Here is a 144,179-nt window from a genome sequence, read left to right on the forward strand (position 1 = left end):
CTTCTGTTCTTGGTAATATTACTTCCTTTGAGCGTCTTTATCATATCTCTCCAGATTACAGTTCTCTTCGAGTTTTCGGTTGTGTCTGTTTTGTTCTTCTTCAGCCTCATGAGCACAGTAAACTTGAACATGGTGCTCGCATGTGTTGTTTTCTTGGTTATGACACTGAACACAAGGATTATCATTGTTGGGATCCTCTCTCTAAACGTATTTGTATATCTCGTCATGTTGTCTTCTGGGAGCATCACATGTTTTCTCATTTTTCCTCCTTTGAGTCTATTTCTCCCACTCAGTCACCTTTCTTTACTAACCCCAATGTTGACCTTTTTCCTAGTGATGATTCTACAGGTTCTATCTCGGGTCATCCTCTACAGCCTTCTGCTCTTCTGCCTTCTCTATCTCCCGATGATTCTAGACCGGACGGCGATCCCGCTCCTACCATCATGCCTCCTCCTCCCACTCGTTCTTCTAGGGTAAGAAATCCACCTCCTCATCTTCTTAATTATCATTGCTTTTCTACTATTCTTAATCAACATGAACCTAAGTCATTCAGAGAAGCCTCCACAAATCCAAATTGGCAACAAGCAATGCAGGAAGAAATACAGGCACTTGAAAAAGCACACACTTGGAATTTGGTTGATCCTCCTTCTAATCAGGAAGTTGTGGGCAGTAGATGGGTATACAAGATCAAGACTCGCTCTGATGGTTCTATTGACCGTTATAAGGCATGCTTGGTTGCTCAAGGTTGTACGCAAGAGTATGGTATTGACTATGAAGAGACTTTTGCTCATGTTGCTCGTCTCACATCTGTTCGAGCTCTTCTTGCCATTGCTGCGGTCAAAAAATGGTCTCTCAGTCAGATGGATGTGAAGAATGCATTTCTTAATGGAGATTTAAAAAAGAAGGTCTATATGAAACCACCTCGAGGTTATCCTTGTCCTTCTAACCGAGTCTGTCTTCTTCGCAAGGCACTTTATGGTCTTAAGCAAGCTCCTCATGAATGGTTTGACAAGTTCAACACCACCATCTGCAATCTCGGTTTCACTTGCAGTCCTTATGAGAATGCGCTTTTTATTCGTAAAAGTGCACATGGAGTTATTCTTCTGCTTTTGTATGTTGATGACATGATCATTACTAGAGATGATGTTGATGATATCTCTGATCTCAAAGCCTCACTTCATCGTACCTTTGAGATGAAAGATCTTGGTTCTCTAAGCTATTTTCTTGGTCTCGAGGTGATCTCCACAGATGATGGCATCTATCTCTCTCAGGCTAAGTATGCTTCAGATCTTCTTGCTCGTGCTAGGAATACAAATAGTCGCACTGAGTCTACTCCTCTTGAACCTAATGTTCGATTTACCCCTATGGATGACACTATTTTGGATAATCCGATTCTCTATCGACAGTTAGTTGGAAGTCTCATCTACTTGACTGTCACCCGACCAGACATCGCCTATCCAGTTCATGTACTTAGCCAGTTATTGTCAGCTCCTCGTACTACTCACTATGCGGCAGTTCTTCGCATTCTTCGCTACATCAAAGGCATTCTATTTCATGGCCTTTATTTTTCTGCCCATTCCTCTTTGTCCCTTCAGGCATACTCCGATGATGATTGGGCTGGTGATCCCACTGATCGTCGTCCTACTACTGGTTACTGTTTGTTTCTTGACGACGCTCTCATTTCTTGGCATGCTAAGAAGCAAACGTTCACTGCTCGCTCAAGCACAGAAGTTGAGTACCATGCCCTTGCTGACACTACTGCTGAGGTTATCTCGATTCGTTGACTTCTCGAAGATTTGGGAGCTCCTCAGTCGTCCCCTGCTGATGTTTTTTGTCACAACCGCAGTGCTATTCAGATTGCCCATAATGATGTGTTTCATAAACGCACCAAACACATTGAGATTGATTGTCACTTTGTTCGGCAACGTATCTTTATTGATGCTGTTCGTCTCATTACTGTTGGAACACTGGATCAGATAGCTGATATCTTCACGAAAGCTCATCACCCGACTCGTTTCCGGACTTTGTTATCCAAACTCAAGATGGTATCGTTAGCTCCCACTTGAGTTTGAGGGGAGATGTTAGAGAATCATTAGAGTCAATTTAGATCAGTTAGTATCGTTTATATTTATATAGCATATCTGTATATTAATTATAGGATTCTATACTTTTATTACTTTGATTCTTCTAGTACCTATATATACCCCTTGTATATTGTACTTTTCATCATACTGAATAATACACAAAATACTTTCTTAAGCTTGGTCTCTTGTTTCTAACAGCTTTAATCACTGTTGCTATCTTTTGCTCTACTGTTGCTGCTGCTGTGACATTGGAAAAGAAGAAAGTGAAATGTTCAATCTAAGATTCAAGCTTTGGAAGCTTTACTCCTCTATTAAAGGGGTAAATGGCCAGAGATTGATTCAAAGAGTGAGCACACAGTTTGAGTTCTCATAGCTTACAAGCTATCCCTTTTTCTTCTTCAGGATTTTACATTGAATTTTCTGTTTTTCAGTGTTCATTTTTTCTTTATTTCTTTTCAGTGAAAAAAGGCATATAGTGAAGAATCAGTAAAAACTAAAGAGAGATACAAGAAAAAGTCAGAAAATTATGTCAAAGTTTTTTTTGTATGTTTTTCTATTTTGTACACATGATCTTGAGGGGATTTTCTTACAAAGTTGGGTAAGCACTTAGTGGTTAAAAATTTAGGGAGTAAATCTAGTTAAATCTAACTTAGATAGAAGTTAGGTTTGTCCTAGATAGAATTGGGTTGAATCCTAAAAAAATTGGTGCTTATAATCTTTGAAAGATAGTGAAATTTCACCACTGTTGTAAGAAAGACTGGATGTATGTTACATTACACATGGTAATTGAATCAGAATACATGGCTGTGTGAATTTTTCTTCTTTACTCTTCTTCTATTTTTCTTTCGTGAAGAGACAAAATAAAAATATCTCCTACATTATCTTTATCTCAAAAGTTACAATTATTCTAACAATAAATGTTGTTCTATTTCTGAAAATATTATAAAGAGATAAAATAAAATTGTCTCCTAATTTTTTATTTGACAAACACTTTAACAATTATGTTCTCTTTCAGTTAAAATTAAGAAAAGGCAAAAATATTTAAAAAGTGACTATAAATTAAATCCCTTCTCTAGACAATTCTAAAACCTTTACTTTTGATTAGGCATGTTCTAATATATGCATACAAATATTTATTTGTCTAAGTTTGTGGGTTTTAATTAGAAGTATGAATTTATCTTATTCAAGTCTTTTTTTCCCCCCCTAAAAATGCTTCCTAACTTGTGTTTCTCTATTAAAAGTTTTACTACTTTTCTGTCACATTCAATAATTAATTTTACTTATCAGTTTCACATTTTGTAATTAGATTAATGATTTGACACAAGAGAAGGGAAGACGAAAAATTAAAGCAACTTAGGATGACAATTTTCAATTTGAATTTTTCCATGTCATCATTTCACTTCTAAAATAAATTAAATAAATAAAAATATATCTTTTTACTCCCACCCTACAATGGTATTTTACTTTCTCTTTTTAGTAATTCCTCTTGGCGATAAAGAAAGACAATGTTGAGTCTTATCTGTGAATTGTGACTGGTGCATGCATGATCAACAAGGCACGCATTATTACTGTATGTGTATGGTTGAACAAGATCCATGAATCTCTCCACTTTGAGGATATATATATAGAAAATGTAACTTTCACTCTGTATCATCCTCATCATCATGATCAGCCAATAATACTAGAAATCTACAGAAAGCACCAATAGTAGAAGGATATAACAGCCCACCAATTCATCATGATCATGATATTCAAACTCTGTTGTTTGGTGATTAGTGGAAGGCAGCAGGGGTGGAGGTTGCAGCAGCTTTGGTGAAATCAGGCGGGGGAGAAGGAAGGAAAAACAATGATAGTATTCCACTGATTGCAGCTGCCACAGCACCCAACACAAACGATGGCAAGTTACCACCAAAAAGTTTATCAAACGGTCCACTAACCACAGACATCACCATCTGTCATCAATAATCATAATCATAATCAAGTTTGCCTCTAATCAAGTTTTATTGTTTTAAACATGTCAAGTGAAATTAAGCGACGATTAATTCTAACCTGTGGTATCACAACTGCAAGATTCAGAATTGCAAGGGATAGCCCTGAATATTGTGATCAAACAACAACAAATTTAAAACACGTTAATTAATTACATATTTTACTCTACCTCAGCGATCTCAACTTAGTAATTAATTAATTAGTTTTACTGGGTATGAACTTTGAACGTACCTTGGCCTGCCCCTGCTGCGCTGGAGAATATAGATGCTAGAGTATAGGGTATGCTACAAGTAATCTGAAACAAATCAACAAATAATTAATTAAACTAAGATGTTAGTTATTATTATTGTTTTAAGTAAAAGGCTAATAGATTTGTACATGTCAGTTGAAAAAAAGAGAGCTCAATTTGATGCCAACGAAAATTAATTCTAATTTGTACTGTATTAAATTGTTTCTATTATTGGATAGGGGACAGTTAAAGTGATAAGATTGTTAAAGAATTAAACACATGCCAAAGCAACACAACATGTCTTCATTTAATTTTAGTAAATATTCTTTTGTTATTTTTTTTTTCTTGTAAAAAGAATTTAGATGCAGAATATACGAAATTACTCTGCCGAGAATTTCACATCCAAACAAGCTATATATTTAGTAGTAAGTTAGTTAGTTACCGCGAATGGGAGCCCAAGAAAGGAGTAAAGAGTCAACGCAGCTGCCTTGACTCCCGCAGGAGGCGGCAGTGGCTCCCGAACCCCGTCATGAGCCACCGTATACCGCCGAGAATGCTCGGCCATCTTAGAAACCGCCACCGTCATGGCCAAACAAACCGCGAGCAAGAAGTTAACGACTCCCCAGAGCCTCTTCTCGCCACGAAGGCCACGCGCCAACACACCAATCCCCAACGACGCGGCACCCGCCACAATGGAATTCAACATCATGCCCAACGCACCCGCGTGCACCCCCATAGTGTACACCCTCTCCTTCTTATCCTGCGCACCGTACACTTCAACCCCCATCCAATCAGTGTTGTACAGTAAAAACGGAAACCACGCGAACCAATTGAAACACGTCACCAACAATAGGATCCACATTGGTCTCTTGAGTTCCCGCAAAGCACCGAATAATTCCCCAATCCCTCCCTTCCCGCCATTTCCAACTGAATCCGTTATTCGTAACGGTTTTTCCTTAACGTACGTAACAGTAACAGTTACCAGCACTAGCTGAATCGCAACGGCGAAGAGGAAGCACGTCTTCACGTCCGCGCAGTACTCGTCGCACGATGCCGTTTTTGTGAACGGTAGCACGCGGTGGATTCCGCCGGAGGATCCCGCCGCGGAGCCGAGGATGTTCCCGGCGGCTGTGAAGAGCGTGTAGAAGGCGTAACCGGTTCTGGTCTTGCTGTGGTCTCCGGCGGCGAGGTCGGCGATGAAGGCGCGGCACGGTCCCTGGAGGAGGTTGTTGGCAAAGTCGATAATCCAGAAGCCGACGATGAAAACGGCAATGGTGCGAGGGCGGAGGTTGGCTTCGTCGGAGTTACCAAGGAAATGGCCTAGGTCTGCAGCGTAGCCGATGAGGAAGGAGGCGAAGACAACGGATAGGGTTCCGGCGATAATGAAGGGGCGGCGGGGGCCGAAGCGGGAGGTGCAGCGGTCGCTATAGAAACCAACGAGGGGCTGGACGATGATGCCGGAGATAGGGCCGCAGAGCCAGATGAAGGAAACCCACATGTGAGGGGTTCCGAGTATTTGGACGTAGGGTGTGAGTATGGTGAGCTGTAGGGCCCACACGAATTGTATGCCTACGGCGAGGGTCGCGACGGTGATGATCTTACGTAGAGGGCTAGACAGCTGATTAGTCGGTGGAGCAACCGGAACTTCCTCCGCATGAGGAGGATGAAGTTTGGTGGCACTGACAGACTCCATTTATAAAAGGTTTATTCTATTACTCCTAAAAATTGGTACATAAAGTTTTTGTTTCCAAAAATTGCTCACTCAACTTCTGAATGTGCATGAATGATACATGGTTTGAACTTCGGGTTTTTTTTTTTCTTTTTTTTTTATTGAATTTGAGTGGAGAGGGTGAAGTATGTGCTTGCGTATAATGAGAAAGAGCCAAATGTTATGGAGATATGCATGGATTTTATATGCACTCAAATATGTGTCGCCAATATAGACTGAGTGCACGTTATAGTCTGACTACGGTTTCATATTTAACTAGTGGTGTCATTTTCTGTGGCTCTCGCAAATAATGATTTGTTTGTTTTGTAGTTACTAGTTGTTATTTTCATGTTTGAATGGAGTTGCAAGGGCGTTAGTGAATTGCTTCGAGTTCAGTTAGAGTTAAAGGACATGTGGGGATGTCGTTAACAATTTAACATCATACAAGTTCAATTTGAACTCCACACTTTAACATCACTCAAGTTCCAGTCTGAGTTGAGTTAGGTAAAATTGTTGTTGATCTCTTTGAAGTTTCAGTTCTGATTACAAGCGGGACCAACCAAGCCAATGGACCATAAACTGATGGTAATATGTTCCCACTTGTGTGTAGGCATACACCAATATTTCACATGCATATTTTCTAGCCTAATACGCCAAATTAAGTATATCTTTAAGCTATCTCTTAAGTTCTTTTTCAATAATTTGAAATAAAAGGTACTGCTGGTATATTAGGCGAGTGGAAATTAGACTAAAGCTTATGGAAGACGTAAAATCTACAGCTTAATCACTGGGTTGATTATCAATTACCATTTACCAACATTATTCAAAGTTGGCTAACGAGAGAGTTGACAATTTCAGGGTAAATTTAATTGGCGGCCACTCCAATGAAGCCATAAAAAATGACTGCTGAATCTGAAAGCTGGACCATTAGATGCATTTTGAGATTTAAGGTTGTATGGACACGTGTCTTTTTTATGGACCAAAAATTGAAGTTGGTGCATCATAATTTTTCTATTTTGATTTGATATGTTAAATAAATCTGGTTGAACCGACTTAAAAATAAACCGGTTTATGACAATAATTAAATTTAATTTTAATTTTTTATTAATTATGAGCTGGTAATTGGTAATGGTATATCCCATTCCCGCCTTCTCTCTGACCTAGCAATTTCCAAAACCTTTAATCCCGCTCTCCCACTAATGAGCTATCAAGTTTCAAAATTCTCAATCCCACCTTTTCTCACTCTCTTCTCTGAGCTATCAAGGGTTAAAGATCAGAAAAAGAAGGTAAAATTTGTTGGAATTTTTTGTAATAATTTTTTGAAAGAAATAATGTAAGTGGTGTTTCTACGGTAAGAGATAAGTTCAGTGATAATTTTGAATGAATCCAGTATTTTTCTAATTTATGTCCCTTCCACCACTAAATATTTTATGGTCCTCTCTTGCAGGAGGTATAACCATGGTGTAAATCTCGTCATTATTGACACTCTGCCCTCCACAGCGTGGTTCTCTTCGATAATCGTTGCCACATCTTTCATCAGGTAGACATCCACGAACTTATTCTGTATTCACTTTTTTCCAACAAAAGTGAAGTAATGGATGTCTATATTTTTAATTTTTTTTCTATTCTAATTATTGTTGTGTTCTTGGTTTGGTTAATAATTGATAATTTATAATTTGTTATTGTAATGACTAATTGTTAAGTTATTCTTTCTAATTAATAATAGCAATTTATATTGCTGAACTTTAATCATTGATATAAATCTTAATTTGCAAACTATTTACTTGTTTCGGATTTGTAGTGATTCTTGATTGACATTGAGCCTAATTTTAGCCAAACACATCAGGAATAAATTTTATTTTTATATATTCTAAAGTGTACTCTTTCATATTAGATGTGAGCGGTGATAAAACATCATAAATAAATTTTTTAAATTAACAAAATTTGTTGACAAATTCGTTGCCACAATAGGGTTGTGAGGATAGTGTTTCATGGCTTTGGGAGGTGGAAATAAATAGCCTTCCAAAAAATTTGTAAAATCTTTACTTGCTTAAAGTTGTGCATATTCAACAATAATCCTTATAATAATATAAATTAATATTTTGTTTACTATATCATTTTATTTTATCATAATATAACTTATCACAATATAATTATAATTTATATATTTTTTTATCCTTATTCTAAAAAGGAGCAATTGTCCTCTGAAATTTATTAGACTTAATCTTAATTGAATGAATAGGGTAATGTTATATTATATACATATTTATCTTGATATTAAATTGCACATCGATATATTTTATTTATGTAATTTTCAGATAGAGATGGAAACTACAGAAGCGGGTTCAGCTAATGACGATGATGGTAGCTTGGACCAAGAGATAGGAACAAAAAAATGTCAATGTGGTGACTGCAAGCAGTGTGGAGTTGTTACTGTTGAAGATATTATCAATCATATATTTTCAACATTTGAGGTAGCATATGATATGTATGTGAGATATGCCAAATGTGTGGGTTTTGGAGTTTGGAAAGGCCACTTTGTGAAAACTAAAGATGGTTGTTACTCAAAGCGAAAGTTCTTTTGTAACAAGGCCGGATTGAGAGAGAAGAAATACTATGACAATGTTTCACGAAAAAGGGAACAAAGGGCTGAGACACAAACTAATTGTCAAGCTAAATTGTATTTATACTTTGATAAAAGTGCAAATGTTTGGAGGGTTAAGAATTTGTTCGATGAACATAACCATGACTTAGTACCACAATGCATGGTTCACCTAATTCCGAACCATCGGCAGTTGACTGATGCAAACAAGGCACAAGCTGACATCATGCATATGTATGGTGTGCCAACATCTCAAATTATGGGGTTTATGGCTGGTCAAGCTGGTGGGTATGCCAGAGCTAATTTTACAAAGAAAGATTTAGATAACCACATTGATAGGAGTCGACGGTTACGCATTTTAGGCGGTGACGCCAACATTAACCATAAGCTACCTGTTTGGAAAGGCTGACGTTGACCCGATGGCTATGGCACGATATAGTTCAACTACGGAGGATCGGTTAGGTAGCTTATTTTGGGCCGATAGAATATGTCGAGCTGATTATCAATATTTTGGTGATGTCCTTGCGTTTGATGCCACATACAATACAAGAAACTTTTGGTAATCTTTTTTGGGAGTAACCATCACAGGCAAACGTGTATATTTGAGTTTTCCATACTTGACAATGAAATGGCATCCACATACAAGTGGCTACTAGCTAATTTTTTGGAGGTTATGATGAACAAGCATCTTAAAATTGTTGTGACTAATGCAGATGAGGCTATGAAAGAGGCTATTAATGAGATTTTTCCAAATACAACTCATAGATTGTGCGGATGGCATCTTCAAAAAAAATGCTACTTTGAGAATCAAGGACCCAGGCTTATGTGAATCATTTAAAAAGTTTATTTATGCCAAGTGGGATGTTGATGAATTTGAGGAGGAATGGTCAAAATTAGTTGAAGAGTTTAGTGGTAGAGACACGTCATGGATTGACAAATAATATGAAAACAAAGAAAGTTGGGCTAGGGCGTTTCTTTGGGATAAATTTTGTGCTGGTTTTAGAACCACTTCACGATGCGAAGGCATTAACAACTTCATAAAAAGATTTGTTCATTCAAGGGACAGCATTTTAGAGTTGGTGGAGAATCTTGAACAGGCTCTACGAGATTATCGCAACAATGAGATGGTTGCTCAATTCAAGACAATCAATTCTGATCCTGTTTTGACAACTGGCTTACAGTCTCTCAAACTTTGTGCTGCAAACATCTACACTAGAGAGATATTCAAACTAGTGAGGAAGCAAATTGAAGAAGTGATTTCTTTAGACATTATATATAGTCAGCCCCTTTCCACAACTATGGTATATAAGATTTGTGCTTTTCAAAAGAGAGTCAAAATATTTATAGTTGTATATGATCGCAATGAGAAGAAATTAGAGTGTGAATGCTGTCATTGGGATCATGAAGGGTATCCTTGTAGTCATATGTTGTGTGTGCTGAGACGAGAGGATATAGATGAATTGCCAAAAAGTCTAATTCTAAAAAGATGGACTCGAGATGCAAAAAAGTATACTAATGATCAAATAGTCGAAAGCACTGCAAATGATGCTAAAAAAAGTTTTTTAATGAGATATGGTGCTATGTCAGTTGCCACAATGTGGATGTCATTTCTTGCAGCTCAAGAAGTTTCACTTTTTGGTGATACAATGAATGAAGTGACTAGATGGACCAAAGATCTAGAGAAAAAGTGCAGCATTAAAAAACAAAATGGGATTACTGATGTATTGCATCCTGTTGCTGAATTTGTTGGTGATCTTTGTGTCGCTAAGACTAAAGGTACACCCAAACTCAAGAAGAGTGAAACTAGAAAAAGGTCATGTTCAAATTGCCTCATGAAGGGTCATACAAAGAGGCATTGTCCAAAATTGGTTGATGAAGGTGACCGGAGCCATGACCATGTCCCTTTTCGATGTACAAACACAGATGAGGTTATTTATGCAATGATTGCTAAATTTTGTTTTTTGAAACAAATTTTATCAATTATTTTCATATCAATATGTTAATCATATTTATTCTCGTAGCATGGTTAAATGTTTTGGTTGTGTAATTCCATCTACGTATAGATGTAATAAGTAAGAAAATGTGACATTAGACTGTAATGAATTATTTTTTTATTTATTTTGACATGTTTGATAGGTAGCAAAAGAGACTTCTGGTGCCACTAGGAGTGACAATAATGGGCGCAATTGTACTGCAGATTCTAGTACTAAGCTCATGGGTTCTCAATCAAATTTGGTAGAGGCGGGTATAGGAACGTTTTCAGGAGTCCAATTTTATCCAACTCCTAGTAACTTGTTCCAAATACCACAGGGAGTAGTAGTTGGCCAACCAACCACTCTGCAAAATATTAGACATCAATGGCTCTTACAGGTAAAAATTATTTGTATTTTGTGCTTTAACCTCTACAAAATAATTCTTCATGCTTTTTGACATAACCATTGATATGTTTATATAGGCCATGAAAGCTAGGAATACTTGGAAGCAATAATAAAAAATAACTTTATTTGCAGAGCAGATGAAATTTTTGCTTCTAAGATGTTACATGATGTTACATTGTCTTCCTAAATCTTTTATTCCAATGTTTTTAGTATGCAAACTGTGCAGATATTTTATCCCTTTTTAATTTATTTTTGTTAAATGAAATTGTACTCACGTTATTGGTTCAATGAATTCTGTTGATTGTGTTGTAATATTTGATATGGAGATTCTTGTGGGTAGTTATTGGTTTAATGAATTCTGATGGTTGTGTTGTAATATTTGATATGGAGATTCTTGTGGGCAGTAACTCTAATGAATTGTACTCAGTAATATTGTTGAACCTTTATTATTTCTTTATTATTTAGATGCTTAGATCAACCACTCTAACAAGATAATACCATGAGTGCATGACTTACAAACTTTGATGAATTATCTTCATCAATGTTTTTTTTTTATATTGTATATTCAAATGCAAAATGACTTTTGTAGTAAAATTTTTTCTTAAAAAGATTGAACGAACCAATCCAATTGCAAATGTATTTTTCTAATAAAAGAGTTGTTATAAAAATAAAGTAAAGAAACCAATCCAAATGAACATCTAAATCACATCATCATTACTTATGAGTTTTTCTTAGCATAAAAATTCTCTCATTCATCCATAGTAAAAAATAACAACTTGAACTAGCTAAAAGTATATAAGAGTTAGCAGCGACAAAACACAAGATAATAAAGACAATTACATTTCCACAATTTTAGAAATTATATAGTTAACATGGAATCTAGAAGATTACACTCTAAGACTGGACCCTAGAAGATTACACTCTAAGACTGAGTGACATTCTTGGGCATCTTCTTATTCCAATTTTCAATAGCAAGTCTTTAAATGTCTTCTCTCTTTGGATTGTGAGGTCCATACACCAAGTCTATGGCCATCCTTACTCTACTGTATTCGTTGACCACCTAATATTTAAGGCGTATACCTCCATCGTTACATTGAGAGAGATGTTATAAAAACAAAAAAAATTATAGTATATAATGCAAATTGGAGCAGGTGATCATACCGGTATGGCACCACGCCACCATAGATGACAGAGTGTCTGCCATTGCGCAACTCACACACCACAGTCATTGCTTAAAAAACAAGAGTTTCATTATTTTTGACAAAAAATTAATGCCTCTTCCATCAAAGAATTAAATTTAAGCAGTTAACTTACATGGTTTGTATAATTTTAATCATATCATGTGTTAAGTAATTGGTTTATGATACTTACGATTGAGCATCTTGTTGTGGCACCTCTGGCTCTTGAAATTTGAACTTTGAAACCATCAACCTTTCAGTATTATCTGATTGGTAAAACCAATCGTCCAACAGTAAATTCTCCAAGAAAGAAATCTGAAAATCAAAGTACACAATTTGACATGGGATTGGTTTCATAATCAAAACAGAGATATATTTTTGAAGGTTAAAAGTCCATTGAACACACCACATCATATATTGTCTTCATCCTCTCATGCCTTTATTTTGAGCACTTTAGAGAGTCTAGATATGTAATCAATCCTCTACTTTTTTCCACAACTACTAGGAACCAATGATCCTTAACATTAATAGGTATGTATATCTGTGTCATTAGGTTAAATCATTTATTACTTACAAGGATAAAAATAAATTATTTTTTGCCACTGTTGAAATAACTCATCAAGGTAGTCTATTACCTTATAGAGGTCTTCAACCTTGCTCATAAAATTTATTTTAATGTATTCCATTGTTCCAACAGAAATACCTCGTTGTTGGAGTACTATTTGCTATAAGATATTGACAATAACAAGAGTAATATGAAATCAAAGCATAACTCAAACTATTTTTGGATAATAAATAAATGATGACCATAATCAAAAGCAATGTGATTTATGCCATTAGAAACTTACAACAAAAGTAGTTGGGAAGAACCATTTGTTGCCTTCCACTGTAACTGCTGCATGTTTCGTAAGCATTGATGCCACCAGATTCAAAACCTACAGTTTATGAGCCAGAAATTGTCGGTCATCAATCAAATTTAGCAGAGTCAAAAAGGTATATCACATGACTTCCTTCATGACGTTATCTCCAACCCGATCTTTCGGACAAAGGGTCATCAATGCTTCCCGGATTCCACAACAATGTTCATTAGGCACAAGAATCTCTCTATTAATAACACAATTGCAGGTTATATCTCATGAAATAAGCGTTTGATTCCAAATCTCCAAAATCAGTAGAAGTAACCTACTTGGGGTCATAATCAGTTCCAAAGATGTAGGCAACAATAGCCAACTCACTCTCCATGAAAACTATTTCCGATGTTGGCTGAAATGCCACCTCCAAGCACTAAAAATTTGGATAGAAACATGTATTAGTATTTGAAACAGAGACATAGAGTACTTACCGCATCAGGATACAAGGAAAAGGGGAGAATATTACCATAGGCATCTCATCACCATACATGTTCACCAAATCATGGGATTCGTATAGCCATAGGCGTCCTCGTTGTAGTTTAAAGTCTCTACGTGTGGAGATTTTTTTCTACAAGATGCAAGTTCTACGTCAAAGAGGATTTTTAACATAAAAAAACTGAAAAAAATAACGAATAATCTCTTTGCCTATTTAAATATTATTTATAGATATATCCTATTCTTTTAAGAGTAAAACACAGGAGTGTAGAGCGTTTAATTAAGTACTTGTAATTGCTTAATTTTGTTTTTTTTTTTCAATTTTGTCTTAAAATCTTAAAATCTGACTTTCATTTCATTTTTTTTCACATCAAATCATCGATAATAATTTAAATAAAGTAAAAAGTGAGATGATGTTATCTACATATCAAAGGACAAAATTGGTTTCTATTTTTGTTTTTAGGATTTTGTGAATCAGAAAAGGGATGTAAAATTCGAATTTCCCACTGTTTTCAATTTCTTTAGGGAAAAAACCCATGTCAGAAGATGAACATCCAAATCAAGCCAACTAATTGAGTTTCTAACCTTAATCGATGATGTTGCTTTATAACTTCTGCTTTTAGTGGTACTCTTATGCCGTTTCAAGCTAGTGTTTTTGCTGATTTCATTATCACTCAACGGACTGGATGGTTTGCAATCTAGTTCGTGCTTTTGAGCCAAAGGACACCTTGTTGATTTTTGATGCAATGGAGCCTTTGTTGTGGTTGTATGAGCTATCACTGGTGGAGGCAGTCCACTCACGGTAATCTTCTCATCAGCATTAGCATCATCAGCATGAACAGCGACAGATCTAGGTCCAGATGAAACAATGGCCAAGATTGCATCGATCTTTTTTCCTTGGTCGCTTATTGTGGAGGATAAAGTACGAATCTCCTCAGAAACAATGGTTCGAACGAACTTTGTAAGGGAGTCACTGAAGGAAGTCGTTTCCTTGAAACACAAACGAGAGCATCAGAAGTTACACCAAATAAAAACTATAAAAACAGAAATAGATTTGATAACAACATCTAATGAGACAATAGAAATAGATTTCATCACAATACTTTTGAAAACTCACATCTCCAAATGGCAACATTAATTGTTGGAGTGCAATGCAGAAGATGAGTACCAACACACCAACGCAGAAGAAGGAACAAGACAAGCAGAGAGAAATTTAGGTCCAAAATCTAATTTGGATAACATACTAATTTCTGATTTTTCTTTAAAAAATAAACAACTCAATACAATAAAAAATTGTTTCGGTAAATTTTTAAAATAGATTTTTTTGAGTGATTTTTTAAAATTTTTTAATAAAATTATATCAATTTATGTTGTAAATTTAATCTCATAAAAAATAAATTGATGCTAATTTTTAGATATAAGAGTAAATTTGCTATGAAATAATATTATAAATTTAATATCAACACTTAATTAGAGAAACAATAATAAAATTCACATCAAATAATATTCTAAATGCCATCTCAAGAACAAATTAACTTTTGATTTTAAGTTTACAAATAATCATACATGAAGTGATATTCTGTATTTAATTCAAATTACTAATTAATAGATGTATAAGAGTATATTTCATATCAAAATTAGGATAAACTACCTACATAAATTAAATACATAAAAATATTACTTCTATCATTTCATACCAAAAATGATATGTATATCTTCCAAAGCCTATTTTTATGGGAATTGAATTAGGGCAATTCGAATTACAATTTTCAGTAATAATTTGAATTAGGTTGATTAGATTTACTAAGAGTCGTTGAGATGGGCATAAATTGAATTAGACATGCAATAGATAAATCGAATCAAGGTGATCATATTTATGCATGGTTGGAATTTTTCCTAATAAATCGAAGTAGCCTAAATCGATTTACCTTGTTGGAGAGCTACATGCATAAATCGAATTAGGTTAGATAAATTTACTATAGTTTTCAGCAGCATATATAAATGAAGGCTAGCTAATTCGATTTAATAGGGAACAAGTGTGTATAATAATAATAATAATAATAATAATAATAATAATAATAATAATAATAATAATAATAATAATAATAATAATAATAATGATTGAAAGACAAAGAAAATAAGTTAAAATAGCTCAAACTTATTTTATTTAATATTTATTAATTATTGTTACAATAAATAAATACTCAATTGGTAAAGTTAAAATTTTTAATTAATTTTTTTTGTAAAGTTATAAAATTGAATTTTTAATGATTTGTTGAGCATTTAATAAAATACAAAATTTAAAACTTTTATTAAAAATAATCTTAGTATGTATTTTTAAAAGTCAGAACACATAATAATTAAATTCAAAATTAATTAATATTTTACTAAAATTATATACCGAATAGAATAAGAATATTTTTATATGAAAACTAATCAATGATATGGAATGGTCAATAGATTCAAATATTTAATGCTAACCGACTATCGACATATATAAATGAATGTATGTTAATTCGATTTACTATGGTGCACATATATAAAGAGTACAATAAAGAGTATATTCAATAATACATTAAAAAAATAATTATAAATAATTTTTATAAATTATTAAAAATTCTCATTATAAATTATAAATAATTATTTATAATTCTGTTGATCTTTTAGCCTCCTTAAAAAAAAATACTAAGAGTTAACATTTTTTAATGAGTTTGAACTTACGAAATAGGCTCGATTGTTAATGAGTCGAGTTGTGAGTCAAACTTAATTTTTATGAGTCGAACTTGAGCTACATAAATCGAATTTGCCTAATTCGATTTATGCCCATCTCAACGTCTCATAGTAAATCTAATCAACCTAATTCGAATTACTACTGAAAATTGTAGTTCGAATTGCCTAATTCAATTTGCATAGAAATAGACTTTGGGAGATAGATGTATTATTTTTTTTATTTTGGATGATATAAATAATATTTTTATGCATTTGATTTATCTAAGTAGTTTATCCGTATAATTACTTTTTAAATTTTATCTTAATGATTAATTTACATAAAATAGTCCTCTAAATTTATTCTAAATTATTAATTCACACTTAATTAGAGATTTAACAGTAAACTTGACATTAAATTATATTTTATATTGAATCTCAACTTCTAATCAATATTAATTTTTAGTGTAAGAGTAAATTTTATATATAGTAATGCTTTAACTTTGATTGAGATTACTAATTCATATTAAATTAGATGTGCAAAAAAGAACTTCATATGACTACATCAAATCATACTCTAAATTTTATCTAAGTAGTTTACCCGTATAATTACTTTTTAAATTTTATCTTAATAATTAATTTACATAAAATGGTCCTCTAAATTTATTCTAAATCACTAATTCACACTTAATTAGAGATTTAACAGTAAACTTGACATTCAATTATCTTTTATATTGAATCTCAACTTCTAATCAATATTAATTTTCAATGTAAGAGTAAATTTTATATATAGTAATGCTTTAACTTTGATTGAGATTACTAATTCATATTAAATTAGATGTGCAAAAGAGAACATCATATGACTACATCAAATCATACTCTAAATTTGATATTAAGACTTAATTAACATTTTTTGTTGTTATCATGATTATGAACTTCAACTTAAATTATGTTCAAATTTTTATATGACTAGATCACTAATTATCATTTATTTATATGTATAAACAAAATTCTCAAATCAAATCATACTCTAAATTTAAGTGAGTTTTTTAAAATTTTTAGTATAAAAGTTTATATCAATCAATTTATATTCTAAATTTAATCTCATCAAAAACAAATTAATGCTAATTTTTGAATGCCAGCATAAACTATTGGAATAAATTAATTTCAATAACCCAAATCATCCATATTGAATCACCAAAAATATAACATAATGTGGAAGCGTACCTTTACTTATAAGAGTCAGAAATTGTTGGAAGAGTCTGGATCTTGTGATTCTTTCGATCTTTTCTCAACCAAAGCCTTCTGTATTCTTAGGTGGCTGAACTGTAACTCTTTTGATGGGGAAAGAGCAACAAAGACGGCTTTGGTATATTGGGGACCGAAACCCTAACTGTCTATTTATATTTGAGCATGGCACCCATTAAACCCTTAAGCCCAAATAAAATAGTATCTAAAGTCCAAAAGATAATATATCTAAAATCTAAAAGATAATTATCTAATGAACAAAAGATAATATCTGGTTTTATTCTCATTTAATTCCAAATCAAAAGTAATAATGACTTATTCAATTAGCATTTATAACAATAAATGAGATCATCATTATATAAGTCATTTAATTTGAAACAGCATAATTTGTGATTATAATTAATATATGTATTGCCCACAGATAAGTTAGGAAATTAAATAATTTCCTAACAATCTCCCACTTGGGCTATACATATATTCTTTCTTAACATAATCACATCTTATAAACTTTATGCGCGCATCTGAATGCTATTTCTCTCATTACTTTAACAATCTGGTCCGTCTCATACATTAGATATGGAACTACCGCAGCTTTTATCACATTAAATGCCGTGACTAAACCACGCCAATCACCATCTTAATATACTTAACGACATAGATTAAATTTGGATGAGTAATATGGAAATTACATGCCAAGTAATCTCATGCATATCTATTTCCAACTGGTCTAACTTTAAAACTTTATTGAGATCAAACACAATACAAATATTACAAAATGAACATTTCACATAACATGAAATAAACCATCAACTTAATTCTGCAGAAAAATAACTCAATATCTGTCATAGGACATATAGCATAAACTCCCACTAAACCAAGGCATCACAAATATTGACACCCATCCGAGCAGTGTGCTCATGAAAGACTTTAGGGATCAATCCCTTGGTTAATGGGTCTGCTAACATATACTCTGTTCCTATATGTTCTATGGAAATCTGTTTTTTCTTAAACTTTCTCCTTATTAACAACTAAGAACTTGATATCTGTATGCTTCGATTTTGTCAAGCTCTTACTGTTGTTGGAGTATAGTACTGCTGACTTATTATCACAAAATATCTTTAATGACCTTTCAATGTCATATACTATACGAAGCTCAGTGACAAAGTTTCGCAACCATATGCCATAAAATCGGAATCAGAGTACCTAATGATCTCCAAATTTTCTGATCTCCGATAAGTAAGCATGTAATTCTTTGTTCTCTTTAAACAACGCATTACGCGTTTAATAGCTATCCAATGATCCATATCCGGATTGCTCAAGTATCTACCCAGCACTCCCACTATAAATGATATATCGGGATGTATGTGTAGACTTGAGCATACATTAAATTTCCTAGTGCTGATGCATAAGGTTTATCATGCATTGTTGTCTTCTTAAGATCATTTTGAGGCATTGCTTGAGACTAAACTTGTCTCCTTTAACTATGGGTGTGTCCATTGGTCTACAACTTTCTATGACATATCTACTTAAAATCTTTTCGATATAGTTCTTTTGTGACAATCCAAGAATACCTTGAGAGCAATCTCTTAGTATCTCGATTCATAATACAAAAGAGGTATCACCAAGATTTTTCATTTCGAATTTGTTCGATAGAAATTTCTTAGTTTCATGTAACAAGCCTATATCGTTGCTGGCAAGTAGAATGTCATCAACATATAAGACCAAAAAAGGTATTTACTCCCACTGAACTTGCGGTATACACATTCATCTATAATATTTACCTCAAAACCATGAGGTAATGACTTAATTAAACTTGTGATACCATTAACGGGAAGCTTGTTTGAGACCATAGATGGATTTTCTCCTTTTTCTATTGGATCTCCTTAATGACACTTCTTGAGGTTGTTGAGCTTGCTGTATAGGTTGGGGGTTGATGAGGGTTTTCATCATTTTCCTGTACTGTAGCAGTGTCTTGAGCAACAATGATATTCTCATTGTTCTCTTGTACTGTAACTGGATCTACAGTAGGATTCTCATTGTGCTCTTGTATTGTAACTGTATCTTGAATAGTAATAGGCACAAGGACCTGATCATTGTCAGTTACAGAATCCTCATCAAAAGCAATATTTCTAATATTTCCTCCCCCCCCCCCAAACTCAACATCTTCAAGAAATCTCGCATTTTCCGTCTCAAAAATAGACCTTGATGCAGGATTGTAAAACTTGTACCCCGTGAACGCTCAGCGTAACCAACAAAGTAGCAACTAATTGTCCTTGAGTCCAATTTTCTTTCATGCGGCCTATAAAATCGCGCTTCAGCTGGACATTCCCAAATATGCAAATGCTTTATACTGGGCCTTTTCCCAGTCCAAATTTCATATGGGGTTTTATTAACTGCTTTGCTTGGCACCCTATTAAGGATGTACACTGCGATCTTTAAGGCTTCTCCCCAGAGTAATTCAGGCTAGGAAGAATGACTAATCATACTTCTCAACATGTCCTTAAGAGTTTGGTTCCTTCGCTCCGCAACACCATTCATGCTAGGTTTGCCTGGCATGGTGTATTACGAAACAATACCACACTCCTCTAAGAAAAGAGCAAAAGGCCCAGGATGTTGCTCACCTGAACCATCATATCTTCCATAGTATTCACCACCACAATCAGATTTGACAGCTTTAATTTTCTTTTCAAGTTGAAGTTCAACTTCAGCTTTGAAAGACCTGAAAACATCCAAGGCTTGGGACTTTTCATGAATTAAATATAGATACCCGTAACGAGAGTAATCATCTATGAACATAATAAAATACCATTGTCCATTCCAAGAGACCGTAGGGAATGGGCCACATATATCGGTATGTATCAGTTCTAAGACATCTTTAGCTTTCTCGGTACCTAATTTTCTTTCGTTTGTCCTTTTCCCCTTTATGCACTCAATGCAGACTTCAAAATTTGCCAAATTTAGGGGTCCAAGAATTTCATCCGACACGAGCCTCTGAATTCTCTGTTTAGATATGTGACCTAGGCGCTTGTGCCATAATAATGCCAAATTCTCATTTAGTTTTCGTTTTGTACCTGTTTGCAGTATTTCATTATTATAGGAATTTAATTCAAGCCTATATAGATTATCCACCAAATGACTAGAGCAAATATTATTCGAATTATAGAAGAGACTGACTTTATTGTCTCCGAACGAACAAAAATAACTTGATTTTTCCAAACGAGAAACAGAAACCAAATTCTATCTAAATGACGGTACATAAAATGTCTCTAATAAATTCAAGTAAAATTCACTCGTGGAACATAATCTAAAGGTTCCTATAGCTTCGACTGCAACTATATTGCCGTCTGCCACATAGATATATCTTTTAGCATCACTTGGCGGTCGGCTCCACAGGCAACCCTGCATAGTAACACTTACATGAGTAGTGGCAGCAGAATCTACCCACCAAGTACCAACAGGTGCATAACTTAAACTATCCTCAGAACAAACGAAAGTAAGAATTATACCCTTCTTTACATGCCAGGTAGCATATTTGGTATAATCCTTTTTCATGTGTCTCACCTTCTTACAGAAGAAATAAGTTGAAATTTGATCCTGTTTCTTAGCCTTTTTCTGCTGAGAAGGCACATCTGCAGTAGTATTATGCTTTCTTTTATACTGAGGAGATGAAGGCATGTGAGCACTTTCAGTCTTATCTTGCTGTAACCTCTCTTCTTCTTGCACACAGTGAGATATAAGCTCATTTAAGGACCAAGTGTCCTTCAAAGTGTTATAACTCACTTTGAATTGCCCAAAGTGTGCAGGAAGGAAAATCAAAATGAAATGCACGAGTAAATCTTCAGACAACTCTAACTTTAGTGCTTTCAATTTTGAAGCAAGATGAGACATTTCCATAATGTACTCCCTTATGTTCCCTTTACCTTTATACCTCATGGAGACAAGTTTGCTCAAAAGACTACTTGTCTCCGCTTTTTCATTCTTAGTAAAGAATTTTTCAACATCTTTTAGGAACTGTTTGGCATCTTTATCCTCAGTAATTGAGCCCTTAAACGCCTCAGGAATTGAGCGTTTAATGATCATAATGCTCATTCGATTGGATCTCTCCCACTTCTCTATTTTAACCTCATTGAGGTTTTCCGGAGTGGAAGTTGGTTTCTCCTCTCGAAGAGCTATATCTAGATTCATACAACCGAGAATAATCTCCACGGTATCCTTCCAAACTTAAAGTTTGAACCATTCAGCATAGGAATACTGCTGATTTGTGTAGAAATATTGGTAGCTAAAGCCATAGTTTCTAGATTAGAACAAATAAACATACAGTAAATATTAGTTAAATAATGGAAAAAATCCATATTGAGATATCTAGAACAACATTAATTTTCAATCTTTGGATAGAAAATTAACTGTAAGTGATACTCTCATTGGAGTAATCAAATATTGTCAAAATTCATGTCACACATTAAGCATTTCTTTGGACCGACTTAATGCGCACATGGAGACTTAAACTTAGCAACCTATTTATTACCGCATATATTTTCTATTAATTGGCCAAACAATAACCTTCTTTTGGGCCGATTATTGATCGCATAATTAATAGAAAATAAACAAAAGTGTGCAATGCTTATTATTTGGCCAAACAATAAACTTTCTTTGGGCCGATTATTATCCGCATAAATAATAAGCATTACTTTATTCTTAATTTATCACCCAAATATTTATTTACCATCAATATGTGTATGTAATTCGGCCAAATATAGACCTTTCTTTGGGCTGACCAATATTCGCATGAATTACATATTACCATATTCCTAATGTTTTAAATAAATTAATTTTCACAAAAGAGGCTACTTTGACAGCATAATGTTTAATCAATCTATTTCAAACTAAATCTTTATAAAATAAATGGGTATGATAATCCAAATGGTTACCAATTTCTTTATGTAACAACAAAAAATACTTAAATTCCAAAAGAAATTAAAAAAAAAATTTTGGTATCTTTTGAGACCTTAAAAAAAACATAATTATAACTCTTGTACTAAAAAATTCTTGATCCGTTAAAATTAAAATCAATCTTTATAAAATTAGTGGGTATAATAATCCTTATATCCCAAAAAGATAATTCATTAATTTTATACTAAATTAATAGCACATAGAATTAGATATGAAAATATCAAAGTTTAACAATGCTTTATCAATATTTTAAAATAAATCAATTTATTACTTATTAAAAATAAAAATAAAATTTTTGCCGAATCGAAAGACTGCCTCATAAAATATATACATGCGTGCCTCAATGTAAATATATACATGCTTCAATGTATAACCAAATAATGATATAAATGAATGACGGACAGTATATATATATATATTCAAAAGCAACCGTTGGCAACCAAAATGGCGCTATATACATACACACTGACACACACAATCACAGATATAATACATATATATGTATATTCTTATATCATAATGTAATAAGAACCACATATACATTGATCTATGTATTAATTCAGTAATTAAAAAACTAAATATTTTCGATGATTAAATTATGGATGGCTCTGATACTACTTGTTGGAATAAATTAATTTCAATAACTCAAATTATCCATATTGAATCACAAAAAATATAACATAATGCGGAAGCGTACCTTTATTCATAAGAGTCAGAAATTGTTGAAAGAGTTTGGATCTTGTGGTTCTTTCGATCTTCCTCAATCAAAGCCTTCTGTATTCCTAGGTGGCTGAACTGTAACTCTTTTTAGACAGCTTTAGTATATTAGAGACCGAAATCCTGAAAATCTATTTAATTTAAAACAGCATAATTTATAATTATAATTAATATATATATTGCCCACAGATAAGTTAGACATAAACTTGTTATCAAATAATATTCTAAACTTAATATCAACACTTAATTAGAGAAATAATAGCAAAATTTACATCAAATAATGTTATGATTGTTATCTCGAGAACAAATTGACTTTTAATTTATGTTAATAATAATCACACTTAATTATATATGAAGTGATATTCTATATTGAATTCAAATTACTAATTGATACTTAATTACATCTGTAAAAGGATATGTCACATCAATTTTTTATTTGATGAGATCACTAATTATCATTTACTTATATATACAAATAAAAATTTTAGATTAAATCATACTCTAAATTCACCTTAAAGATACGATATCATTTTAATAAAAAATCAATAAAATTATATCATTTGTATAATTATATTGATAAAATAATTAAAAAATATAAAATTCTAAATGAACTAAGACTAAATATTGGATGAATAAATTTTCACTTTAAATTTCAAATCACTTTAAATGAAATAATACTTTATTTTAAATAAAAATTATACTTAACAATTAATTACAATCCAAACACCATTCTTAATTTTAAATTAAACTTCTAATTTTTATTAACACAAAAATATTTTAATCACTAATAAAATTATAATTATTAACACTTAGTAAATATTTAATTTAATTATAAATATAAATAATTGTCTGATTTTTTAGATTTAAATTAACTGTTTAATTAATTAATATTTTTTAATATGATTTATTTTATTTATATTTACATATACAAATTATAACTTACTTTTTAGTTTTTTTATTTTTGTTATTGAAAGAGAAAAAAATTAAATAAATTTATTATTAAAAATACTAACCTAAAAATATATTAGTATTTTTGAATTTGAATCATATATAGCTTGAACCTATGGTTTGGCCGTTTGGTTTAATACGGTTTAATAAAATCAGACCAAATTAAAAAGTAAATCATAAGGCCACTTGTTTCAATCAGAAAAGTGACTTCAGAAAAAGTCATTTTTGATGACTTCATCTAAGTGGGCGCTAATTTGATTTTGGACTACACTCTTAATTAATTTGGCCAAGGCTTACATCATCAGCACAAGAAGTCACACAATGGAGAGTGTAGACTACCTTTTGGTCCTTTTGTTTGGAAAACCTTCACAGAACCGGAATGCTATAGACTTTTTTTTAGGATATAAAATTATACATTATTTATAAGTGTAAAATATCTCTCCTTAGGAGCTAATTTTTAAAGGTTGAATGAGGTTAATTTAGTCTCAATTCTGATAATATATCTAATGTGTCAATATATAACTTTCTTTTAAAATTGCGAATAATGTAACAATTCAATATAATTAATGCAATAAAGGTCGTATTTAGATACCTATAAAACTTTTTAGTATACGTATAAAATTTAATTTTAATATATTAATAATATAAAATATTTTACACAGTTATATAATTATATTTATTTTTTTAAATGATAATTTACGTGATTAATATATAAAATAATTATTTTTATTAATGTATTATTAAGTAATTAAAATATATAAAATTATTTTACATTAAAAATTATCAAAATTTAATTTATATATAAATAATAATTTTTTAATTTAAATTAATAACTAGCTATACAAATATACCATGAAATTCCACTGTTATTCGATAGTAATTATTTATTTGATTTGATGTACCGAAAGTATTTCAAATAAGCCACTTTTTAACCACCAAATAATTAGCAGACTTTCTCCTCTCATATGTATTATATTCGCAAATATTTGATACTAAAATAAATTAGTTAAAAATAATTAGAATTTATTTTATTTAGTATTTTTTTAATAAATATTAAATAAAATAAAATTTGATTTTTTTCTGATATTATCATTTTATATTTGTTAGAATATGATTAGGATTAATTAAATTAATTAGCATTATTTAGTATATTTATATATTTATCATAGGATATTATGTTTTTATTGTTTTGATTCTTCTAGCATCTATATATACTCAATAATACACCATATTTTTTTTCAGTTTAGTCTCTTATTTTTAACATGGTATCAAAAGTATAGGTTTCTTTCTCTTTCCATGAAAATTAGTTCATAGTTCATTTTTTTCTCTCCTCCGACAGTATTCTATCCATGCTTTCGCTCACTTCCCAACATTTTCTTCTGTCACCGCCATACCATCGTCTTCGTCTCACTGTTATGAGTACACGGAGAACAGCCCCATCACTGGAAACTGCCGGACGTGCCGCTGCAAGGCCCATGCCCACTCAACATTTTTCTCTATCCAGATGCTTCTAGAATTGTTGGATTTTCGGCAACGATCAACGGTCTAGGAGCTTCACACGTGTCGTGCATAAGTGACTCCCACCAACTCGCTTCCCAACCCGTGTGTCGCTTGGTCTGACCCGCTGGTTCGACCCGCATGCCCAGTCACTCGTCCACGTGTCTTTCTCCTCCACTCTTTCATTGCCACGTGTCATCCTTTTGTTGACGCATCTGTTGACGTGGCAGTCAGTGGGACCCCTTCTATGATTTTTTTGTGAGCTCTTTTCGATTTTGTCCTCCGTTTTTTCGATTTCTGTCCCGATTTTGTAGTTTCTTCTCTTTTCTCGTCTTTGTATCTACTATCATGGAAAAATCATATGTTTTTGCTTTCACAGACAAAAAGGGTACATTCTGTCGCAACTCTAACCGTTTTGGGTACCTCTTTTCAGACTGTCCTTCTATTGAATGTCAAAAATGTAAACAGAAATGTTACATTGGCTCTAATTGTCCAACACTATTCTGTCATTATTGCAAGCTATTGGGGCACTTGATTACTACATGTCTTACTCACCCACAACATTCAGATCAAAATAAGTATCATTCCCGTTCCAACTACACTAATAAGAATGTGCCAGCTTCTATTGTTGTTGCTGCTACTACTGACTCCACCAACTCTACTTCTCTCAATCCACCTTTTGTCTCTCCGTCCAACATTGAATATCTTCTTAAGCTACTTCTCTCCTTTTCTAGTAATACCTCTGCTACTCTTTTCACTCCTCTAGGTAATTCTAAATGTTATTTTGATTCTGGTTGCTTTACTCACATGTCTCTTTTGCGTCATCCTTTTTCATCTTTGTCTACCACCACAAATGCACCTTCTGTCAACATTATTGATGGTTCCCTCTTGCATCCGACACATAAGGATTTTATTTCATAGTCCAATCTTAATCTCTTTGATACTTATTTTATTCCAAAATTAAACTTTAATCTTATCTCTATTGGTCAACTTGTTGAACTCGGTTTTGATGTCAATTTTTTTTATTTCTGGTTGTCGTGTGCAGGATCGTCGGACGAGACAGATCATCAAGACTGGACGTAAGGTCGGAAGGTTATTTGAGCTCGAGAATCTTCATATTCCTGTGTCAAATCTCTGTGCTATTTTTTCTCCGTCTACCCTTCACTTGTGGCATCACCGTCTTGCCCATAGCTCTTTAGAAAAATTGCGTTCTCTTGTGTTTAAGGGTGTTTTAGGTCAGGTTAATAATGAGTCTTTTGATTGCATTTCTTGTCAAACAACCTGCTTTATCTTTTCACAATAATTCATCTCTTGCTTGCTCTCCTTTTAATTTTATTCACTTTGATGTTTGGGGCCCCGCTCCCATCACTTCTATGGAAGGGGCTTGATACTTTGTAATTTATATTGATGATTATTCATGCTTTACTTGGGTTTATTTGATGACTAATCACCATGAGCAATCTCAAATTTATATTAACTTTGCCACTATGATTAAAACTCAGTTTTCCATGGTCTTTAAAGTTTTTTGACGTGATAATGCTATGAAATACCATGACTCTAAACTTTTAACTTTTCTTGCTGAACAGGGTACTTTGTCTGAGTTTTAATTTCTTGCCCTAGTACATCTCAACAAAATGGATGGGCTGAATGCAAACACTGTCACATTCTTGACTCTGTTCGTGCATTGCTTTTTTCTTCTTCGTGTCTTGCGTACTTGAGGTGAAGCAGTTCTTACTGCTGTCTATGTTATCAATAGACTCCCTTCTTCTGTCCTTGGTAACATTACTCCCTTTGGGCATCTTTATCATACTTCTTCAGATTACAATTCTCTTTGAATTTTTGGTTGTGTCTATTTTGTTCTTCTTTAGCCTCATAAACATAATAAACTTGAACTTTGGGCACGCATGTGTTGTTTCCTTGGTTATGGCATTGAACACAAGGGTTATCATTGTTGGAATTCTCTTTCTAAACGTATTCATATATCTTGTCATGTTTAGTCTGGGAGCATCGTATGTTTTCTAAGTTCTCCTCATCTGACTTCATTCCTTCTACTCAGTCACCATTTTTCACTAACTCCAATGTTGATCTTTTATCTAGGGATGATTCTACATGTTCTATCTCTAGTCAATCTCTCGAGCCTTCTACTCTTCCGCCATTTTCATCTCCCGATGATTTCAGACCAGACGATGATCTTGCTCCTATTGTCATGCCTCTCCCTTTAATCATTCTTCTAGGGTAAGAAATTCACCTCTCCATCTTTTTTATTATCATTGTTTTTCTAGTATTCTTCATCACCATGAACCTCAGTCATTGTGAGAAGTCTCCACAAATCCAAATTGGCAGCAAGCAATGTAGGAAGAAATCCAGGCACTTGAAAAAGTATATACTTGGGACTTGATTGATCCTCTTTCTGATCACGAAATTGTGGGTAGTAGACACTAAAAGAAAAACACTAAGAACCGTCAGACATTAGTGGTGAGCTTTTCGTCGGATTTATTGTCAGATTTGACAATAAATTCGTCACCCTAAAGTATTACTGTTAAAGTTGATGTTCCGACGGTAACGTCGACAGTAAAATTTGGAGGAAAAAATAAATTTTGGCGTGCTAGCTACTGTCGGATTTACGAGCGAGTAAATCCGACGCTGAACCTTACTTAGTGAACATTGCGTTTTCGTTACATGCACCACGCTACTGTCGGATTAATCCGCCGGTAAATCCACCGATAATCTTCCTCTAAATTTGAACAACAAACCTTCTTGCTCTTCATTTTAAAATTAGTTTCACTCTCTAATCTCTCACCTTCCCCTCTCTCTCTCCCCCCTATATATATATATATCCTCTCACCTCTCAGTTTCTCTCTAACTCTTGCCGCCTCTGCAAAGTCTGTTGTCGCTACTGTTGCTGCCCTGCTCTACCGCCAATGGAAAGATTGCCGCCGCTGCTGCTGGAAACGCCCCCTTCTCTATTTTTTGTTCTCGCCGTTGCTGCTTTGCCGCCGCTGCTTGAATCATCCATTTCTATCTTCTCTCTTCTAATTGCTTTGCATTCCAAGTTTTCATTGAATCTATTTTTTACTTTGTTTAATTTCTTCTTTGTTAATCTTAATTTCATTTAGTTGATTTTTAGTAATTAATTTAGTTAGATTAATTTATGATTTAGTTTATTTTAGGTGGTTAGGGGTTTTCATTGAATCTATTTTTCATGCTGTTTAATTTCTACTTAGTTAATCTTTATTTCATTTAATTAGTTGATATTTAGTAATTAGTTTAGGTAGATTAATTTCTGTTGTAGTTTATTTTAGGTGGTTAGGTTAAGATAATTTAGCTAGATTGATAGGTTTTGATCTCTACTCCATGTGTTTGGATTATTATATGAGATTGCTGATTCTTGTTGCTAGGATTATTTGAATTGGTCTGAATTATTAATTCTGCGTTCTATTATTAATTTTGTTGAAGAATTGTTGAATTTCTTTGATCAATGCTTAACTATTTTGATAATTTGCTGGTTGTTGCTTTGTTAGAAAATCACTATTTTAATGCTTATTTTTCTAATTCATATTGTTGCTAGAACTGCTGATTTATGCTGATTAATTATAGTATTTTACTGTATGTATTGTTAGTGATGTTTCATCATGTTATTTTGTGCTTTCTTGAGTTTGTATTTCAATTTTTTTGAATTATTAGAATACTTTGAAAGTTAAAATATTTTGAAAAATTATTAATAAAGTTAGAGTGATTTGTTAGAATGTTATGAAAGTTAACTAGAATACTTTGAAAAAAAAAAGATAGAATAATGTTATTAGAATGCTTTGAAAGTCTAACTTAATTATTTTAAAACTAAAATACTATGTAAATTCATTCTTTTTTTTATTTACCAAACTAAATCACTTTTTAAATTATTTGTTATTTCTTGAGTTTCTTCTTATGTTATTATTTATTGGTGTTTGCTATGTTATTCACAGTACAGACATGATGACAAATAGTAGAGGTAGGTCGAGTGGGACACGTGATCGTGATAGAAAACGGACTTCCACTGAATCTCCCAGGGCTGCCCAGTCATCGCCCTCTACCCCGTCGACCCCTGTGATGTCACAGGCAGGTCCATCCGACCAGCAATTTATCATGGTCTTAAACCCGAACTGGGTGCCTCCTTCTGCTACACCCCTTTGCAGATGCAGCGACGACATGTAGTTGTGAGTTTAATTTTTTAAGATTAAGTTTGTTTATCTTAAGATTGTTTATGTTAAATTTGTTTATCTTATGTGTTTGTTAATGTGCGGTTTGTTCTCTGACAGGTTTGCACCGAATCTCAATCCTTGCACACGAGAGATATCCGAGATTATTAAGTCCATGTACGACCATCTGTAGCCGACCTACACGTAGATCCCGATTGAGACCAGAAAGCGCTGGTTTCAGAAGTGGGCGGTAAGAACCAAATTTAGTTAGAATTTATTTACTGTATTTAAACTATATTTGAACTATATTTTATTCCAACTAACTAATGTTGGTGAATCACTTTGTAGATCTAAAATTCATATTGTATTCGGAGCATAATCTCATGATCCGAAAAATCTACGACCACTGGGCAGCCAAACGTTTTTAGCAGATGATGAGCGATGTTCGTCAAGGGAAAGACCACCTGACATCATGGATCCGTCCAAACATCAAAAGTGAACTGGAGGCTCATTTTAGAGATAACGAGGGGTTCAAGTGTCACCGTCTAACGAATATCACCAACAGGACTTCGCCCAGGTCGTCACGGTATACGAGTGGGTCGGCAACCTTCATGAAGACGAAGACGAGACTGGTAAGAATTTTGGCTTTGTTTTATGTTACAGTAGTTACTTGAATTAGTTTTTTAATTTGTTCAATTATTTTATAAGTTACTTGTTCTGTTGATATATACTTATATAGTCTTGTATGAACTGAACTAAGTGAAGCTGATATAGAACTGCTTCATCGGTTTAATTTTTTTATTATCAAGTTACTTAAGTAGTTAGTAGAGTTTAGTTAGTTTAATTTTCAGTTTAGGTAAATTTAGGTGGTTAGGATAGATTAGAATAGGTTAGATTAGGTTCTGAGATTATTAAAAAAATGTTGGATTATTGAACTATTTGCTGATTCCTGCTGTTAAAATTGTTTAAAAAATACATGACTGTGAAAATAATGATGGATATTTTGTCTGGATGGAACCCTTCAAGGGTGGATAAATCTAAATTTCAGGGGAGACTCTTCAAAATTTTTATAAGATTTTTTGTGAAATAAAAAAATTAAAATTATGTTTTGAAATTAGAATTAAGATTTCTTGCTTCATATATATTTGTCTATCATTGTTTAATTTGTTCGTTTATTTTGTTGTTTGGTTAATATATTAATTTGTAGTCTAAGTCGTTGGATCGTGAGGCGGCACTGGCGGAGACCTTCAAGTATACCCACACTTTGAAGACAAATAAGAAGAAATTTATTAACAAGCGGTGGGGGACCATTATGTAAGTTTAAATTATTCCTAAATTTCAACTTTATTTAGTTTAAATTCAATTATTTAACTATTATCCTAATCACAACTAACGTGTATGACGCATGAGGAGTATCAGCAGAGATTGGAGGTTGCAACCCAACAATCTCAGCCGCCTAGTGGAGCCGATGAAGCCGACTCTGAGACCTTAGTCGTGGATCCCGATAGAATTTGGTGCGAGACTGCTTCTGAATCGCCACTTCGGGTTGGGCTCGTTCTTCGCCAGTGGCCTCCGCTCCTCCGCGTTGGCGGCTTCCTCTGCCACCAGCTGATCCCCAGGAAGTTTTTGACATGAGGGAGGAGGTGTAGAAGCTAACACAGGAGCTTCACAAGTAGCAGGAGCAGTCTGAGCAGAGGTATCGATAGATTCTTGCACACGTTGTCGTCAGCTCGGACTTGATGGAGAAGCTAGAGCAGCTCGATTGGTTGCAACAGTAGATAGAAGAGTACAGCCAGCAGATACACGCTGGAGGCAGCGGCGCTACTAGTTCTAGCGGCGACGTTGTTGGTGGGGCACCGACGACAGCATCTACTCTGCTGCCTCAGTAGGGGGATCACGACGCCGACGACGACAACGACGATTATCAGTATCTATAGGGGGTTAGGGTTTTATGCATTTTTGTTTGTTTAGGATACAGTACTCTACTTTTTATGGTATTTTATTGTATTCATACCATTTATTTTTAATAAAATAATTTGTTAATTTCTGTTAATTTAAGATTTCTGGTAACAATTTTGTTAATAAGAGTTTTAATTTGATTTGCCTGTTAGTCGTGACTAAATTGTGCCAAAAAAATAAAATATAAAACGCCTATCGGTGGATGTACCATCGGATTAATCATCAACTTAGACTCGACAATCCATTGAAAACACCAACGGAAAATTTGGTGGTAATTAGTGTCGGACGAATAAAATCCGCTAGTAAAGGATTTCCGACGCGGTTTATATTGTCAACTACAAGACGACGGTAATCAATTTAGTGGGGGACTTATTTGATTAATCCGACGGTAAATCCGATGGTAATCATCATTTTTCTTGTAGTGAGATGGGTATACAAGATGAAGATTCGCTCTGATGATTCTATTGACCGTTATAAAGCACGATTGGTCTCTCAAGGATGTACGTAAAGAGTATGGTATTGATTATAAAGAGACTTTTTCTCCTGTTGCTCGTCTCACATCTGTTCGCAGTCAGAAAATGGTCTCTCAGTTAGATGGATGTGAAAAATGCATTAAGAAATGGTGATTTGAAAAAGAAGGTCTATATGAAACCACCGGTCCTTCTAGCAAAGTCGGTCTCCTTCTTAAGGCACTTTATGGTCTTAAGCAAGCTCCTCGTGAATGGTTTGAAAAGTTAAGCACCACTATATACAATCTCGGGTTCACTTGCAGCCCTCATGAGAATTTTCTCTTTATTCGTAAAAGTGAACATGAAGTTGTTCTTCTACTTTTATATGTTGATGATATGATCATTATTGGAGATGATGTTGATGGTATCTCTGCTCTTAAAGCATCCCTTCACTACACTTTTGAGCTGAAAGATCTTGGTTCTCTTAGCTATTTTTCTGGCCTTGAAGTCATATCCTTAGATGATGGCATCTATCTCTCTCAAGCTAAGTATGCTTCTGATCTTCTTGTTCGAGTCGGAATTACAGATAGTCGTACTGAGTCTACCCTTCTTAAGCCTAATGTTTAATTTACTCCTATGGATGACACTGTTTTAAATAACCCTACTCTTTATCGACAGTTAGTTGGAGGTCTTGTCTACTTGACTGTCACATGACCAGACATTGCCTATCCAGTTCATGTTCTTAGCCAGTTCTTATCAGCTCCTCGTACTACTCATTATGTTGTAGTTCTTTGCATTTTTCGCTACATCAAAGGCAGTGTGTTTCATGGTCTTCATTTTTTTCCCATTCATCCTTAACCCTTTAGGCGTACACAGATGCTGATTGGACTGGTGATCCCACTAATCTTCATTTTACTACTGGTTATTGTTTGTTTCTTAGTGACTCTCTCATTTCCTGACGAGCCAAAAAATAAATGTTCACTACACGATCAAGTACCGAAGCTGAATACTGTGCTCTCGTTGACACCACTAATGAGGTTTTCTCGATTCGTTGGCTTCTCGAAGACTTGGGTGTCCCTCAGTCGTTCCCAACTGATGTTTATTATGACAACCGCAGTGCTATTCAAATTGCTCATACTGATATTTTTCATGAACGCACCAAACACATTGAGATTGATTATCATTTTGTCCAACAACGCCTTCTTATTGATGTTGTTCGTCTCGTAACTGTTGGGACTCTAGATCAAATTGCTGATATCTTTACGAAGGCTCATCATTCTACTCTTTTTCGGACTCTAGTGTCAAAACTCAAGATGGTATCTTTAGCTCCCACTTGAGTTTAAAGAGGAATGCTAGAGTATAATTAGGATCAATTAGATCAATTAGCATTATTTAACATACTTATATATTTATTATAGGATATTACACTTTTATTATTTTGATTATTCTAACACCTATATATACCCTTATACATTATATTATTTAAATGCACTCAATAATACACTATATTTTTTTTTTCAATTTAATCTCATATTTCTAACAATATTATTATTGAACAAATCACTCCTCTACTTATTTTGTAACCATACATTCCGTTTCTCGGGTCCATAGTAAGTTAATAACCATGCATTTTAATTCATATATTTAATCATCAAATATTTAGCAAGCACGCACTTTACAATTATATTATTCTTAGAAAATTCCTTTGGTAAATAATAAGATTAAATTAGACAAAAAATAAATATTATAATTAAATTTTTGAGAAAAACATTATTATACATAATGTCTTTTTTTTTTTTCATTATAAAAAATAACCTTGACTTTTTTTATTAAAAAACATTCTTATTCGTCCGCCACCAATTAATTTTTGGTTTTCCGGGTGGGACCGTGGGAGTACCGTGGAGAAAAAAAAAAAAAAACAGAGTAGTGCTAAATGGGTCTTGAACAAGCTATGGTTATGTGCAGCCACGCATCAAACTTTCGTTTTATTAATGCATATCATTTGATAGATATGGTTGATACAGCAAAATCGGTAATTGCTTGTAGCATCTGGTTGGATAACCTAAATGATCTTAATTAAGCAAACAGCTTTAGGTAAATTAAAAGAGCATTCTGTTTTTTGCCAATTATATACATGAGATAGATAACTAAAATGTTGCATCGATTAATTAATTAATGAAAGCCTCCTCCGGTGATTGCAGCCTTGACGTCCGGCGGCGGAGAGGGCAGTAAGATTATGGACAGTATGCCACTGATTGCAGCCGCTACGGAACCAACCACGAAAGATGGCAGGTTACTGCCACCAAACAATTTGTCCCATGGTCCACTAACAGCAGACATCAACATCTGTATACATATAAGTATACATGTGCATGTGATTAATTAATCAATTATTCACACACATGAAATGAATCATTAATTAGAAAGGAAGAGAAAAAACATATGAATTGAAATTTGATCCTGACCTGTGGTATGACAACTGCAAGATTGAGAACTGCCAGGGATAGACCTGAATATTTAATACAAAAATAAACAAAAAAGTTATGCATTTTAGGATGAGACCATGATCGTTATTAATAGTAGAGGAATGCTAGAGGGCCAGCAACTTTTGGGATTTATAGTCATCAAATAGTCATCAATGAGGCTTTTAATGGTGTGAGATTAATGTGAGATTTCATCCAATGACTCACTCTTCTTTGATAGTTACATGCTGGCCAGAATTTGATAAAACTGCTGCCCCTAGACTTTTCCTTAGTAAATCCCAAATCCCAAATCAATAGTAATTAAAAATTTTCAAATTCAATGATTTAAGTGGTTATGATTATCAAACCTTGTCCTGCTCCTGCGTTGGTGGAGAATATAGATGCCAGAGCAAAGGGTATGCAGTAAGTGATCTGAACACGACCATATAATGAGAGTTAGGTTATTACTACCAAATCTTGCACATGAATCAAGTTCTCAAGAATAGATATTTAACTTGCTAGCATTTCAGTGGTAAACTTAGTCCTTGTACTTTAACCCTTTTTTTAGTTGGAAATAACATAAATTGGTAAATAATGAAGGAATTATAGGAAATAAGATGTAGGAATTAAAAAATTAAAGGAGGACGTAAAAAAAAAAAAGTTATTTCAACAACTTACGAAATGGTTAATCAATAATACTATGTTAAAATATTATAAAAATATGGTCAAACATAAACAACTTTCTAAATTTGTCAATAGTCTATACCTATATTTATGATACTAGAAAAATTTTGGTGCACAATTTTTTAAAAAAAAAAATATTCATTATATATTTATATAAAAAATATATTTTGCAATATTTAACACTTAAAACTCATTATTTTTTAGTTTGAACATATCGGCAATGTTAGGAAAACAGAAAAAAATTCAGAACTAATCTTATTTAACATTCATTAATTGTTGTAATAATGAATAAATAATAAATAAAATAAATTCAGACTATTTTTAACTAATTTTATTTACCAAATATTTAAGAATGAATAGTCATTCGGGCCAATAATTTTTTTTGAAGGACTACGAGGCTACTGATTTATAAAAAATACCCTTTTCGACTTTTGATATTTAACTTTTTGAGACTGGTTAGTCTCTTTGTCAATAATCTCTCTTCAGAATATGCTTATGTGATAGTTAATCATTAATATAACTTTCATTTAATTTTTATAAGCAAAAATAATTTTAAAATGACTAATATTTCTTAGTTTTACACAATAAATTTAGCTAATATATTTTAAAAAAATAATTAAAAAAATTAAACGGTCTTGACAATTATTCTTAAAAGATAGTGAGATTTCTAACAAAAAAATTTGTCAATTTTAGTTAGTTTTTAATAGATAAATTAACAGTTTAACATGTCATGTAGGTTTATTCGAAAAAATATTCACAAAAAGACTACTCAATCTCATAAAAATAAAAATTAAGGACTAAAAAAATATTTTTTTTTGTTAAGGACTTTATATATTATCTTTTGAAGTAATGATCAGAGATCATTTAGAGTTTTTTTTCAATATTTAAATACTCACTTTTTTTAATAACTAACATCATATTTACTACTATATTTATTGCACATATTTAATTAATCAATTATATTAACAACTACCAATATAAAATATATTTTAAAATATAAAATATATATTAATAATAAATTAAATTATATATTTTTTTAATATTTATTTAATATTTTTATTAATCAATACAGTCTATTATATTACAATGAATATTTTTTAATCTTAAGGAGATATTCTTATAATAATATTTTTATATAAAAATAATATTATAAATTATTAAATTATTAAATAATATAATTGGCTAACCAATTTAAAAATTCACAATATGGTGTTTATGAAAATGCCATCATAACCTTATTCCATAAATTTTCTCTCAATTCACATGTTAATATTGTTTCCTTTAAAATGGTTGTTGAAATAGGGCTAATTTTTTTTTATATGGAAGTAGAAGTGATGATATTGTTTAATATTGTAATTTTAAGTGTTTTTTAAAATTGTAAAAAGTGCACAAATCAAACGGTCTGATTTGTGTATTTCTAGAAATCGAACGGTCCAATTATCTCCGATTTCTACTTCTCTAATTAAACGATTTTTTATTTGAGTATAACACCTAACAATCCACATTTTAAAAACACCACTACCACTCCAATATTAAAAATAAAAAGTTCTTGAAATAGCATTTCACGCAAAAAAACAAAATGAAATTAAAAAAATTAGAACGATGGGAAATTTAAGTTTACGTGCCTTCTTTTCATGCATGGCTGGCGCGTGGCGTGCATGACCATGGAAGATGGGAATTGTTACTAATTAAAATTGCAATAACCACTTACAGCAAGAGGAATTCCAAGGACGGCGTAGAGAGTTAAGGCAGCAGCCTTGACGCCACGAGACGGCGGAAGAGGCTCCAGAGATCCGCCAGCACCCACCGCATACCGCCGCAAATGTTTGGCCATCTTGGAGATAGGCACCGTCATGGCCAAACAAACGGCTAGCAAGAAGTTAACAACACCCCATAGCCTCTTCTCGCCACCAAGCCCACGCGCCAACACACCAATCCCCAAGGACGCGCCACCAGACACAATAGAATTCACCATCATCCCGGTGGCACCCTCGCGGACCCCAGTATCATACACACTCTGCTCCTTATCCTTCCCTCCGTACACCTCAACCCCCATCCAGTCAGTGTTGTACTCAAAAAACGGAAACCACGCAATCCAATTGAAACACGTCACCAATAAAAGGATCCGCATCGGCCTCTTAAGCCCCTGCAATGCACCCAATAATTCTCTCATCCCGCCTTTTTCACTTTTCCCAATGGAAACCGTTAACGGTTTTTCCTTCACGTACATCAAGTTGACGGTTACAATAACAACCAATAGCAACACGGAGATCATAAAACACGTTTTCACGTCCGCGCACTCGTCGTGGCATGCTTTCGTCGTTGTGAAAGGCAGGATTCTGTAAAGTCCGCCGGAGGACCCGGCGGCGGAGCCCAGAACGTTTCCGACCGCCATGAAGAGCGTGTAGAGTGCGTACGCGGTTTTCGTTTTGCTTTGATTCCCCGCAGCGAGGTCGGCCAGGAGAGCGCGGCACGGTCCTTGGAGCATGTTGTTGGCGAAGTCAATGATCCAGAAGCCGAGGATGACGAGGCCGATGGTGCGCGGACGGATTTTGTGCTCCTCTCCGGTGGCGACTAGTTCGTCGCCGAGGAGGTGGCCGATGTCGGCAGAGAATGCGATTAAGAAGCCTGCGAAGGCGACGGCTAGGGTTCCGGCGGCGATAAACGGGCGGCGGGGGCCGAAGCGGGAGGTGCAGCGGTCGCTGTGGTAGCCGACGAGGGGCTGGACGAGGATGCCGGAGACAGGGCCGCAGAACCAGATGAAGGAGACCCACATGTGTGGAGTTCCGAGTATTTGGACGTAGGGTGAGAGTAGTGTGAGTTGTAGGGCCCAGCCGAACTGTATGCCGGTGGCGATGGTGGCCACCGCCATGATCTTGCGCAGTGGGGCAGGTTGCATGGTGGCGGTTGCCTCCGCTGCCTGCACTTCAGGAGGAGGCTTGGTGGCTGAAGTGGAAGCAGAGACGACAGGCTCCATTTCTTGCAATCTATGTTAAAGAGAGGGAGCAGTGAAGAGTGTGAATGTGTATTTAATGTGTGGTGGTTGGTGGGTTTTATAGTAGTTTGGGGAGTGGTGGTTTTGTGAATGAAAAGTGAAAAACTGCTGCTCTTGCATTGCATTATGGCTAGTTTAATAATTGGCTGTAAGACCCACTTACAGCAATATTCTCGTCAAGTCGATATTCAAAATTCTTTAAATAATTTGATATTTTACTTTTTAATTGTTAATTTTTTATAAAAATAATTACTACGTTATTTTCCACCTTAATAATTAGACATGAGATAAATACACAGATGAAACAAATTATTTATTTTTATTTTATCTTAGGTTCAGAAAATTAAAGTATGAAAAAGTTAGTTCTCTCTTTGTTTATACTTCTTTGGTGATGAAAGGTCGTGGTCCGTAAGCATGATGATGTTGAGGAAGGGAGGTCATTATTCGTTTGGAAATAAATTAAATAGCTGTAGTGTCATTTTCTGCTATATCAATTATTTGTTTGTTTGTTTGTTTTTTCCTTTTCATACTCTAAAGCTTGTTTGTGATGAAATTTGAATACTACAACATTATATCTACCATGCATGTTAATTGGTTCTTAGCCAGGTACATGCATATATACTTCCAACATATGGGTTAAAATACTCCCCCGGAAGACTTTGAAGTAATTTGCATAATCTCTTCATTTTCACTTAAAATTTTTGAATTTGAATTTCACTCCAACTTTAAAAAAAAAAAAACCGAAGTAATTTAAATTGAAAAAGTATAACGGACCAGCAACTTTTTTAAATTCTGGCCAACATGTAACCAGCAAAGAAAGGTGAGTCATTGGATAAAATCTCAGATCAATCTCACACCATTAAAATCATCATTAATAATTATTTAATGGCTACAACTCACAAAAATTGCTGCCCCTAACACTCCTCATTTAAACTAGGATAAAATATTTTCATCTCTACACTAAAATTATTTCGATATTATCCCTTTTTGAAGTTAGAGGTGTTGCGAAATGAAACAGATATTAAGGTTTTTAAACAAAACTGATAATTGAATTAATAAAATTAGAGAATTAATGATTCAATAGAAATTGAATTGAATATAATAAAAAACTATATTTATATATAAAAATATATATTTTTAAAAAAGATTAATTATTTTATAATTTATTATTTTAAATTAATTAACTGCTAAAAATTTTCATTAATTTACATGATTAATTAATTTGTTTACTAATTTTTTAAATTTTTTATTGGTTCGCTATCAAATAATTTTTATCTTAAATTAAATTGATCTGGTGATATATTTTCAATTAACCTAATTAAACCAGTCAATTCGGACCGGTACTCATCAGGATTCAGGACCATGTTAGATCGATATAGTTTTACGGGACATGTAACATCAGAAAATTCCATTTGAATGTTATTAACGTATGAAACTGTCCTAGTATCTCGGTTGAATGATATGTATTCTGCGTTTGATGTTTACAATGCAATGAATAAAGCAGAAGCATATATATATATATACAGATCCACTGAATACTGATAGATATTCTTGGAGAAAAATTATCATAATCTATCTATCTATCTAATTTTGTTATATAAAAATTAATCTATTTTTATTATATAAAAATTAATATTAATTTTTTATACATTAAATTTAAGTTATATTTTTTTAATAATATCTCATCATCAATTTTAATTATTTAATAAAATTTAAAAATTAATCAATCAATTTTTAGTAAAATATTTTTAAAAAAATAAAGTTAAAATCATAACTCTCATAATAAATTAATTTATTACATATTATTATTTAATAAAAATATAAAATATTAATTACATAGAATAAATATCTGCATTAAAAGTATCATAATAACATTATCATAACAAATTTTAAGTTATAAACTATTCAAATTTCATACTATTTAAAATATATTTACTTTTTTCATTATTTTCTAATACTTTGCATATAATTTTATTTTAAAATTCTTATAATTATACTTATTTCAATATGCTATTTAAATCAAAGAATCAAATTTAATTATTTTTAACATTATTTTAAATTTATATCACTTGAGGTATTGTCTGGCAGAGTGAACTAAAAAATATTAACATATATATATATAGATCCACACAAAAAAAATTCTAAAAATTTACATTCTTATTATTATAGATATCATTGAAAAATAATACACTAGAAGAAAAAGAATAAGTAATTGTAAAAAAAAATCATAAAAAATAGAAAAAATGAAGATTTTGTGCTACAACATAAAAAATCATTAATATGTTATAGATATTTAATATGTTATAGATATTTCACATAATAAATATTCTAAAAAATTTTATTTTTACTATAATAAATGTCTTTAAAAAATGTATGTACTATGAGAAGAAGAATAAGTAGATGTCAAAGAAAAACCACAAAAAATACAAAAAATAAAGTTTTTGTGCTACAATATAAAAAATTATTATAGATTCAAATTATGAAAAATTCTATCAAATTATATCTATCATAAAAAATTCTACCAAATTATAAATTACTAATTCAATAATTATTCTAGATTAAAAATTAAATTAAAGATTTTAGATCAAAGTGCTACAATAATTTTTGTGCTATTTGATAGAGAAGCAAAAAAAATTATTGAACATTATCTCAAAACTAATTACACTCCAAGACAGCAATGATACTAAAGTGCCATTCTAATTGAAAAATTTATACAACCTCATATTTATATTTAAGTCAAAATAAATAATTTTAACTAAAACAGTACACTATTACTAAGACATTTATTCTAACAAAAAATAATGAAACTCAATCCCTATTGTAACAAATAAAATAGGTAATACAACAAAAATTTTATTTATTCAAAACATCATTTTTATTGCTCATTTATATTGTTCATTGATTGATTATAGGAACTAATTTCACCAATACTAATATCATCAGACATAGATGACATACAAATTAAGAAATTAAGAAGAAAAAAATTAAACGAATCTAAGATATATCTTTAGATAAAAGAACATATATACATAGAAGGAATAAAAAAGAACAATAGATAAAAAAATATATACAAATCAACAATTTAAAAACATCATGTCTCTACGAGAATATATGATAGGAAGAAAAAAAAAATAATTCCAACAACAACTAAAAAAAAAAGAAAATAAACACCATATAAAAAGATTAAGTCCGTCAATTATAACAAATAAAAATATAGGTTTGTACAATTTCAATATAAAAAAATTTTTGTATTATAAAATATTTTAAATAAAAAACACATTAAATTTAATATTAGTTTGTATACATTTTAATTAATTTTCAAATAATATAATATTTATTAAAATATACTATATACTATTATTAATTTATCATTTGGTTTATTGTGTAGATCTCACTCTAGTTACTTATAAAAAATGAAGTAAAAAACGAGAAATAATGAAGAGGGATAGAAACAACAATAGTATATATTGATGCATGAAGAAACAAATTGGAATAACGTGTTTGCAAAGAGGCTAGCATGCCTTATACATTTCAGGAAAATAGAGTAATTAAATAAAATTGTTGGAAGGATCTAAGATCTCCATCAAGTTAACGAACGAATCAACGGAAGAATTGACATTTGGTATCCAGTTCTCAGCTGTGGGCGCAGCACATTGTTCTTGTTAAGAGCTAGTAACTAGTAATGTACAAATACCTTGCAAATGAAGAAATTTGAATATAGCAAATACACTAAGTGAGTGATTGACTGATGAGCTATCCCTTGCTGTGATTCTTCCTTAAATTGTCGTCAAGTGATCAAGTGAACATGCATGACACTTTCTCCAATGAAATTTAGACACACAGTGGTTGGAATTTGTATGTAAGAAGAGTATATCCCCTCAATTTTTTTCCTTTATTTGTTGGGTACATCATACAGGATAATGGAGAGATTGAACATGATGTAAATTATAGGATCCAAACAGGGTGGTCAAAATGGCAGAGTGCATCTGGTTTTATATGCGATAAAAAAGTGCCTTTAAAACTTAAAGGTAAATTCTATCGCACACTATAAAACCGGCTATGCTTTATGGTACGGAGTGTTGGGCGGCTAAAGGGGAGCACGAACATAAGCTGAGTGTGGCAGAGATGAAAATGTTGAGATGGATGAGTGGTCATACGTGATTGAATAAAATAAAGAATGAAGATATAAGGGAAAGAGTTGGAGTAGCACCCATTGTGGAAAAGATGGTTGAATCGCGTCTTAGGTGGTTTGGACATGTGAGAAGAAGACCGATAGAACATCCAGTCAGGAGGGTGGATGAGATGGAAGATGGACAAGGGGCGAAAGGTAGAGGAAGACCTAAGAAGACCATCCATGAGGTGGTCAAACGAGATCTACATGTAAATGGTCTCTCTGTAGACATGACAGAACACAATGGCGTCGACCCCATTTAGTGGGACAAAGCTTTGTTGTTGTTGTTGTTGGATAAGGTATGATCTTTTAATATTTAATATATTCTGTCACATTTTTTTTTGTCCTACTTAAAGAGAATAAGGTAAGAAATTATATTTTATCAAATAATTAAGAAAAAAAAATTGAAAAGATTCGTTCCTGTATGTAGGTAGGTTTTAGTCTATTTTACAAGGCATAATAGTTTCATATATTGTGACAATAGGTTCTTTTGTCAATTTCCCCCACAAAATACTACTGATAATTCATTCTAGAGACGATGTATATATTATGGTAAAAAAAAAAGAAGAGTTCTCTTTGATAAATAATTAAAGACATATCTAGTAAAATGTATTAATTTTTTTATTAATTTTTTAAGATAGATTATACATTCTTTATTCTTTTCACCCAAAAACCTCTTCATTATAAATTCTGACAAACCTTGCTTCTTAAGAAAGGAAGGAACAAATCAGCATAGCATACACATTCTGTTCCATCAGATATAAATCAAGGAATATTGTTATCCGTTACACATTTGTAGTTTGCAAGTACAAAGTCTAGAAGAATTTATTTGAACTAAATAGCAAACCTTCAACTAATTAAGGGGGGTGTGTGGGAATGAAGGAAATAATAACCCTTTCCTTCTCTTCCTTTTCCTTCAAAATTAACTCACAAAGATACCCTTATGCCGTGTGGTTTATAAGTGCAAGATGAATATGAAGAGAAAACATTGATTTATAATTATTATATGATCATGAAATCTGTACATATACATTTGATTAAGAAAAAAACTTTGACCCCCTCCCCCCTTGTTCCGATCCCATAATCATACACAGCAATCTCAAGAAAGAACATGCCTTGCATCACAATCCCACTCTTGAAATCAACAGAGGCAGCCCCCAACTTTGAACAAGCAATTATAATATTGAAGATCTTAAATTCATTCCAACATTCCCACTACCTCACTTTCTAGGATCAAAGATTTTGCCATGCAACTATGAACTCCTAATTGTATCCAACCTATCAATGACATCCAAGGCCTTCATTCTATCAATGTCAAAGTCAATAAAAGGAATTGAAGGTAGCCTCCTTGTTGAAGTAGAAGAGAATATGTCATTCTTACTACTACTTTCACTTATTGGAGAATGACTACTACTCTTGCTCAGCCTATGGTGCTTGCTCAACCTAGTCTTGGCTATGCCGAATTCCTGACTCTTGCTGATTCCTGGTGTCAGTTTTCTCTTGCCGACGTCTCTAAGCATTTGCTGATCTTCTACTGTTAATATGGGAGAATTGGAGCAGGCTTTCTGTGTAAATAATTGTCCTGTGTTTTGCGTTGGAGAACGAATCGGAGACTTGACTGGAGACCTAACTCCGTTACCAGCTCTGACTTGGCTGACAAGATGATGGAGCCAGACAACAAGTTCAAGAATGTAAGCTTCTGCTTTGTCCTTATCGGCATGGTGTAGTGTCTCGATTCTTAATAAGTCCGTCTGACCCGCAGGTTTACGGTTGACCTCAGACCTAGACAAATTTGATAAGTAAAGAGTTCAGAAACATAATCATGGAGAAAATAAGTCAAAGATTTCTATGCTCACCCTGTATTTGCCCATTCTCCAACCCATCCAAAGCCATGATGAGCTCTGTATAAATCCAATTGAAAGGGGCAATTAGAAACACTAGAAGAGAGTGTAAAAAAGATAATGGTAAATATGGTTAAAGCAAATCTAATATCAAATTGTTAACAATCAAAGAAAACTGAATAGTTCATTTTGAGTAGAATAACATCATAAAGCTAAGCAACTGTATTGTGTTTGCATATTTAAGAATTGTGTTTGCATATTTAAGAATTACTGAGTAAGGCTGGCAAATTTACTTTGTTGTATTGGTAGCAATAGGCACAAGCCACTGCAAAGTTTTCTCCATTTCAGCTTTGATTTGTGGGACTGTAAGCTGCAAGAATGTTTCCTTCATGTCAAATATGGACTTAAAAGTTAAAAATTTGGTCATAATAGACAGGAAATAGAGAACACAATAGGACAAGCACCTCTTCCTTGAGTTGAAATGACTGTAGTCTTGATCGCAATGCCGATTTTACATTAGGTGGTAGCCCTTGATATAAGGCATCCCTTGTATTGGGAGGCACGGAACTCGAACGAGACACCTGAGAAAATTGAAATGTCAGCACAGGTCACAAACATCTTGCAATTATCTTAAGAGACAGCTGTGCTGCTATTGTGAACATGGGTGGCTCTAACAACTGCGAGTAGAATTATTCTTTGAAAATAAACATAGAATTATATTAATCACTGTTACTATTTTACTATTATAAAGATGTTTTCACCTTTCCTAATTGAAACCATTATGCAATAACGAATTTGCTATTCAATAAAATAGATATAAATGCTTCCATTTCCCTGCTTCTCTTTCCCCTTCTCAAGTTTTTGTTACTAAAACAAAGTAAGAAAACACAAGAAACAATAATGGTAAGACCATGTTTCTTAATGTGGGCTAGGATAATTTGAACTTCCAAGACAACTAGAAGTATTATAGACTGCATGATCAAGTAAGACTATGGAACTCACAAGAGTATCAATTTGGGTGATAATATTTGCATAATGCAAAGCAAGACCAGCAGACCCCAACTTCATCGAGTTGCCCGGAGACTCTTCTACTGGCTGATCATTGTCTGCAAGGTCCAAAAGGGCAACAAATATAAAGACATTTATTCAATCTGGCATCTTAACAAAGCAAAAGGTTGATCTTACAGCTTGTCATGAAAGACTAAAGTTGGGACAAGGACAAGAAAAAGTTAAAAATTCTCCCACACCCCATCATCCTTAACCAGGGTACAAAAAATAAATGCATAATTATAAATAAGCTAATCGTAATCAATTATTTGCAGTTCTTGAAAGCATACCAGCACTGCCAAATGCTTCGTGTATCTCCAAATGTAGAAAATGCACAATGTCTACAAGCTTTTCCATTACCTGAAGATACCACAATAAGATTTTATATTTCTACAAAAATAAAACATACTCAATATAAAGTGGTTGAAAAGACTATGGATGATTTTTTTTTAATAGAACATGACAATTATCATAATAGAAATAAGTAAACCACACAACGGGAAGCACCAAGACAAATGAAACTACCAAACAAAATAATACGAAAAGAAGACAGCATAATTCAAAGAATGCAGGACAGTGCAAAACAAATAAATCGTCAATCTCTATTTTAGACTTTAAGCTTCCATCACAATTGAACATAAGAAGCAGGAAATACTAGTTTTCTTACCTCTTCCAAAATCCTGGACCACAGTGATTTTTTCTTCAAATTTCTCACATGCTTCTTTTGACTCTTCAATTCTGCTCTTAAAATTGCAAGGCTGTCTCCTACACATGTGATAAATATTGATAACCTAAAAATAAGAATACTCTCGTAATAGTAACAAATACAACATAGTTATAACATGATTTCTTAAACTGAGAATACTTACTTCATCAGATATTCGGACATCTAGACACATTTATTTAAAGCAGTACAAATTTTCTGTTCACTACAACAAAATGGTTTATGGGGAATAGAAGGAAAACATTTCCTGCTAATTAACACTAGATTTTCTATCCCTATTTTAATGAAAGATCTTTCAGGCTCTTAATGAACAACATTGGTTTGGTAATTGAAGAGAGCAAGGAGTAGAAAACTTAAAACTGGTGTGAGGTTGTGGTGGAGGTTCTCTAGCAAAATCAATAAGTGCAAACTGCTCACATTCTGCAGAATTCATTTTATCATCACTACATTTCTGGAAGAAATGGATTTTGTGACTGAATTTTCAGAGTTCCTCTTTTTCATCAAAGGAATCTGCAGTTATTTTTGTGAGATCAACACATTGTTTTGTGAAGGAAAATTTGAGCACTTACTTACATTTTATTATAGACAAATATTTGGAAGTTTCATATGTGCTTGTAAACAAGAGCTCCAATAGTTCAAAGCAGGATTTTATGTGGGGGTGCTATAGAATTTTTGTAATAGTATTTTGTTTAAAAATAATTTGGTACAGGAAATTCACCTATAGGATGTGTTTCCTTTCCATTCAAAACATGCCATAAATAACAAGGTTCTATACAGAATAACTATTTTTAATACATGATACAAGAACATAGGACCTAATGACTAATGCTTGCATTTACCTCTTTGTGTGGTATTTGAATTGTCCTCTTCTTGAAGCTTGCGCCGGTAATCTTGATCAAATCTGTCCAAGGCATTTGATTCATGATATAACTCCTGCATCCAAAATAACGATATTGGTTTAGCCTTAGAAAGTAGAAACAATCATTTTGCGCAAAGAACTCCCAGCAGATTTTCCAAATGAAGACACATTTTTCTAACAAACATGATGGTTCTATGGAGGGAAAAAAAAACTTCCTCGATACACTTGCCTACAGCTGCTACGGAGTATTAACTCAAACATTAAAGTTGAGAAAGCACGTAAGTGAAAAACAAACTAATGATAAAGCACAAACGAAGGCAAAGCTGGCAAGCCTGTCTACTTCTAGAAATGTTCAAACACAAACAAACAAAAGATATGTCAGTGTTCCAATGTGTTTTCTAAGTTAAAGGTCGAAGATGTGGAATCAACCACTAATGCACTTATCAGGTTAGGTTGCCTACATTACACCCTTTGGGTGCAGCTCTTCTCCGGACCTTGTGTAACATGGGATGCTTGTGCACAGGCTGACCTTTTATCCACAAGGCATCATGATAGAGACTAAAGTAAAAACACCTAAACCTTAAGTGGGTAAACATTTTAGATAAAGAAACACCATTAGACAAACCATAATAATGGGTGTACTCACAGCTGTACATTGAACAAGTGTCATTAGTTGCTGCATCACTATTTCTGCCTCCTCTTTCAATTGCCTTTGTGGTGTAAGCTCTGAACCTAACCTAAACGTCAGAAATTGAAAGCAAACTATAACTAAAACAATGGTAAACATTGCAAAAGTTAAGGTAAGACTAAATAATTTCAGTAAGGATTACATCTCAAAGTAACGATCAAGGTTGTGCCACTGAGGATCTTTGCAACGGTTTCCAAAACGTACAACTTCACCAGAAAAGATTTTCAATTCTTCTCTGCCAAAACATTACAATATAATAGTCACATTTAAGTGTAGATAGCAGCTGAAGAAAGTGAGCTCCAAATCAAAGTTGGAGAGCATCTAAGAGAAGAAACAAACTATTCTTGATAATCTACCTTTTGTCTGTTGCAGCAATTCTTAGGAGTTCATCCATATCTTTGGATATCAAATTTTGCACTCCTTCAGATGGCAGAACAACTTCTTTCAAATGTCTAATGTTCTCTTTTGAAAGAGATTGCATCAGGTTGGCACCCTTAACAATTGTATTTGCGACTTCAAAGGCCAAAATTGAAATTTTATTTCCTTTTGTTGTCATGCCTGATGTAAAACCACTACTGAGATTCAAACTTGTCATACTACTACCTAACGTATCCAAAACTTCTACCGCCTTGCCAAGCCCAGCTGTACCAGCTCTGCCCAAAAGTGAACTCACTTCCGAAACCTGTAACGTAGAAAGAGATAAGGCAAAAGCACAATCTAAAGGGAAGGGCACATATATAATCCATGACATAAAGCAAAACTGATGTAAACACTTCTCTACAAATCAGTTATCTTTAGGCAGAAACTCTATCCTATCGTATTGAATGGTTGTCTCTAATATCATAAACAGAGACTGCTTAATATCTAGAGAACTAACCATATTACATAAATTCAATATTTAAGATCCAAACATGAAAAGCAAAAAGAGGGCAAAGAAAACAAACAAGGAAGATAGAATGTTCCAAAGGCAACAATAATGTTTGGGTATAAGAACCAGGGATTGCAGCCTCCATATCTAATGCAAATCATTTGAGTTAATTCCCATCAAGTATCATAGTTCAAATGCATACAGGTGCCTTAGCATACACTCCATAAACAATTACTAAAATCATGTTCTAATCGACTCCCTTCTGAACCTTGGTTTCTTTCCTTGCTTGATTCCACAGCAAGGCACCCATTTCCATTGGTGTCTATGGAATCATTCAAGCGTCCATGTCATGCCTAGGGGGTTTGTACATTAACAACACCACTTAATAAGATCAATTCAACTAAAGTTGAATCCAGAAATAATAGACATTCTCCTTCTTCAGGGACAGCATTAAAGTTTGCACGTTTTGGTTTTGCTTGATGTTTATACAACATAACCTTTTAGCCAAACACTTGTTCTGGCACTGTGATTATAGTTTGTAAGCTATGAAATACAATATAAACCAATCCAAACACAGAAGAAATAGAGATCAAATATGAGGGCGGTAAGTCAGTGACCTACCTTTGCAGCAGCCTGCTTGGACTTGGCTGATCTGGACTTATGTGATAAAGCTCTAGATAGAGCAGGAATTCCGTCATTGATATCATATGCACCGGACCCATATGATACCTTTTCCATCCCAGAAAAGGAAAATGATTCCCTTTCATGCTTTTCCAACTCATCATCATCAACAAGTGGGGGAACATTTGAATTGCTGCTATCTATACTATTTGCAGGAAGTCCAATAGACTGATAAGTCATTGCAGGCTCATTATTAACATGGCCATTAGCATGTCTCGACGACGAGCCTTCGCTAATAAGAGCATTATTTACAGCTACACCATCCACAGTGGCTTTCCATGACTTTGAGCAAATACCACCCATATGATTTTCAGTTGGTAGAGACTATAGCTTTTACTCTTCTGTACACAATGTCTATACAATAATGCTCTATAACTTAGAACAAGAAAAACCTCACTTCAAAATCTTTCTGAGGAGTTCATATCACAAAGCTGAACTGGACTATATAAGAAGCAACAACTCAAGAAACACGCAGAGCCTTCAATTGACAGGGATGTTATAATCAAGGCGCAAATGTTGATCATACCAATTCTGATCACCTTTACAGGTCCAGTCCATCAACTCTGCTAAGATCACCAAATCTGGATTTTTTTTTTGTCAGACAAAAAAAAAGGAGGTTAAAATTTCACAAATGTTATGCATTTTCATTTGCTTATTATGTTACTTATTTATTTTCTTTTTGAAAAAAAAATGAAAATTTCCGAACAAACCAAAACCCCAATTCAGGATAAACAAAACCAGCAACATCAAGAAGAAAATTAGAGACAACCAATATTTTTTCCCCTTAAAAAAAGGGGGAAAACCCCACATGAACAGAAGTTAGGCTAAACAACACATTAGAGGTTTGGATCGAATATATGGATTTGATGGGGGTAGGGAAGTACCAGCAGCAGAGATCTGGGAGAAGGTGCATGTGTTAATGGCTATGGTGGGTCAAATGGATCGAGAAAGAAGTAAAGTGAAGCACATAAATAGAACAAAGAGAAGAAAAAGGAGGGCACAGTTGAGCTGAGAGAGTGTTATTTATCTCTGTTTTCTCTCAGAGACACGGTGATGCGGTGCCCAGGAACCGCTGCTACACGCAAAAAGCTCAGAACTTCAGAAGATGAAAAATCTCTCTCTCTCTCTCTCTCTCTCTCTTTCGTTTTTTCTAGCTCTTCTTGCTCTTTGTAATTTTTTTCATTTCTTTTTGACTAAAGTAACAAATAAGTCCATGAGAATGTGTATTTTGGATAGAATAGATTTTTAAGATGCATTTGTTTGAGGTAAAAATAGAAAAAAAAAATGAAAGAACTTAGTGTATTTATAATTTGGTTATGGAGTAAAGGGTGGTGTTTTGGATAACAATGGAAGAACTTAGTGTATTTATATTTGGACAGACGTGTCAGATGACTGGTCCAACACGCAGGGGCATGTTAAAGGCACCACGTGGGGGGACGTAGAGGACAAGTGGCGCAGAGTGGTTGGATGAACTACGCAGCACGTGGGGGGTGTGGTGGATCAGCACACAAGGGGCATGCTGCCACGTGGTGACGCGTGATTGGGTGAAGCTTCAAACACGTGGTGGGCGTGGTGAGCACGCGAGGGGGCGTGCTGACACGTGGCAAAGCGTGGTTGGCTGAGGCACATAGCACGTGGGGGCGTGTTGAATGCTCTCTCTATATAAGGTCGAGTTCGATACCACTTTCATTCTGAATGAGATTGTGCTTTGAACATCCTCTGAGTGTGTTGGTAGTATAATGGAGGGTATCGCAAACTTGGCGGTATATCGCAATGGTGAAATAATACGGAATACTCATGAGGGAGTGAGGTTTGTGTACCAGAATCTGTTTTCGTTTGTGAATCCATGCACCATGACGTTTATGGAGTTTCAAAACGGTCTCTGTCAAAGCATGGAGAACAGTATGTTAATGAGAGTGAGAATAATTCTGTAACGGAATCCGGTTGTAGTTTTTGGTGGACTAATACAGTTTGATACCATGCCAATCACTAACGAATCGACTATGTAGAATATGTTTCAAAATCACCGGCAGACTCAGATGCGACAGCCACAGATTGAGCAGTATGTTGAGTTTGAAACCGTAAAGGCAGAAGGGATACAAAATGAATTAGATATAGAGGTTGATAGACATGTAGTGTAGGAAGGAATGAATAGTGACAACGAAGAGAACTTCGAAGCCTCTTATGAAGCTGGCGACGAAGACGAGGATGGTGATGTGGGGGTTGAGATAGCAGCGGAGAATATAGTGGTTCATCCCTCAAACAGTCAACCGATGAATGTGCCGCCTTTTATGCATGAGTTGGATCTCGACGTCATGCATGCACCGAAATTTTCGGAATATGCAAACATAGGTACGTGATGACTGAATAATACGTTTTTGTTAATTTAAACTTTGGATTGATTAATGAACGATGATTTCTGCTTTCGGTAGGCGTTGCTAATCCTGAGGACGGAGAGTTCCGAATTGAAATGAAATACAGTTCTAGAAAGTCGTCGCAGCTATTAGAAGTTACACTATCTTTAGAAGAGTTGACTACAATGTGTATGAGTTTAAGCCACAGACATTCTATGCAAAATGCAAGATGCATGGGCGTGGGTGCGACTGGCTTATCCGAGTCAGTTTGGGGTGTGTTTGAGAAACCCATTGGAAGGGAAGAAGCACGTTTAAATTCTTGAAAGTTTCAACTTTTGGTTTGGCAAATTTTTTTTCTCTTGAACGCAAAAGTGATTTTGCTGCAAAAACCACGTTTACAAGAAGCAACTATTTTTAACTTCTGCGTTTTCTTGACGGCTTTTGGCCATAGATACTAACCATTTATTTACCTTTTTACCAACTTTATCCTTTATATATGTTATTGTATTATTTATAAAATTCTTGTTATTTCTATTTATATGAGCTCTATTTTTTTTATTATTTATTATTTTTATTTTTTTTCAACTGTTTGTTTGACATTATACACTTTTATAATTGTGATTTTTGTGTATTATATTTGTTATCATCTTTTTATAATATGATTTATTGAATCTATTAGATAAAGTAAATTAAATAAAAAATTAACTGTAAATAATAATAATAATAGTAAACAATTATAACATACTAAAAGAGAGTACTAAAAATACTAAAAATATATTATATAAAAAGATCATCAAGAACTTTTAGATTTGTTTCAATCACTATAGAGTAAATATTTATTTATTTTTATTATTTTCAATACTCTCTTTTATAATTGTAATTTTCGTATACTATGTTTTAGTGTAATTTTTATAATATAGATTATGATTCAATTAAAAAAGATAAATTAAATAAAAATCAATCATAGATAATAATAAAATTATAAACGTTGGATTCCAAATTAATATTAAGAATAAGATTATTAAGAATACTAGAATAAGAGTACCATGTAAAAAAATACTAAAGTAACATTTAATATTTAAAAAATGTAACATATTTGATTAAATATTTTTTTATCTAAAATTTATATTTTTTATTTTTATTTAAAAATATATTTTATCTATTTTTATATATTATTTTTATTTTAGTAAGTAAATATTAATTTTATTATAAAATTAACTAATAAGATCTATTTAAATATCTAAATTAAAATAATAGGATAATATAAAAAAAATTTTAAGTTGACGTTTATTTTAGTAATTTTTTATCTAAGAGTGATTTTGAATGGTATAAGCCAAACAACATTTATTTTACTATAATCCATTTTGATACAAAAATTACCAAACATAAATCACTTTAACACAAACTTACTTTTGATCAAAATTAAGTTTGCAAAATCAATTTTATGCAAACTTTTATTTGCAAACTGTAATCCAAACACACACTTGATATGAAAAAAAAGTTGTTGAAAAATACGTATTCAACATTTATAATCCTTGAATTAAAAATTTTTTTTTTAAAGATCTATTTTGATCTAAGTACAAATCTTCATAGACTTAAATTTAATTATCATTTTTTTTGTCTTTTAGCAATGGTCAAAACACTCTACTCATTTAAAGTTTTGACTTTTGACTGTGGTGATGAAAATTACTATATTTCAAAATATATAAGAAAAAATGTATATATAACAATTAATTTAATAACTAATTTCCAATATACATCATTTATAATTTAATGGAAGAATACTAGTTAAATTTTTCAATGATAATAAAAGAGAGTTTCAACTTTCAACGCATTTAAAATGATAGAAGCTTAACAAAATATATTCTTTCTATATTAACCAGCTAAATCTCGATTATTGGTTGTAAATATTCAATTATTTTGTATAAAATGAAAAGCTGTGTCTAATAACATAACCTAAAGAAAATTTACAGAGACAGTCACTTGTGATTAGTTGCAATTATTTAATGCAGACGATACATTAAAGTTCAAAGGTACATTACATGATCAAGATCAACCGAGGAAGATGGTCATAACCGAGACAAAGAGCTGCTACGGTCAACACCTCCACTGGATCTTGTGAAGGTGGTCCACATCGGCGGCGATAACAATTCGATAAAAACAGCCAACTTAACTGGCACACACTCCCTCTTCCTCAAGTTACACTCAACTCTTGTTGTTTTCTACATTTTCAGTTTTTTTTTTTTTTTACAAAATTTTGAAAAAAAAAACTACAATAATTAATAGAATTTAATTTTAATGCGTCTGTATAAAGTAATTTTACAAATGTATTTAATTATGTAACGATATATCAGTAAAAATAATTATATTTTACATTGTCTGTATGAATCCAAGAAAACAAATGTGATTACACAACAATATAAATACATCAAAATTAAACTCTAATTAATAGTTTCTTAAAACATAAAACCAATTCTCTATTTTTAATGAAAATTCATGGCACGCAGATTTGAAAATATGGTCGAGGCACCAAGCAAGTTTTATCGTAAGCTAACACGCTATGCTTTCTTATGCTCAAGTCTGAACACTTTAATTGCTATTGCAAACAAAGTACAGGAAAACTTTGATCCAGTGTTTTCACTCATAACTTAACAAGAGTGAAACTTCATGGAAATTTCTTTTGTATAGGTTAAAAAACAAGACCAAGATACAGGGAGAAAACTATATCTCTGATTCTCTTCAATTATTTGCCTTGAGTATGGTGTGTATCTACCTGATATGATGATAACTATTCCTCCCATGTGAAGTTGCTCTTGTCAGGTTGTTAGTCACAGGGAGCTTCTGATTTTTAAAAATGGGGGAAATGGTTTAGACCCATGTTATGTATGCCATACATTTCCTTGTGTACATGTTTTTTGTCCATATTAAGCCATTTACAACCAACATATCTGCAAGCATCAATTAGATAATCCTTCTTACTTACAAGTAGATATACTTGGCATTCCGGAGAGTTTACTTGGGTCTATAGATTAATGAAATTCTTATGTTCTCCTAGAAATCATTTAATGTGTTATTAAAGAACACAACCACTCATTTTCGTTTATAATATAGGAAAAATTGACTATAAATGTTCTTGAAACGTGCATTAAAATTGCTCAAGAGCATGATTAGATCTTAAAGAATGGTTGTTATTCTTAAGTTGCTATAGACCTATAAGAAGCTTACTAGACGACAAGTCCCATCAGCTAGGAATCTAGGACCTAAAAAGTCAACGGATATATTTAAAGTAGTTGGTCAGTACTAAATGATAACCTACACTTGTAACTATTTAATCAACACTAATGTAAATTGATAGCCAGTTCTGATATATAAACTAACATAGAGAATTTCACCAAAAAAAAGGTCAAGCTAATATAGCAGAGCATGCTATAAGCAGTTGAAATAGTACAGGAAGGTGGAATTCAAACTATTTTAGACATTATGTCCTTGTGTTCCCCATAAATAAATCATGTAGCAAAAAGGATGCCAATGTTAGTTAGATTTTCCCTGCCTGCTATTATACATGAAATCTTGAGAATAACATGAGTTCATTGGAAAGTCATAAATTAGAATGCCAATAGTTTATATTCATCAGCTGCCCGGGAACCCATGCATCGCTGGACTCAAATAGAAAACGGAAGAATTGGAACCTGGCTTCAAAATGATACAAGAGTTTAGCATAGCCCTTGATTCAGCACTGGATTTCCACAACACAAGACAGAAATTCGTCATGGTACCAAAATCATTTTCAAATGAGGATATAATAACTAAAGGGTACAAAAAACTGACATAAAAAGTGTACAAAAGACCAACACATAAAGTATGTACCTCTTCAACTCTCACTGCTGTAGAGAAACAAGGTCTTCTAGTTCATCTATGATAGCTTCATAGCAGAAAACAAACTGATCCTGATATATTGAAGAGAGAATTACCAAAAAGTTCAAAGAAAAAGCATATACAAAGGGGGAGGCCACAGTGCAAAAGTAGTAATGATAATAGTAATATTATTATAGGGGTATGTGGAGGAGGAAAGGGGATTGCATGCCACAACAGAAACTCTTAGGATCCTTAATGTGATGGATTCCAATTTCCAACTGGTTGGTAAATTGAGGCCTCCTGAACTGAAGGACAGAAAAGAAGACTAGAATGTAACCTTCCTAATTTTTTACTTTCCTCTAGTTTACAAAGTTACAAGAAATTCCAGTCTTTGACATTTCATTTGTGACGAGGGTGTATGCATTTAGAAAAGAATAAATTATTCCCAATTTAGCACAATAAAATTCCTCCAAACTTTCAACTTATTACAGCACCATTCCCTAACTTTTTATCCTATTTACTTGCAAGTTGCAGCCAGGGGCAGATGGAGGTGGTCCAAAAGCTAAAGATTTGTATCATCACATGTCACATCATACGTATGCTAAGCTAGAATATGACAAATTTTTATTTTACTTAAAAAAAATGTTGAAAAATACCCTATCAATGTAAAAGTTTTATTCTGTCAAAAAAAATGTAAAAAGTTTTATTGAAAAGACATATATATATATATAGCATTCATTATATAAAAGACTATAAAACATTCTAACATTCTTAAATTTAAGAATACTAATATCCCCAGTTTGGTTGTTTTCTTATCATAAAAAGCTATCCGTTTCTCCTTTCTTATTATAAAAATATATAAATAATATATAAATATAATAATTATGTTATACACATTTAAAATATATATATATACTTGTGGCTAAAATAATTAGAATGCATTCAATTTAACAAATTTATTACAGTAAATATATGACCATTTAATAAGTTATTGTTTAAAATATATGTTATGGTTTTAGGGAAAACAAAACGAAAACGGAGAAGGAACAAAAAAAAAAACATTGAATTATGTGTTAGCGCTAACAGAAGTATATGATAACAAGTAGGCTGAACAAGTGAAGAAATGTTAAATGGTAGAGGGTAACCACATGCTAGGGATTGACACTACTGTCTAGTTTGTGTTACCGTGTTGATTTTTATACATTCAAAAAATTTTTAAATGAATGCAAAGGGAATTCGAAATAATAAGTGACTCTTCCTCTTCTTCTAACAAGCCAACATGTGATCCAACCAAATACATGCCATCTCATGCAATATTAGTTCATTCAATAATGGTAATTAAAAAATTAAAGCAGCAAAGCAAGGTACCTGGGTCTGAACCATTCCAATTCGTTGGGACCTGAACATAGCTATTGTACTTGAGATATCTAAAGCGGACATATCACCAGCAAGTATTCTCTGAATTGTGTTGTGAATTGTGCAGTATGTTCCAGTTCTACCAATGCCTGCACTGGACGATTGAGTTTGTCTCAGACATATATGCATATGATTTATTGCCATTGTCGTCAAAATTACAAATAATTAAAGAAGCAAAGAATGGGATGAACCTGCAGTGCACCACTATTGGGCCAAGGTTTGCCGGTAAATGGTGCAATCTTCTAAAAATCTCACGAACAGCAGATGTATCTCTTGGAACTCCATGGTCTGGCCATTCAGGATACTGAATGTGCAAAACCGATAACGGTGTATCTTCGGCCTGCAACAATATCATCTAAAGTTTAATATGAACCACAATGCTATGCAACTTCATGGTGCAGAGACACCGAGAGACTTCCAAAATTGAGACATTAACTTATGATTTTCTTCTTGAAAATATATTAAGTACAAATATATTATAAGGAAAAAATAGTCTATGTTCCATAAACAAGATTTCATATATCGAGCTCGAGTTGAACGGTATAAGCTGATATTTGTTGATGCAATATGCTTTGCCAGCCTAAAACAAACCAGCCTTTGGTGTTTAGATTCCTTCAAAGACAGTATATAATCAAAACAATTTACAAAAGTAACAACTAGTTTGAATAGAAAGTAAACATTTGGTCACTATTTTGTTTATGTTCTTTTAAAAGGGCATTCCCTCTCAAACATGTTAAGAGATTCGAAATTTACAATTCATTGATGGCTTTTTTCTTGAATCATTCTTCACAGAAGAAGAAGAAGATCAACTCACCTCTTTATGATTTACTTCCAAATGGCGCAACACCAGTGAAGTTTCAGTAGATTTTATCCATTTACTGATAATAGAGATATTACCACATTCTCTAGGTCCATCCTCAGCTTGAAAGTAATCTCCACACTTTATCGTCTATAATAAGAAAATTATACACATCAATTTTCTTTTTTTTTTTTTAAAACAAATGTATATAGACAATAGCAAAAAAGTGATCATGACCATTACGGAATCAAGAACCTTGTAATTGTCGACCAACTTAGTAAGCATCACAATTGCAGGGCAATGATATTGGATTACCATTTCCCAGAAATCCTCATATGTGTGAGGCAACGGCCCTTGTGTGGCTATAAATTGCGACACATTTCCGGGCAAAGAGGCCTGCATTTAAGATGAAAACGAAATGCAATTGTCAGCATCATGAATTTCATCTCCAAAGCTCCTTCCACAGCTTTAATTTTCAGACCATATAATCACAATAAAAGAAATTCAAAATAATAATAATAAGGAAATGCCTACAGATATGCAGCTTGCATTGATATATCCCTGTGCTTCAGGCCTATAATCCGTGCTAGACTTGAGAACAACCCTGTTATTGTCAACTGAACCAAACACAAAAAATTAAACAAATAAATTGCAAAACTCCACAAGATCAAGGTTGTAATTTTAAATAGCAAGTTGCAACTTCAATTTTACTCAAATGATGAACTTCAAGCACAAGATTTAATCTAAGTATGCCATGGAAAGAGAAGATTAATATTTTACATGGCAACACATCAGTATATCGATTTTTGCTCAAATTGACAGCATCCAGAGCCACAGTGCATCTTCTCCTCATCTCACTTGGCGTTATCCTATTTGCCTGAGAAAGATTCAACATCACAGAATACAAGAATAGCGCCAAAAGAGGAAAAAAAAAAAAAACAACGTATGAACAATAATCATAAATTAGGAAAAAAAAAGTGAAAACAAAAATTGAAAAGAAAAAGTTGTAACCTAACCTGCAAGCGAGCGAACTCTTGAGCTATCCTCTGAGGAGTGTGGAGCTTCTCCTTGAAGAACGAGAGCGCTTCCGTACAGTGTTTCAGCTGATCGGAGGATAGTGCGATTCGCGCGGGATAATCCGCCGAGAAATTCAATTTCTCGCGAGATAATGCTGCGGATGAGGAAAGGGAGGAGGTCGGCGGATTTCCGGCGGAAGAGGCTGCCATGGCGGACGTCCGACGGGGACGAGAGCGGGCGGAGGCGCGGTTCCCCAGTTGAGTAGAGAGAGCAGCGTGGATTCGATGTTATTGGGAGTCGAATCTTGCGTGCACTCACTATCGCAACGGAGTAATAATACAACATGATCTGTTTCCGGAATTTATTTTTATTTTTTATTTTTATTTTTAATCCTTATTGGGCGGGCTTGACCTTTCAAATTTAGTTAGTACTTAGCACTTACTAATCACTGGTTTATTATGGAAATGAATATTTATGTAATCATTATGCTACTTCTTCATCTTGACTCCACAATAGTAATTGACATTCATTATGGTTTTTGATTCCATGTTACTCTTTTACTACTGCTCCCTACTACAATATATTATTGTGTTTGCTGTAACGAGTTTGGTTGAATGTGCATATCTTTTCTTTAAAAATCATTGGAGCACTACTAAATACTTTTTCATTTTTATCATATTGAATGGTAGTGAAGAATAATTGCAGCCTAACAAGTTGTGTAGTTCAGAATCAGATGAAAAGTGGAATAAAGTATTGTCTTAATAAAAATTCTCTTCAACAACTCCAAAAAGTATCTTAATAAATTAACCTAGAAGTATTACAAAAGATGCTACAATTTTTACAAACTTTATTATTAAGACAAAAAAAGAATTATTCTCAGCAATATTAATGGGTATATTAGGGTAAAGAATACATGATAATTGGTATAAGGATATTACTACTCCAACAGCAAACAATTACACATATAATATTACAAAGTGGTAGAAGAAATCTCATATCATATCACCAAAATCCAGAAAAGAAAGGAATGTTCTTTTCTGAGTTACAAAGAAGAAGACTGGGGGTCATGTTGAAGCTGATGAATCTGCAACATTGGTGTTAATTGCACTAGAAAATCCCATTGTAATGGATTTTGGTGGTGGTGGATTTTCAATATCTGTCACACCTTCTAGCATTTGAACAACCTTGCTCATTGTTGGCCTCATTGATGGCTGCTCCTGAATGCACCAAAAACATGCCATAATCAATCTCTCTACTTCCTCCAACTTCACTTCTTCACAAATCAATCTTTTGTCAATCACACCTCTTATGTTACCTTTCTCAAACTCCTCATAGGCCCATATAGAACATTTCTTTCTGTTTGTTTCTTCTGAAACTTCAAAGTTCCTTCTACCACTCACTATCTCCAACACAACCATACCATAACTATACACATCTGATTTCGAAGTAATTGGAAGGTTTGCCAGCCATTCCGGCGCTAGGTACCCTCTTGTTCCTCTCACACTAGTCAATGTTCTGTGCCGGTGATTCGTGGCACTCGAGAGCTTTGCAAGGCCAAAATCCGAGACTTTTGCGTTGTAGTTCTCGTCTAAGAGAATGTTTTCAGGCTTGATGTCACAATGAACAATGCAGTTTCTACACTCCTCATGAAGGTATGTCATGCCTCTCGCGGCGCCAAGGGCGATGTTGAATCTTTGATCCCAATCCAATAATTTCCCTGATTGTAGTTCATCATCAACAAAGAGGAAATTATCAAGTGATCCATTTTTCATGAACTCGTATACCAAAAGCCGGTGACTCCCTTCCGAACAGAAACCAATCAACCTCACTAGATTCAAATGATGGGTGCTACTTATGGTAGAAACCTCCATCCTAAACTGTTTGTCACCTTGCTCAATTCCCTCAAGTTGCTTCACAGCAACAACAGTTTTATTAGCAAGAGTTCCTTTATAAACAGCACCGAATCCACCATCACCTAGCTTCTCCTTGAAGCCCTTGGTTGACCTTTGAAGTTCCTTGTAAGAGAAATGGATTGGTGCGCCGGATGCATACTCAAGCAGAGCATAATGAGCAGAGAATCCACCGAATCTCGGGATATTCCTAAAACACCACAACCATAAACCACCCTCAAATGCAAGGAAACCTAAAATGCTACTCAAAACTAAAGCTACTACCCAACCATGAAACCTCCAATGCTTCTTAACAACATTCTCCGAAGAGGGAGTTGAGTTTGGAGCTACAGGTGGACAAACCTTAATGAAGGAAGTGCTAGGCAGCGCAGGATTCTGGTATCCACTGATGAAATTCGACGTCTTAATGTAACACCATCCGGTTCCATCCGCCAAGGAAGTGGAAGCAAAACAAGAACTAGCAGCAAGACAATTTCCACTACAAGCTGAAATACCAATGAAAAATATCTCAGGATTAACAACAAAAACAGGAGGGTATGTCAAGAATTTTGCATGATCCAATTGCAACATAGCAACCTTCCCAACACAGTCCTCAAGCTTCACCTTCCTCTGGCACCCTTTCCTACCATCATTAGGATCAACCATCTCAAAATTCTGAGATGGACAGCCACAAAGAGGTTCTGATTTTGAATCATAACTACACACACCATAGTTCCCACAGTAACCAAAAACCTCACATTGATCCTCAACAGCAACCCAATTCACATTCACAACTTCACTACCCTTCAAATAACTATAAACCCTCAAATTCCCATCATCACCAAGCTTTAAAACCCTCAACACATTGTTCCCTCCTTCATTATAGTCACTACTATAGGCAACAACCACAGGAGAAGTCAAATTAGGATCACTTATCTCCAAAATCCCCACAGACTTCAATCCTAATACAGGTGAACTCAAATTCACACCACTCATTGAAAAGTTCAAGCCTTGATCCCAATAAGTAACACTATTATTCCAACTAAGGGTAAGATTCCCAGATTTCTGAAGAAAGAATGAGTACACCCCAGATCTCAGAACCATACCAAGATTGAAACTTTGAGAAGGGACAATTGTATCAGTGGGGTTCTCAAAGCTTGACCAAACAGTGGAAGTTCCATTGGAGAGAACAAAGTTTCCACTTTCAAGAACCGTTGCTGAGGTGACGCCTATGTTGCTGGTGTTGGAGTCCCACAAGGTAGCGCCGGAGCCATTAACCAAGCGAAGGTTTCCAGCTGGAAGGAGGCGGAGGTAGCCGCCGAAGTCCACGGCCGCAGAATTTCCGGCAGACCAGATAATGGGGGCGCCGCCGGAGTGTACGACGGCGGCGATGAAGGAAGATGGGGTGGTTTGGAGAGGGTGGAAGCGTAGGGAAAAGGTGTTGTTGGGAGAAGGCCACGATTGGTTGGTGTTTGAAGCATAGAGAGTTGTTCCCGGTGAGATGATGGTGGTGGCAGTGGTGAAGATAGTGATAGATATGAAGGTGACAAGGGACAGTGACAAAGGTGGTTGTTTTCGGAGTTTCATGTTTCTCTGCAGTAGCACCATGTCTTTTTTTTTTTTTTTTTATGTTTTTAATCTTCTTTCTTATTATTAAAGAAACCGGTTTAGAAGATCATATAGGATGGTATGTACGGGGAGAAAAAGAACAGAAAAGAATTTGACTTTGGACTTTGGACTTTGGACTTTGAAGTGTTGGTGGGGTAGCCATGTGTGTAGTTCTGGACTTCTGGTAGAAAGGGTATGAATGTGTTTTCTTGTTTTCAAACTTAAATGTGACTTATTTTTCAAATAGTGTGGTTTTTCTTTTTCCAATTTTCAATTCCATGGTTTGATTTTGCGAGTATCTTTGCTTTTTAGTCAGTTCCAAGTTTGGATTTGATATTACGGCTAGTCAAGAATGCAAATTTTATTGTGATAAGGTCAAATTAGATGCCATCAATATGGGCGGTTGAATTTTATTTTTAATGCTGAATGAAGTTGAAAAATAAATTTCATACGTCTATAAATAGAGGAGTAATCTCAAGAATATTACACATATATACAAAAGCAATAAAAATTTTCTTTCTATTTATATTATCTATATACAAAATTCTTCCTCTCTTTTTTTCATACGTTAATACATATATAAGTATCATCTCTTTTATATTGAGATAGTATTTGTGTTTAATATTGTTATCTAATTATATTTCTATTTGTTACCTCTTCCTTATTTATTTATTTAGTTATTTTATAACACGTTATCAGCACGAAACTCTAACAAAATTTTAGGAAGACTCCAGGTAACAAATTTTTATTATGTCAAAACTCTATCATCTTGAATATAATGCTCTTGATATATTTGAAAACAATTATTTATCATGGATACTAGATGCTAAAATCCATCTTGATTCAATGGATCTTGGAGATATCATTGAAGCTGTAAATAATACATCCCAAAAGGATAAAGCCAAAGATATGATTTTCCTTCGTCGTCATTTTGACGTATGATTGAAAAATGAATATTCCACATTAAAAGATCCTGTAGATCTGTGGAAAGACCTTGAAAAAAGGTACAATCATCAAAAGACGGTGATACTTCCTCAAGCCCGATATGTTAGAGAAAACTTTCTTGACCTTCCATGCCTCGAATGTGCTCCTGCAGCAGCAGTATCGAGAAAAAGGATTTAAAATTTTTTTGGAGCTAATTTCTTGCTTTCTTGTTGTTGAACGCAACAATGAGTTGCTCTTAAGAAATCATGAAGCGCGCACAGCTGGCGCCGCCCCATTTCCTGAAGCAAATGCGGCAAATTATAACACCAGAAGAGGTAAATGGCAAGATTTTGATAACAAGAAAAATTATGGAAGGAAAAGAAATTATATTCATAAGAAAGGATCTCACTAAAAGTGGGATAAAGAAAGAAACAATGGGTAAAGTAAATCAATTAAGGATAAATGCTTCCGTTGTGGTGGAAAGGGCCATTGGTCACGTACCTGTCGTACCCCAAGGCACCTAAGTGATTTTTATAAAGCATCCTTGAAAAAGGATGACAAAGGAAGGAAACAAATTTTGTTTCAAATGATAAAAATTTCACCATTCATTATGATGTATCTAATTTCTTTGAGGATTCTGAAGGAAATATTGGCTATTTGATCAATGATGGAATAGTTTGATATATGTATGTATTTGTTAAGTATTCATGTGAATAATTTTGACTGTGCATGTACTTCTACTCATTTTATAATTATCATTTATTTTTGAAGAAAAATGGCAAGGACATATTCTGAAGATATTTGCCTTGCGGATAGTGCAAGTTCGCACATTATTCTTAAAAGTGATATATATTTTACCCATCTTGTGCCAAAAGAAGAGTATGTTAATACTATTATTGACTCGGGCAATGTGATAGAAGACTCCGGAAGATCTATAATTTTGTTTTCTGGAGGAACAAAATTTGTAATAAATAATGCACTATTATCTACCAAGGCTCTGAGGAACTTGTTGAGTTTCAAAGATATTCGCCGAAATGGATATCATATTGAGACTATGAATGAGGAAAATCATGAGTACTTATGTATCACAACTCATGATTCAAATAAGAAAGTTATATTAGAAAAATTACCCTCACTTTCATCTGGGTTATATTATACCAAGATTAGTGCAATTGAATCACATGCCATTGTAAACCAGAAGTTTACTATCCCAAATGAATTCATAACTTGGCATGATAGATTGGGTCATCCGGAAACAACCATGATGAGGAGAATTATTGAAAACTCTCATGGACATTCACTAAAGAACCAAAAGATTCTTAAATCTAGTGAATTTTGTTGTGCTGCATGTTCTCAAGGGAAGTTAATTTTAAGGCCATCACCAGTAAAGATTGGATTTGAGTCCCCTGAATTCCTAATAAGGATACAAGGTGATATATGTGGACCTATTCATCTACCATGTGGATCTTTTAGATATTTTATGGTCCTGATAGACGCATCTTCGAGATGGTCACATGTGTGCTTATTATCTTCTCGCAACCTGGCGTTTGCGAGATTACTGGCTCAAATTATTCAATTAAAAGCACAATTTTCAGAAAATCCAATCAAAGCAATTCGTCTTGATAATGCTGGTGAATTTACTTTCCAAGCTTTTGATGCATATTGTATGGCTAATGGAATAAGTGTTGAACATCCAGTAGCTTATGTTCACACACAAAATGGGTTAGTAGAATCACTTATTAAGCGCCTCCAATTAATTGCTAGACCCTTACTTATGAGAACAAATATCCCAACCTCAGTTTGGGGCATGCTATTTTACATACTGCAGCACTTATTCGTTTGAGGCCAACGAGTTACCATCAGTTCTCTCCTATGTAATTAGCTTTTTGGCTGGCAGCCAAATGTTTCCCATTTAAGAATATTTGGGTGTGCGATATATGTTCTCATTGCACCACCTAATCACATCAAAATGGGACCCCAAAGAAAATTTGGAATATATGTTGGATATGATTCTCCCTCTATAGTGAGGTATCTTGAGATACAAACTGGAGATGTATTTAAAGCCCGGTTTGCGGATTGTCATTTTGATGAATCAAAATTTCCAACATTAGGAGGAGAGAATAAGCTTCTTGAAAATGAACTTAATTGGAATGCATCATTGTTGATGCATTTAGATCCTCGATCAGGGCAATGTGAACTAGAAGTTCAAAAGATTATACATTTGCAAAGAATAGAAAATGAATTGCCTGATGCATTTTCTGATACAAAGAGGATAACCAAATCTTATATACCAGAGAAAAATGCTCCAATTCGAATTGATGTCCCAGTAGGACAAGTAGTCACTGAAGCAAATTCATGCCAGAAGTGTGGCAGGGCAGAAAATGCCCCAATTCGAATTGGTGTCCCAGTAGGACAAATAGCCACTAAAACAAATACACGCCAGAAGCGTGGCAGGCCTGTCGGTTCCAAAGATAAAAATTCTCGAAAGAGAAAAGAGGTAAATATTATTCCTGTTGAAAAAGACATAGTAAAGACACCTGTAGTTGTCCAAAATTTTAATATAGTTTTAACGCCAAAAGACGTTCAGGTACCTGAAAATTGTGAAAATGATGAGATCTCGATAAATTATGTCTTTACAGGAGAGAAATGGGACCGAAATAAGACAATTGTCAATGAAATATTTGCATATAATGTGGCATTAAATATCATGCATGAAAGTAAGGATCTTGAGCCAAGATCAGTCGAAGAATGTCGACAAAGGAATGATTGGCCAAAATGAAAAGAAGTCATGAAGGCTGAATTAGACTCACTTGCAAAACGTGAAGTCTTCGGACCTGTAGTCCGTACACCAGAAGATGTAAAACCTGTTGCATACAGGTGGGTATTTGTGAGAAAACGAAATGAGAAAAATGAAGTTGTGCGCTTCAAAGCCCGACTTGTGGCACAAAGTTTTTCACAAAGGCCCGGTATAGATTATGAAGAAACGTATTCCCCTGTAGTGGATGCGATAACATTGCGTTATTTGGTCAGTTTATCTGCATATCATAAATTGCATATGCATTTAATGGATGTGGTAACAGCCTACTTATACGGCTCATTAGATCGTGATATCTATATGAAAGTCCCTGAAGGATTAAAGATATCTAAACCATCCAATGAATATTCACAGGGGTTATACTCAGTCAAATTACAAAGATCTTTATATAGTCTAAAGCAATCTGGACGAATGTGGTATAATCGTCTTACTGAGTATCTGCCCAAAAATGGATTTAAGAATGATGATATTTGCCCATGTGTTTTCATAAAGAAATTTGCATCTGGATTCATTATAATTGCTGTGTACGTTGATGATTTAAATATCATTGGGACTTCTGAAAAGATTCCAACAATTATAAAAACTCTAAAAGAAGAGTTTGAGATGAAAGATCTTGGAAGAACTAAATTTTGTCTCGGCCTGCAGATCGAGCATATAAAAAAAGGGATCTTTATTCATCAAACAACATACACAGAAAAGATCTTGAAGAGATTTTATATGGATAAGTCACATCCATTAAGTACTCCAATGATCGTAAGATCTTTGGATGTGAAAAATGATCAATTCTGTCCTAAAGAAGAAAATGAAGATATCCTTGGTCCAGAAGTACCATATCTTAGTGCCATTGGAGCGCTAATGTATCTTGCTAATAATACACGACCCGATATATCATTTGTTGTGAACCTACTAGCAAGATATAGTTCCTCTTCAACCAGAAGATATTGGAGTGGAATCAAACAAATATTTTGATATCTTCATGGAACGGTTGATATGGGATTGTTTTATCTCTATGGATCCAAGTCACAATTAGTTGGCTATGCAGATGCTGGATACTTGTCTGATCCACATAAAGGGAGATCTTGAACAGGATACATGTTCACATATGGTGGTACAGCTATATCATGGAGGTCCACGAAACAAACGATTGCTGCAACATCCTCTAATCATGCCGAAATACTTGCGATTCATGAAGCTAGTCGCGAGTGCTTTTAGCTGAGGAGTCTGATTCAATATATTCTGTCATCATGTGGACTGATTGATCATAAGATAGCTCCAACTGTCCTGTTTGAAGATAATACAGCATGCATTGCTCAACTTAAAGGCGGATACATTAAAAGTGATAGAACAAAGCATATTTCTCCCAAATTCTTCTTCAATCATGATCTTCAAAATCAAGGGACAATTGATGTCCAACAGATCTGCTCAAGTGACATTTGGTAGATTTATTTACGAAGTCACTCCCAAAATCCTCCTTTGAAAGATTGGTACATGAGATTGGGATGCGCCGATTTCGAGACATCAACTGATGTCGACAAGAGGGGGAGACTGTACTCTGTTTTCCTTGGTCAGGTTTTTTTCCATTGGATTTTTCTTGACAAGGTTTTTAATGAGGCAGTCTCTATCACTAAAGGATATTATACTCTTTTTCCTTCACTAAGGTTTTTTTCCCACTGGGTTTTTCTTTAGTAAGGTTTTGACGAGGCAATAATCCTAAATGGGCATCTAAGGGGGAGTATTGTGATAAGATCAAATTAGATGCCCATTAATATGGGCGGTTGAATTTTATTTCCAATGCTAAATGAAGTTGAAAAGCAAACTTCATACGTTTATAAATAGAGGAGCAATCTCAAGAATATTACACACATATACAGAAGCAATAAAAATTCTCTCTCTATTTATATTATCTATATACAAAACTCTTCCTCTCTTTCTTTCATATGTTAATACATATATAAGTATCATCTCTTTTATATTGAGATAGTAATTGTGTTTAATATTGTTATCTAATTATATTTCTGTTTGTTACCTCTTCCTTATTTATTTATTTAGTTATTTTATAACAAATTTGAATAATGACAAGGAATTGTCGGCCTTTTATTATCATTAATTATTACAATAATAAAATTTTATATCCAAATTATTTAACTAACTAAATTCAATTAAATTGCTATAATTTTTGGTTTTTTTTTTTGTCACGATCTCTCTTAATCTAGTAGGTTAAAAACTAATCTGTCACATTTAAGAGTTTATTGTTGGCCAATAGGTTATTATATCCATAAGGTAAGATTCTAACCTCTGGCGTTTGCTTAAATAGACTAGTGAACTAACTACTAGACTAACCAAACTTAGTTAATTGTTATAACCTAATTTATTTTCATGCGCCACTACCTCTAACAACTATTTGAATTAACGCGCGACTATATATAACTGCCATTTCTATGCGGATTTCGTTTTTTTTTTTTAATTTTCTCAATGTTTTCTACGTTCACTTCCTTCTTTGTGTTCTCTTTGTTCTCTATATTCTCTTCGTTCACAATCAATGCTCTTTGATCTTATTTGAACAGGTATTTCATTTTCGAAGACAATGAATGATGTAAATGCACACTGTCATTTTATTCTCTTTCATTTTCGTTTTCTACTGTCATTTTCTTTTCTTATTCATTTTTTTCTTTTTGTTTTACCTTCTTATTTACTCTCTTAACAAGAAGGAGAAGAAAAAGAAGAAGAAGAACGCACGAACCGTTTCACGCAGTTGGAGCCTGTATGTACGCTCAACTAATGAAACTGATTTTTATTGAACTTGGATCAACTTGGTTGGACTTAGTTATCAAAAAGACTTGAATGTATAATATAAGTGTAATTACAATATTATCCACAACAATAGTCATTTGACTCATTTCCAATCTATTAGTAATATATTAAAACAGAGCTTAAAATAATTTTTAGATGCATTATTAGTCTTTTAGCTTTTTAATATTATGTCACGTCAGTTTAAGTGACTAATTCACATAACGTAAACATAATTTTCTATTTTTGTATTATGTCATAAGATTCTCATTGTATTTTTATTTTCTCATAATAATCTATTTTTATATAATGTTATATGATTCTTTTTTAACCTTAACTTTTCATATTCTCTTATCCTTTATTTTTATATAGATTATACTATTACTTTCAATGCTAATATTAATTATTTTTAATAGGTATAAATTTAATTAAAAATTCATTCTTTCTCTTCTCCTTTTATACTCATTACTTATTTTTATATTTATTATATAAATCAACATTTATTTTACATATTTTCTTTACCTCCTCTCACATAATCTCATACATTTTTCTCCTTCTCCCTCTCAGTTCTTGCTATTCTTTTTTGCACAATTAGAATTTGATTGATGACCATAGTTTTTATTTTTATTTTTTTTAATTTGCTAAACATATGTATTAGGTCATTGTGTGATTGTATTTATTAATTTTTCTATTTCTTTGTAATTGTATTCATGAGTTATATATTGTCTGTCACTTATATATCACTTCTTTTTCTTTTCAACAATTTATATTTTTTAATATCAATTAGTTGTAATAATATCATTAAAAATACATGTTATCCTGATTCATGAAAAGTAAAATTAGAAAAATTAAATATTATTTTTAATTATCAAAATATTAATAATATTCTTACTTGTATTTTATCTAATAATTTTATCATTGTACTATAGTATTTAAATATAACCTTAAAAAGATAAAAAATAAATAAATAAATAAAACTAACTATTTAAAAGTAAAAAAAAATTATATGAAATTAGGTGAATAAAATTTAATTAAATTTTTTTATTACTTATTATAATATATTAAAAGAGAGCACAAGATAATTTTACAATCATTTTTAGACATTTGATTTCACTCTATGTTGTCACATAAAATTTTTTTAGGTGGCATAATCTTCTATCTTTGCATTATACCATGAGATTTTTATGGTACTTTTATCTCTTCATAATAACATATCTTTCTATAATATTATAAAATTATTTTTAAATCTTAATTTTTTATATTTTTTATCCTTTATTTTTATGTAGATTACACTATCGTTGTCAATGTTAATGTTAATTCTTTGCTAAACGTATGTGTTACGGATCCGGCCCACGACTTCCACACCCGGAACCGTCTCCAAACCCGGTTACCCGGATCCAAACTACTTCACCCTTCTGGAAGGCCTGAAACCGGCCCATGGAAGCTCCTAACCAACTTTCAAATCCAAACGTCTCCCTTATCTTAGCCAGATAAGATAAGATAAGATAACTACCATTGCCTATAAATAGAGGACCCAGGTCCCTCCAAGTATTCATTCATTCCACACACCCTCTACCTCTTAGATCCATTCTGACTTGAGCATTGGAGTGTCTTTGCAGGTACCACCCCCCGTTGCTCCAGTCAAATAATCCGGCATCCGCCTCGACCTGCAAGTTCCCGATCCATCTCTCAACCCGTACCGGAGGCATCCAGTACATTGGCGCCGTCTGTGGGAAACTTGCACCGATTAAGTCGGAATGGCGGACGAACTCGAAGAGCATTCCGTTAGCCACCAAGATAACTCCCGAACAAGGAACCCTACTCCTGAACACCAAGAAGTTGTACCCCACGGAAGGATAGCAAGCGCCATCCGCCAAACTACTCCAGTGCATAACAAAGAGAACGGCCCCGTTATCATCGAAGCACGACATCCCGAAGACCTAGGAGACAAAGCAGCCCAAATAATCAAAGACCTCTGCCTCCGAGTACAGGAACTCGAGGGCCGAGTTGCTACTAAGGAAAAACACAAACGCCGAAAACGGAAGTCACGCAACCTCCAGATCAAGATCTCGCCACGGCAGATCGCCAGAACGACGACATACCAAGAAGCACAATCGAAGCATCTCGCGTGACCCGAGACACGGCAAATCGCCAGAACGGCGACACAGCAAAAGGTATGACTGCAGTGTCTCCCGCGATCCAGTTCACACAAACGTCACCGACGGCACCGAGAGACCAAACGCACGAGAAACGACCACGTGATAATGGGAGCCACTCCCTTCACCGAGAGAATCTTCAAAGCAAAACTCCCTAAAGGCTTTGATAAACCCACGAACATGAAGTACGACGGAACCAAAGATCCCCAGGAGCACTTAACGGCCTTCGAGGCCAGGATGAACCTAGAAGGCGCTGCCGACGTCGTCCGATGCAGAGCCTTCCCAGTAACCCTAGCTGGGCCAGCGATCAACTGGTTCAATGCCCTTCCCAACGGATCCATAACCAGATTTCACGACATCTCATGGAAGTTCATGGCCCAATTCACCACCAGAATCACCAAAGCCAAACACCCCATCAGCCTATTGAGAGTCATGCAGAAACAAGACGAGTCCACAAGGAAGTACCTCAACCGATTCAACGACGAGTGCCTGACAGTCGACGGACTCACAGACTCGGTCGCAAGCCTTTGCCTTACAAACGGACTCATGAACGAGGACTTCCAAAAACACCTTACTACCAAACCAGTATGGACTATGCACGAAATAAAAAGCATCGCAAAGGAGTACATAAACGACGAAGAAGTAAGCCAAGTCGTAGCCGCCAACAAACGGCAGCATGGCAGCACACAACACGGCTTATCGGCACCGCGGCATAACCCCTCCCCCAGAGAGAATCAGAAAGAACACCACAAGCCAATGAACACAAACCGACCCCCCAGAGTCAGAAAATTCTCCAACTACACACCACTGACAGCACCGATCACCGAAATATACCACCAAATAGCAGACCGCGGCATCCTCTCGAAGGCCCGACAGCTAAAAGAGAGAACAGGCGGCAACAAGACCTTCTACTGCGACTACCACCGAGGATACGGACATAGGACACAGGACTGCTTTGATCTAAAAGACGCCCTTGAACAAGCTATACGAGATGGCAAACTCCCCGAGTTTGCCAAAATTATCAGGGAACCAAGACGCGCGGAAAAGGAACGATCACTAGAAAGAGAAGGACATAACCCGAGAGCACAAAGACAAGGCCCCAGAGAAAGGCCGGAAGCCGACCCAACCATTATGGTGAATGTCATCACAGGCAAAGATGTCCCGGGGAAATCAAAATCGGCACTAAAAAAGGACCTCAAAGTAATTTCAGTCAGACAACAAAATTCAACCACCACCGATAAAGCAATAACGTTCTCCCCCGAGGATTGTCAGCACGGTACCTCGGCAGAAGATGCCCCCTTCGTCATCTCGGCAAAGATCGGAACTGGACTAGTCAGAAGAATACTAGTCGACACGGGAGCAGACTCCAACATCCTTTTCAGAGGGGCTTTCGACAAACTCGGACTCCGCAACGACAACCTCCAAACACACCTCAATGGAGTAACCGGGCTGGGGGATAACTTCCTCAAACTGGATGGCTCCATTATCCTCCCCCTTACCATAAGGGAGACCACAGGAAGACAATTCTGTCCGAATTCGTAGCCCTCAAAGACTCCACCGCCTATAATGTCATCCTTGGAAGGAAAACAATAAATGACCTCTCCGCCGTCATCTTCACCAAATACCTCCAATGAAGTTCACAACAGAAGATGGCTCCGTCAGGACTATCCACGGAGACTGGGAAACGGCGGTAGAATGCGACAACACTAGCTTAGCCCTAGGAAAGAGATCTCGGGACGCGGCCGGCATATTCTTAGCCGACCTGGACACCCGACAAGACGGGCAACCTCGACCAGAACCAGAGAGGGACATGGAGAAGCTACAAATAGGCCAAACCAAAGAAGAACACACTTTCATCAATCGGAACCTCCCCTACAACCTCAAGGAGGACCTCTCACGCCTCTTAAAACAGAATAGAGATATGTTCGCAATCACACCCGCCGACATGCCGGGCATAGACCCCGACCTAATATCCCACCGGCTAGCCGTAGATCCAATGGCTAAGCCCGTCACACAAAGGAGACGAAAAATATCCCCCGACCGAGCTGCCGAAGTCAAAAAACAAGTCAAAGCCCTCCTCGAAGCAGGCTTTATCAGGGAACTACCCTATGCGACCTGGCTGGCTAACGTCGTACTAGTAAAAAAGGCTAACGGAAAATGGCGGATGTGCGTCGATTACACGGACTTAAACAAAGTCTATCCAAAAGACGCCTTCCCCCTACCAAACATTGATGGACTAGTAGACGCCGCATCCAGCCACCAATACCTCAGCTTCATGGACGCATACTCTGGGTACAACCAGATACCCATGCACCCGTCCGACGCGGAAAAAATGGCCTTCATCACCCCCGACGGCACATACTGTTACAAAGTCATGCCCTTCGGTCTAAAAAACGCCGGAGCCACCTACCAAAGACTCGTTAACAAAATATTCCAAGACCTGTCCGGGACCAAGCTAGAAGTCTATATAGACGACATGCTTGTGAAGACCAAATCTAGCGAACAACTCATCAGCGACCTCGAGCTCATAATGAATACCTTAAGGAAACATCGAATGCGCCTCAACCCAACCAAATGTGCATTTGGGATGGAAGCAGGAAAGTTCCTCGGTTTCATGATCACACAACACGGGGTAGAGGCAAGCCCCGAAAAATACAGAGCCATCCTTGAAATGGCAAGCCCAAAAAACCTCAAAGACATCCAGAAACTCACTGGCCGGCTAACCGCATTATCCCGTTTTCTCGGCGCGTCGGCTCAAAAGGCGATCTCTTTCTTCAAACTCATGAAAAAGGGAACCCCCTTCAAATGGGAAGCAAAATGTGAAAAGGCGTTCCAACATTTCAAGAAAGTCCTAGTGGAACCCCCGGTTCTCGCTAAACCCCAAACAGGAGAGATCCTTTACCTGTACTTATCTATAACAGAAGAAGCCCTCACAGCAGCACTCATCTGAGAAGACGAGAATAAAGCCCAACGGCCCATTTACTTCATAAGCAAAGTCTTACAAGACACAGAATCACGCTACTCACGCCTCGAGAAACTCGCCTTCGCGCTCCTCACGGCATCCCGTCGTCTCTGACAATACTTCCAAGCCCATCCCATTACGGTCCGAACCGACCTAGCGGGGAGGATGCTAGCATGGTCCATCGAACTATCCCAATTCCAAATAAAATTCGAACCTTGGAATGCAATCAAAGCGCAGGCCATGGAAGACTTCATCGCCGAGATGACACCAGGAAATCCCATCCCCAAAACTTGGAAATTACACGTAGACGGCTCATCTAATACCACCTCCGGCGGAGCCGGAGTCATACTCGAAAGTCAAAACGGGATCGCAATCGAACAATCCGTTCGATACGAGTTCCCGGTATCCAATAACCAAGCAGAATAAGAAGCTCTCTTAGCCGGCTTAACTCTATCCAAAGAAGTCGGGGCAAAAATTTTGGAGGTATGCATCGACTCGCAGGTAGTCAGCTCCCAAGTTAACAGAAACTACCAAACAAGAGACCCCCTGCTCCAACAATACCTCACCAAAGTAAACAAGCTAAAGGAAGAATTCGATCATGTAACCATACAGCACGTCCCCAGAGAACAAAATGCCAGGGCAGACCTCCTATCGAAACTGGCCAGCACCAAGCCAAGACAAGGTAACCGGTCGCTAATCCAGGAAGTTGCCAGGACGCCATCCGTATCGGCGACGCCCGGCACCGTCCTACCAGTTTCCAACCAGGAATCATGGACCTTTCATATCCTACAATACCTCCTTGATGGAATACTACCCGAGGACCCTAAAGAAGCAAATCGGATAAAAAGAGAACCCGCCAATTACACTGTCATAACAGGACAACTATACAAACGAGGATTTTCGCAACCCCTACTCAAATGCATCGAGCCCGGGGACACAGAGTACATACTTCGCGAAGTCCACAAAGGATGCTGCGGCCACCACATCAGAGACAAAACTTTGGCCCAAAAGATCGTCCGAGCTGGATACTTCTGGCCCACAATCATTAAAGACTCCATACAAACAGTCAAAAACTGCGACAAATGCCAAAGGCATTCAGACTACCACAAAGCCGCCCCACACCGACTCAACATTATAACGGTGGATCGGCCATTCGGAACGTGGGGCGTCGACCTCGTTGGCCCCTTTCCAACGGCCCCAGGACAACTCCGGTATATCATAGTCGCAGTAGACTATTATACCAAATGGGTCAAAGCCGAACCCCTAGCCTCTATCACGGCAGCCCAATGTCGCAAGTTCCTCTGGAGAAATATTATAACCCGTTTTGGCATCCCGGAAGTCATAATCTCGGACAACAGAACCCAGTTCACCGACAAAAAGTTCAGGGAGTTCCTGGAAGGACTACATATATCCCAACACTTCAGCTCGGTAGAACACCCCCAGACAAACGGACAAGTCAAATCTGCAAACAAAATAATAGTAAAAGGACTCAAAAAATGACTTGACGAAGCCAAAGGACTCTGAGCCGACGAGCTCGGATCGGTACTCTGGTCATATCGGACCACCCCCCAAAGCTCCACCGGGGAGACCCCCTTCTGCCTCACATACGGGATAGAGGCCATCATCCCCGTCGAGGTCAGGGACCCTAGTCCGCGAAGAACCATCGGGGGCAGTGACGAGGACACCGAGCGAGACTTCACAGAAGAAATCAGGTCCATAGCTCACATGCGAGAACTAGCCTTAAAACAAAAAATCAAGACAAGGTACAATCACGGCGTAATACGGAGAGACTTCTCACCCGATGACTTGGTCTTACGATGAAACGACATCGGAGCCCCCACGCTAGGAGAAGGAAAGCTCACCCCCAATTAGGAAGGCCCATACCGAGTCAAAGGAGTAATCGGAAAGGGGGCCTACAAGCTTGAAAAGCTCAACGGAACTGAGATCCCGAGAACCTGGAACACCGCCAGCTTACGGCGATATTACACGTAGGCATACATCAAACCCTCAAAATTTGTGTTTTACTTATTTTTATTTTATGATTCATTATCAATTGTTCCCGGGTACTCTTTCCCCACGAGGGTTTTAACGAGGCTCAACTTAATAAAATTCCATCTATATTCACATAATTGCCTCGCATCTCTCCCCCAAACCCCACATTAAAATGGCATAAAACACGCGGCCACCACTAGGAAACTGATCATCCCCAAGGCCTAATAAACGGATATCCACGAAATAACGATTACACGACCCCGCGACGGTCGGCCCCTCCCAACTAAACCGGGAACGCAAGAAGAGTCACAATACACGGCTCAAAAACACTTAAAACAAACATGCCAAATTTACGGCCTAAACATGCCTAAAAAGTTCAGAGTCATAACTTACGGCCACACGGCCAAAATATCGACAAAGTTACAAAGTTCTAAACATAATCAAAAGAAAAAAGAAGTCTACTCAAGGTCAACGATCTGGCCATCACGGACAGTCTTGAACGCCCCCATCACGGACACATCCATATCCGGCACAAGGACTAAAGCCTGGGCCCTCATCGTCTCCTCAGTAGCAGCAATAGCCTCCTTCACATCCGCAAGCAACACGACCTTTTCCTCCTTCAGACTCTCAACCTCAGCCTTTAAGCTCGCCACGTCAGTCTTCAGGCCGCCCATCTCGGAGAGAAGCACGGCAGCTCGGGACTCGGCGTCTGAGGCCTTCCTCCGCTCTTCCCCAAGCTGAGATAAGAGCGAAGTCTCAACCTCGGACAGACGAAGGATCTCGGCACCGGACTCCTTGGACGCCTTCACCGCCCTCTCCCTCGCCAATTCGGCAACCGCAAGCTGCTCCTTCAACTTTGTAACTTCGGCCTGAGACTGGCGCAGTTTCTTATCCAGAAGACCCACCTGGGCCATCACAGGCTCAGCCTTTCGCACAATTACGGCAGAACGGAGGAGAGAACGATAAAGTGACTTTGCTTGAAAAGCCACATCACACTCACGAAAAAACTCCTCCGTGCCAGGCAAGAGGTGCTCATCTATAAAAGCAGGGGCATCAAAATGGCGATCCATCACCGACGGGACCACGGTATCCCCCTCCACCAAGTTCTCACTATCAGCATCCTCCAACCGCCTCCACTTCCGGGAAGCACTCTTCGGCGAGACGACAACAACCTTGTCGTCAACATCCACTCCCAAACCATGACCCGACCCCTGGGCACCACCCTCAGTCAAGATGAGTTCCTCAGAAGCAGCCCTCGTGTCATCGGCGGGACGGGAGGTAGGAGTGGATGGAGAACCGCCAGAAGGAGTCCCCTGGGACAGCTGAGCCTTCAGCCTAGCAAGAGTCGTCAGACCACCAGCCATTTCAACTTAAAAAGAAGGCAAAGGAAAAAAGCATAAGTATCCAACTCAAAAAAAAAGAGAGAGAGAGACAGTACACACCGACATAAGCCTGGCAAGCCACCGAATCACCCATCACATCCCTAGGGTTAAAAGGACGTTCACAAACAACTGCCAAAGGACAAGGGCCACGTCCCGATCCTCCGAAGACAAAAACTCCTAAGTTACCCGCGTCAAAATAGAAGGCCCCGCACCGAAATTCCAATACGTAGGAAATCGGTGCTCCCCCTCCAGCGTTAGCCAGAAAGGGTGACGCCCCCTAGCAGGGCGAACCTTGAAGTATCCACTCTTAAAACCATGGAAGGAGTCCTCGTATAAACCGAAGACACGACGGTGAGGCTGAGCCCTAAAAGACATATACCCCTTCTTGTGCTTCCCCTCTTTGGTCGGTAAAGTGCACAAGAAAAGGAAAAGAAAGACATTCACCGAAGCCGGGAGTTCAAGAAACTCACAAACAAGCTCAAAAGACCGTATAGCCACCCAGCTATTTGGATGCAGCTGGGACGGCACAACGGAGCACCGGCTCAAGAGTTGCTGCACGAATGGAGAAAATGGATGCCACACACTAAGCCGGGTGAACATCGCCTCGTATACCCACATCCAATCGGGGACGGTCGACGAGTCAAGGTTAGTGTAACAAACCCTCTCGTCCACCCCCAGTAGGGCTAGCTCATACTCACGCTCGGCATCACCCCCTCCGCAAACAGCCCCTTGTTCACGGAGCCGCTGAAGGTCCGCCTCCGTAACCCGAGACGGCGTTCCCCACACATTACTGGTTACCCAGGAATAAAGGGAAGGAACGCCACCGGCGGGAGCCACCGGAACTCGCGTACCCTCAGTCCTCCACCGAGCCATACCTAAAATAAAGGCGAGCACCACCGTCAGTCCAAAAACCGTACGCCATAAACTAGGGAGAAAGTCAAAACACACACCACTACCTACCGCCAACAACACAGTGGTGCTCACCCCCCTTAAAAACTCACTACCCCAGAAAAACAAAGAACTATCATACCAAAGCCAAATACAGCCCTAACCCACACTAAACCAAAAAACACAAAACAGAGGCGTACGAAGTAAAGTAGGAGCACAATCATCAGGCAATGCAGATTAGGAGGATAAAAAAGAGAAGAACACCAACCTGAAAGTGCGAATGTAAACTTGGAGTAGCAGGAAAGCAAAAACGCAACAAAGAAGCAGGAACTATCACCAAAAATACGAAAGGAGAGAAAGAGGCATCCACAAAAGAAGAAGAATAACCAGGAAATGAAACGAACGAAGGAAGAAAATGCAAAAACCAAAACGGTTTTTGAAAAAGATAAAAGGACGTAAATAACCCCAACTACAACTTAACACAGTAAGGGCGAAAATGGAATTACAATCCAAACGTCCCCTCGTAATAAATGCTCCCTTGGGAACATAAAACGGTAAGCGCGCCTCAGAAGATGAAACGGACGCGGCGGATCAGAGAAGCCGTGCCAATCGAACGGTCTTCAGACTCCAGGGAAGACGAACCCCCACTGAACCGCGAAGTCCGAAGCCCAACGCGCCGACCTACCACCAGAAAAGGGCCACCAAACAGCCAAAAACCATATCCTCCAGCGGTAAAGGCCGACCTCGCTCACCCTCCCGCTGCGGGGGCAACTGTTACGGATCCGGCTCGCGACTTCCACACCCGGAACCGTCTCCAAACCCGGTTACCCGGATCCAAACTACTTCACCCTTCTAGAAGGCCCGAAACCGGCACATGGAAGCTCCTAACCAACTTTCAAATCCAAACGTCTCCTTATCTTAGCCAAATAAGATAAGATAAGATAACTACCATTGCCTATAAATAGAGGACCCAGGTCCCTCCAGGTATTCATTCATTCCACACACCCTCTACCTCTTAGATCCATTCTGCGTCGGAGTGTCTTTGCAGGTACCACCCCCCGTTGCTCCAGTCAAATAATCCAGCATCCGCCTCGACCTGCAAGTTCTCGATCCATCTCTCAACCCGTACCGGAGGCATCCAGTATAGTATGTATTAGATGATTGTGTGATTGTATTCATTAATTTTTTATATTTCTTTGTGTAATTAACTAATTATATTCATAAGTTGTATAGTGTCTTTGTCACATATATTATATCACTTCTTTTTTCTTTTAACAATTTATATTTTTTATTATTATTTAATTATAACAATATTGTTAAAAATACATGCTGTCATGATTCATAAAAATAAAATTAGAAAATTGATGAATGTCATTTTTAATTATCAAAAAATCAATAATATTTATACTTATATTTTATCTTATAGTTTTATCACTATATCATAGTATTTAAATATAACCTAAAAAAAATAAAAAAATAAAAAAAGTGACTATTTAAAAAAAATTATATGAAATCAGATGAATAAACTTTAATTAAATATTTTTATTACTTATAATTTAATTTATGTATAATTTTATTTTTATAATTATAAATTTTATTTTAAATTGTTATTTAACATCAACCATTATAAAATTTAAATCAACCATTATAAAATTTAAATTAATTTTAATATGCTGTCAGACAAAATTTTAAACTTCTTAATTAATTAAATTTAATTCATATTATTATTCAATTAAATTATAAAATAACAGTTAAACATAATTATTATCTATATTAAAATGATATATTTTTCTTTGTATATCTTTTTTTGTTGAATAATAATATTATTGAATCATATATAAATTGTCAAATTAAATTAATATAATCAATATTTTTTACAAATTAGTTATTAAATTTATTATTAATTTATTATTATCTAATATATTTCTAAGTAATATATATAATATTTTAAATTTATATTATAGTTAATTTAGTTCTGGCCTTAATCTAGTAATAAATTATTTTCATGCTTGAAATTGATCCTTAAGAGGGATCTCTTAAAAGGGACAGCTCAACAGCTTCAATTGCTAGGTTTTCATTAATGCTAGCATAGTAGTAGTATTAACATCCTAGTGATAATGGAAAACTAATTAATTAATGCATGCAGGGTCTGTCTGTATCAGAGTAATAACATCCTATGAATCCTTTAATTTCCCAGCTAATCTAGTTTGGATTGAAGTCCCTCTAAGCATCTCATTCAGTTAGTTGATGTTGTCATTCAACAGTTTCAATTTCAATTTCCAACTCTTTGTGGTGCTCCTCTCACAGATATTGTTCACGGTAAAGTGAAAACTAAACACAAGTAGTTATAATCCAATTATTTTTATTTGTTTAACGTTTAAATAAAATTATTATAATATAAATTTTTGCTAATACGTCTTTAGTTCCACTCTAAATAACCAGGTTTGTGAAATGTGAACACGTTCATGGAGTATGTTTCCTTCTTGGATTCAATCATTACATCTATCAACTCGATTTTTGGGTTGAAAAAGGATTGAAATTAACACTGTTAGAAAATTATTTTAATTTTTTAATTTGTTCGTGAGCAATACATATATTAATTATAATTACAAATTATGCTATTTCAAATTAAATGAATTATATAATGATAATGTCAATTATTGTTATAAATGTTAAATTGAATAAGTCATCATTATTTTTGATTTGGAATTAAATGAGAATAAAATCAGATATTATTTTTTGTTCTCTAGATAATTATTTTTTGAATTTTAGATATATTATCTTTTGGACTTTAGATACTATTTTATTTGAGTTTTAGGTTTTAATTGGTGCCATGTTCAAATATAAATAGTGCCTTCAGGGTTTCGGTCCCCAATATACCAAAACCGCCTCAGCAATTCTTTCTTCATCAGAGAAGTTGCAATTCAGCCGCCTAAGAATACAGAAGACTTTGGTTGAGAAAGATCGAAAGAACACAAGATCCAAACTCTTCTAATCATGATTCATATTTATGAATTCAGGTATGCTTTCGCATTCGAGTATTTTATTTAATTTCTTAATAATTTAATATGAATAATCTTTGGATTAAGGAATTCAGAAAGAATTCCAACAAGTGATATTATAGCCATCCATAATTTAGTCATAAAAATATAAATTTTTTATTATTCTTTTGGATCGACATCCATGTGTATGTGCGCATCATATATAACTGGTATTGATGTACGAGCACAAGAATTAATTTTTTTTATGCCAATGTCCTGAATGCAATTCTTTATATACATACGCGTATCGTGTATGAACATTTATATATATATATTGTGCGTCTATAACAAGCGTGTTATGATTACCTTTTTTTTTTATATGATATAATGTTCATAATATTTATGTTCGTTGTGACTATATATGGATTTGGCACTTTGTTCTGAAATATATATGTTGCTGTATCCAACTTTTTTTTTATATAATGATAATTGATTTATTCTAATATAAAGTATAGAATATTAATATGATTGTTTTAAATTTAATTATATGTGCTGTTAATTTAGTATACAATTGATTAATAATTCCTTTTAGGATATAAGGATTATTATGTATACGTCACTTATGTAAATATTGATCTACTTAAAGAAAGATCTATATTTGGCCAAATTATGTGTACATATTAATAATATTTGAGTAATAAAAAATAATGTTAATTATTTATGCGAACAATAATCGGTTCAAAGGAAGTTTATTGTTTGGCAAAATAATAAACATTATACATTTTTGTTTATTTTCTATTAATTATGTGGTCAATAATCGGCCTAAAAGAAGGTTATTATTTGGCCAATTAATAGAAAATATTTGCGGTAATAAATAAGTTGCGAAGTTTACGTTTCCATGTGCGCATTAAGTCGGTCCAAAGAAAGGCTTAATGTGTGACAGGAATTTTGACAATATTTGATTACTACAATAAGAGTATCACTTATAGTTAATTTTTCTATCCAAAGATTGAAAATTAATGTTGTTCTAAATATCTCAACATGAAATTTTTCTATTAATTAACTAATATTTACTACATATTTTTTGTTCTAATCTAGAAACTATGACTTCAGCTACCAATATTTCTGCACAAATTAGCAGTATTTCTATGCTGAATGGTTCAAACTTTATGGTTTGGAAGGATACCATGAAAAATGTCCTCAGTTGTATGGATCTGGATATAGTTCTTCGAGAGGAGAAACCCACTTCCATTCCAGAAAATCTCAATGAGGTTAAAATATAGAGGAGTGAGAAATATCCAATCGAATGAGCATTATGATCATGAAGCACTCAATTCCTGAGACATTTCGGGGCTCAATTACTAAGGACAAAGATGCCGAACAGAATGAAAAGGTGGAAGCAAGTAGCCTTTTGAGCAAACTTGTCTCCATGAGGTATAAAGGTGAAGGGAATATAAGGGAGTACATTATGGAAATGTCTCATCTTGCTTCAAAATTGAAAGCACTAAAGTTAGAGTTGTTTGAAGATTTACTCGTATATTTCATTTTGATCTCCCTTCCTGCACACTTTGAGTGGGCAATTCAAAGTGAGTTATAACACTCTGAAGGACACCTGGTCCTTAAACGAGCTTATATATCACTGTGTGCAAGAAGAAGAGAGACTACAGCAAGATAAGACTGAAAGTGCTCACATGGCTTCATCTTTTCAGTATAAAAAAAAGCGTGATACTACTGCGGATGTGCCTTCTCAGCAGAAAAGGGCTAAGAAACAAGATCAAGTTTCAACCTGCTTCTTCTATAAGAAGGTGGGACACATGAAGAAGGATTGTACCAAATATGCCACCTGGCGTGTAAAGAAGGGTATAATTCTTACTTTCGTTTGTTCTGAGACTAGTTTAAGTTATGCAACTGTTGATACTTGGTGGTTAGATTCTGCTGCTACTACTCATGTAAGTGTTACTATACAGGGTTGCCTGTGGAGCCGACCGCCAAGTGATGCTGAAAGATACATCTATGTGGTAGACGGCAATATAGTTGCAATCGAAACTATAGGAACCTTTAGATTATGTTCCACAAGTGGATTTTACTTGGATTTATTAGAGACATTTTATGTACCGTTATTTAGACGAAATTTAGTTTCTGTTTCTCGTTTGGACAAATCAAGTTATTTTTGTTCCTTTCAGAAATAATAAAGTGATAAAGTCAGTCTCTTTTATAATTTGAATAATATTTGCTCTGGTCATTTGGTGGATAATCTATATAGGCTTGATTTGAATTCCTATAATAATGAAATACTGCAAACAGGTACAAAACGAAAACTAAATGAGAATTCGGCATCATTATGGTACAAACGCCTAGGTCTCATCTCTAAACAGAGAATTCAGAAGCTCATGTTGGATGGAGTTCTTGAACCCCTAATTTTGGTAGACTTTGAAGTCTGCATTGAGTGCATAAAGAGAAAAAGGACAAACGAAAGAAAATTAGGTGCCGAGAGAGCTAAAGATATCTAAGAACTGATACAAACTGATATATGTGGCTCATTCCTTACTGTCTCTTGGAATGGACAACGGTATTTTATTACGTTCATAGATGATTACTCTCGTTACGGGTATCTATATTTAATTCATGAAAAGTTCTAAGCCTTTGATGTTTTCAAGTCTTTCAAAGCTGAAGTTGAACTTCAACTTGGGAAAAAAATTAAAGCTGTCAAATCTGATCGTGGTGGTGAATACTACGGAAGATATGACGGTTCAGGTGAGCAACGTCCTGGGCCTTTTGCTCTTTTTCTAAAGGAGTGTGGTATTGTTCTGCAATACACCATGTCAGGCAAACCTAGCATGAATGGTGTTGCAGAGCGAAGGAGCCGAACTCTTAAGGACATGGTGAGAAGTATGATTGATCATTCCACCTTGTCTGAATCACTCTGGAGAGAAGCCTTAAAGACCGCGGTATACATCCTTAATAGGGTGCCAAGCAAAGCAGTTAACAAAACCCCTTATGAAATTTGGACTGGAAAAATGCCCAGTATAAAGCATTTGCATATTTGGGGTTGTCCAGCTGAGGCGCGACCTTATAGGCCGTATGAAAGAAAATTGGACTCAAGGACAATTAGTTGCTACTTTGTTGGTTACGCTGAGCGTTCACGGGGGTACAAGTTTTACAATCCTGCAGCAAGGTCTATTTTTGAAACGGAAAATGCGAAATTTCTTGAGGATGTTGAGTTTGGGGGAAGGAAATATTAGAAATGTTGCTTTTGATGAGGATTCTGTAACTAACAATGATGAGGTCTTTGTGTCTATTATTGTTCAAAATACAGTTATAGTACAAGAGCACAATGAGAATCCTATTGTAGATCCAGTTACAGTACAGGAAAATAATGAGAATTCTCCTCAACCCCAACCCATACAGCAAGCTCAACAACCTCAAGAAGTGTCATTAAGAAGATCCAACAGAGAAAGGAGAAAATCCATTTATGGTCTCAAATAAGCTTCCCGTCAATATAGTATCACAAGTTCATCAAGTCACTACCTCATGGTTTTGAGGTAAATATCATAGATGAATGTGTATATCGCAAGTTCAGTGGGAGTAAATACATCTTTTTTGGGTCTTATATGTTGATGACATTCTACTTGCCAGTAACGATATAGGCTTGTTGCATGAAACTAAGAAATTTCTATCGAACAAATTTGAAATGAAAGATCTTTGTGATGCCTCTTTTGTATTAGGAATCAAGATACTAAGAGATCGCTCTCAAGGTATTATTGGATTATCACAAAAGAACTATATCAAAAATATTTTGAGTAGATATGGCATGGAAAGTTATAGACCAATGGACACACCCGTAGTTAAAGGAGACAAGTTCAGTCTCAAGCAATGCCCTAAAAAATGATATTGAGAAGACAACAATGCATAATAAACCTTATGCATCAGCACCAGGGAGTTTAACGTATGCTCAAGTATGCACACGTCCCGACATATCATTTATAGTGGGAGTGTTGGGTAGATACTTGAACAATTCGGGTATGGATCATTGGATAGCTGTTAAACGCGTAATGTGTTATCTAAAAAGAACAAAGGATTACATGCTTACTTATCGGAGATCAGAAAATTTGGAGATAAAAAAATTTGGAGATTATTGGGTACTCTGATTCTGATTTTATGGCATATGGTTGCGAAACTTTGTCACCAAGCTTCATATAGTAGATAACATTGAAAGGCCATTAAAGATATTTTGTGACAATAAGTCAGCAGTACTATACTCCAATAACAATAAGAGTTTGACAAAATCGAAACATATAGACATCAAACTCTTATTAGTTGTCAAGGAGAATGGTTAAGAAAAACAGATTTCCATAGAACATATAGGAACAGAGTATATGCTAGCAGACTCACTAACCAAGGAATTGATCCATAAAGTCTTTCATGAGCACATTGCTCGGATGGGTGTCAATATTTGTGATGCCTTGATTTAGTGGGAGTTTATTTTATGCTATATGTCCTATGACAGATAATTGAATTATTTTTCTGCAAAATTAAGTTGATGGTTTATTTCATGTTACGTGAAATTTTCATTAATATTTGTTTTGTGTTTGATCTCAATAAAGTTTTAAAGTTGGATCAGCTGCAAATAGACATGCATGAGATCACTTGGCATGTAAATTCCATATTACTCATCCAAATTTGATCTATGTCGTTAAGTATATTAGAATGGTGATTGTCGTGGTTTAGTCACGACATTTAATGTGATAAAAGCTGCGGTAATTTCATATCTAATGTATGAAACGGACTAGATTGTTAAAGTAATAGGGGAAATAGCATTCATATGTGCGCATAAAATTTATAAGATGTGATTATGTCAAGAAAGAATATATGTATAGCCCAAATGGGAGATTATTAGAAAATTATTTTAATTTTCTAATTTGTTTGTGGGCAATACATATATTAATTATAATCATAAATTATGCTATTTCAAATTAAATGACTTATATAATGATGATCTCAATTATTGTTATAAATGCTAAATTGAATAAGTTATCATTACTTTTGATTTGGAATTAAATGAGAATAAAATCAGATATTATCTTTTGTTCTCTAAATAATTATCTTTTGGATTTTAGATATATTATCTTTTGGATTTTAGATATATTATCTTTTGGACGTTAGATACTATTTTATTTAGGTTTTAGGGTTTAATGGGTGACATGCTCAAATATAAATAATGTCTTCAGGTTTCAGTCCTTAATATACCAAAGCTGCTTCAGCAACTCTTTCCCCATCAGAGAAGTTGCAATTCAGCCACCTAGGAATACAGAAAGCTTTGATTGAAAAAAATCGAAAGAACCATAAGATCCAAACTCTTTCAATCATGATTCATATTTATGAATTTAGGTACGTTTCCGCATTCGAGTATTTTATTTCTTAATGATTTAACATAGATAATCTTTAAATTAAGGAATTCTGAGAAAATTCAGACAAACACATCCTGTTTTGCTGGATTAAGGATTTGGATCAAATTTTGGTTTTGACGATGATTTTGTGTGTGAATTTAATTAGGATATAATTTTGATTTTTTAATTTAGTTTAAAATAAAAAAAATTATTATAAAAAACTGTTAAAAAGATTTAATTATTAAAAAATTATTAATATAAAAATTGTCAAAAATTTAATTTTTATATATTTAAAAAAATTAATTTTTTGAAAAAGATAAATATATTTTTAGATAATTTTTTTATTTATTTTTTTTGTAAATATATATTTTTATTTTCCATTATATTCAAATCTTTAATTTTACATCTTCATCTGTAATAATAATTTGTTGTTGTGAATCTCCAATTTACCATTAATAAATTTTTTTATTCGTGTTTTTTTACTTGTTTATCTTTTTTATTTGAAATTATATGATTTAAAAATATAGCACTTATTCATCTTCTTTTTTTTCTAAGTAAGCCTCTACAATCTTTTACATCTTAATAAAAACCACGGATGAGATTTCTTCCGCAAAAAGTTATTTCTCTTAAGCCTTGTAGTTGTATATAACAACAATCATTGGTTTATCGTAAATGCCTGTTCAACATTTTTCCAATTTATAGGGCTGCTTATTTTAAGTTTAGGTCCAATTATATCTATTTATGAAGTTATACATAGAACTGAAGAACAAAACAAAATGTCATCAAATGACCAGTATTTAATTGATGATGTGCAAAAGCTTGCATTATGATTCAATTTTGAATTACAATATAGGTAAAGCATTAATCATGTAATATTAGAATTAAACACTTGAAGAACTATATAATAATATCATGTTCTTTATAATTATTTTTAAAATTAATAATAATAGTTCATCAGTATTTTTGTTTTTCTTGTTTCTTATGTCCTGATTTATATTTTTGCATAGATATGAAGTCTATTATTTTATGGAAAATTTTTTGTTATTCTTATGTTGGAGATAATATTGAGGTTGGACCAAATCAAAATATTATTTATTATGAAAAAAGAACTATATAGAATAACTAATTAAAAAAGGGTGTACGTATTTAAATTTAATGTATAAGATATAACTTCAAACCTAAAAAATATTTAGAACAAATATATTACTTACACAGTCAAATTTAATCAATTTTAACTCATAGTATAGACCTCAATAATACTGATGATATTAATCAGTTGATCACATTCAATGATAATATAGCTCCTTAAGGTAAAAAGGACTAACTATGACTATGGGAGTAGAATTCATGACGACAATAACGACAATCTTCATAATATAGGTATGCCTTCAAAATAATTTTTATTTTTCACAATTTTTTATTATATCAGTAATTAGTGGATTATTATAAAAGTATTTCGACTTTTTTTTTCTATGATCAACACACTATAAAGTAATTCAACTCAAGAAGTCGACGTTTTTAATATTGGCAGTCAAAATTCATTTACACCAATTATTTGTATAACCCAACTTGTCCCTATAACTCATACTATCATTGACTCTAAGTGGTTGGCGTTCCTTCGTAGATATGCGGATTTCACTCCTACACACGAAATTCCACTCTCTTCTGTCTCACTCATGTGAATTGGTTTCGAGAGCATTCCACCAGTTTTTGGCGACTTTCACTTTCAACCCGTTTCACTGCCTACGTGCCCTTTACGCCCAGTCATTTCGAAGAACACTTGCTCCCCTCCCCCGTCTTACCGCGGCTGCTGGCACGGAGTTAGCCGGGGCTTCTTCCTCGAGTCCTGTCATGATCGCGCACTCGACGAAAGAGCTTTACAAGCAGCATTGTCCTTCTTCACTCACGCAATATTGTTGGATCGGGCTTTCGTCCACTGTCCAAGATTAAAGAAGAATGATATATTTTTCAAAGTGCAAGTGAGTTGAGGAGAGCATTATGTGAATATGTTATTACTCACAAATTTACATATAAGTTCTTGAAAAATAGTTCGGATAAAATAATTTGTTTTTGTAATGTTGAAGATTGTCCATGAAAATTATCAACTTATGCTATGAGAGAAAATATTTCGTTTCTTGTAGTGAGACATTTTACCAAAAATTATAAACACTTAAATCAAGATATATTGGAGAGTAATCACTCTTTTAGATTTAATTTAGTGTCTTCTATTATTGTTATGTCGAACAAATTAAGATTAATTTCTGACAAATTATCTAATGACATACGAAATGACATGCTCAAAGAATATAGATTTTCACTAATATATCACTAATAAGTTTAATGAGCTACAAAAGAAAAAGTATTAACTGAAATTAATGATGTATACCTAAAAATTCTTATATGCTAGTTCTTTGGATATATAATCGTATAGTGGAAATTGATCCATAAACAGTTGCAAAGTAAACATACTCTCTTAGCTAGTTATCAATTTAAATTTTTTTTTATTATATATAAATGTTGTGTGACTGCTTTTCTTCGTAGAGCAAAGCATATATATATATATATTATTCATCAATGGTTGCTACTTAAGTAGTCCATATAAGGAGACTCTTCTAGGTTTTCATTAATGCTAGCATAATAGTAGTAATAGTAACAGTGATAATAGAAAACCAATTAATGCATGCAGGGTCCGTCTATATCAGGCAAAGGATCTGTAAAGTAATAATATCTTATGAATCCTTTAATTTTCCCAGCTAATCTAATTTGGATTGAAGTCCCTCTAAGCATCTCATTTGATTTGATAAAATTTTTATTTATTAAAAATATTTTATAAAAATTCTTTTAAAGATAGTCTTTTTAAAAGTTATAACATTTATATTTGATAAATTAAATTAAAAATAATTTTTAATAAATGCAAACAATAAATATATTAAATAAAATAATTTTTAAAATTTAAAAATATAAATAAATATTAATATACGAATTAAATTTAGATATTAATTAATGTATGAAGTTGTATTAAATTTTTTTATTTTGATAAGCACAAACTATTTTTGAAAAGCTTCATCTTAAAACTTAATTTGGTAAAATTTTTATTTTTCAAATGTTATTTATAAAAAGTACTTTTTATAAGATAATTTTTTAAAGTTGTAATATCTATGTTTAGTAAATTAAATTAAAAATAATTTTTAAAAATAATTTTATATATTTCTTTGGATCCAATCTTAATCCTACTCCTGGATTAAATTTTTTTACTAAAATTCAACTTTACCTTACTTGTGGGTTGAGAACATGTCAACCCTAATTCTACCCGTTCTCAATCTATGGGTATCTGACTCTGTTTTCAAGTTAGCGAAAAGATGTAATATTATTATATAACCTAATGAGCATGCAAATTAAAAATTTACACAATCATTCCACAAATAATATAATCATCAATTGTTAAAATCTACATAAAAATCTTTACTTAAATTAATAACACAAACACAAATAAAATCATTGTAAGTCTATGAACGTTTCATTTGTTGCAACAACACCATTATTAGTCTATAAACGTGAGCACGATGCTGAACGCGAACACGGGCATGAAGTGCCGGCGAGGGGAGTAGCCAGAGTGGGGAGCGCCAAAGCAGGGAGTACAAATTTTTGGTGGAGAGACGCATAGAGATGGAATCTGGAGATAAAAAATGAGAGCTGGCCGCTAGGTGATGTCAGTGAAGAGGTTAGAGTTGTGTTATAAGTGGGTATTTATATATCACTAAATACAATTAATTTTAGTATTTAATTGTTAAATAATAACCTTGGCTCAGTGGTTAAAGGTTTTTTATCCCAAGGTAAAAGTCTTTTGTTCAACACGCACATGGAACAAATTTTTACATAATATTACATGAGTTACTAGTCAAAATGACCCCTGAAATTAGACCTTCGACTTAATTTAGTTCTTAAATTTTCAATTAACTTAAATTATACTCTGAAATTTTAAGGCGTGACTCAAGTTGGCCGTCCTTCTGTTCATCTCTATTTAATTGACATCTAGACCAATTAGACTATGTCATTTTATTGTTGCTACCTAAACATTTGCAAAGCGGTGCCATGTGACACTACAAAAAGATTAAATCCCAATTCGTTTCCATTCATTACAAAGAATGCAAAGAAGATGAAGAGGCCAAATTTCATATGCAGAGCATGAAGGTGAACCCTTGAGCAATTTCAAATGTGAAAATCATATTAACCGACACATTGATGCTTTGAGTTGCAGATCTGACTTTAGGAAAAAATATCTCACTAGGAACCAACCATAGAAAGTAATCACATTCATGTTGGTGAGCTGCTGGAAGAAAGGAATGATAATGGCCATCACGAACTGAAGCCTATAATGCATCTTCAACAGAGTGGCCCATGGATGTTTCACTGCCATGGATGATTCACTCGCCTCAACAAGGTCATCACGACAGGGATAGCCATGGGGAGAAAGATTCTGCTGATGACGATCATCACGGCAGAGATCCACGAAACGCAAGCCCAGCCTTCACCGTTCTGCATCTTGACGAAGAAATAGTTGAGAACGTTAGCGACAAAGATGTTAATGGTGATGGCCAATTGAAACTCCTTTGTATTTCTAAGGAGCAACCTCTGACACAGAAATTGGAATAGATTGATTGGCACATCCAATTGAGGTTTCTATAATGAATGAATAGTGAATTGGGGTTTAATAGTCACCAGGTGTCAATTAAACATGACACGTCAGTTTTCTAGTGATAGAAATGGACAGAAAAGCCAACTTGAGTCACGTCTTAAAAATTTAGGGTACAAGATCAATTAAAAATTAAAGGGTTAAATTGAGTTGCAAGTCTAATTTGAAGGGCCATTTTGAGTATTAAGTAACTCAACATTACATATACATATACTAGCAGAATACCCGTGCATTGCACAAGTTAAAAATATCTATCAAACAAATCACTTTATTAGATGTAAATTTAATAGAAAATTATGTTTTCGTATTCTTAAAAGTATGTGTAACACACATTGATTCAAAAAAAATAAACAATACATCAACTCCATCATTTTCAGCAAAATACACAGTAAATATAATAGTTAGTATTACTAACAATCTCAACAGTATCCCACATTAAATATAATAATAATAATAATAATAATAATAATAATAATAATAATAATAATAATAATAGTAGTAGTAGTAGTAGTTTGAGACTTTGAATTGTTTGTACCTTTTAGTATATTGTTGAGTGATGTATTGTATGTGATTTTTATATTAATTTTCAATGAGGTTAAATTATAATCAATTAATCAACTTAGTATATAATTTTAAAAATAATAGTTAATTTATTTTGTGTGTATTTTTTATGTAAAAAAAAAACTTTTAATTTTTTATTTATCAATTATAATATTAAATAAAAAAAATACTAAAAAGCATCTCTCTAAAGTTTGATATGGACAGTTAAATCCAATTATTTCTCTTTTAGGTAATGTTTTAAAATTTTGTCAAAAAGAGTGACGTTGACTTTTAATGAACAGAAAATTAATAGATTAGGGTGTAAATGTTCTTTTTATGTTTGGATGTTATCAATGTTTAAAATATTTATTAAGAGTGAAAATGAATAAAAGAGGAAAAGAACTAAAAAAAAGATAAAAATTTTTTTTATTTTATTTTAGTTTTGCTTAATTTTTGTACTAATTAACTACTCTTTTTGTTTTTCATGAGTATTGTCTAAATCTATGATCAAATCCGATCTTGTTTTTCATTGCAATACTTTCTTTTCTTCAAAGCAGAAAAAGCAACATAGCCTCACCATAATTTAGATAGTTACAAATTTTAATATATTAGAATTATCTAACATGATGAGCAAAAATATAAATGTCAAAAATTTTCATTGATAAATCAAAGAATCTTATAATAATATTGATTTGTTGAAAAATTATAAAGGAGTTACATGATAATAAAAAAAACTAAAAAATGATAAGTAATGTCTCAGTGAACTTTGTCTCAATATATAAAGTAGCAGCAGCTCCCCTATTCCTTAGTACAACTTTTGTGTCTGATCAAAAGGAATAACAATATCCTTTAGAGTCACCCTATCCCCCGTAATAAAAAATCACACATAAACCACAGTTTAATAAATATCAATAGCACGCCAAAATTTCTCCCAAACTAATAAAAATCATCAATGACGATAACATTAGTAATGACAGTTAAAATAATAAACTACTCAAAAATGAAAAAATAAAAATAGGAATTTAACTCCCAAAATACAGTACCTTCTACTCCTATTGCCGTAACCTTAGAACTAATAGTTTTTCTTACCTGCATATTTTTTTCTAATAAAAAATCGCTCGCTAAACCCATCAGAGACATGCGGACAACAACAGTTACAAAGGCTTAAAGCAGAACATAACGCCACTACTATCTTGCTAAATAGACCAACAACTTAAAAAAATCATTATTCAAATTCTACAACAGACACGCCGAATAGCAGCGTTTTTTTGGAGAATTGCGACAGTTTTTAACCATGGCAAAATAGCATACTAGCGGTTCGGTAAACGTTGCCGTTTAGGGCGCGGACATTTATTTTGTGGCGGTTTTGAAGAACCGCCACTAATCAGGTTAATGATTTTGCGACAGTCATAATCGCCACTATTTTTGTAAGCGGATTTAAAAAATAATTTGCGATGGTTACACAATTGTCTATGTGCATTTTTAAAAAATTGCGACGGTTTTGAACCGCCGCAATTTCATACACGAGCTTAAAAAAAAACTAACCAACTACAATAGTTTAAACCATTTTTCTTTACATCATATTTATTAAACTTGAGATATTAACATAAAAGAAAACTAAATAAATAATATTAAACTCATAGATAATTCCAAAAAAAAACACACTTATTTGTAAATTATTTACTCAAAAAATATTGAATAATACAAAACTACTATACTAAAAAAAAATTCTATTAGCTACATCAATTAATTGAAAGCGAGCAGAGAGAAGATCAAACTAGGAAAGAAAAAAGCAAGCAGCAACGAATGTGTTTTCTAATAATCTGATAAAAAAAAAAAGATGAAAGACGCAAGAATTAATTGGCAAATTAAAGCAGATAAATCAAATCTTCCACCATCACTAGCAGGTGGTCCACCTATTGCACTTTTATTAACTGCACTAGTGCAGCTGCCAGTATGATATCTTTATATTTTTTCCAACTATAACAGGCATAATACCCCAAGTATCATACCATTACAAGTAGCTGTAATAGCTAAACTGCATATAAAGATTACTTCTATTTCCTCATCACATGAATTATTAGCAAAGTATCCATAAGAAATGATAAAACCACAAGAATGTAAACTCTATGTTTTCTCTTTGCTCATGTACGCACACAATATTTATGCCATGATAAAATTAGTAAGCAAGCCCCTTACCAAAGATCTCAACAAAGTATAAACCAAACAAAAATAGTTACCTTTAGCATGACATAACCTTAACTAAAATTTTCAAAGAAAGTAAAGAACATAATATAAAGGTGCTAGATTTATAACAAGAGATTAAATCTATTGCATTTGTACTATTAACAATTTAAAATATGGCTATGCATGGAAATTCTATTACAATAACACTACTTTTACTGAGCCATATATTACTTACCTTTGCTTACATAGCATGGAGTTCATTGTGCCACTTTAATCCATCTTCAATCTATCATTTTAATAATGGTCTTTCCTGGTGGATAGGCAGCAAACACTCGTGTAAAAAGTGGAGGCCTAAGAGAATATTCCATACTGATATTGATTAATCAATGAAAGAGAGAAAGTAAAAAATATCAAATTGGTCTTTGAATGAAATTAGAGCAGCATTTCGAAATAACATGTACTTTTACTAACTCTTTCACGAAATGATTTGTCTTTAATCTCACCAAGGATCTACAGATCATAAGATAAACAAAGCACTAAAAAAACATAACATTAAGAAAAGTGAATCATGTTATAACAAAGCAAAGGAATAAAGATAACATAAATCACATAAGGATATAAATAGACACTAAAAGGAATCTCTATTCAATATAATATGAGAAGATTTTGCATCAATGACATGCTATTTAATTTTATATTCTACAACAAAGTCACCGTACAATAGATGAGATAACAGTACTACAAAGAGAGAAACAATCACATTACTAACTAGTAAGTTTGTTCCTGGTTTAGAATTTGCATTAAGAGAATCATACCCAGATAAGCAAATAATACTAAAAAGAGAGAAATATAATCGAAGCAAGCAATTCTATCAAGGCAAGGGACATTATATCTAATTCCACTGCAACCTCTATTGAAAATTAGATCAGCAAGAAAGAAAGAAAGATTATAGAGAATTAGTTCCAATTCACTAATCATATTCTTGCAATCTTGCTTCCTAACCTCGGCTCCCCTATACTTAGTACACTTTTGGCTAATAAGATTTTTTCTAATAATTTAGCATTAGCAGCAGCTTGCAGTGCGATCTTTGCATACATAATCAAATGAATTGGCAATGCTAACCGTTAAAATATTTGACAAACTCAACTAGATATAATAGGTATATACTAAACTAAAAGAGAATAGAAATGCACTTGAATAGCACAAGAAAAAGAACCACAAACATTTTAGTTTAAGCAACTGAGAAGGATCTGATAGATGAGACCAGAGAGATGGCCCACTTGTCGGAAGCAGCACTGAAGTAGAGGTTAGCATTGTGCTACAACCGCAGAGTCCAAAACAGGAAGTTCGACCTGGTGCTACGACGCGACAGTATCGGTCCGCCAACCCTGGGAGAAGAGAAGCTCTCCCCTAATTGGGAAGGACCCTAGAATATAAAAGAAGTGCACGGAAAGGGCGCCTACAAATTGAAGCGGTTAGACAAAAAATAGATTCCATGGACTTGGAATGCAACGAACCTTAGGAGATTTTACTCCTAAGGACTTGACGATCTCCCGTCAAACCGGTTATATTTCCTTTCTCTCATGCTCGTTTAACGTCTATACTTTCATTTACCTTCATTCACTTTGTTTTACCAATTTACTTGTATTATTATAAATTGTTAAAGAAGGGGTACTCTTTTCCCTTGCCGTCACGACGGAACGGCGGCAAGGAGTTTTAACGAGGCCCATTGTGGAAAAATGATTGCGTGTTGCGTTTGAGCCTTTTTTTTTGTTTTGATTTATTCATTGTTACCAAGTCATCAAGTCGGCTTCCCGAGAATGATCACCCTAGGAACCTTTACGCAATGATATAAGGATATCCATAGCATTACTGCCTAACAGTCAAACGAAAAAGTGACATAACAGTAAAACGACCAATATAAATTCTAATTATAATATTCAAAACCATTAAAACAGCAGTCCAAAAGGGCATCACATCGGCCCAACAACGACAAGACAACAAGTTCAAAATTACATACAAGAGGCATCACATCGGCCTAATAACGAAAAAGTTCAAAAAACATTACAAGTTCTAAAACACATCACTTCCTCGGAATATCGACAATCCTGCCATCTTGAATCAGTTAATGGCACCAACAGTGGAAGTGTCAAAATCGGGAGCAAAAAGAGAGACCTGAACCTTGATCGCCTCCTCGGTAGCGACAATGACCTCCCAAGCGTCCTTAAGGATCTCTTTGTTCTTCTTCTTCATGCTGGCGGCTTCTTAGAGAGCAGAGTCCGCCGGCTTCACGGCCCCCGCCAGCTTTTTCTCCAGCTCCTTCACTTTACTCTCTACTGCGGTGGCCCGATCTTGAGCTTCATTAAGTTGTTTGGAGAGGGAGAGGTCCCATTCCATGAGGCGATTGATTTCCTCACTTGCCTCCTTCACCTTCTTCTCCTCTTCAGCAAGTCGTGTTTTCAGGACTCCCCCTCAGCCTTCATATTGGCAATATCCCTCTGGGTAGCTTTATGTTTCCCATTCAAGACCTGGCATTGAGCTAAGACGGGTTCCACTTTTCTGGCAATGGTGGCAGCCCAGAGGAGGCTCCGGTACATCCACCTCGCCTGAGCGACTAGATCCTCATCCCAGAAGAATTCCTCAGTGCACGGCAAGAGTTGGGAGTCAATGAAGAACCTTGCATCAAAATTTTTCTCCATCACAGTGAGAACTTGTCCTAAGCTGGAGTTGGTTTTTCTTTTTTCTTTTTTTTTTGGGGGTTGGGGATGACGATCACCTTTACTTTAGGCTCGATCATAACCCCTTTTCCCTGCTCAGCTTTGTCGGGGGCAATGTTCTCGGAAGGTGTCTCGGGAGGAGGGTGCGACTGAGCTTCACCCTCGCCGGCAGGGGGAGCCCCGGGTTCATTGGTAGGGGTATCCGAGCTATCCTCATCACCTTCGGGAAAAAGGTGAGTCATCATAAGGGTCAAAGTAGTATGCCCGGCTGCCATCCCAACTGCAAAAGAAGTAAAAAGCAAAGTTATGAAATCGAAAGCAAAACAATAAGGCACAAGTCGGAAAAGCAAAAGAACGGTAAAGACAGGATCTTACCCACACAATCACGACCGGCCTCCCAGTCACCCGTTAAGAGATGGGATTGAGGTTTTTAGAACAAAAAATTGCCAGTAAGACATCAGCGATCTGTTGGTTCTGTTGACCTAATCCATCGTAGGTCATTTTTATTAAGTAATTGGAGCCGGCACCGAAGCTCTAGTAGGTTGGTATGCGTCTTTCTCCCTCAAGGGTAAGTCAAAAAGGGTGATGACCTCGAACTGACCTTACCTTGAAGAAAGTTTCTTTAAAATCATGGAACGAATCCTCGAAGAGACCGAAGATTCGTCGATTTTGCATAGCTCGAAAGGAAGGGTACCATTTTTTATGCTTACCCTCTCGGGAAGGATTTGTAAATAGAAAAAAGAAGAGAAAAACTTCGATGGATGCCAGGAGTTCTAGGTACTCGCAAACCATCTCGAAGCATCGGATGGCTGCCCAGCTATTTGGATGAAATTGCGAAGGAGCAATGTCACACGAGTTTAAGAGGCCCACGACGAACGGAGAAAAAGGGAGACGAACTCCCAAAACTGTGAACATGGAATTATACACCCACATCCAGTCGGGAACCCTTGGAGCCTCGAGGTTGATTTGGCAAACACGTACTCGGGGGCCCAGCAGAAAAATACTATAGTTGGCTTCCTCGGGACCTCCCCCGCATAACGCTCCCGAGTCGCATAATTCTTGTAACTCCTCCGCGGTCATCCTAAAGGACGTGCTTGTGACGTCGGAGGTACACCACGCGTAACAATTCGTAGGAGACCACTGCGCCATACCTATAGTGAGGGCACCACTTTTGTTAAAATCTCGGGAAGTCGGAAGCTCGGGTTAAGCCAAAACTAAAACTATGTTCTTCTTCGGCGCTATTATCCTATACTACACTATGTTAGGCTTAAAAATTACAAGGAGACCTACCGCATCCCCCTTGGAAACTAAAGCTATTCTAGCCTAAACTACGATGCTAATTGTCAGAACAAGAGGCAACAACAATAGAAGAAGCAAGACAGTAATGGCAGGAAACAAAAGCAGAATAAGCACAAAAAGAGCCACTTACCAGTATGTGAAACAGGAAAGGATGAAATGAAGAATTGTGATATCCCAAGATTCACGAATGGCTTGGAGGCAAACGCAGCAAATTGCAGAACAAGAAGAAGAAGGAATGGCGAATGGGAGGTGACAGTTGTGGAAGAAAGTGAAAAAGCGGGATGAAAGGTGAAAGGGTAATAATGCAAAGAGATAGGTAGCCGTCGGGTAAGGAAGCGCGAAAGGTCAAGGGTAAGGAAGACTTTTTACAAATTTTCAAATCACTCATAAAGAGCATTTAATGCTCTTGGCACAAAAAGCGAAGCAACTTCCCCAAGCAACAGTAAGGGGCAGCTCACATGCATGAGGAAGGTGCTAGAAGTATTCTCTGGGTAACTGATCTCACGATCAAAGGGGAACAGCTGTGCGAGAAGATGACAGGCCGGGATTAATGCTCCGACCGCGATTCTCGCCACTTGCCTCATTAGAGGCATTATTCTGGCCCAACCCAATAAGGATCAGAGGTCCACCCGACCTACTTTCGAACTTGGTGGGTCCCCGACCCGCTTGAACCAACTCACCTCTCGTTAAGTCATCCCCAGTGACAGTCTAGATAGCCGACGATTTGGATAGCTGGTGGATGCTTCTAGACATAGGGGCCCAAACGAAAGGGCCCACTCGATGACTACAGATAAAAGGAGGAAGACCTATCCCTCCCCCAGGTATGTCATCTTTGTACCCCTAATTAACTGTCTCATTGTACGGACACTTACTTTAGTATCAGAGTGTCCTTGTAGGTGGCCCTACCCGCCGACCTCCAACGATCGTGGCTGCATTCCCTCTCGCCAAGCTTGTGCCTAGGTCCAGATACCTTACATTCCACTGTTGCTCACACCTAGCTGCTCAATCGACATTTTATCCCAGCAAGCAATCGAACATATTCAATTATTTTATTAAAATTAATTTGGTAGTACTCATAAATAACCATACGAATATAATAATACAAGTACATTTATTTTTAAAATTATTTGAATAAAATTAGATAAAATAAAAGAAAATAAAAAAAAGCCAACTTAACACGGTCCAAAACATTATATCACTATATAAAGAAGTTTTGCACATATTTTTGATAATTTTAAATTATTAATTTTTTAATTAAAAAAATTAAATTATTCTTTTTTTCAAATCAAATATTTAATTAACCATACGAGTACAATAATATAAGTATGTAATATTATAGTTAAATCGTTACAATAATACATGTATTTCGAATAGGTGAATGTTATGGTGTCTAAAAAGTAGTATCTATTTACTAAAAAATGTTAAAAATTAATATTTAAGTTAAAAGATATAAAAATAAATTATTTTTAATAAATCAAAACTTACCACAAAAATTTAGTTAGGCAAAAGTTAAGCAACAATTGATAGGCATAGAATTAGCCTTTCGAATATTATACCCAAAATTTGTTTATAAATATATATTACCCAATTTATTGTTTTCAACTTTATGTATTATATTCTGGGTATAATATATCTGAGATGTGTCCTTACCTAGCAGTTTTTAGGTATTACATTCGAAGATATAAAGTATTGTATATATAAGTAAATACAATGCAAATTACTTATTCTTATAAATTATTATATTTAAATAATTTAAGTAAATAAAAGGGTTAAGTACTGAAATCGTCCCTAAGGTAAGTGGCGAAAATTAAATTCGTCCTCGACGTTTTTTTGCTATTAAAATCATCCCGAATGTTCAGAAACACTATAAAATCATCCTTCGCTGCTTAAAACAAAAATTTTGGACAGTTTTGCCCTTGTAGCAGTTAAGTGTTTGTTGCAGCTTTTAATGAATAAAATAAATTAATTTGTTTATTTATATATTTATATTAAATGGTTGTTTGGGGAGGGTTGGGTTGGGATTAAATCAGAGCTGTAATCCCTAACCAAAGAAGCAGTGCAGGAGATAGGGCTTGCGGAGGTGAGTGAAGCCATGGCTGCCGAGAGCTCACGGTCGTGTCAGAGTAGATCATCTGCGCCGAAAAGAGAGCTTGTGTGTCGGCATGGGGAGAGACCCGTGCTTAGAGTTTCTGGAACGAGGAACAACCCTGGGCGATGATTTTGGGGGTGTGTCTACTATGAGGTCAGTGATTTAAGTTTCTGTAGGTGGGTGATGGCAATGTGTTGTTCGTTCTGGGCACTGACTCTAGTGGGTTGCTGCAGATCCAGGAGGAGTGTGATTTCTTCCGATGGGCAGACCCAGAAGCAGACAGTGACGATCCTCATGTTGCAAGGATGAAGAGAAAAGTTGCGGCCATGAAAGCAAAAGTGAGGGACGTTGAGTGGAAGTTCAAGGTTGCTGCAGGGTTAGGGATTTTTGGGTGGGCAGTCCTATTTTGCTTCTTGTGGCAGATTTGGTTTAGTCAGAGACAGGGGGTTGCATGTGTGATGCCATTGAAGTATGGTTAATGAAATTAGGGGAGAATTTATGATGCAGTTTGTATTTGTTTGATTGGGTCTGAGTAATGTAAATTGAGTGTTACTGGGTGTTGAATGAACATGTGGGTTTGGTTTAGGGTTTAGGTGATTAACTATGTGAGTGGAATGATGTCCTTGTAATTTGACAATTAATTGGAGAATAATATTTTCATGTTAGTCTGCAATTTTTGATTGATGAGTTGTGTTAATGAACTTTACAGCATATGAACCTAAAGATGGAAATTGATTAAACAGAAGCAGAATAATACTAGCCAGAAGACAATTTTGGGTAATTGATTAATAAGCATAGCAATATAACACCAAAAGGTGGAAACTTCAGTCACCATGATTTCCATTACATGGACACATAACAAAATATAGTCTGTAGGCTAAGGAAACAACAACAAAAGCTGGATTCCTAGGATATCCAGAAACATAGAGCAAGACTGTTGCTCACTAAGAGAGTTCAATCACAAATCATTAAATATAAGTTTCAAACAAACCAAAACAAGTGTCACACACATTGAGGTTGTTTAATCAAAAGTACATTAATAACAGCACAGAACACAAATCTTCACAATAGTCTAAAGTTTTCCCCAAAGTCTTGGAGGAAGTTTTGCCATGAGTCTCAGCTTTCTTGGAGAAACATGAAGTGGGAATTTGTGGCTGAAGGAGACAGTCCTGGCTGCTTGGCTGGAGCAGGCTGCACCCATCTCCTTTGGTGGTGGTGGTTGCTGTGTGTTGCTTCTGGTGGGCTTTGTCTTGGGCCTAGTTGAGGATGATGTGGGCCTGGACCCAGATTGGGTTGAGTTGGGCTTGGATGTTGTAGTGGCTGGTTGGGGCTGAGATGATGATCTAGACCTGGTGGACCTCCTCAGACCTCTACTTTCAGATTGCATAACAGGCTGTGATGAAGCCTTAGAACTGGATGTGGGTCTGCTGGATGAAGCCTTCCTCCCACCTCTGGTTCTCTTCCTAGCAGATTGACTAAGATTTTGGTCCTGAAACACATTAAACAATGCAATTGATGAATAAATGATAATGTAACCCTAACATACATGAAATACACACACTTACATCAAGGGATGGCTTCTTGCATCCTCTCCTCTTGTGTCCAGATTCACCACAGTTTGAGCATCGCTGGATTTGTCCTCTCCTAGACAAGTGGGACTGGCTGCTGTCCCGAGCTTCATCTGGTCCTCTCTTCCTCTTCTTAATTGGTCTGTGGCTAGGCTTTCGGTAGGGAGGGGGCATGACATCATCAAAGTTGGTTTTCTCCCATAAATCTTGGCCATTTAGAGGATGAATCATAGCACTTGACATATGCAGCCTTCTTGTAGCAGTCATCAACAAATGCATCTATGTCAAGGCCCTTAAAATTGATGCAGCTTATAGCATGTGTGCATGGTATACCACTAAGCTGCCACTTCCTACAAGAGCACTCATGAGCAGAAAGGTCAACAGCAAATTTATTCAGTCCATTAACAACCTCATACGTTTGTGCAGCAGACCAGTAAGGCCTCCACTCACCTGCAGATCTGCCTCTCCTCTCTAGTTTCATCCTAATTCGAGGTAGAAGTGTACCATTAAAGTTTTTAATTCTTTCTCTATTAACAGCCCACCTAGTCATCAAATAAACCCTGATGTCCTCCAACATTGTCACTATAGGTTTCTCCCTAGACTCTACTATTGCACCATTAAAGCTCTCACACATGTTGTTTACAAGAATGTCACATTTAGGGTGAAAATTAAACCTGGATCTGCTCCAAAATCTTGGAGGAATAGCATTCAGATGTCTGTGTGCATCCACATTGATGGTCCTGATGATTTGCATCTCTTTCTCCCATTCCTTCCAATGTGTAGCCTTTGCAGACCTCCACATCAGCTGTTTCAAGTGTAGGCCAGGAAATTTCTTCCTGAAGTTGCTGTAAAGATGGCGGACACAGAACCTATGATCTACTCCAGGGATGACTTCATCGAATGCAGGCAAGAGTCCCTAAGATAGCAGGTAAATCCCATTATTTTTCAAACAATGTAATCAATATTCAATGTATTTAGTAACCAATCTAATCAGTCAATCAACTTACATTATTTAGAAGGCAACATATTTAGCAAGCAACATATTTATCAATCAATATATGTAGCAAGCAACATATTTATCAATCAACTTATTTAGCAAGGAACATATTTATCTAATCAAACAATTTATTTATCAATCAATTTACCTTCTGCTGATCAGACATGAAGGTTGTTTTTCCAATGATGTCTACTCCAAAATCATCAATTAACAACCTGAGAAACCACTTCCAGGTGTCTTTGGTCTTTGCCTCCACAACAGCGTACGCTATAGGAAGCATTTGATCATTAGGATCCGACCCAACGGCTGTCAACAACTGCCCTCCTTGAGGTGTCTTTAGAAAACACCCATCCAATCCCAGAAACTTTCTACACTGCAGGAAGCTCTTCTTACAAGCAGCTAGACACACATATACCCTTTGAAAGATGCAATAATTGTTTAACCTCTGCTGCTGGTCCTCAACCTCGAAATCAGGGGACCGCTGGACCTTGAGTGTGACTGATGACCCTGGATTAGCCCGTAGCAGCTCCGAGCAGTAGTCAGCGATCCTTTTATACTGCTCTCGGTAAGCTCCCTGAATCTCCTCCAATGCAGCTTGTCTAGACCTACCTGCCATCGAAGTTGTCACTGTCAAATTCCATTTCCTTTGAGCCTTGTTGACCAGATCCTTTATCTTCACCTTAGGGTTACCTTGCACTTTCTTCCTAAAAACCCTACTCAGCCAACCAGTATGGAGTATCCCTACCCTGTGTGACTGGCCACAGGTATGCTTAAGATTCATTGACCTGAGTTGCCAAGTCTCTTCCTCACTCATTTTTGCTGCGTACAACCAAAACGGACACCCCTCTTGACAAACAGCCCTCACTCTCACCAAGTCCAGCTTTGCATACCTAAGTCCCCTTCTTGTTTGCACTGCATAAGCTGTCACAGTGTCCTTGAATTCCTCCCTTGAAGCATATACAGTTCCAACTTCCCATTTGTAAGTTGTCATGTCTTTCACATCCCTATGTATTGGATACCGACTAGCTTTATGGTTATCATCATCCTCACTGTCCTCTTTCTTCGAACCACCACCAACTTCATATTCCAAATCAACTTCATCACTATTGAACCCTTCATCATCACTGAAATCACCTCTTGCTACCCCTTTTCCTTTATCAACCCGATCACCATCAGTCCCACCTCCTACTTCATCAAATCCACTCTCATCATCGTACTCCTCTTCGCTGTCAGTAAACACAACATCATCTGCACTGTCAACCTCATCAGCAGATGGAATGAAATCCTCATCATCGCTATCCTCGTCACTATTCGATTTGCCCTGCTCCTCAACATACTTATCTCCCTCATCAACCTTCTCCACATTATCCATTTCCCCCTCCTGACCCAGTTCACCCTGAAATATCACCAACTGCTTCTCATTATGTACCTCTTCATCATTGCCCCTCTCCACCTCCTGATTAACTTCACTCTGGCCTCCAACATCAAGAAACCCTACCTCAGGAAATTCTTCAACATCATCAACCTTATGGACCACATATAGCTCAACGTGACCCCTTTTTCCCGCTATTTTACACATCTCAATGGCATCTCTGTCTTCCTCAAATAACTTCAGATCCTTCTCTAACCATTTAGAATTTGGGTCCTTATACCAAAAACCCGCAATGTTCTCCTTTGTGTATCCAAACTGTCCTACCTCAGCATATGCCTCAAAAAGAGACCAGCAATCCATATCGATATCTTCGATCACTGTCCTTTCTCCACCTATATACTCCAATGTACCATTGTCATATCCAAATCTACCACCATGGTACACAGTCAGGTTAAAGGTTCCCATCACCTAAACCCTGCAAACAAAAATCGCACCCAAATCCCATTTGTAAACTAACGAATACCCATGACTGATTATGTAGTCCAAGCTGAAAAAAACCGAAACAAATGCGGCACACATACCTGATTCGAGATGGCTGACACGAGAATGAGCTCCTCTCCCAGTCTTTCCCACGCAATGCAAATGCAGTGACGATTCTACTTCAATGGAGCTATCACACTGTTAGGGCATCATTGAAGGTGAAGGATCAGTTTTCCTTGGGTTAACGTTACTCATAGAAGGAACATCTTTCGCGGGAATATAACCCCATGCGTCAATTGGGCCAGGGGCAAAATTGGAATTAAAATTTTTTTAATGCGCTTCAGGATGATTTTAAAGTGTTTCTGAACGTTCGGGATGATTTTAATAGCAAAAAAACGTTGAGGACGAATTTGATTTTCGCCACTTACCTTAGGGACGATTTCAGTACTTAACCCTAAATAAAAAGTCCAAAAGAAAACTCATGTATTTTTTTTGGATAAGCATCTTAAATTAGATCCTAACAAATTTTATATTAGATAAATTAGTTTTTTCATAAAAAAAATAACAAATTAATTTATGATCTTTTAGAATATTAGATAAATTAATTTTGATAAAATAAAATGACAAAGTCCTTGATATTTTCCTAAATAGATGTGACAAATTTGATCTTGATTTTTCTAAATTATAATATGATTGGGGAATTAAATTATTTAAAATCTTAAAAGATAAAGTCTCGTTTGTATACTTATTTTGTTAAAAATTAATTTTTTTAATATTATAAATAATTAGAAACCAATCTATCAATTTCTTATTAGAAATTAATTTTGTTCAATACAAAATTATTAAAGACCAATTTAGAATTTATTTTTTAGCTTTTAGATAAATCATACCGAACTTTTTCAATAACTCAATTTAATTGAAACCTGAATTCAAGTTTTTTTAAAAAAATTGAATTGAGTAGTTGTTATTTTACAACATAATTGGTGATCATTTGAAAATAAAAATGAGGAAAACAGCCAAGAAAACACTCCAATTGAAAATTAAGTAGAAGATAAGTAGATAAACAAGTTCATAATAAAATAAAATAAAATAAATTAAAATAAAAGAAAGCAGTGAAGCAGTGAATCAGTGATCGGTGGCCCATTTCCTTTTTCATCGTAAAAGCCTCAATCGAATCTTGTCCCACCACCACTCTCTCCTTCCTCTTCTCTGCACTCTCCATTCCAGGTTCGTACCTCCATTCTTCCTCGTTGACCTTTTTCACAATTTCCCTTCTTTTTTATAATTTAGGTTCTCTCTTAATTACTTAATTTCCCTATTTTTTTTTGTTAGATCCCATCATTGTGTGTGATCTTGTCCATTCTGATTTGGTTTTCTAATTTTGCACTTGTTATTCTGATTTTCAAGCTTCCAAGTTGGTTATTTTTTAATGTTTTTATTAAAGTTTCTATTTTTGGGTGTTTGTTGATTGGGTTGTAAATTTGTAATGGTTGACTTGATGTTGGGGATTTGGTTTTCGTGTTTCAGTGGAAAGTTTCAGGTTAGAACTCATATGGTTTCGTGAATTCGAGAGTGGAGAAATAAGTAAATAGTGCCAATTTTCACGAGGAAAATTAGGGTAGGGGATGAAGACTTAAATTGGCTTATAGATATATTGGTTTATTTAGGAAATTTGAAGCATGAAGTGGAAGAATGCAACCTACTATGATTGGGTTCTGATCTGTTTGAGCTTAGGGTTTCATTTGGCTTTTCGAAACTTAAAAATTCATTTTGCAAGCTAGCTCATCAACTTTGGACTAATTTTGGCTTATCATAAAAGTATGCTGAAAATTCATGTTTTCTTGCACACAGTCCTTTGCACATATTGTTAACCGGCTCTTGTCAATGGAAAACTGTATGATAACATGCTGTAATCGGAGTCCGCAGTTGTTAGGCAAGTTTCGACGAAGTTGTTATGCAAGTTATGCTCTGACTTCATAAAAAATGTGATCCTGTAAAGGGAAAAACACTGATATAGATAATCATTGTCTATGAGGCTTCGATATTCATTTGTAAGATGAAAACAATCAGTTTGTTTCTAAATCTATTCCTGATGTTGCAAATAGATGAGTAATGATAAGGTTGCAATTATTGATATTTGCAATTATTACTTCCATAAGTTATACATTTATGATGTGAAATTACATACTTTGATGTTTACTCAAAGAAATGCTTGAGTTGTAGAAGGTAGCTTTTATATATGTATTGCTCTTTTGATGTCTGAGAAACAATCATTTTTACCTTAAAAAAAAACAATCATTTTTGCTTAGAAAGTTGACTCTATTGAGCAAGGTGGTTGAATGGCATGTTTATTTTATGATTTTTACCATGCTACATATACTTCTCTAGGTGCTGAATTAACCGTCCATTGATGCAAAATCATAGTTCATATTGAAAGTTTTAATCAACAGTTGTCTCTGTTTACTAATGTCTTATTTCTAACATTAATAGCAGCTTAACCAGGCCCTGAGAACCACAATGAGTCTGGCATGTCTTGTGTGCCATAGTGTGGAAAACCCATCACCATCACACTCTTTTCGAAGTTCTGTTTCAAATTCAGAAAATGAAGGAAGATGCTATGCTATTGCCAACTGTTTAACAAGGAAATTATCTCTTCCACCCCCAACAATGCACTCTTTTCATCCACCATCATCATCCAAAGTTACCCCACAACCTATTTCCAGTGACAACGAGGTACCTGGTACTCCAAGGCTGGTACGAAGCCGTGCTGTCAGAAGGGACATTGTACAAGACTGGAATTTTGATGAAGTTGTGATGGCTTAGACAACAACATATGGTAGAAGAAGAATAGAAGACCAATGTTGTGTTTGGTAATTGTGACAAGATAAAAATACAGAGATAGAGAGATATACTATCCTGTATTTATGTCACCAACTCCAAATGTGTCTCTATCTCTGTATTTGTATCCTTTCTCACCTACCAAACGCATCCTAAAGGACTTGTGGGATTGGTTGGGAGTAGTTTCCTATGGGATAGTTGATAGTTCAGACTTCAGACCATGATAATGCTGTCTTGCCACTTCAAATTTTGTTACGGGTTCATTCTACTGAACTCACCTTCCACTTTCCTTGTAAAAGCTACGGCATTTGTGACTATATCAAGAAATTTTGATGCAAGACACTTTGTATATTTGTTTGTCCATTTTTTATTCTCTGGTTCTGAACCTCCCAAAATTTATGACTTACGTTCAAAAGGGCCAATTTTTCTAGTTTCGCGGCTTACGTTTGTACTGTTCTATTGCTTCGCTGCCTCATGTCAAGCTTGAGTCATACTCATTTCACCATGAGACTCAACCATGTTTGACCACAATTTTGGGTGGTTAATTACATTAAGACTTATATTTAATACCATATTACCATTTACATAAATAGGAAGGAAAAGTCATTCATGATTTCATGAAATAATCGTCCATGGAATCATGTTTCTTTGACATAGCTGACATCCTTGTTTAGTGAGTCAGGTGTTCAAGAGTTTTTCTATGATATGCATTTTTTTTTTAATCCATTTTTTTTAAATCCATTTTTTTTCTTGTGGATGCATAGCTGGCTGCACATTCTTCTCCACATGCTATCTAGCTAATCTGACCAATATGAGAAGCAGAGAAGAACCAATATCAGATATCCATCTTAAAAAATGAAAAAAAAAATTCCCATCTGCATGAGAAAAACAAGACCCAAAATTAAGTTACCTCGATGTGTGAAAAGATAACCCTTTTTATTTTTAATATTGAAGAAAAAGTGTGTTTTGTGGTATCATGGAAATAAGAAGTGTATCACAAAATTGTAGAAGAGAAGTAAAAGAAGTTAGAGGGTTAGATTTGAAAACAAAAAATTGAGAGTCAGATTTATATATAATTTTTTTATTTTTTTTTATAAAATCTTATCTTTAAACTTTTTATCTTCACTAATAAAAAATATTCAATTTATTCACACCAATAAATAATAGGGCAAAACACCATAATAAGCCACCATCACTTCAAATTTACGTATATCAGCTAAAATGAAAATCGATTCAGCAATAAGCCAAATCGTATTTTAATGTAATTCGAACCAGGCTAGTTCGAACTGCATTTAGGAGTAAATCGAACCAGGCCAGTTCGAATTAGCAAGAAAGAGTTGATGGTAAATCGAACCAAGCTAGTTCGAATTATAGGTAAGTTAGGTCCTCAAGTAATTCGAACCACCCTGGTTCGAATTACTAGTGATTGGGCTATATAAGGAGTTTGAATCAGCCTCATTCGAACCATTCTCACCTTCCCCTACCCCACCAAATCTCAGAGAAAACGACCCAGATTCTCTCCGACAAAGACCTGAACGGAATACTCTGCTGATGGGGGACGATCCGGCACGGTTATATCGCTTGGACGGAGTCGCCCATATAGCTGGGGTCATCAATGAGGAGGTTAGTACGGAAATAACTTTGTTCTACCGGTACATGTGAGTTAGTGGTTTTGCATGCGGGTTAGATGGTGGTTTAGTTGGTGGTTTATGTTAGTGGTTTATGTTAGTGGTTTCTGTTAATGGTTTATGTTAGTGGTTTATGTTAGTGGTTTTGCATGCGGGTTAGATGGTGGTTTAGTTGGTGGTTTATGTTAGTGGTTTATGTTAGTGGTTTCTGTTAATGGTTTATGTTAGTGGTTTATGTATGTGGTTTACGTTAACGGTTTATGTTTGTGGTTTATGTTAGTGGTTTATGTTAGCGGTTTAGTTGTGGTTGTTTAATGTTAGATCTTTAATGTCAGTGGTTTATGCTGGTTTCTTATGTTAGTTGTTTATGCAAGTGGTTCTCGTTCATGGATTTTTAAGCGCTTATATTTAGTACGATTTTTTGGTTTATCAATTATCGTGTTGATTATGTTTGTCACTGGTAATTAAGTTGGTTTTAATAATGCGGTTCATTTCTTCCGCAGCCTCAGCGATGCATCAGGAGCATGTGGCGGCAGCAGGGCATGCTCCTCGATGACAGATACGTTCCGTACCTGCAGATGGCAGGTCTTTACCATCTTGCAAGGCTGAACGATAGATGGTTCCGGTTGGACGAGGCCCTTGTCAGTGCGTTCGTCGAGCGATGGTGTCCGGAGACGCACACGTTTCATATGCCATTCGGAGAGTGCACGATCACACTCCAGGACGTGGCATACCAGCTGGGTTTGCCAGTGGACGGGCGTTACGTCAGCGGCTGCCTATCAGAGTTCCAGATATACATCGAGGGTGGCCATCCAGCCTGGGTTTGGTTCGAGGAGTTGCTTGGAGTGGTACCTCCTCCTAGCCAGGTTCAGAAGTACGCGATCAACTGCAGCTGGTTTCAAGAGACTTTTGGTGAGTGCCCGGAGGGAGCTGATGAGGATACTGTGCGTCGATATGCCCGTGCATACATCATGATGTTGTTGGGCACGCAGCTTTTTGCGGACAAGTCCGGAAACCGCATTCACATCAAATGGCTTCCGTTTGTAGCTAGGCTGGAGGAGATGGGGACCTACAGCTGGGGTTCTGCAGCACTGGCATGGTTGTACCGGTGCATGTACCGAGTGGCGAACAGAAATGTTATCAAGCTAGCGGGCCCACTTCAGCTACTTCAGTCATGGATTTTCTGGTGATTTCCTCGGTTTAGGCCTGCAGGATTTGAGACGTTCAGCTGGCCATTGGCCTCGAGGTACTGTACTAACCTTTGTCTATTTCAATTTATTATACATAACTACGTGTTCATTTATAATGTATTGGATACCCTAAGCACACATTTAAGTAACGGTAAGACATGTGCATGATGCAGGTGGTCAGGTTACATCCCTTCCAATAGCGAGAAGGGTCCTAGAGTTCAGATGTGGAGGCTCTGGATAGACCGGTTGCAGGATAGAGAGGTCAGTATGTTACTTAATAAGTTTTTTTATTTAACCACGCTTTACGAGTTGGGTTCATGAGTTGCCCTGACACTATATAGTTCTTGGTGCAGTTTATCTGGATGCCGTACAGCAGCCCCGACATACTTCAGGTCGTGCATCCCGAGGTTTTGGAGCCTCGGCATATGGTGCTGTGGCGGTCTGTTACATCGCTTATCTACTTTGCCGTCATAGAGTGGCATCAGATAGATAGGGTTCTTCCGCAATTTGGAGGGGTGCAGCCCCGTCCACATCCCGCCCTGAACATCGACTTTCTGATGTCGAAGGACGGCAGAGGCGGCGATCGATGGTTCCTGTCCCATTTGCAGAAGTGGCATCTCTATTGGGACTCCCGTACGGAGAGCGTGCTGAGGTTCGATGTTGTTGCTGACCCTGGTCCGTCGCATGAGTTCTTGGAGTGGTGGAGTCAGCACAGGAAGAGGTTCTTGTCTCCGGATCCGCAGTTGGGCGATCCGAGAGCCGTTGCTATTCCTGTTGAGGCCTCACAGCGGGGAGCTGGGCGAGTTCCTGAGATGGATCGTCCTGACGACGTGCCGGACAGGAAGAGGTTCTTGTCTCCGGTTCCCATCTGGGCCTCAGCCTCTCTCCCCTTGCGAACAAAGAGTTCCGCAAGCCTTCCATATGTTGCCTTCACCAAAGAGCATACAGGGAGGTTTCTGACACCCTTCAGGATTGAGTTCACACACTCCGAGATATTTGTCGTCATGTGACCGAATCTCCGTCCCTCGTCACGATGCTGAGTCCACAAGGAATAATCAATCCGGTTCGCCCACTCACACATCGCCGGGTCTTCAGACCGAAGAATATCAAACCAGTAATCAAACTCAACCTCGGTCTTGGCATATGCGGCATTCACTAGAAGCCTACGTGCATCTTTGCCCTTGAAGGTAAGGGCAAAATTAGCCGCTACGTGTCGAATGCAGAATGCACGGTATGCAGATGGAGGTAACCAACCTCCGTCCGGAGCCTCAAGCGCAGCCTTGATGCTGTTATGCCTGTCCGATATAACTAGAAGACCGGGCTGCGGTGTCACGTACTGTCTAAGGTGGGAGAGAAAGAATGACCAAGACTCTGCATTCTCACCTTCTACTAGTGCGAATGCAACAGGTAGAATGTTGGAGTTCCCGTCCTGTGCAATTGCGATGAGCAAAGTACCCCCGTACTTCCCACACAGATGGGTGTCGTCAATGCTAACTAGGGGCTTGTAATGGCGAAATGCCTGGATGAGCGGTGGAAACGTCCAGAAAAGTCTGTGGAAAAAAGCTTGAGACTCGTATACTTGTCCACTAACTCGAACGGGGCTCGTCCGTAGGATTGCAACAGTACCGGGTATCGTCAACTGGACTCCCAAAACCCACCTGGGGAGCTCGTTGTATGACTCATCCCAGTCACCGTATACGAGGGCAATTGCCTTCTGCTTCGCCATCCAGACCCTCCTGTAAGTCGGCCTAAACCCGAAGTGTGCTGCCGTGGCATTTAGGAGCACCTTGATGCTGACGGATGCATCAGCCCTAACCATTGGCATAACGAACGCCGAAATCACATGATAATCCAAGCTCCTGTGGTCACTCGAGATGGAGGTCGCAAGACAAGTGTGAGGTCCATTGTACTGTTTGACCTCCCAAATGCCCTTGCGCTTCCGCAGACTCAGTCGAATCAACCATGTGCACCCATTCCCAAACTCAGAACACTTGCCCACATAACGGCGATGATCAGACTCCACAACTTTGTACTGTACCCCTCGCCGGATGCTGTAAGTCTTCACACTTAACAGGACCTCATCTTTATCCTGAAATTGCTGACCAACCTGGAACTCTGTCAAACCAGCAGTCCCTTCAGCATCTCTAGCTCCGAATCCAATAGAGTGCCCTGAAACACCCTCTTGCCTCATGGCATCCAGGTCCAAAGAGGAAAAATGTGGTGGATACTGCTGTGTGCCAGAACTAGAACCACCGACCGCCAATGCAGGCTCAGTCGCTCCAACCTCGTCGCCGCTGTCATCCTCAATCATATCCGGCTTAACGTCATCCTCCTCTACATCACCCAACACTCCGTCTCCGACGCCAACCGGTGGAACTCCCTGTAAAGCGTTCGGCAGAATATCAACTGATCCTACCACGTCGCCTACTCCATCATTGAGATCAATAGCAAAAGACGGGGAGGCGACTGGTTGGACCGCTGGCTCGTACACAGGGACGGACGAAGAAGCAACGGCAGGCCTGGAACTGGAACCGGCTGCCGCGGCTTCAGTGGTGGCATTTCGGTTCGAACCCCCTGAGCTGGATACCACATCAACCAGCTTTGCCAACAACTCTGGTGTCCTTACCTCGGGAAACTGCCTCCGACATAGAAACATGACTTGCAGGTCCTCATCACTACCAATCGTGAAGCAATCATACTTCACGGTATCCTGCAAGACAGTGATTGGAATGCGATAGAAAAACTTCTTCACTCGCTTCGCACCTTCCAGACCAAGTTTCATCAGCACAGATCTAACAAGGTCATCATAGCTTGTCGTTGGTTTCACGACAATACAGAGAGGATCCTTATCTGTAAACTTCACACCGGAGCGAGTTTTCCTCTTAATGGATCCTCTGTGGTGAACCAAAACCACAAAACTCTCCTCACTAGCCATCTTACACCCTCTATGAGAGCAACTCACGTTTACAACCATATATATACTGCACTGTCTACCACTAAATTGAACCGGACTGGTTCGAATTCGGTTTGTGTAATTCGAACCAGCCTGGTTCGAATTACTTGATGCAGCGTCTCCCCATATAATTCGAACCAGCTTGGTTCGAATTACTTGATGCAGCGTCTCCCCATATAATTCGAACCAGCTTGGTTCGAATTATGTGCTGCAGTTTCCTCCCCTGTAATTCGAACCACCCTGGTTCGATTTACTTGAATCAACTTCTCTCTTAGTAATTCGAACCACCCTGGTTCGAATTATTCATGAATGAAGTTCGAACCATGCTGGTTCGAATTATATAAATATAGGATTTGGCTCATTGCTGAAACGAATTTCACTTTGACTCATTTAGGTAATTTGCAACTTCCCTTGGTTTATTCTAGTTTTTTACCCTAAATAATATATTATATTTTCTCATTTAAAAAAAATTAGCCAAAAAAGTATTTTTTTTGTTTTTTATGGCATTTCTCAATTTATTTATTGTAGATTAAGATTTATTTAACGAAATTAATTATTATATATACAAAATAAAATTATTCTAATACTTAATTAAGCAGACTAGTGACTTAACTCAATCAAGTTGGTTAAAAGTTAAAACAAAGATGTACATGAATGATAGATTTCCTCTATTTGTTAGTGTGTTAAAGTGGCATATTTAATGATCAAAACCAACCGGTGAAGTGCTATATTTCGAATTTTGGATTGATTAACGGACTAAAGTAGTGTTATTCGTTTATTATAAGCATTCATAAAAATGGGAAAGCATTGATGAGTGATGAGAGAAAGAGAATCACACTACTGACAGAAGAAAACAACACAAAGCAATGCCTCTGGTTCTGAAGAACAACCATGGCAGCTCCATATCCTCTGCTTCAAAACTCTTCCTTGTCTTCACACTCCTCTCCCTTCTCTCCATCCTTCTCTTCCTCACCTCCTCCTCCCCCTCCACCACTCTCACCGCCACTTCACAGCGCACTCTCTCTCTTCCATCCACCACTTCATTCATCAATGTCATGGTCGCTGACCTCCCCAGATCCCTCAACTACGGCCTCCTCAACAATTATTGGTCCCTCAGCTCCGATTCCCGACTCGGCAGCGACGCGGATCGCGAAATCCGATCGAAACAGCTTCGCGCCAAAACCCTAGACTTCCCACCGTACCCTGAGAACCCACTGATCAAGCAGTACAGTGCCGAGTACTGGATCATGGGGGATCTCATGACGCCCTATGAGAATCGATCCGGGTCCTTTGCAAGACGCGTTTTTGACGCACGTGATGCCGACGTCATCTTCGTCCCCTTCTTCGCCACCATCAGCGCTGAGATGCAGCTTGGGATTGCTAAAGGGTTGTTCAGGAAGAAGGACGTTGCCAATGAGGATTATGGGAGGCAGAGGGAAGTCTTGGATTTTCTTAAAAAAACCGAAGCTTGGAAGCGTTCTGGTGGAAGAGATCACGTGTTTGTGCTCACCGGTATAAAATTTTCCTTTTTTTTTTTTTTTGTCCATTTTTTAAAGTTTGGTTTTTTGTGTTTGCAGTGCAATTGTTACGTTGTAGTATAAGATTTAGGAACTTGTTGCATGTGATGAGTGTGGAGTAGCTAAGAACAGAGCTTTAAGGAAAGAAGGTTCTAGGTGTTTGGTTAATTTGCAGTGTGGCTTTAGTGGAAGCCTGGAATCATTTTTTTTTTTTTGGTAGTAATCTAGATGCTAATCTAATGTACTTAGTGTGTTTAGATAGAGGTACAGACTTCTATCTATTTGCTTTTGATACTTGTTGTGTTCTGAAAATTTATAATGTGATGGTGTTGGTGACAATAGGAGAGGAGAAAGTTCCAGTGTGTGCTGTTACCAGCTTATGATTTAGTCTTTGAATTGTCAGGTTATGTTAAAACTGAAGCATTCTTTGGCAGACCCAGTTGCAATGTGGCATGTTAAGGATGAAATTTCCCCAGCTATTCTCCTTGTGGTGGACTTTGGTGGTTGGTACAGACTTGACTCGAAGTCATCTAATTGTAGCTCGTCTGAAATGATTCAACACACCCAAGTTTCTGTAATTAAAGATGTTATTGTGCCGTACACACATCTACTTCCGAGGTTGCAGCTGTCAGAAAACCAGGAGCGCCATAGCCTTTTGTATTTCAAAGGAGCAAAACATAGGCACCGGGTCTGTAATATTTCCTTTCTGGCCTAACCGTGCTTCATTTATTGTGTTTTGCACATTCTAGCATCTTCCACAATTCATAATTTGATCATCTTACTACTCTGTTCTTATAAGTGATCAAATTTGTTTAGTGATTGTAGTTCTGTTTGTTTAGTTGCACTTGACCTAGTGAGTTATCATCAGTCATGACACAAAAAGGTCTTAAAATATTAATAAAAAGTTTCCCTGGTTGAGGATGAAGACTGTGTAGGCCTAAACTCTAGCAGATGCATATGTTTGATTCTCCAATCAAGCTAATACATTTATGTTTGTTCCATGGTTCCATGCTTATCTGATTTACATATTATTCTATTTGCAGGGTGGCTTAGTTAGAGAGAAGTTATGGGATCTATTGGTTAATGAGCCTGGTGTTATAATAGAGGAAGGCTTCCCGAATGCCACTGGGCGAGAGCAATCAATTAGGGGGATGAGATCATCCGAATTTTGCTTGCATCCAGCTGGGGATACACCCACTTCGTGCCGACTATTTGATGCCATTCAAAGTCTTTGTATACCTGTTATTGTCAGCGACAACATCGAACTCCCATTTGAAGGCACGGTGGATTATACGGAATTTTCAGTTTTCGTGGCGGTTGCCGATGCGCTGAAACCAAGCTGGTTAGTCAATCATCTCAAAAGCTTTTCGAAACAACAGAAAGACAGGTTTCGCCAAAACATGGCTCAGGTACAACCCATTTTTGTCTATGATAATGGTCATCCAGGTGGCATTGGACCAATACCTTTGGACGGTGCAGTGAATCATATCTGGAAGAAAGTTCATGAAAAGCTTCCCATAATTAAGGAAGCTATAATTCGCGAAAAAAGAAAACCTATTGGTGTTCTTGTTCCACGTAGGTGTCAATGTACTTGAATTTAAGTAATTCTTTGTTTCTTCTTTTCTTTTTTTTCCCCCTCAAAGGAACAGAGATGAGTATATTAGAGGTTCTATTGTTTGCTCCATTGAAATTTCAAGAGCAAGAAACAGGATGTTGGTTGTTATCTTTGGTTACCAATGTGAATCTTATAGGAGAAAATAGCTGTCATTATCCATGGGTACCCGTTTTACTTGGTGTTTCATTATTTTTTGTACTTCATTGTCTTCTAGTCCTTACTCATGAATTGCTCCAGGTTGAAATTCTCTATTTATTTTACTCTTCAAAGTGAAATCCTCACCTTCAAGGATCATAATATATTTAATTCTACTTACTCTATATTGTTGAAATGTGATAATAGAGAATTTGATTAGCCATTTTGACTTGTTAAGATTAAAATGTAATGATATATTTGACCCTTATGACTATAATGTAAAAGTGTTGACCATTGACCCTTGCCATACGACCCAACAAGGCAACAATATCCTGGTTTCAGGGATCATTATCTCTTAGTAAAACTGTTTGATAATTTGTGGAATCTCTTCCAAGAGGAACAAATGACAAATCTCTATGGGTGTATGAATTTCAACGTCTAGAGTACAAGGAATCCCTTTGCAGCAAGAAAGGATAACCGATTCCTCTTCTCTTTGAAGGAAACACAACAAATAAGACACTCACTACAAAACCAACCACAAGAGGAACAGTGTTGGTCACCTTTCTAGGCAGTCCCGGATAGTAACACTTAACAACATCAAAGTGTAATCCTGCAAAGGCAAGAAAAGAGACTAGGGATAGTGATGCATGGAAAAGATCACCCCATCTTAGTCTGTAATCCGATGGCACACATGGCTTCTTCCTGCCTCCATTGAAAGTCCAGATCCCTCTAAATGTTGCCACCCCATAGTACAACCGCCCGGTGGCTGTTCTAAAGCTGTCGGTGCATGTGAAGAAGATGCAAGACACTGCCAAGATAGCCAGGAAGATTGCTGTCAACCAGCGGTTCAGCGTGCCGCATTCACCGTCGTCTGTCAGGATAGGTGCAAAAATGCTGAAGGCAAGGATGGTGGCTGTGGGCAAGAGAACATTCAACCTAGCAGTTCCACTTAGTATTGCATTGATAACATAGAAATAGTGAGATTCATCAGTTTCATAATCATCATCAAGATCATAATAATAATCATCCTCACTGTTTTCATAGTGAACAATCATGTCTTGGCTGGTTGAGGTGTTCATCTCCACTAAAACCGGGCTCTGGAAGATGTTTGGGACATGAAGAATGTGAGTCATATACATTTGTAACATGTATATATATATTCAGGCATAGACCCCCCTTTTGTTTATGCTTTCCTTTGGAATGGAAATTCCTGTGGGAATATGTTTTTCCTTTAACAGCAACTTGGATCAGAATTTGCTTTCAACTTGGGCAACGTTAATGCTTTCCCATGTTCATATAAGTAACCCTCTGTTCATGACCAAAAAAAAAGTAACTCTGTCCCACAAGCATCATAGGAAGTATTTCACTTTCACATAGACCTAAATTTTATCCATCAAGTAGTCATCGATGATTCTAGCTGATTCTATGAAAGTTATGTTATTAACTTATTATCACCCTTGTCAAGGTAACAAGTTGATAATTGAAGAAATAGTAATATAATAAGTTGATAATTAAAACCGGATATGAAGCATGCTGGCAACTGCACTTTTTTCATTGACTCAAAGTAAACCTTTACATTTTTCCTTAGGCTTTACAAAAATATACTCTTATCTCATGCTGAGCATGATGGACCCATAGCATGATAACATAATCCCTAGAAATTCTCTAAAAAATGTTGAATATCAGGGCTAAGTTTATATGAACAATATTTGGCTTCCTATATACAGCTACTGGCATTAAAAAAAACACATAAACTCTCAACTTGTATATGAATTCTTGAGAAATTGAATCAAAAGATTTTGGGGTAGAAAAAAAAATTAAAAAAAAAAACATTTTTCACCCTTGTTCTAATTTCCTTGTTGGGGAGGATCATCTTCTCCTGAGCCACAAAGTTTGCAAGGACTTAGTAATTTCTGAGAACACCAGTGATCTGGAACACTCAAAAAATGGGTAGACATGAATTTTCTGAACCTCTTCTTGTATTCCCTTGGAGATATTACGGTTGGCAACACATTCTTCGGCACAACGAGCGAGGATTTCATCCATGTCTCGAGATGCTTGTCCCAGGTATACTGCCTGAGATAATCGATGATGCCGCAAACAAGCACGCGCTTCTGGGAATCCACTCCAACTAGTAAGGAATAATCCATCACGTTGACAGACTGCGTATTGAGCACATAAAGACCTTTATAAGCAAGAAGCCAGGAAAAAGAAATCCAAAACACAAATGGATTTAACCAACACATAAGCACAAGGGTCACAACATGCGTGATATATACTATATATCGAGAATTCAGGGCTCGAAGATTCAAATGATTTTAGTGCAGGGCTTACATTGAGAAAAGTTGTGTCATTCCAAACAGCCCTTTGAAGAAAACGCTTCGCTTTATGACTGACATACAGTGGAGAAGAGTTCATGTCATTCACAAAGTTCTGATCCAAAAGAACATCTCCAGCACCATCAGTAGCAGTATTGAACCGGGCATAAAGAGCACCTTTAAGATCATACTGGCGAGTAATATTGCAATTGTAGGTAAGATTTTCCATCACCATGAGGTCATGCTTAACTTCTTTTCCAGTTTTTACGTTTCTTTTAGTAACCTGCACATAGATTGAAAGGGAAAACGTTCCATGAAACAACACAATTGGAAAAGTTGGTCACAGTGTGAATGTTGCACACTTGCACAGATCAGTACACTAACCTGATATATCCCCATGACCTTTGCGAGACATGTTTGGCTCCCAGACTCAAATGACTCCCTCATGTATTTGAAATACACAGAAGAAAAACCCAAAAATGAATCAAGCTCTGTCTTCTTGATTTCCTTTATGATGAACCTGTCATCAAGTGTCTTTGCGAAAAAGGATTTGCTTTTCCCACCTTTAGCATCCCAATTCCTACAGCGGCTTAAAGAAGCAATATAATCAAGCTCAGATAGGCAACATCTACTCCTAAGTTCACGGAACTGGTTAACGTAATGACAGATCACTGAATATTTTTCCCTCCCTAGTGATTTTGCATATCCCATTGCGATCTCTATGCTATGGTTTTCTGGAGCATGAGAAGTTCTTGACTCTTCCGAAGAAGTGCTTCCTGAAGAGTGCACAGAATCTGCATCTGAAGAACTTCTTGAAAATGTCTGTGGAGAGGGTAAGGCTCCATGGAATGAACTAGGCAAACCATCATCCCCATCATCAACTTCTGTCACCACCGATGGATCTTTCAGAAAGGCCAGAGCACAAGCAATTATACTTGAGGGTTCACCCTCATAGTCAGATACAATAAAATTATCTGTCCTAAGGGGGATGTGCAACCTTGTGCCTTCATCAGCGATTAGTTGATTTGCTGTCGGTAAATTTTCTATGATAGAGCTGCTTACTGGTTCAAATCTTGGCAAGAATCTTTTCTGGAAGTCCCTTATGCCAATCTGCCGAATGTCGGCAAATGGCCTCCAGAACCATTCATTTGAATCCGGCGAGATGGTAACAGGTGAATGCTGTGAATCATCCTTGTTTGATATCCTCGTATCAGCAGCTGGATGACTAATTTGTGTATTATCTGTGGAATCTGGAGAATTTTCATGCACTTGGAGATGATTTGACATAGCAGAGTCTGTTTCATAGAGACTGCTATCTGATAAAGGGAACCGAGTGGGAACATCTACATTCAATTTCAACTTTCGGTCAGAGGGTCTCTCTGACCTAAAATCACTAATAATTGGCATCGACACATTTAGTGGGACATTAGATGCATTAGATAGATCATCCTGTTCATTGCATTCTAGAGGAGGTCCACTTATCGGAATTTCCTTTATAGGGATTTCATTCACTTCCACAGATGTGTCTCGCATCCCATTTATATTGCCACCTTCCGTAGACCCACATTCTTGCATAACTTTCTCAGAGACATCAGACTCAGTTTTTAGATGATCAGGGGAGAGAAGTGAGTTCAGTCGTCGATCCCAAACATAGGCTTCAATCAAAAGATCCCACATCAATCGGTTTAGACAGAGAAGTTTGTACGCAGCCCGATCAAGATCCCCCTTCTTAGCAACAGCATTCTTGATATTTACCTGTTATCATGACACAAGACATAGGAAGAAGACATCAGGATTCATACGAATCACAGAGCCAAGCATTCATTATATATATATATATATATATAGGTTTCCCACATGGTAAACTGCACTAAGATTCAATTAGGTTTGGAAGGAAATCACGTACGTTGAAAGCTAAAGTATACAAGATTAAAAACAGCAAGTGGTAAATGTTTTAAGACCAAAATGGTAGTGTGAAATTGTTTGTGGTTTTGGGGGGTGGAATGTTTTAATACAAATCCCCCCCCCCCCCCCTTTTTCCCTCTTTCTTCTCTTTCTTCTCTTTCTCTATGCTCCCCCTTCCAAAAATAAAGCTATGCAAGGCAATATTCACAATGTAAAGAACATTTTCAGTGGCATTTAAGCTTCTAATCAGCACTTTAGCAATAACAATATAGAACCTTAAATATATGCAGTTCTTCATCTATAAAAAATTGTCACTTTCATTAAATGTATCAACATCTTGGTTAAGTCTAATGATGTTATGTCTCTAGAAGAGAAACATGTTCAGTGAGCTAGCGTGTATCAAATTGAACACTTAACATACATATACATATGAACCAAAATTAATAGGTTCTGGCCTAGAAGAGATACTTAGAGCTAGCAAATTTCAAAAGCATGCTCATATTAAAATAAAGCTAACCTCAAACTCTTCTTGCTCTCGCTTTAACATCATCTCAACCTCAGTGAACTCTCTCATTGATCCTCCAAGATTCAATGTTGATCCATTAGAACTTATTGTCTTCAAAAGGTGTGCAACTTCCATAAAGAGTGATATGCCTTTCATGTACACCTTTAATGCATGAAAGCAATGAAAATTAGGAAAATAGAAATCTCTAAGTAAATCTACAACATATGATAAAAATCAAAGAATCATTCACATGAAAATAGCCAGATAGTGAACATACATTCTCAATCTCCTTCGAAAGCCTCTCTTGTTTTATTGAACCACTTAACTCTAGCTTTTGAGGTGGCATGGCAACGTTATAAGTCATGACAGAAGAATATCTGAACATTGCAACCATATGACCTAATCTGCATGATAGGAAAGGGCAATGAGACCCCCAAAAAATACATGCGAAGTGTAAAACTTATGCACAGCAAGGCCTATGGAGATAAGTTTTAGAAGTTGACGGATTTGCATTCAAAAGCAAGATTGAATACATCAAAGTGTAAGTTGAGTAGGATGATCATACCCAAAGAAGTAGAGAAAATCCCTGTCAAGAGAATGGCCACAGCTCAATTTTCCGCTAGAAGTAGAATAGTGAGAAAGGCTAAGCTCCAAAAACTTTCCAAATGATAGACTACGTGCGGTTGCAGATATCAACACTCGCTTTGTGAAGCGGGCCTTGCATTTTCCACAACGGCTCCACATCCAAAGCTTCCCTTCTTCCTCCCCAGGCAAGAACTTTTCCTCAGACAATCGTTTAACTTGTATTGTAAGTTGTTTATTGTGATGAGCATAATAATACAAGTGAGCTTCTGGTAATTCTTGACAGGTGTCACAAAGTCTTGTCTGCGCATGTAACAAAAACAGTTAGAAGTTCGAACATAAACTTTGTCGAAACTCATCTTGCAGAGAATATAGTCAGCAGAAGGGCAATCAAAATTTAAAAACCTATATATAAATGCATAAGTGTGAGCATGTACACGCGCACGTTTTTATTTTTTTTTTGGGGGGGGGGGGGGGGGTGTTTGCATGTACTGTGTATCAAATTATAGTTTCCGAACTTCAACGCCAACATACTTGCTGACAGCAAAGGTGCATTAATGAAAACACCTAGAATAGTATGGTATATTATACTCAAATAGATAAAGAAAAGGAATAAGGACAACAAAGCAATTGAAACCTGATTAAGTAGGTTATCCTTCAGAAACTTTCCAAGGGGAACATCAAAATTCTTGTAGAACATGATATGAGAAAAATGACTTTGCTGGCAGACAGTCCCTCTTAAGGCATTCCGGCTAGACATCAAGACCAAAATACTCTGTGAATCCAGCATTGCATTGATTTCATCTTTATTTTGGATTTTATTTCCATCAATATCACCATCTTTAATTTTGTCTCCATTGGAGTTTAAGTACGCGGCAGAGGACAGGGATTGTCCACCATTAAGTAACTTCTCATCATCAGAATTGCTATTTGCTTCGGTCTTGGTACTGCCATCTGCCTCTGGAGAGTCTAAACCAGAAATTGATACGCTTACCTGATCATCAGGTTTCCTTCCATTGAAGCCAAAATATTCTGAGAGAGACTGATAAGGAGCAGAAGATGTAAACTGAAAACTATCCCCCATAACTTTCTTCAGAGAAGATGAAATGGCTGAGAACCCAGAAAAGACGGCTGGATTATATGGTTCACAAGAAAATGGGAAAAACTCTTGTTGTACGGAACTATTTGCAATTTTTTCATGAAGTCCATTGGAAATTGGAACATCAGTACTAATTATTCCATTTTCAGCAGAATACTCAACAAATGGAATGCTTGTATCAACTGATGCAGAATCAAGGGATTGTTGATTGATTGGCAAGATTCCTGCTTCATTCAAAGAAGGAATGGTAGAAAACATTGCTTTCTGATCAACAAGAAAGGAGGTTTCAAGGATTAAGTGATATGCCATGACAACAGCACACCGCACAATGCATTTGACCCTTTTCAGTTCATCACTAGGTGCTCCTTTCAGCAAAATCTGCAATGTTAGGAAAGAAGAAATCAATAACAAAAACTGTCAAAAATAGAACTGCACAGCCCAAAAAGAGACCTTGACATCTGACACTGACAAATGCAAAGGCCAAAGAAAAAGAAAAAAATCCCACAGGAGCAGCTTCAGAACAAGTGATAACTCATTTTTAACTGACTACTAAGCCGAAAACAATAATACAATTTTGCAGGGTCATAGAAGAATGAGGAAATTACCTCATTAGTCTTGTAGATAAGAGAAAATAAATAAAAGAAAAGAAGGTTCCGAGTTATGAGCATAGGCATACCGTGCATCCCAAACGGGTAGGACAGCCCTCAATGAACATCAAAGTCTTGGTTGGCCGCTTTCCTCCTTCAACCGTACCAGCATGTTCCTCCACAAACTTCTCAAAGTAAATAAAGTCACAGTGTTTCAGCTTTTGACCATTCAAATTATCACATGTTAGAATTGGTGAGCCAGTACAACGTGCAACCCTTTCCAGGCGATGAAGCTTCATATCAAGAACTAGTGTCATCCCCTTTGCCAAAATTGACTCTTGTATATCTCGAGAAACTGTCTTCTCAACTAATATAACATTTGGATGGCACATTTCTATAAGATCCATCTTGGACTTCAGATAGTCTTTCTCCTGTTAAGCAAGCAAATGATCAGCTAGAGAAAAAGCACATAATCCTCGCTCTGTGTTTAAGTAATCTAATTTAAGTTACCTGGTGCATGGAATCAAATGAGGACAGTCCACTATGACCAAGCATGCCACTAATCAGTAACAACCTTGGATGTTTGTATTTAGTTGGCATGTGCTTGTGAGCAGCATGTTTCTTGAAGACAGAACCTCTCACGAGCTGACTGCAATTCCAAAACATTTTCTCTAAGATTTTCTACTAAATATTATGCTCATTTAGCATTGAAATGTTTGTTTATTGCAGAAGAACCACTGCTATGTGTTCAGAAAAGAAGTCATTAAAAAGAAAAGAAGAAAATGCTCTTAAATAGTTAAGGAGGAAAACACTTTTGTAATAACAAAATATGAAGACTCTTAAATTACATAACATGGATCCATAAAATCTTTATACATTATAGACAAAGACAGTGCCATCTGCCAATTATACTATGAGTACATACAAACAATAAATATAAACTCTAACTGAAGACATGAGAGCTAGACTTTTTTCTGTAGGAGGAGGTCAATACTTTATATAGAGAACAATAATATGCATTCTAATTTTATTCTTAGCTAAAAATTTAAACAGAGTCACAATATATAATAAAGCGAAAAAGGAAAAAATTACGAAGAATGACTAGAGAATTATTTTTACCTTTGGCTGCGGGAACCAGCTGCAATGCATTTTACTTTGACATATCCATCAGGATCCATTGTATTAATTCCAATAGCATCAGCCTTCAAAAAAGCAGCAGCTTCCCAGGATAAAGATGTTACTATGTCCACCCAACTCTTATCACCTTCATCAGAAGAGGGAACTCCAACAGATTTAAGAAGCTGGCCCACAAGTGCCTTGAATTTTCCATTCATTACTTCTTCCATTGCTCTCTGTTTTTCCTCTTTGAACCTATTGCATCCACTTACTTCATCCTTGGAACTAAATATAGAGGTAGTAGGATCACCCCAGTTATCCTCGTCTTCATCTTCATCATTATAAGTCACACTGTTGTCCATATCATCCTCTGGATTTTCTGGCTCAGGTGGTTCCCAGGTTTGGATATCCAAGTCATTAGGAAGAGAATATTCGATCTCTTCAGCAGAGGATGCGTCAGGGTTTTCAGAACCATCAAGTTTTGGTTCTTGACAGTTATGGCCTTGCTCAATCTCCACATTTCTCACTATGTAACCCTCATTGTCATTACTGCTTTCTTGGGAATTGTTTTCCATCCCTTTTTGCAATTCCCCGTTCAACTTATGAAGATCTTCTCTAGCACCGCTTACTGTACTTTCTTCTCGACTCATCCTAATAGAAAAAACAAAATAAGTATTTGAGAATAGTTAAGTTAAGCATTATATTCACACCACTGTGTGCACTTTTATACCTGTCGAATGAGTTCACATCAACAGAAAAATCACCTGAAAGATCACATATTGAAGAAAGACTGGGTTACACAAATATCTCTTGGAAATATAATAGTAATAACATCGAGATTCAAAAAAATAAAGACAGCAGCATAGAAATTTACTGCAGGTGGAGACACAGCTACCACTACTTGACAAGGATGAAGTTGGACTAATGTGTGGAGTCGCAAAAGGACTTGTACCATTCAATTTCATATTTTCGCGCTCTAGCTTCTCCCCACAAAACTTACAAGGCTTTGTGGGAACTTTACTATTCAACTTCAAACTACTCTCATGATCCTGTTTCTTCTCATCAACATTTGATCCCATCAAACCAGCACCACAATAATGGCACATACTACACATCCAATATATAACACTGATCCCGAGACGTTATAAAGAAAAGCTTGATTCCTGCTCTGACACAAGAAATAAACTGTCTTAGTATTGAATTACTTTCAAGACTAAATATCCTTCATTCAACTAATTCATGAACAGAACCAATAAAATTCAGTGCAGTAATATCTATTCCTATTTCATTAAAATGTCCTAAGTTCAATTCCAGTTTGCTTCCCTTCTGAGTAATTTAATACTTATCAAATACTATCTATTAAAATGTCGGCATAAAAGAGTTTCGTATAAAGAATGAAATAGTAAAACACAGATGCTCATTAATCAAGAATAATAATAGAATCAAACAATTGTTTTATCATGCTAATTCTTTCATAGAATACAAAAATAACAAGTGCTACCTGTGCTATGCTTTTTCAAGGTTTAACAACATTTTTACAACTAGAGAAGGGAATACAAGAAATATAATATGATACCTTTCATAGACCAAACACAAAAGAAACATTCAATCAAGAGGAGCTCCAAACAAAATGAAAAGGCTTTTGTTTGGTATTATTTAGTAGATTGATGCAACAGATATAGAAAAGATACAGAACAAATCTGCATCAAGTTGAATCAAACAAAGCTAGGGGAACAGAAAACTTAGTCTCCACTAATGGGTAATTTCTTGGGGGTTGTCAATCTCCAAACAAAAATCCAACAAGAGATACAAGATCAAAAGAATGAGTACAAATAACAGGACTAAATCAAATATTAGACCAAGTGCTACAACTGCAGATTCAAGTATTATGTAACAAAAAGGCCAAAACCAAAGTGGAAAAGTGACTTCAGATGCACATTCTGTCATGCAGGCAACATAACAAAAACCCCAGAATTCAGAATCCGTGATTTTGAATTAGAACTATGAAACAGCAAACACTCTCAACAGCTCTTGACATGGATCAGAGCTGAACGAAGAGGGGAAAGAAATTCCAGAAATTATACATTAACAAAGAAAGAAAAAATAATTTGATAAACCCGCACAAGACTGATCCACAAAAATCAGATGAAGCACTCATCAAGTCTTCAGTTTCCCAGGTAGAAAATCAAATAAGACCTTCAACATATTTCCATCTTAGACCAAGATTCATCCAGAAAAGTGCCATTTTCAGCTCCAATAAAGGTTTAAAACAATAAACCATAACTTGAAATTTACAAAAAGAAGAAAAATTGACAAGAAATGTAGACCTTACCGTCAAAGCAAAACCAAGAACAAATACATGGATGTGACCCCAAATCAATCTCAGCTCCCAAGCAAAACGGGTAAAAACCCTCTTCAAGAAAGGGAAAAAAATAAGTCCACTGTTTTCTCAAATAAGCAAAGAATTCGGTGTACGAAGAGTTGCACAAAACCAACCCAACTATAAAAAGTTCGAAACTTTTCGGAGGAAACTAAAATGGGTAAGCATCAGAAAGGCGATATCCGAAGAATAGAAGAATTGTTGAAAGAGGTTCAATGAATGAACACAGAAAAGAAAGAAGAAAATAAAAAGAATAATAACAACAAGAAGAAGAAGGAAAAAACTGACACTGTGTAAAATGTAAATGAGATTATGAAGAAGGAATAAGAAAGCACAAGAAGAAAAAATTGTTGCTGGGGCCCACCCCTTATTTCCTTGCTTTCAAAGCCCCAAAATATCAGAGTTTTCAAAATTTAAAATTTATATAATTATTTTACTTTTAATTTTTTGACTCAATCAAAATATTAATTACTTCATAAAATAAAAATTAAAAAATTGAAAAGAAAGAAAATGTTAAATTGTTTGCTGTTACTTTCTCTGTCGCGTGTGCCCTAGATTTTGGGGGTAATGTTTGTCTACTGTGCTCTATACGCGTCATCAAATGTGAAAGGTTGGATTTTAAATTGGCTTTTTAATTAAGTTTTGGATTTGAAAAATAATGGAAAGTGTTAGCTTATTTTTTTAATTACTATTTTAATTTCTATAAATAAGGAAAGTTTTAATTTTTTTTATATTTTGAAAATAATATATATACTAAAGTTTTATTCATTTAAATATTAGATAATTAAAAGAATAAATTAAAATTTCTAATCACTATTTTTTGTTTTAATTTAAATTTTTTGTTTTGATAAAAATACTTTTTTTAAAAAAAATTGGTCTTGATCTATTGAATATTGACACAGAAAATTAAATGTTGACATAAACTAAAATATTAAACAAATTACATTAATATTTAATTTATCTTGTACTTAATAGATAAAAAAATAAAACAAAAACAAATATTTTATTAAAAAATTTATAAAACATATAAATAAATTAATATCTTTTAAATTTTTAATTCTAAATATTAAATTTTAAATCTAATACAATAATACATCAACGATTACTATTTTGCAACTTAGGGCCACGATGCTTTTGTATCTTTCAAGATTTCATCGCTTTCTTGAGTTCATCAATTCCGCGTAGCAGTAATTAATTAACCCCGATTCCCTAAATCATAAATGGTGCTACATTAACCACTGAAAAATAATAAACTTTAAATTATGAGTGAGGATTTAGATAAGATTACTGATCGAAAAAATTTTAAAACAATACAAAATTTAAATTTTCAATGTATTTATTTTATATATATATATATATATATATATATATTGAATGAAAAAACTCAACACAATAAGATAGAGCAACAGTAGTTCAAGTAAAAACCCCAACAACCAACACGTCTAAGAACAACTCAAAATAAAAGAATCTCTAGTCATCTTCGGTATTGCCATCAACAACCAAAAAGTTCTCCACCACTCCACTCGTCGGATAGCATAAAGGATCTGTTGATAATTTCTACCACACCTGAGCCTTGATTATTGAAAACTCTGTTATTCCTTTCTAGCCAAATTGTCCATATCACATCAAAGAATCTAATCCACCACCGCTTCCTCTCATTCTTTCTTAGTGAAGCATTTGTCCAACTCTCCAAGTATTACTTTAGGTTACCTGACAGAGCCCATATCCTTCCAAGAGCAAATAGCCAAGCACACCATACCTGCCAAGTGATCTCACAACCAAAAAACAGATGACAAGCAGACTCAATAGACTTACAACATAATACACATATATTATCTTGCACTAACACAAACCAGCCAAATAATTCAACCCTTGGTGGGACGTAACCCCTCCAAATAGCACTAGTGAAGCCATAGCTGGTTACTTCCTCCGGGAGAGCTTCTTCCAGCATCACCTGCACAAATGAGTTTGTTGAATAAATACCAATTTTATCATAATTCCACACCACCCTATCCTCTCTCTCGTTTGTTAGCCTTACTGACTGTAAGACATCATGGAGCTGGGTCAAAAGCTCCAACTCACATTGAAATAACTCTCTCCTCCACTGGAAGCTCCATACTCACTCTAACCCATCTCAAAACCCGCAATCCCCTATAACAGATCCTTTGATGTTTGAAACCGAGAAGAGTCTTGGGAACATCTCTTTTAAGATACCACTAGGTAGCCATTCATCTTCCCAAAACCGGGCTAACCTACCATTCTCTACCTCCATAGCCAAGCCTCTGATAATCTTCTGTCTTATTTGTGGTTCCCTTATTTGAAGCTGACAAATATCCTTCCAAGGATCCCCTTTGGCAAGAATAGGCTGACCACGCAGCATCTCAGAATGGTTCATGTTAGTACAAGAGCACACCACTTTTTTCATAATGGACAATCCTCTTTTGAAAACCTCCACCACCACTTAAACAGAAGGGCTGTATTCCTAACCACTGCATCTCCCACTCCCAACCCACCCAACTTTTTAGGAGCCATCACCATCTCCCATCTCACTAGTGACATCCTAGTCCTCCCATCTTCCTTACTCCACAAGAACCGCCTTTGTAATGATATCAACTTCTCCGCTACTGCCTTCGACATCTTATACAAGCTGAGATAATATATAGGCAAGCTATTGAAAACAGATTTTATGAGAACTAGCTTACCCACCTTATTGAGGGTCTTTGCCTTCCACAGACTCAGCTTTCCTTCCACCTTATCAATCACCAGCTTCTAAGTCTTAACTAATTTTGGATTCGCTCCCAGAGAGATGCCAAGGTACCGGACTGGTAAAGAGGCTTCCTTGCACCTCAACAAATGACACATCTGACGCGTCCAGCGTTGATCACAATTAACCGGAATGAAACTGGACTTCTCAAAATTAATACCCAACCCAGACATCATCTCGAAGCACCGCAGTAAGCACTTGTAATTCCTGATAGTCTCGTCCTCTGGAGGACAGAAAAGTATAGTATCGTCCGCAAACTGTAAGTGTGACAGCTCAATGTGATCTCGCCCAACCAAAAGCGGAGAGATACGCTCATTCCTCACCGCCTCCTATAATTTTTATTAGAATAAATTATTTAAAAATTTTTATTATTAGTAATTTTAATTTGTTTTTTTAAGATATATGTTAGTTAAATTTTACATTATATGATAAACTTATAAGGAAAAAAATACATGACAGTAGAGGTGTTTCCAGTGTAATTTGGTTTAGTTATATAGAAAAAAAAAGTTATATAATTATTTATTAAAATTGTGGTTCAATTTGATTTGATGTTTTTGTCGAAATCATTTAAACCAAATCAAACCAATTAAAATTGGTTTGGTGTGATTCAATTGGTTCGATTTTTTTAATTAATTCAAATAAAAACTTATCATACTATTTCACAAAGTCATAATATTAAAATCATACAATACAATAAATCAATAACTAATAAAGTTTTGACACAATAAAATTCAACAACAAAAGAAATTACAATGACAATTAAGATCATTACAAGTTTAATTAGTCAATACATAAAAGATAAAAATAAAATTTTAACAAAAGATAGCCACATTATAGTGTTCTCTCTAGCAAAATAGTAAAACATCTTTAAATAAATCAACCTGAAATCAAAAGAGGACAACAATGATAATAATATAACATCAGTAAAAAAATATGAGTACATAGCTCATCATAATGATACAATATTAAAAAAAAATCCAGTTATACTTTAAGATTAGAAGTAGGTGCAACTTCTATAAAACATATAAAACAAAGAACAATCATAACAAATAATATTTATAAAAAAATAAATTAATGAAAAATGATTCAATCAATTAATTTGTTCATGATCTTATACTTACGGATTTATTTGGAGGAGCATTACATGTCCACTAGTTTTATCTTCGATTTTACCAATGTTACCACTTATATTATAATTAAACTACAAAAATATTACATATACAACATTAAATATCAATATAACAGTGAATCAAAACCAAAAATAGAATAACAATAAATCACTAAATCAATAACAAGTTAAAAGCAAAAAATAGCAGCAGCCATAAGACCAATAACACAAGTAAACTTGTTCATGGTACCCTTTGCACCATATTCGAATGTTCCAAAAACATATTTAAAACTATTCCACCCATGAAAATTTTCATAATAACAGCGACTATTTATTATCAAACTCATCACATCACCAATTCACCAAAATCACACAAATACCACCAAAATCATATTTGGAGTCTCCACTTTTCAAATTAAAATATTAACAAATTCAAATTAAAATCAATTAGCAACAACAATAATAAGAATAAACAATTAACAATAACAATTAGCAATAGCAGCAGTAATAACAATTAACAATTAATAAATTAAAATCAATAACAATTAACAAATTCAAAAACAAAAACAAATAATAGTAGCAGCAACCAACAAAAATTAAATTTAGGGTTTGGTTACGAAACTGATTCGGTTCCGTTTGCTTAGGGTATTTTATACTAGAATTGAAAATCGAATCGAACCACAGAAAAATTGCAAAACACTTTATTTTCAGTTATTTTGGTTGTCTGTTTTTTTATTTTCAATTTTTTTTAGTTTGATTGATCGATTTTGTTCGTATTAGATCGGTTTTGAACACCTTTAAGTAGTACTATGTAAGGTTGCATTTGTTTACAGGAAAGACACTGAAATACAGACACAGAGATACAATATCGTGTTTGACAAATAAGATATGGACAGAGATATTGTATCCAGAAACACTGAATTAGTGTATTTTGTGTCTATTCTAACAGAAAAGACACAATGACACTAATAAGAGACACAACTTATTTTTTATTTTTTCTTTTATTATTTTTGTTAATTTTTATAATTATATTTTTTATTATTATATTTTTTTCTCAACTTTTTTTAATGAAAAAATAAAAAAAATTATAATTTATTTTATTTTATTATTAAATAAAATATAAAAATATTAAATTTTGTGTCTTTGTCTTATCTATATTCTTGAAAATAAACATAGCCTAATAAATATATAGTAATAAACTAATAATAGATAAGAATATTGATAAAGATGAAAAGAAAATTAATTCTTACCGAACTAGATTTGTTATTTGATTAACATTTTATGTACTGTTTTAAATACTCTCTTATTTAATTTGATTTAGTTTAGTTAATAATTTTATACGTATAAGAAGTTCATTTTCCCCGCATCTATGTACTTATCCAAAACTTTAATTCACTTTTTTTTTCCCCTTTTGTAAATACTTTTCTTTTCATCTTTATCAATATTCGTATCTATTGTTATTATGTATCTATTATTAGGTTGTATTTATTTTTTAAAATACAGAATAAGAAAAAAATACAGAATTTAATGTTTTTATATTTTATTTAATAATAAATTAAAAAAATTTAAAAATTTAATTTATTTTTTTATTTGAAAAATTAAGAAAAAATATATTAATAAAAATATAATTATAAAAAATTAATTTAAAAAATAAAAAATAAATTATATCATTTATTAATATTTTTATATTTTTATTTATATTTTATTTGTCAAATATAATTTTATATTTTAATATCTTATATCTGTAAATGAATGCAACCTTAGTTATTTATTTACTGGGACAACGACATACAATTTAAAGTACGAAACTTGAATTTGATTTAAAAATAAAATAGTAAAGTATTATTTTGTCTCAAACGTTTGAGATTAGTTTTAAAGTTATTTATAACGTTTAAATTGTCCTATTTAAGTTTCTAACGTTTTAAAATTGACTAAATGTTGTCTTGCTGTTAGAAATTTGTTAACAGAATTGACGGCAGGACAAAATTGAGACAATTTTAAAACATTAGGAACTTAAATAGAACGAAAATGTTAGAGATAAAAATGATACATAGAAATAAATTTTAATTTTATCTTTCAATAATATTAATTTTTTACGGTATATAGTTATTCAATTATTTTTTAATCACATTTAAGTAAATTACACTTAATCACATTAATTTATTCTAAATAAATATATTTTTTATAATTTTACTCTTAAATATTTTTACTCATCATAAAATATTTGTAGAATGACTAGTACATAAATTTGTGAAAAAAAATGATATATATATATATAATAAAGTAATGTGATTCTAGTCATTCTACAAATATTTTATGATGAGTAAAAATTTTTAAGAATAAAATTATAAGAAAACAAATTTATTTAGAATGAAAATAATGTGATTAAGTGTAATTTACTTAGATGTTATTAAAAAATAATTGAATAACTATGTATCGTAAAAGATTGATATTATTAAAAGATAAAATTAAAATTTATTTTTATGAATCATTTTTATCCCCAATGTTTTTGTCCTATTTAAGTCCTTACTATTTTAAAATCGTCTCAATTTTGTTCCACCGTTAATTCTGTTAACAGATTTCTAACGGCAGGATAATATTAAGTCAATTTTAAAACGTTAAGAACTTTAAACAAGACGATTTAAATATTAGGAATAACTTTAAATTTTATCCCAAATATTAAAGACAAAAATAAAAAAATCACCAAAAAAAAGACAAAAATAAAATAAAATTGATACACTACAATCATAATTGTTTAAATCATATTGAATTGGATTAAAAAGTCAACTTATATACAATTCAAATGGCAATAAACCATATTAAGAAGAGCGAACACCCCACCGGACCCCTAATAATTATCTCGAAAGGACAATGAGATCCTCAAGAAAAAAAAACACCCAATCTGCTCCCTAATTTTTTTTATGACTGATTAGCCCCTGCGCCAAAAAAAATAACATTAACTTTTTTTGGTACAGGAGCCTTGTTGTCCTTTCGAATTAATTGTTAGGGATCGGGTTGGATTTTTTTGTCAAGAATCTCGTTATCTTTTGAGGTAATTATCAGGAACTGTTTTGGATTTTAACCGTAAAGGAGATTTTCTTTTTTCAGTTGTCGAATGCTCTTCATGTCGGTTTAACCTTTTCTCATAAACATTGTGTATACTGTGTAAACAAGAAAAAAAAATCGTAAAAAAGAATATATCCAACAATGCATATATGCAGGGACGGATCCACTCATGTGGGTATGGGGGCAAGCGCCCCACTACAATTTGAAATTTTATTGAGTAGTATATAATAATAATATTTATTTGCTCCCACTAAATTATTAAATTTAACCCCACAATAATTTTTTATTCAACTTTTGGCACTTGATAGCCAATTTGAAAACTTCATATTAGATGTCCATTATAATGATCAATTTTTAAATTTAAATAAGATTGGTGTTCTTTCTTAGAGATCGACTCGAAAGAATATTATCTATCCATTTGTGTTTTTTCTTTTAAAATTAGCTTTAGTTTTTTTCATAATAACTACACTAATATCATCAAGAGCTAATTTGTATGAAAGTTGAGTTTTAAATGATTATTTAACGACATATACAAAAAAAAGACATTTTAATTATATTGTCAAGATTTTAAAATATGAAATATAAAAAATTAAATTTTAAATTATATGTTATTATTTAAATTACTATTTTAGTATTTTAATTTGTAATTAGATATTTTGAAACCTAATCATATTTTACAATAACAAAATATAATTATAACAACAATTATGCTACGTATACATAAAATAATCACTTGTACAAAATAAATCTTAAAATATAATTTTTGAAATACAAAATACATATTAAAAATAAGTTAAATGATATATGTATTTATACACAAATTTATAATAGATAATTTGATAGCTAATTTTTTATGTAAACGTAATATTTTTATTATAAAAATTATTATAATGTTATATATATTTTGCCCCCACTATCAAAATTTTCTGGATCCGTCATTGCATATATGTAAATATAGTTGTAAAATAAATAAATAAGAGATAATAAAAATAAAATAACAAAGTGTAAATAAAAAATTTAGTATTAGTATTCACCAATATTATTATACTACTATAATAAAAATAATTTGTATATTAATATTATATATGTTGTAACATAAGTATATGAAAAGAGAAAGAGAGAGAAGCAGGGGCGGAGTTAGACTAACTATTTAGGGAGCGGTGTTTAATAATTTACTAAAAATATTTTATATTACTATTTCTATTGATAAAATTAAAAAAAATTAAATATATAATCTCAATCAAAGTAAGACAATAATATATAAAAGTTACCACTTACAGTTTTGTATCATGAAAAGGCTATTCGACGTTTTTTTCTATTTTCAAAATCATCTATAATTGAATTTGTGTCGAAAATAGCTGCTAATTCTTTTTCTATATAGACCAAATTGTCTGCAAGAAATTCATCAGCCATCTTACTTCGGAGTCTTGTCTTAACAATTTTTATTGCTGAAAAAGCTCTTTCTGTTGTTGCTGTAGACACTGGTAGAGTCAAAACAAGACGTATTAATCTATCAACCATGTGATAAGTTCTTGATTTTCCCGTTTCTTGCAATTTGTTGCACAATTCAAAAAGTTTGCCAATGCCTTTCAAATGATTTGGTATATCATGATGATAATGTTTCAACTGAGATTTTAAAATATTTAGCTCATTAGAAGGAAAGTCAAGGGGATAAAATTTCTCTGCTAACTTGCTAATTTCTTCAATATTAAATGATTTGAAATTGTCCTTAGGATCCAAAGCATAACTCAAAGTCAAAAGCTCTATTGTTTGCTCATTAAATCTACTATTCAACTCTTGTATTTGAGAGTCAATTGTTGCCAAGAATACATCTATTCGATAATGATGCTCAACTATCACACTTGGTTGACGAGATCGACCTCTTCCAAAAACATATTGTTCACTCATATTAGGAACTTCAATTTCATACTTTTCACAAAAATCTTTAACATTTGCAAGAAAATTGCACCATCCACCATCTCTTAATTGTTGAAGAAGTAAATTTGATGTAGAAACAATATGCATTGCATTAAGAATTTCTTGAGATTGTTGTTGCAGTGCTTGGCAAAGAACATTAGTGATTCCCATAATCTCTTTCATCAAGTACAAAGTGAAAACAAATTTAAATGACAATAATATTTTACTAACACTATAAGCCTCACCTCTTTGTGCATAAGTTGTCCCGTCTTCAATGATATTATTAAGAATAATATTGGTAGCAGTAAACATTTTTACCAAACTACAAATAGAATTAAAGTGAGAGCTCCATCGAGTATCCCCAACTCTTTGTAAAGTGCTTATTTGATTCGCACCTTTGCCTGTTTCTAATTTATTTTGAGCAACCAAGTTTGCATTTTCAATTGCTTGAACTTCTTGTAATTGATCATGTCTTTTTGAAGAAGCACTAACAATAATGACAATAGAGTTTAATTGAGTAAAAAATTCATGAATTTGAAGTACCTCTCTTGAAGCTGCCACCAATGCTAATTGTAACCTATGAGCAAAACAATGTACATAGTATGCTTGTGGAGAATCTTTAAGAAATAAAGCTTGCAAACCATTCCACTCACCCCGCATGTTGCTAGCACCATCTTACCCTTGACCCCTAATATTTTCAACTTGGAGATTATAATGAGAAAGGACAGAAATCAATTCTTTCTTTAAAGTTGTTGCACAAGTATCAGTGACATGCACAAGATCAAAGAAACTCTCTTTAACAAAATCATCTAGAGTAACAAATCTCAAAACAATGGCCATTTGCTCCTTTTTAGATTCATCTCTAGCTTCATCAATAATAATACAAAATTTGGCATCTCCAATCTCTTCTCTAATTGAATTTCTCACCTTAGTAGCAAGAATATGTAGAATTTCTTTTTGGACATCATTTGAAGTATACTTAGCATTTTTTGGAGCATTTTCCAAAATATTCTTTTTTACTCTTTCATTGTAAGATCCCAAAAATTTAACATTTCTAAAAAGTTACCTCTGTTGCTTGAACTTTGGCTTTCATCATGTCCTCTGTATGCGCAACTTTGAAATGTCAACCATCTAATGCAATCTATAGATGCTCCTAGTCAAATTCGATTCTTTTCAATCTCTTCTGATGTTTACTTATGAAGAAGTCTATCGATATGTTGTGATTGTTTCATCAAATCATCACATGATTTCAGCGCCTTATGATAGAATGAGTTGGGACCTTTGCCAATGTGATTCAAAAGAGCATATTCTTTTCCACTATTTACTTTCTTCCAATTCCTGAAACCATTCTCAATAAAAGCATTTGAACTCGTATTGATTGAAGGTTCCTTAGCAAAAAGAAAGCATGAAAAATAATATATAACATCATCTTCTATAGAACATTCTAACCAAGATGGGAACAATTTAAACCATGAAACTTGAAAGCGAAGATGACTTTTATCACAAAAAAATAGATAATTATCAAGAATTGGTTGATTTGGCCCAACTTTAATATAAACCCGACGGATTTCATCTCTTTTATTTGGAGGAAAATTCCAAATCATTGGTCGCATTCCAGGATCTCTTTCCAAACGAAAAATATCCAGTTGATTTGGAAGAAGTCGTAGACGCTTTAAGCTATTCAATGGAGAACTTGAAGTAATGAAATTTGATGACCCCTCAAGTATTGGAGTAGTAATAGTAGAAGCATTTTCATTCTCTTGATCTTTTCTTTTAAAAAATATATCAATGATTTTGAACTTACTCATAATTCATATGGCCAAATAAATTTCTATAATTAAAAATATATTTCGTAAAAAGTGTAAATTACAATCTAAATCTTTATAAAATATAAAAATTATATTTCAATTCAAAATAAGATATTAAAATTCAGAACAATAATACTAACATTGTAGTATAAATTATATAAAATTGTAATTAAATAGTTAACTAATAAAAAAACTAAATATACAAACTAACATATAATAACATAAACTTAATTAACAAATAATAATAAATTAAGTAAATAACTAAATATATAAAAAAATAAAAAAATTAGACAAGACTAACAGAAAAATAATAAAAAAATATAAAAAACTTACAATGCTAGATTAGATACAATTCATTTGTTCTATTTTTGTATGACTATGTCTCTTTATTATTAGTTCAATAATTTTCTTGAAATAAAAAAGAACAAAAATAGAACCTTTTTTCAGAAAGAGGAGTGAAAACCCACTTGTTGAACTACTATCTTTTTTTAATCTGCAAAAAAAAAAAAAAAAACAAGAGTCAACGAGGTAAAAGATAAAAAGATTAAAGAGATAAAGAAGAAGAAGAATAAAAAAAGTTGTTACCTGAAATTTTGAAAAGTGAAGGCAGGAAAGAAGGGGGCACTAGGAAATAAAAAAAGGAAGCGGAGAATCAGTAATGAGCTTTTGGGCTGGATTTTTTGTATGAATTAAAAGGGGGCTGGAAAAGTTATGGAACAAAAAGGGAAGGGGCTGGGAAATAAAAAAGGGAGAGGGGGGAGGGGAGGGGACTAGACTATTTTTTTTAAATAAAAATTAAAATTTGGGGGGTGGGCATTGCCCCTTTAGTTGTATGTATTTCCGCCCCTGGAGAGAAGTGTTTTTATATTCGCAGTGTTGTGTTTATTGTCTTTGACGATACTTTCTATTTATATATGTAAGATGCCTTCATTTTCAACCTTTATTAATTTAAATTCATCTTGAAAAGTGATTCCTTCAATGTTAACCGTCTAAGTCATAAATGGGCATCCATGTATTTGTTCTTATCAGAATACTCTCCTTGAATGTCCATTTAGGATTATACCTCATTAAAATCTTATTAAAGAAAAATCCAATAAAAAAAACTTTAGTAAAGAAAAAAGAGCACAATATCCTTTGTGATGGAGACTGCCTCATTAAAAATCTTGTCAAGAAAAATCTAATAGAGAGAAAAATCTGACCAAGAAAAAAATAGTACAATTTTCTCCTCTTGCCGACAGTATTTTATATCTCGAAATCGGCACATCCCCATCTGATATACCAATCTTTCAAAGGATGATTTTGGAAGTGACTTTGTAAATAAATCTGCCAGATTATCTCTTGAGCAGATCTGTTGGACATCAATTATTCCTTGATTTTGAAGGTCATTAGTGAAGAAGAATTTGGGAGAAGTATGTTTTGTTCTATCACCTTTGATGTATCTACCCTTAAGTTGAGAATGCATGTTGTATTATCTTCAAACAGAACAGTTGGAGCTATTTTTCTATCAGTCAGTCCACATGATGATAGAATATATTGGATTAAACTCCTGAGCCAAAAACACTCACGACTAGCTTCATGTATCGCTAGTATTTCAGCATGATTAGAGGATGTTGCTGCAGTCGTCTGTTTCGTGGACCTCCATGATATAATTGTACCACTATATGTAAATAGGTATCCAGTTTGAGATCTTTCTTTGTGTGGATCAGACAAGTATCATATATATGCATAGCCAACTAACTGTGACTTGGATTCATATGAATAGAACATACTGTTTTGTCGATTTTTAGCAAATCGATGGTGGTTCGATATCTAGTGGTCTGGGAGCGAAACCTACTCCTCTTTACAGGTACCAGTTTTCTAAAAGTGCATCAAAGTGTCTTCGATTAGACGTAGATTGGGAATAAAAATAAATTAAAATTTATAATTCAAAAAAAGGAATAAAAAAGTAAAGCTTTCGAAAAGGGAAAATGCTGAAAATAGAAAGGTTTGCATTGAAATTAAAGAAAACAGTAAAGTGCCTTTGAATGAGTCGAAGGGCTTTGACAAGAAAATTTAAAGTGCAGGGATGTAAATCAAACAATGAAGATAAAAAGAATTGAAAGATAAATTTTGCAGAAATTGTAAAGAGAAAGTAAAACATGTAGAAGGAACCCTACAGAAAATTGACTCGAAGCAGAATCAGAAAGTCGCTGGGATATGAGTGTGCGTGAGTAATTTCTGAAGCAAAGTTCCAACCCTAATCCCCTAAGACTTCCTAGTATTTATAGTTTACTTTTGGTAATTGACAATTAATTATAATTAATTACAAATTTACAACTTTAAATGCTTTCTCTTTGGTAACCGTTCCCGCCTTTTGATTTTACACATTTTCCATGATTTTCTCGCGTGATGAAAGCCTTTAACTTCTCCACTATTATAATTATTCGAATCACTTATTCAAATAACTTATTTTGATTGCCTGACTTGAACACCTTATTCGATCCGACTTACGCGCTTTCTCGAAAAACCTTAAGATTGACCTCGTGTCGAAAACCTCCATTTAACACTTGTGCGTGTGTCTTTTCGAAAACTGCTTATACCTTCAACCGCCTTATCACTTCGAATCATCTACCTTTATCGAAAAATATTTTTCGATCAACACATACCCATATCAACTGTTCCATGAAGATATCAAAAAATTTGTTTAATTCCATTCCAATGTCTTCTGGTTGGAAAGGAACTATACCTTACTAGTAAATTCACCACAAATGATATGGCAGTTCGTATATTATTAGCAAGATACATTAGCACTCCAATGGCACTAAGATATGGTACTTCAGGACTAAGGATATCTTCATTTTTTTTCTTTAGGAGGGAATTGATCATTTTTCACATCCAAGGACCTTACGATCATTAAGGTACTTAATAGATGTGATTTATCTATATAAAATCTCTTCAACATTTTTTCTGTGTATGTTGTTTGATGAATAAAGATCCCATATTTTGTATGCTCGATATGCAGGTCGAGACAAAATTTGGTCTTTCCAAAATCTTTCATCTCAAACTCTTCTTTTAGAGCTTTTATAATTGTTAGAATCTCTTCAGAGGTTTCAATGATATTTAAATCATCAACGTACACAACAATTATAATGAATTTGAATGCAGATTTCTTTATGAAAATACATGGGTAGATATCATTATTGTTGAATCCGTTTTTTGCCAGATACTCAATAAGACGATTATACCACTTTTGTCCAGATTGCTTTAAACTATATAAAGATCTTTACAATTTGACTAAGTATAACCCCTTCGAATATTCATTAGATGGTTTAGATATCTTCATCCTTCAGGGACTTTCATATAGATATCATGATCTAATGATTCGTATAAATAGGTTGTTACCACATCCATAAGATGCATATGTAGTTTATGGTATACGGATAAACTAACCAAATAACGCAATGTTATTGCATCCACTATAGGGAAATATGTTTCTTCATAATCTATAATGGATCTTTGTGAAAAACCTTATGTCACAAGTCGAGCTTTGTAACGAACAACTTCATTTTTCTCATGTCGTTTTCTCACAAATACCCAATAGATTTTACATCTTCTAGTGTACAGACTACATGTCCAAAAACTTCACGTTTTGCAAGTGAGTCTAACTCAACCTTCATAGCTTCTTCCCATTTTGCCCAATCATTCATTTGTCGACGTTCTTCGACTGTTCTTGGCTCAAGATCCTTACTTTCATTCATGATATTTAATGCTACATTATATGCAAATATTTCATTGACAATTGTCTTATTTCAGTCCTATTTTTCTCCTGTAAAGACATAATTTATCAAGATCTCGTCATTTTCATAATTTTCAGGTACCTGAACGTCTTCTGACGTCAAAATTATATCAGAATGTTGGACAACTACAGGTGTCTTTACTATGTCTTTATCTTTTTCAATAGAAATAGTATTTACCTCTTTTCTCTTTCGAGAATTTTTGTCTTTGGAACCGACAAACCTACCACGCTTCTGATGTGAATTTATTTCGGTGGTCATTTGTCCGACTGTAACATCAATTTGAATTAGAACATTTTCAGCTGGTATATAGGATTTAGTTATTCTTTTCGTATCAGAAAATGCATCAGGCAATTCATTTGTTATTCTTTACATATGTATAATCTTTTGAATTTCCAGTTCACATTACCCTGATCAAGGATCTAAATACATCAAAGATGATGCATTTCAATTAAGATCCTTTTCAAGAAGCTTATTCTCTCCTCCTAATGTTGTAAATTTTGATTCATCAAAATGACAATCTGCAAATCAGGCTTTAAATACATCTTCAATTTGTATATTAAGATACCTCACTACAGAGGGAGAATCATACCCAACATATATCCCGAATTTTCTTTGGGATCTTATTTTGGTGCGAGAAGGTGGTGCAATGGGAACATATCTCATACATCTGAATATTCTTAAATGGGAAACATTTGGGTGCTGGCCAAAAGCTAATTGCATAGGAGAGAATTGATGGTAACTTGTTGGTCTCAAACGAATAAGTGCTGCAGCATGTAAAATTACATGTCCCAAGCAGTGGTTGGGAGATTTGTTTTCATAAGTAAGGGTCTAACAATTAATTGGAGGCGTTTAATAAGTGATTTTGCTAACCCATTTTGTGTGTGAACATGAGCTACTAGATGTTCAACGCTTATTCCGTTAGCGATACAATAAGCATCAAAGGCTTGGAAAGTAAATTCACCAGCATTATCAAGACGAATTGCATTAATTGAATTTTTTGGGAACTGTGCTTTTAATCGAATAATTTGAGCAAATAATCTTGCAAACGCTAAGTTGTGAGAAGATAATAAGCACACGTGTGACCATCTCAAAGATGCGTCTATTAGGACCATAAAATATCTAAAAGATCCACATGGTGGATGAATAGGTCCACATATATCGTGTTAAATCCTTTTCAGGAATTCAGGAGACTCAAATCCAATCTTTACTGGTGATGACCTTAAAATTAGCTTTTTTTGAGAACATGCAACATAATAAAATTCACTAGACTTAAAAATCTTCTGGTTCTTTAGTGAATGTCCATAGAAATTTTCAATAATTCTCTGCATCATAGTTGTTCCAAAATGACCCAATCGATTATTCCAAATTATAAGTTTATTTAGGCTAGTAAACTTTTGGTTTACAATGGCATGTGATTCAATTGCACTAATTTTAGTATAATATAACTCAGACAAAAGTGAGGGTGACTTTTCTAATATAATCTTTTTATTTGAATTGTGAGTTGTGATATATAAGTACTCATGATTATTCTTATTTATTGTTTCAAAATGATATTCATTTCGGCGAATATCTTTAAAACTCAACAAATTTCTTAGAGACTTAGCAAACAATAGTGTATTATTTACTATAAATTTTTTTCATCTAGAAAACAAAACTATAATTCTTCCGGATCCTTCTATCACATTGCCTGAGCCAATAATAGTATTAACATATTCTTCTTTTGGTACAAGATGTATAAAATATATATTACTTTTGAGAATGGTATGCGAACTTGCACTATCCGCAAGGCAAACATCTTCACTATATGTTCTTGTCATTTTCTTCAAAGACAAATAATAATAATAATAAAATAAATAAAAGTACATCGCAGTAAAATTGTATTCCTGATTGAAATTATTTTTCTAAGAAGTACTGTACATAGTATCATATACTAAAATTTTATTATTATTATTATTATTTTAGAACTTGACACATTTAGTAATTTGGAAATTCATAAACATAAATATTTTATTAAATATTATTTATATACATCACACTTGAAATTTAAATACATAGGAAATAAAACTTAACAAGAAGTTTCTTACATTATTTATTTACATGAGTACTTAACAAATCCACATATTAAACTTTTTCATCATTGATCAAATGGGAAATATTTCCTTCAAGATCCTCAAAGAAATCAGATACTTCATAATGAGTGATGTAATTCTCAACAACATTCTTTGAAACAAAATTCGTCTCATTTCCTTTGTCATTCTTTTTCAATAATACTTGATAAAGATCAACTAAGTGTCTCGGGGTACGACAGACATGCGACCAATGACCCTTTCCACAACAACGGAAATATTTATCCTTTATTGAATTATTTTGCTCATTATTTCTTTCTTTATCCCACTTTTGGTGAGATCATTTCTTATGAACATCATTTTTCTTCCTTCCATAATTTTTCTTGTTATCAAAACCTTACCATTTACCTCTTTTGGAGTTATGATTTACCGCATTTGTTTCAAGAAATGAGGTGGCGCCAGCTAGGCACGCTTCATAATTTCTTAAAAGCAATTAATTGTTACGCTCATAATATTTTTAAAATTCTTTTTCTCGATACTGCTACTGCAGGAGCACATTCGAGGCATAGAAGGTTGAGAAAGTTTTCTTTAACATATCATTATCAATTATTTTTTCTCCACATAATTTTATTTGTGAGGTAATTCGAAACATTGTCGAATTATATTCATTTATGGATTTAAAATCCTGTAGACGTAAGTGCGTCCACTCGTATCAGGCTTGAGTATCACTGTCTTTTGATTATTATACCTTTCTTCAAAGTTTTTCTGCAGGATATTTTACTGTGAGATATTTATTTTTCAATCTTTCGTCAAAATGACGACGAAGGAAGATCATGACTTTGGCTTTATTCTTCTAGAATGCATTATTTTTAGCCTTAATGATATCTCCAAGATCCATTGAATTAAGATGGATTTCAATATCTAGTATCCATGATAAGTAGTTATTTCCAGATATATCAAAAGCATTAA

The 144,179-nt window shown here is 34.9% G+C and overlaps 14 protein-coding genes and 1 pseudogene across 25 annotated transcripts; 5 read left to right on the forward strand and 10 right to left on the reverse strand.

Moving 5' to 3' along the window:
* Positions 1 to 3,437: 3,437 nt before the first annotated feature.
* Positions 3,438 to 6,227, reverse strand: LOC107619411 (sucrose transport protein SUC2). The gene is made up of 4 exons (XM_016321696.3): positions 4,745 to 6,227; positions 4,305 to 4,368; positions 4,134 to 4,177; positions 3,438 to 4,036 (listed from the first exon to the last, which is right to left on the reverse strand). The coding sequence occupies exons 1-4, from the start codon at positions 5,993 to 5,995 to the stop codon at positions 3,857 to 3,859; spliced, it is 1,539 nt and encodes a 512-aa protein (XP_016177182.1). The 5' UTR covers positions 5,996 to 6,227; the 3' UTR covers positions 3,438 to 3,856.
* A 2,107-nt stretch (positions 6,228 to 8,334) lies between these two features.
* Positions 8,335 to 11,100, forward strand: LOC148546786 (protein FAR1-RELATED SEQUENCE 5-like; annotated as a pseudogene).
* Positions 11,101 to 20,838: 9,738 nt separating this feature from the next.
* Positions 20,839 to 25,560, reverse strand: LOC148546787 (uncharacterized). The gene is made up of 3 exons (XM_088499362.1): positions 25,447 to 25,560; positions 20,975 to 21,446; positions 20,839 to 20,867 (listed from the first exon to the last, which is right to left on the reverse strand). The coding sequence occupies exons 1-3, from the start codon at positions 25,558 to 25,560 to the stop codon at positions 20,839 to 20,841; spliced, it is 615 nt and encodes a 204-aa protein (XP_088355488.1).
* Positions 25,561 to 34,118: 8,558 nt separating this feature from the next.
* On the reverse strand, positions 34,119 to 38,374 carry LOC107616666 (sucrose transport protein SUC2-like). 2 transcript variants are annotated; one of them, XM_016318619.3, is made up of 4 exons: positions 37,021 to 38,370; positions 34,994 to 35,057; positions 34,629 to 34,672; positions 34,119 to 34,509 (listed from the first exon to the last, which is right to left on the reverse strand). In XM_016318619.3, the coding sequence occupies exons 1-4, from the start codon at positions 38,284 to 38,286 to the stop codon at positions 34,336 to 34,338; spliced, it is 1,548 nt and encodes a 515-aa protein (XP_016174105.1). In that variant the 5' UTR covers positions 38,287 to 38,370; the 3' UTR covers positions 34,119 to 34,335. The 2 variants fall into 2 exon arrangements, 1 of the variants encoding a protein (XP_016174105.1); XR_002353579.2 differs by having other exon boundaries at positions 34,495 to 34,509; positions 36,935 to 38,374.
* Positions 38,375 to 43,450: 5,076 nt separating this feature from the next.
* LOC107618181 (Ikzf5 (DUF668)) lies at positions 43,451 to 50,521 on the reverse strand. Of its 2 annotated transcripts, none has more exons than XM_016320172.3 (13): positions 50,068 to 50,521; positions 49,124 to 49,764; positions 47,991 to 48,316; positions 47,777 to 47,869; positions 47,593 to 47,683; positions 46,927 to 47,020; positions 46,031 to 46,128; positions 45,654 to 45,723; positions 45,319 to 45,422; positions 44,781 to 44,897; positions 44,610 to 44,686; positions 44,332 to 44,376; positions 43,451 to 44,257 (listed from the first exon to the last, which is right to left on the reverse strand). In XM_016320172.3, exons 2-13 carry the CDS (start codon positions 49,484 to 49,486, stop codon positions 43,729 to 43,731), a joined length of 2,007 nt encoding a protein of 668 aa, XP_016175658.1. In that variant the 5' UTR covers positions 49,487 to 49,764; positions 50,068 to 50,521; the 3' UTR covers positions 43,451 to 43,728. The 2 variants fall into 2 exon arrangements, with proteins under 2 accessions (XP_016175658.1, XP_016175657.1); XM_016320171.3 differs by having other exon boundaries at positions 44,610 to 44,701.
* Positions 50,522 to 54,923: 4,402 nt separating this feature from the next.
* PTP1 (protein tyrosine phosphatase 1) lies at positions 54,924 to 58,980 on the reverse strand. 6 transcript variants are annotated; one of them, XR_015899848.1, is made up of 9 exons: positions 58,624 to 58,967; positions 58,388 to 58,484; positions 58,142 to 58,224; positions 57,851 to 58,003; positions 57,623 to 57,757; positions 57,000 to 57,148; positions 56,761 to 56,897; positions 55,405 to 55,484; positions 54,924 to 55,226 (listed from the first exon to the last, which is right to left on the reverse strand). XR_015899848.1 is itself a non-coding variant. In XM_016320952.3 (9 exons), the coding sequence occupies exons 1-8, from the start codon at positions 58,831 to 58,833 to the stop codon at positions 55,416 to 55,418; spliced, it is 1,026 nt and encodes a 341-aa protein (XP_016176438.1). In that variant the 5' UTR covers positions 58,834 to 58,980; the 3' UTR covers positions 54,924 to 55,273; positions 55,405 to 55,415. The 6 variants fall into 6 exon arrangements, 4 of the variants coding, with proteins under 4 accessions (XP_016176438.1, XP_020966386.1, XP_020966385.1 ...); XR_015899847.1 differs by having other exon boundaries at positions 54,924 to 55,273; XM_016320952.3 differs by having other exon boundaries at positions 54,924 to 55,273; positions 56,761 to 56,902; positions 57,863 to 58,003; positions 58,624 to 58,980.
* A 514-nt stretch (positions 58,981 to 59,494) lies between these two features.
* LOC148546788 (lectin protein kinase family protein) lies at positions 59,495 to 62,159 on the reverse strand. Its single transcript, XM_088497868.1, has one exon. The coding sequence runs from the start codon at positions 62,119 to 62,121 to the stop codon at positions 59,689 to 59,691; it is 2,433 nt and encodes an 810-aa protein (XP_088353994.1). The 5' UTR covers positions 62,122 to 62,159; the 3' UTR covers positions 59,495 to 59,688.
* Positions 62,160 to 70,911: 8,752 nt separating this feature from the next.
* Positions 70,912 to 72,345, forward strand: LOC107616336 (uncharacterized). The gene has a single exon (XM_016318305.1). The coding sequence runs from the start codon at positions 70,912 to 70,914 to the stop codon at positions 72,343 to 72,345; it is 1,434 nt and encodes a 477-aa protein (XP_016173791.1).
* Positions 72,346 to 76,215: 3,870 nt separating this feature from the next.
* Positions 76,216 to 76,827, reverse strand: LOC148546789 (uncharacterized). Its single transcript, XM_088498474.1, has one exon. It carries the CDS (start codon positions 76,825 to 76,827, stop codon positions 76,216 to 76,218), a length of 612 nt encoding a protein of 203 aa, XP_088354600.1.
* A 28,578-nt stretch (positions 76,828 to 105,405) lies between these two features.
* On the forward strand, positions 105,406 to 107,513 carry LOC107619255 (PyrD). Of its 3 annotated transcripts, none has more exons than XM_088498410.1 (2): positions 105,406 to 105,564; positions 106,828 to 107,513. In XM_088498410.1, the coding sequence occupies exon 2, from the start codon at positions 106,855 to 106,857 to the stop codon at positions 107,158 to 107,160; it is 306 nt and encodes a 101-aa protein (XP_088354536.1). In that variant the 5' UTR covers positions 105,406 to 105,564; positions 106,828 to 106,854; the 3' UTR covers positions 107,161 to 107,513. The 3 variants fall into 3 exon arrangements, with proteins under 3 accessions (XP_088354536.1, XP_016177000.1, XP_088354537.1); XM_016321514.3 differs by having other exon boundaries at positions 105,408 to 105,564; positions 106,831 to 107,513; XM_088498411.1 differs by lacking the exon at positions 105,406 to 105,564 and adding an exon at positions 105,608 to 105,627.
* A 1,832-nt stretch (positions 107,514 to 109,345) lies between these two features.
* On the forward strand, positions 109,346 to 111,491 carry LOC148546790 (serine/threonine-protein phosphatase 7 long form homolog). Its single transcript, XM_088499363.1, has 5 exons — positions 109,346 to 109,469; positions 109,554 to 109,989; positions 110,167 to 110,254; positions 110,347 to 110,853; positions 111,468 to 111,491. The coding sequence occupies exons 1-5, from the start codon at positions 109,346 to 109,348 to the stop codon at positions 111,489 to 111,491; spliced, it is 1,179 nt and encodes a 392-aa protein (XP_088355489.1).
* A 2,209-nt stretch (positions 111,492 to 113,700) lies between these two features.
* LOC107619314 (Exostosin family protein) lies at positions 113,701 to 116,391 on the forward strand. The gene is made up of 3 exons (XM_016321570.3): positions 113,701 to 114,458; positions 114,898 to 115,151; positions 115,507 to 116,391. The coding sequence occupies exons 1-3, from the start codon at positions 113,813 to 113,815 to the stop codon at positions 116,056 to 116,058; spliced, it is 1,452 nt and encodes a 483-aa protein (XP_016177056.1). The 5' UTR covers positions 113,701 to 113,812; the 3' UTR covers positions 116,059 to 116,391.
* A 150-nt stretch (positions 116,392 to 116,541) lies between these two features.
* Positions 116,542 to 117,502, reverse strand: LOC110266324 (protein DMP2-like). Its single transcript, XM_088498412.1, has one exon. It carries the CDS (start codon positions 117,359 to 117,361, stop codon positions 116,645 to 116,647), a length of 717 nt encoding a protein of 238 aa, XP_088354538.1. The 5' UTR covers positions 117,362 to 117,502; the 3' UTR covers positions 116,542 to 116,644.
* Positions 117,503 to 117,737: 235 nt separating this feature from the next.
* On the reverse strand, positions 117,738 to 127,040 carry FAB1D (FORMS APLOID AND BINUCLEATE CELLS 1A). Of its 3 annotated transcripts, none has more exons than XM_016319500.3 (13): positions 126,658 to 127,040; positions 125,200 to 125,493; positions 125,056 to 125,089; positions 124,329 to 124,976; positions 123,720 to 123,858; positions 123,299 to 123,640; positions 122,161 to 123,000; positions 121,507 to 121,826; positions 121,219 to 121,345; positions 120,954 to 121,103; positions 118,916 to 120,286; positions 118,548 to 118,814; positions 117,738 to 118,375 (listed from the first exon to the last, which is right to left on the reverse strand). In XM_016319500.3, exons 2-13 carry the CDS (start codon positions 125,438 to 125,440, stop codon positions 118,061 to 118,063), a joined length of 4,794 nt encoding a protein of 1,597 aa, XP_016174986.1. In that variant the 5' UTR covers positions 125,441 to 125,493; positions 126,658 to 127,040; the 3' UTR covers positions 117,738 to 118,060. The 3 variants fall into 3 exon arrangements, with proteins under 3 accessions (XP_016174986.1, XP_016174985.1, XP_016174989.1); XM_016319499.3 differs by having other exon boundaries at positions 125,200 to 125,488; positions 126,658 to 127,017; XM_016319503.3 differs by having other exon boundaries at positions 125,278 to 125,488; positions 126,658 to 127,000.
* A 7,890-nt stretch (positions 127,041 to 134,930) lies between these two features.
* Positions 134,931 to 136,220, reverse strand: LOC148546791 (uncharacterized). Its single transcript, XM_088499364.1, has one exon. The coding sequence runs from the start codon at positions 136,218 to 136,220 to the stop codon at positions 134,931 to 134,933; it is 1,290 nt and encodes a 429-aa protein (XP_088355490.1).
* Positions 136,221 to 144,179: the final 7,959 nt, after the last annotated feature.

The sequence above is a fragment of the Arachis ipaensis genome, chromosome B9, assembly GCF_059453495.1.
Source record: "Arachis ipaensis isolate K30076 ecotype BB chromosome B9, ASM5945349v1, whole genome shotgun sequence".
NCBI classification, from domain to species: Eukaryota; Viridiplantae; Streptophyta; class Magnoliopsida; order Fabales; family Fabaceae; genus Arachis; species Arachis ipaensis.

Excerpts from the sequence above, each read along its gene's own strand:
- LOC107619411 (XM_016321696.3), bottom strand. The coding sequence starts at position 5,995 with ATGGAGTCTGTCAGTGCCACCAAACTTCATCCTCCTCATGCGGAGGAA. Across the intron at positions 4,369-4,744 it reads TTCTTGGGCTCCCATTCGCG|ATTACTTGTAGCATACCCTA; the intron begins GTAACTAACTAA and ends GATTTGTTTCAG. Across the intron at positions 4,178-4,304 it reads CGCAGCAGGGGCAGGCCAAG|GGCTATCCCTTGCAATTCTG; the intron begins GTACGTTCAAAG and ends CACAATATTCAG.
- LOC148546787 (XM_088499362.1), bottom strand. The coding sequence starts at position 25,560 with ATGGGCCTTGCAGCGGCACGTCCGGCAGTTTCCAGTGATGGGGCTGTT. Across the intron at positions 21,447-25,446 it reads ACAGAAGAAAATGTTGGGAA|AATGAAAAAGCGGAGACAAG; the intron begins GTGAGCGAAAGC and ends TTCTTTACTAAG. Across the intron at positions 20,868-20,974 it reads TACCTGGCATGTAAAGAAGG|GGTTGCCTGTGGAGCCGACC; the intron begins GTATAATTCTTA and ends GTTACTATGCAG.
- LOC107616666 (XM_016318619.3), bottom strand. The coding sequence starts at position 38,286 with ATGGAGCCTGTCGTCTCTGCTTCCACTTCAGCCACCAAGCCTCCTCCT. Across the intron at positions 35,058-37,020 it reads TCCTTGGAATTCCTCTTGCT|ATCACTTACTGCATACCCTT; the intron begins GTAAGTGGTTAT and ends GGTCGTGTTCAG. Across the intron at positions 34,673-34,993 it reads CAACGCAGGAGCAGGACAAG|GTCTATCCCTGGCAGTTCTC; the intron begins GTTTGATAATCA and ends TTAAATATTCAG.
- LOC107618181 (XM_016320171.3), bottom strand. The coding sequence starts at position 49,486 with ATGGGTGGTATTTGCTCAAAGTCATGGAAAGCCACTGTGGATGGTGTA. Across the intron at positions 45,724-46,030 it reads GGTCCAGGATTTTGGAAGAG|GTAATGGAAAAGCTTGTAGA; the intron begins GTAAGAAAACTA and ends TGGTATCTTCAG. Across the intron at positions 44,898-45,318 it reads TCACCCAAATTGATACTCTT|GTGTCTCGTTCGAGTTCCGT; the intron begins GTGAGTTCCATA and ends CAATTTTCTCAG.
- PTP1 (XM_021110727.2), bottom strand. The coding sequence starts at position 58,833 with ATGGCAGCCTCTTCCGCCGGAAATCCGCCGACCTCCTCCCTTTCCTCA. Across the intron at positions 57,149-57,622 it reads TGGAAGTAAATCATAAAGAG|GCCGAAGATACACCGTTATC; the intron begins GTGAGTTGATCT and ends ATATTGTTGCAG. Across the intron at positions 55,485-56,760 it reads TTGGAATGGTTCAGACCCAG|GATCAGTTTGTTTTCTGCTA; the intron begins GTACCTTGCTTT and ends TCAATATATCAG.
- LOC148546788 (XM_088497868.1), bottom strand. The coding sequence starts at position 62,121 with ATGGTGCTACTGCAGAGAAACATGAAACTCCGAAAACAACCACCTTTG.
- LOC107616336 (XM_016318305.1), top strand. The coding sequence starts at position 70,912 with ATGGGAGCCACTCCCTTCACCGAGAGAATCTTCAAAGCAAAACTCCCT.
- LOC148546789 (XM_088498474.1), bottom strand. The coding sequence starts at position 76,827 with ATGGATCGCCATTTTGATGCCCCTGCTTTTATAGATGAGCACCTCTTG.
- LOC107619255 (XM_088498410.1), top strand. The coding sequence starts at position 106,855 with ATGAGTCTGGCATGTCTTGTGTGCCATAGTGTGGAAAACCCATCACCA.
- LOC148546790 (XM_088499363.1), top strand. The coding sequence starts at position 109,346 with ATGCTCCTCGATGACAGATACGTTCCGTACCTGCAGATGGCAGGTCTT. Across the intron at positions 109,990-110,166 it reads CTTCAGTCATGGATTTTCTG|GTGGTCAGGTTACATCCCTT; the intron begins GTGATTTCCTCG and ends TGCATGATGCAG. Across the intron at positions 110,854-111,467 it reads GGAAGAGGTTCTTGTCTCCG|ATGGGTGTCGTCAATGCTAA; the intron begins GTTCCCATCTGG and ends CTTCCCACACAG.
- LOC107619314 (XM_016321570.3), top strand. The coding sequence starts at position 113,813 with ATGCCTCTGGTTCTGAAGAACAACCATGGCAGCTCCATATCCTCTGCT. Across the intron at positions 114,459-114,897 it reads TCACGTGTTTGTGCTCACCG|ACCCAGTTGCAATGTGGCAT; the intron begins GTATAAAATTTT and ends ATTCTTTGGCAG. Across the intron at positions 115,152-115,506 it reads GAGCAAAACATAGGCACCGG|GGTGGCTTAGTTAGAGAGAA; the intron begins GTCTGTAATATT and ends TTCTATTTGCAG.
- LOC110266324 (XM_088498412.1), bottom strand. The coding sequence starts at position 117,361 with ATGTTACAAATGTATATGACTCACATTCTTCATGTCCCAAACATCTTC.
- FAB1D (XM_016319500.3), bottom strand. The coding sequence starts at position 125,440 with ATGTGTAGTATGTGCCATTATTGTGGTGCTGGTTTGATGGGATCAAAT. Across the intron at positions 123,859-124,328 it reads GCTGGTTCCCGCAGCCAAAG|TCAGCTCGTGAGAGGTTCTG; the intron begins GTAAAAATAATT and ends TTGGAATTGCAG. Across the intron at positions 121,827-122,160 it reads AGGATAACCTACTTAATCAG|ACAAGACTTTGTGACACCTG; the intron begins GTTTCAATTGCT and ends TTACATGCGCAG.
- LOC148546791 (XM_088499364.1), bottom strand. The coding sequence starts at position 136,220 with ATGCGGGGTGAGTGGAATGGTTTGCAAGCTTTATTTCTTAAAGATTCT.